We start from the raw sequence: 138,149 nt of genomic DNA, 5'->3' as shown, positions 1-138,149 counted from the left end.
TCGGGGCACCCGTTTGGGGGGGGGGGCACCTAAGAAATCCGGCGGTGGCCTACGTGGACTGAGGCTTAAAGGTCGTGGAAGTGCATGAAGGGAGGCCTGGTTTGGGGGTAGGGGTGTCTTGACTGGATCTAGAGGGACGTACTCCGCTGTGTCCAGAAACTGGTCTAGGGTGGTTGAATTTAGAGGACTGAGACTCTCTAATTAGAAGCGTAATTTGGGGTCCTTGAATCAGACGTGAGGGGGATGAAGTTGAGGGGGCACTCTCCAGATGAGGCACTGATTGTAAGGGACTTTTTCTTTTTGTGTGTCAGAGAAGGGGTTTTGCCGGACAGAGGTGCTATCTTAGGAGCTTGGTGATTTCCAGTAGTTGGTTGCTGGAGGCCTTTTGGGGGGATAATATGAATCTGGAGGGATTTGGGGGTATCTCAGATATGCTGCATGGGTCCAGCCTTGCAAGTGTGTTTGAGCAAAAGAAGCAATATTAATCAAGACTTGACAAGAATAATCTCTTCACCCATCCCTGTCCACCTAGCTGAATCTTATCAGGGATAGTGAAATAGTGAAAAAGTCCCCCTTGCACTCTCACCCCCACCTGACCGTTGGGATTTAAATGGGCGACTGCTAGGCAGAGGTGATGGAGTTGGTGCTTGTCTTAGCTCAGAGAAGGCCTCAGACTTTGGGGGGGAGGGAATCCCAGGGATGGTCTTCTTACTGTTGCCACCTGCCCTGACCTCTCAGCAAGCCAACACACACACACATTGTTTTCATTACGCCCTCCCAGTCTGTGTCTCAGACACTGGGGATAAACTTGAATCTGTCCCCAGATCTGGAATGAACACGAATTGCCCCATCCCTATCTGGGTGGGTCCTATCTGATCTCTTAATCCTCATTGCCATCAGTGGCCTTGGAAGCCCAGCCCCCTTTTCTTCTAAGTTCTGTGCAATGGATGTGTAAGCATGGGAAGGGGCTTTGCCTACTTTCTGCCTGGAATTGTGCTGAGCTCAGCGGATCCTTTGGCTTCCTCTTCCCAACTTCCTGGGTGGTTTTAGGGCCTCATCTGAGGATGAGGAAAGGAGGGAAGACAGATCCTCTGGGGAGGGGGAAAAAATCCTTGTCAAGTGTAGTCACAACCTCGGGATTCTAAATATTTAACTAAATTCAAGGATGCATATCCATCTGTGTGCATGTCAGTGTCCCCTGCACACTAGGGTCTTGCACCCAGCATCGAGGGCTAAGCAGGAGCCGTGTTGTATATAGATTCACCATCTTTTAATGCCTTTATAACAACCTAGATCATCACAGTAGTGGGAATAGTTGAAAGCGAGGGGTGTACATGGCTTCTTTTGTGTGTCAGTGGGTGTTGGTATTGGAGGCATTGGAAGCATGTGTGTTTTGATCTATCCAAAAAACCCAGGAGAGCTGTGGGCAGGCTCCTCTGGCCAAGAAAAGAAAGCTCGCATAAAGTGTGTCTTCCACCCAAATTCTTCCTCTTGTAAATCCAGATTGTTGGACTAAGGGGTATTTTTGATATTCCCATTTTGTAATTGTGTATGTGTTGGCATCCCATGAACTCTGACTGGGGTGGGGAAGCTCATTTGCAAAGTGGTAGATCCTTCCACAAAGTGAATCTTTGACCCTGGTTCTCTTTGTGATGCTTCAGTTTGTGCTACAATGGACTGCTATACCGAGGGGATGCCCCTACCGTGCTGCATGTGTGTGGACAAACGTGGGCTCACATTCAGCTGCCAGGAAAACAGTAGGGGGTGTGGGGGTGGGAGAACTCTAAATGCAAAGTCAGGAAGCTTGCAAAATGAATCTGTCATTCCTAAATTCTTCATTTCCATTTTCCTCACACCCAGGTTGTGGTTACACGTGAATGTTAGAGCAAGGTGTTGGGGTCCGGGCACTCTTATTATTTTGAATCTTAAAGGACTATGGGTAACATAGCAAAGGAGAATGGAGAGGGGAGGGGGGGAGGAGAGAAGACTTGGGAATTCATGGTGGTGGTAACCAGTGGAGTGACTGAATGTTAGAGATAATTGTTTCCTTCCTTTCTCTCCCTCTCTCTGTCTCTCTCTCTCTCCCCCCCTCTCTCTGTCTCTCTTTTTCTCTCTCTCTCCCCCCCCTTTCTCTCTCGGAGGGGCAGAGGTCTTCCTACAATAACAACCACCCCTACCTCACCCTCAGCCTGAACTCTTTGCTTCCGGAATCCGGGATTGTTGCTGACATCGAATTAGAAAACGTCCTTGATCCTGACAGTTTTTACGAACTCAAAAGCCAGCCCTTACCAGTACGCTCGAGGTATGCCTCCTCTGACCCCCTCTAACTCCCTTCCCTATTCCTCAGGCCCCTCCATTCCCTCTTGGTGGGCAGAGGCCCTCAGTGCCAGCCCACTCCATTCTCTCCACAAGCTTTTATTTTCCAGATAGTAAAATGAGGGGCCAGAAAAAGCATGCACATGAAAGCGGGTGGCCAAGCTAGGATTATAGTATCTCCGTCTAGACCTCAGCTGCCTCCCCCAACCCCACCTGCACACCCATTCATTCACAAATACGGCCTACAGCATCCCTGGAGTGCCCAAAGGCAGAGCATGGCCTGCTGTAGTTCTTTGCCCAGGTAGGCGGAGCCATACCCACAACCCCTGCTCACCCCTCCCCCATTCAACAGACTCACCCACCCCAGGCCCTTGAGGAACCCCTGCGAGTCCTTTCTTTCCCCAGGCTGGGGAAGTCTAAATGTGCTGAGTCATGGGCCTCAGCTCTAAGAGAGGGGAGGGGACCTGGAAGAGGGGCAGGAAGAGAGGATTGTGAAATTTCTGAGATTTTCAAGACTGACTAGTCCTGGGACTAGAGGCCCAGGAAGGGGAGGAAGAAGGGCCTGCGATTACGCTGTAGCCTGATGCCAACCCCCCAGGAGCTGAGGGAGCATCGCCAGCCCCAAATTGAGTATAACAGCCCTCTATATCCACATCTACTGCCACAGCCTCAATTCTGCTTCCTTCCATTCTCCTTTAAGTAGGATAAAGGCCCTCTGCCAGAGCCAAGCTCAATAGATCCAAATCCAGGCTTCACCATAAGGACTGAAGGCTAAAATTCCCCCGTCAGACTGACCTCTGAGGGCTACTACCAGGCCCGGTTCCTGTGATGACTCCATCACACTATGACTCCTTAGGTTTGGGACTAGATTTTTAGCTTACCTGTGGCCCCATATTTCTCATTCCACAGCCTCCCAATATCACTGCAGGCCACACCAGCCACCCCAGCTACACTGTCTACATCATCTTCTGCAGTGGGTTCCCGGACCCCTGCCATGTCATCTTCATCTTCATCGCGGGTCTTGCTGCGGCAGCAGCTAATGCGGGCCCAGGCCCAGGAGCAGGAGAGGCGTGAGCGTCGGGAACAGGCTGCAGCCTCTCCCTTCCCCAGCCCTGCACCTGCCTCTCCTGCCATCTCTGTGGTTGGTGTTTCTGCTGGGGGCCACACATTGGGCCGTCCTCCCCCTGCTCAGGTGCCCAGGGAGGTGCTCAAGGTAAGGTCCAGAGGCCCTGGGAGGGGCTCCTGATGACTGGGAAGTGGTCCTGGTGGCTTTTAAGTGACGTCCTGGGGCTCTAAGGAAAGTCTTTAGGTACTGTTAAAAGTAGGTTGTGCTAGTGTCCCATTGGGTTTAGGGTTGCTGAGAAGTTCTTGTGGAATTGTGAGGGGCTCTTGGGGGCTGTAGGGTATCTTGGATTATGAAGGGTCATAAGTGCCCCAAGAAGGTCTTGTGCAGTGACTTTGTAGGAAAAGCTTCATGTGTCTGTGATGCATTAGGAGTTCTTTGGCCATTGGGATGTCTTGGAGAGCAATATGTAGTTCCTGGGTGTGTTAGGTTGGTGACAGAGACGGGGGTGGAGTCTTGGGGACTGTGACAGGGGGAACTCCAGAAACTGAGGAATTCTACCATCCGTAGGTAGATCCTAGGGGCTGTGAGGGATTTCCAAGAGAGGGAGTTTGGGTCCTGGGAGAGACCGGTATTTCGGGGTTTTCAGATTCTGGGCCCAGTATGCCCAGAGTCACCCTTCTGAGTCCTGTTCTACCTTGTCCCCTCCTGTCCCTCCTTCCCCTTGTTCCACAGGTGCAGACTCATCTGGAGAACCCAACACGCTACCACCTGCAGCAGGCGCGCAGGCAGCAGGTGAAACAGTACCTGTCCACCACACTTGGGCCCAAGCTGGCTTCCCAGGCCCTCACCCCACCACCGGGGGCTGCTAGTGCCCAGCCGCTCCCTGCCCCCGAGGCCACCCATGCTACTGGCCCCACAGGCAGCGCCCCCAACAGCCCTATGGCACTGCTCACCATCGGGTCCAGCTCAGAGAAGGAGGTATGTGGCTGCAGGCAACCTTTCTATGCTCCACCCTCCAACTTTTTTTTTTAAGATTTTATTTATTTTTAGAGAGGAAGAGAAACATCAGTGTGTGATTGCTTCTCATGCACCCCCCACTGGGGACGTGGCCCACAACCCAAGCATGTGCCCTGACTGGGAATCGAACCATCCACCCTTCGGTTCGCAGGCTGGCACTCAATCCATGGAGCCACACCAGCCAGGGCCATCCTCCAGCTTCTTTTAACCCTCTTTCGTATTTACTTTTTTCCCCAGATTGATGATGTCATTGATGAGATCATCAGCCTGGAGTCCAGTTACAATGATGAGATGCTCAGCTATCTACCTGGAGGCACTGCAGGGCTACAGCTCCCCAGCACAGTAAGGTCCCAAGATGGCAAAGTTATTCTGGCAATTAGTACATCCCTGTGTCACTGAGACTGCACTGGGACTGGCTGTGTGTATAACAGACTGTCACCTTGGGTTGTATTAAGGTAGAGAGGGAGACTGTGTGATGAGAACAGGGAGTAGCAGTGTCCTGGGGCCTTGTGTTGGGTTGCATGGAAAGGTAGACCTTGTAGGTTTTGGTATGTACAGGATGGGGACTTCACGGAGGTACTAGGGTCTGGCAAGGTGCTCGAGCCTCACTGTGGAAGAGACCAGGAGATGGGACTCTAAGCATTTTGAATGTACCAAGAGATTGGAACACACTAGAAGTCTCAAAACATGGTGTGGTTGGACCTTGAAGTGATTTCATGTACCATACCTCTTGCAGTGAACTGTGCCAAGAGGCTGAGGCCCCTGTAGAGAACGAATAAAACTTTCTAGAATAAGGGATGTACCGATAAATAATAACAATCGGATAACATCCCAAGAGTGCCATAATTTGCTTCGGGGTATACCAAATGGCTATAGTTTGGTTTCTTTCCAACTTATCAAGAGGATAGAAGCATATATTAAAATGGCACCAGTTTATCAGAACTTTTTATTGATTTGGACATGGCTAGAGATTGGGGCCTCATATTAGATGGATCCAGCAGATTGGGGGGGTTCAAGAGATGAAATCTCATCAAGAGATGGAACTAATGACTTCCAGAGTAATATGTTGTCCTAGAGTATCGTCAGGAGAGTGAAAATGGGAGAGAGCAACACAGAGAGACATAAAAGCAGTGCTAGTTGTGTAATTAGACAAGAAATCCTGGGAGATCAGAAAATGCAAGAACATACTAGAGTTAGGACCTTGGTGCATGGCAGCTGGAGACCATGTATGTAAGGTGGTGCGGCGCAGTCACAGCCAAAGACTGGACATTGGGCTGGAGCTCTCCATAAAGCCAGATTTGGGATGGAACACTGCCATGACCATTTCCCAAGGTCTGAGAAGATTGGGTTGGAGTGTTCCAATGCTGAATGCTGAATTGGAATGTTGTGCTGGGATGGGGGACAGGGGGGTTGCTAATGGACTGAAATGTTCCATGAGAGCCCACAAAGAATTTATAAGGGTGCTTTTGTGGCATTTCTTCTCAGAGTTAGCCCCAGAATTTGGGAGAGGGGCCTCAGAGCTCACTGAGGGATTTAAGGGGCTGCAGGGGCATGATGAACAGGCTGGGTAGACTCCGTCCCCAGTAAAGCAGGGTAGATCCACTTGACCCTGTCCTCCCTTATTCAGTCGCTATGTGAATTTCCCTTAGAGGGGAGGAGGAAGGGTTCCTGTACGGGTCAGCCTCTCCTTGCATTGGAGGGCCTGTCTTTGGGGATGTGTGGAGGATAGGGAGCCTGGTTCTGAGATGAGGCCGAGCCTGTGGTCTGTTGCCAACCATCCTTTCTCTGCCGTGCCTGCCCCCAGCTGCCTGTGTCAGGGAATCTGCTTGATGTGTACAGTAGTCAGGGTGTGGCCACATCTACCATCACTGTCAGCAACTCCTGCCCAGCTGAGCTGCCCAACATCAAACGGGAGATCTCCGGTAAGGGCCAGGGTTAGCCCCGTGTCCACTGGGTCTCGGGGTGGGCCTGGTCTTGGGAACAGGGGTTTACACAGACAGAAATAGGGACTCTTTGCCTTCTTTGTCCACATGGCCCACGGTCCTGCTGTCACTCCACTACCTCTTGTCTTGGGTTTCACAAATGGTCTATCACCGTGGCATCTTGGAAAATAATAAAAAGTAGCATTTAAAAAACCATATTTACTTTTATTGTATTTTTTTCCATTTCCATGTATCCCTCTTATGCCCTCTTCCACCTCTACCCAACCCCTCCCCCACAAGAATGGCATTCTCTCAAAAGTCACTTCCTCTGCCTGTGCCCATCAAAGCCTACCTCAGCAGCACATGCTGCCCTCCAGCTTTTCCAGAAGGACCTGACTACTTCCACTCTCTTCCAGAAACAGAGGCCAAGGCCCTTTTGAAGGAGCGGCAGAAGAAGGACAATCACAACCTAAGTGAGTGAGATCACGTGCCCTTGCTGGCATGCTCTGCACCCCTTCCTCACTCTGCGCCCCCTCCTGCCTTGAGGGGCCTTTCCCTGCAACAGTTTCCTGATGTCCCAATTTCTCCTCTTCCCTCCTCAGCCTCTTGATGATTCTTTCCCACTCTTTTGTTTCCCCTTTCTCCACAGTTGAACGTCGCAGGCGATTCAACATCAACGACAGGATCAAGGAGCTGGGCACCCTCATCCCCAAGTCCAGTGATCCGTGAGTCTTGGCTGGCAGAAGGTGGGGCGGGGGCTGCAATCTCCTACAATCATTTCCAGGGGGGGCCTACCCTAGGCGGGAAGCACCCAGTGGTTCTGCTCCTCTGGCCCATTCCCACCTGGCTTTCCTCACACTGAGCCAGGGTTATTCTGCCTCACCATGTCCCCACCTAAAATTCTTAGGTTCATAACATTATGGTCCATGTGCCTCATCAGGTCACCGTGACATAGGTACTTCGTTTTCTGTTTATTTTGTGCTTCCTATATTTGTTCAGGAAACAATGAGCTTCTGCTTTGTGCCAGGTACTGTGCGAGGCCCTGAGGCAACCAGAGGGAATGAAACAAGACAAAAATCCCTGACCTCATGGAACTGATATTTTAGTGGGGGCGGACAGACAGCAAACAAGATAAATAAGTAAAATCCATGCAGTTATCATGGGAGGAAGAGCCCTGGCTGGTGTGGCTCAGTTGGTTGGGCATTGTCCCACAAACTGAAAGGTCGCTGGTTTGATTCTCGGTCAGGGCACATGCCTGGGCTGCAGGTTTGGTCCCTGGTGGGAGCATGTATGGAAGGCAACTGGTCAACATTTCTCTCTCACATCAATGTTTCTCCCCCTCTCTTTCTCCCTCCCTTCTTCTTTCTCTAAAATTTAAAAGAAAGGAGGCCTGGCTGGTATGGCCCTGGGGATTGAGCACCAGCCTGCAAACCAGTAGGTTGCTAGTTCAATTCCCAATCAGGGCACATGCCTGGGTTGTGGGCCAGGTCCCCTGGTGGGGGCATGTGAGAGGCAACCGAGCAATGTTTCTCTCACACATTGATGTTTCTCTCCCTTTCTCCCTCTCTTTCTCTCTTTTAAAATGAGTAAAATCTTAAAAAAAAAGGACTAGGAGGAAGATGAGGGAACATTGGATTGGAGAGGGTTACAATTTGGGATGAGGAGAGACTGGGGAATAGAACAGGCCTAAGCAGACAAAGCAGCATTGGAATAACCAGCCTAAGGAGAGGGAGGCAGGAGCTATGTGTTCCGGGAGAAGAGTGTTCAAGGCGGAGGGCATAGCTGGGCTAATAGCCCCAAAGTGGGAATGGCTTTCCGTGTCCTGGGAGCGTTGAGAAGTCAGTGTTGCCATAGTGAGATGAATCAGAGGTGAGAGGAATAAGTAGTAGTAGAGTCAGGTCAGAAAGGGCTTCCTGGTTTGGAAGTTTCCAGCCCGGAGGTGAGCAGTCCATACCCTCGATGTAACCCTACCTCAAGGTCTGAGCATGGGGTGGGATACTCCATCTACCTGGCACAACATCCCCAGATCCTGAGAGACTCCAAATGTAGCACTCCATTTTTTCCTCCTCCTTGACCCCATAGAGAGATGCGCTGGAACAAAGGCACCATCCTCAAAGCCTCTGTGGATTATATCCGCAAGTTGCAGAAAGAGCAGCAGCGCTCCAAAGACCTGGAGAGCCGGCAGCGATCTCTGGAGCAAGCCAACCGCAGCCTGCAGCTCCGAATTCAGGTCTGGAAGGAGGAGGTGGTGGCAGGGGTGAGGGGGGCTTCCTGAAGGCAGAGGCAGAGGAAGAACAGACCAGAATTTCCCCTTCTGACATAAATGGGGGATTCCGGGGCTTCCCAACTCCCATCATCATGATAATGGTGATAAGTAGTAATCATAACATTATTAAAAAGAATAATAACGAATATTGGCTAGTGTGCATTGCGTTTATCTTGTGCCATGCACTGTGACAAGTCCTTATCTCCACTTACTAAGTTAATCGTCACAGTATCCCTATGAGACAGGGACCAATGTTATATCCATTTTACAGACTGGGCCTCTGAAGCTCAGAAACTTTAAGCATCTTGCCTAAAGTTATGCAACTAGTGAGTGGTAGAGGCTGAATGTGAACCCAGAAAACCTGTCCTTCTAACTGTTACATTCCTCTGCCTCTGAGGGGCTCTGAACTCCATCTTATCCCACACCTACCCCGTACTTTTTGCAGGAGCTCGAACTGCAGGCCCAGATCCATGGTCTGCCGGTCCCTCCCACCCCAGGGCTGGTCTCCCTGGCCACAACTTCAGCCTCTGACAACCTCAAGCCAGAGCAGCTGGACGTTGAGGAGGAGGGCAGGCCAGGCGTAGCAACGTTTCATGCAGGGGGGGGCCCTGCCCAGGGTGCTCCCCATCAGCAGCCCCCAGTGCCACCTTCAGATGCCCTTCTGGACCTGCACTTTCCCAGCGACCATCTGGGGGATCTAGGGGACCCCTTCCATCTGGGGCTGACGGACATTCTGATGGAGGAGGAGGAGGGGGTGTTGGGGGGACTGCCAGGGGACGCCCTGTCCCCACTGCGGGCTGCCTCTGACCCCCTGCTCTCTTCCGTGTCTCCCGCTGTCTCTAAGGCCAGCAGCCGCCGCAGCAGCTTCAGCATGGAGGACGAGTCCTGATCAGGCCTCATCCCTCCCCTGGGATTTCCCCACCCAGGAAAGGAGGATAAGTCAAGATGAGGTTTTACCTTTCCCTTGCCCTCCTATGAGACTGCCCTGCCCAGTGTTCTGGAGGAAGAGATGAGGCCCACCCCTATAACAGGCAAGGAGGAGGAGTCAGGTGATGACTTGTCCCTTCCCCACAGGTCCAGCTAGCACCTTGTGAGCAGAACCTGTTTGCTGGAGATCCTAGCCTTGCCCCTGCCCCATGGGACCCACCCTTGCCCAGGTGAAGGAAGGAGACAGGATGAGGTCTGTCCCTGTCCTCTGGGAACTACCCTAGCCAGGTCTGGGATCAGGATGTATCAGAATGCTGTATCATCCACCCTCATAATGGCCACTCTTGCTTGTAAAGAAGAGGAGTCAAAATGATGGAACTCCCACCCTGGAGTTTACCAACCCCGTCCCTTTACTATGGTCTCTGCCCTGCCCAGGTCAGAAACAGAAGTGAGGATGAGAGCCAGACCCTTTATTTGGGAAATTGGGCCATGCACCTTCCCTAAAGGAAGAGCCCAGCCACCAGTATTTCAGGTATGGAAGAGTGTATAAGATCAGGCCACCATGTGGAGATCACAGTCCTTATTCCTTAGCAACATCCCATCCAAGCATTCCACTCCAGGGAGGAGGAGTACTTAGGATCCTTTCCTCCTGAGAGAGAACCTGGTGATTTAACCTAGGAAGTTACTGAGCTAACCTTGCCTTTGGGGAAGGGGGGCAGATCTTGAAATCTTGTGGGTTAACATTCCAGACCTAGATCATGAGTGAGTTAGGCCCCCTACCCTTGGGCAGAGATGCCTCTTTCCTTGAAGGATTGTTTGAGGAGGTGATGGGTATTAGGGGATATTGAGTCCACGTTCCCAGAACCAGCACCTGTTACTTTATTTCAATATGTAGAGGAACACAATGAAGGAAGGGACACTTCTGGGGATTTCCCCAGCCTGGGAAAAAAAAACAGAAGCCTGTCCCACCAAGGCAGAGGCTTGGAGGAAGGATTGTAAAATCATGTATTCCTCTTTCGTTTATCTGATCTTTTACTGACCCCCACTACTCAGAAGTTGGTAATCCCCAACCTCTGGCCTTCACCCAGCTCTCCATTTGAAGGAATCATTCCCGTTTCAGAGTTATCAACAGACACTCCTTACCCCTCCTACCACATATACACAAGGTTGTCACCTTTGGATTGTTAGGGCTAGGCCCCAAGAAGGGTGTACTGAGGGGTCTGTAGGTTTGTGATTAAATAAATGCTAGGCGTGTTTCATGCGCTTTTATCTTTGGCAAAGAGTCTCCTGTCCTTGCTTTGACTGTGCAGTGAGCAGGGCTCATGCAGGCCAGGAGGAAGGAAGGTTCTCAGAAGAAATAGATTTAAGTGGAATGGACGAAGTGGAATTTGACTAGGAATCAGGGCTGGAGGAGAACAACCTGCACACAGAAGCAGTCAGTCTATAACTGCCTGTCAGGCACCTTCCTGTTAGGTGCTTCACCTAATTTATTCTAAGGAATATTCTAAAAGTGCTGATAGTTATCTCCATTCATGTTTAAAGAAACTGAAGAATAGCATTTAAGTATCTGAAGATACACTGCTGGTACATGGAAGAAGAGCTAAACGGTAAAGTTAGGTGAGCGAGGGCTCAGGTTTGAGGAATGTCACTGAGGGCAGAGGGGACAAAGATTTTTCTTGCAAGTTCACTTTTGAAACTGCTGAGGAAGTGTGACGATATCTACTAGCTGGCAGTGGAGGCATTCCAGGTTGGATAAGAGGCAAAGACAAACCATAAAGGTCAGGAACAGGCAAGCAGTCCCATTTTGGAGCAGATGTTGACATTTGGGGGGAATTTTAGAGATGAAGAGACAAAAGTATCTTGAAGACTGGGAATAAATATTCCTGGAATTTCTCAACCAGACTGACTGACTCCCAGGACAGGCGTCAGGCTTAGTCTGGTGTCTCCCCCAGCAGACCACCCCCGAGCACTGGAATCCAGTCTGGTCCTTTGTCTTTCCCAGAAGACTGAGCAGACTACTTTCTAGCTTATCATCACACTGTGACTCCTAAAGCCTGGTTAATCTTAACCACCAGACTGGTGATTCTGTAATACCTTCATTTTTTTCTCTTCAAATTTGCTATATATTCTCTTTACTTTATAAAAACGTGAAATACCCAGAAGTGTTACTGAAGTTTCTATTCTGAAATAATTTTAGGTTTACAGAAGAGTTTTAAGGACATTAGAGGAAGTTTCCGTACCCTCTCACCCAGCTACCCCTAATGTTAACATCTTACATAATCATGTCGCATTATCTATGCAAAGGGATTAACATTGCCACAGTAAGTCAAATTTAAGACTTTGGATTTCACTGGTTTTTCCACGAATATATTTTTTCTGTTCTAGGATTTGAGTAAGGATACTCTGTTTGTCATCTATCTCTGTGTAATAAATTACCACAATCTTAGTGGCTTAAAAAAAATGCGTTCATTATCTCCCAGTTTTCATGGGTCAGGAATCAAGGTTGGCTGATAAGGATCCTTTACTCCAGAGGCTCTGACCAGAGTGTAATCAAGGAAGATGGGCAGGATTAGGGACTCATCTCAAGTGGAACTGGGGAAGGATCTGCTCTCAGCTCCGTGGGTTTTTTGGCAATTCGGTTAATCTGCAGCCCGTTGAATTGTGGGGCCTCAGTTCCTTTCTGGCTGTCAGCCTGAGATTCCTCAGTCCTTGCCACTTGTACCTTTCCTTCCATGAGGCAGTTTACAGTGGGGTTAACTTCATCAAAGCCAGCAAGAGAGCTGGTAAAATAGAAGCTACAATCTCTTGTAATCCAATCACGGAAGTGACTTACCCTGAATGTCCAAACATTCTGTTGGTTAGAATCAAGTAACTGAAGAGAAGGGGAACTACAAAAGACTCTGAATATTAGGGAACATCTTGGAAGCACCCTACCACAGATTCCACATTGCATTTAGCTGTTGTATCTTCTTGGTCTGACAGTTTCTCAGGCTGTCCACTGAGGAGACCTAAACATTGTGATTCCAGAAGCAATGAATACACCTAGTACCCATATCTTGGTTTCTAAATGCTGTTCTCTAATAAAAGGAATGAGGGCTACTCGGGGAAGGCCGATTTTAAGGCCAGGGTAAGGAAATTCAAGATGAGCCTGGAGCATTGTTTAGTGTCAGAAAGTAAGGGGAAAAAAAAGATGGGAGCATGTCATAAGGATACAGGAGCCAACCTGAAAGAGCTCCCAGTGGTCAAAGCTGAAACGATTTGAGCAACCAAAAAAATGATAGTGTTGCATTATAGCCCAAACAATAAATACCCATGATTCCATGATATGTAAGTAAGTGATATTATTGAATAAATAACTGCTAGAGTTGGGGCAACTCTCTTCTGTAAGAATATCAATAAATATAGGAGGAATGAGAACAGAAAATTACCATTAGAATACGACTAATAATTTCTGCAGATCTGATCCAATAAATACTAAAATTAGTGGGCAGTACTTTAAGGCAAACACAACAGTGGTACACCCTGAAAGTAGCACTTCCAAAATATTGATTAAATATAGGCATAACTTAGAGGTATTACAGAGTTGGTTCCAGACCACTGCAATAAAGTGGATCTTAATCTTTGTTCTTAATCTTTGTTGGTGGAGGGTCTTGCCTTCAATTTGTAAACAACAACAAAAATACACTATTTGATTCTCTTCCCCCTAAGAGTTGGGCTTACTGATAATCCCCCTTCTCTTGAATATAAACTGGATTCAGTGACTTGCTTCTAATGACAAGAGTATGAAAAGTACAGGAATTTGCAGTGTAGAAATCTGGAAGACAACCTTAACCAAGAGATGAATGTTAACGTCACCAGTAATAAGGCATGGCTGTGGTGTCCCCTAGGGTGTGATGCAATGAGGACATTTCACTTTCACAGTATTCTTCCTCCAAACCCCATAACCCCAGTGCAATCATGATAAAATACCAGAGCAGCCCAAATTGCAGGACATTCTACAAAATAACCAATATTCTTCAGAAGTGTCAAACTCACAAAAGGCAAGGAAAAACAGGTTGTGTATTTAAGTAAAGTTGTTTTTGTCTCCATCTGTCAATTCCAGCTTTTTAGGGGGGCGGCCATGAGACCAAAACTAGTATCATTCTACAGATGTGTTTATCAAGGCTCTCAGACCTCCTATGCTCCCCTGGGTGGTGTGTTGGTTAGAGAAAGGAAGGGTGCAGTAAATTTTTTCTGCCTGTGTCAGTTTCAGGACCCCCCAGTAGGAAAGTGGAGCCTAGGCAGACATTAGGATATAGCTGAGCTGGGGGTAGGGTTGTTGATCAGATTTAAGGGTTGAGTGCAGCTAAAAAAGAAACTTTGTACAGTGGGGGGAGGTAGAAATCACCACAGGTGTTTTAGGTCTTGAGCTAAATACTAGCCTGTGCAGGCTTAGGGGGAGACACTGTGAGGCCAAGCAGAGATCAGTTCTGGGTTTCCATCAGCTGAAGGGCTTCTTGCACAGTTCTGACATTGGTGTTTTGACTAGCTTGAGTGAAGGGCCCTCACTCAGTACTCCAGTGAGAAATAGACACGCCAGAAAGGCCCCACCTAAAGAGTACAGCCACCTCAGGCCTAAAGTGGCTAGAGATTCTCTCTAAAATATCCTAAAAACATGTCTCAAAAAGATTAAGGGGAATTGTGGGATTTAGAATGTATGTAACAACAACACAAAGGACAGGATTTGGGAAATGAAACTACTGCAAATGTTTTCTATCCCATATGAAATGGTACAGTATTAACTTTAATTTGTGATAAATTAAACATGAATTTTGTAATCACCAGGGCAACCTGTAAGGAAAATAATTAAAATAGGTACAGTTGAAAAACCAGTAGAAGAATAACAATTGAATATTAAAATGTATTTGGTTAATTCAAAAGAAGGTGAGAAAGGAAGAATAGAAGGTTGAAAATCCAAAGAAACAAATAGAAAACATAACAATGTGGTAGAGCTTAATCTGCCATATCAATAATTCCATGAAATATAAAGGGGCTAAGAGCTCCCATTAAAGGCAAGGATTTTGAGACCAGAAAAAAAAAGGACCTAACCAGACCTGGAATTAGGATAAGGCAAGTGGGGCACTTTCCTTGGGTGCAAGATTTAAAGGTATGCCAAAAAACTCAGTAATCGGGTTTAATAGTATTTTAATCAGTGTTGGAAAAAAACGCAAAGCAATCCATGATGCCCAAAATATCCAAATTTTACATCACAACAGCATTTTGCCCTGCACTTTGACTATTCCTCCCAAGGATCATGTAAGTTGTGCGGGGTGGAGGGAAGCAGGCCAGCTCAATGACATAAAAATCTCTCACTTGCAATTTCTTTTGAAGGTCATTGTTCCATCCTGAGGGAAGTCGACAGGTTTTTTCCATTGTTTATAGCTACAATCTACAGTATTGCAAGGTAAAAGGGAAAATTTTGTTTTTGTCACAGTACATGTTTGTGTGGATTTTTAAATATTAAGAGCACTTAAGTAATACAAATTTAATTTATTAATATATTTGACTTTTAAAAAATGAAACCTTATCAAATATCAGACGTATTCAGAACTATTTTTTCACCAGGAAAAAATCGACCAGGACATATTTATACTTTATTCAATTAAACCACTGAACCACTGATAAATAGTTCATCATTATTAAATTCTTTTATTAAAAAATTATCTGCACTACTTGTTTCTCACCAGGTTTGTCTGGGAATCTGGTGCATAGTTTTCTGCTGTTATGATTGATTTTTGCATTTTTGATACATATTGTTATGCACACCTATTTATTAATATTATAATTTATACAAATAATATAAACCAAGTGCATAGTATGCATATTTACTCTAACTAAATATTGAATTCATGAAAATAAATATATTTTAAATTTATACTAAAAATTTCCTATACAACTATGGCATCTAAAAAGCCAAGTGGTGCAAAATTCAGGAAAAAAGAAAAATATGCTTAGAAGTGAATCATAATTATAAGAAGGACTATAGTTTTGCCATAAACCTCAGTATTCTGACTACTGAAAATGATCCTTTTTTAATTTTAATTTTTGGAGCCTTATTGACACATAATTGACATACAACCCTGTGTAAGTTTAAAGTGTACAGTGTAACTATTTTATATACATATATTGTGAAATTCTGGGATAGACTAGCAGATGGGATATTCTTTTATTTTCTTGATTAAATTTTTTTTCCTCACCTGAGGACATTTTTTTTCATTGCCTTTAGACAGAGAGGAAGGGAGAGAAAGAAAGAAAGAAAGAAAGAAAGAGGGAGAAACATCAATGTGAGAGAGAAGCACCGATTGGTTGCCTTCTTGTATGCACCCTGGCTGGGAATTGAAACCACAACCTGGGTATGTGCCCTGATTGGGAATCAAACCTGCCACCATTTTGGTTTATGGGACAACGCTCCAAACCAACTGAGCCACACAGACCAGAGTGAAATGGGATATTCTTACATCTACTCTAAAACTGCATTAAAGAGACTTCTGGTTAAGATGGCAACGTAGGTACTTACCTCCTCTCACAACTACATCAAAATTACAGCTAAACTACAGGAAAAATCATTCAGAACTGCCTGAAATCTGGCTAAATGGAAGTCCTAAAACTAGGTAATGAAAGATGCAGCAACACCAAGACTGGTAGGAGGGCCAGAGACATGAAATGAGCTGGTCCCACACTCACGTTGGCAGATGAAAATTGGGAGGGATGTCTCAGCTACCTCTCACCAGCTGTCCCAGCCCAGGGTTCCAGTGCCAGAAATAGAATTCCCCATAACTTCTGGCTGTAAAAACCAGTGGGGATTGAGGCTGAGGAATACAGAGGGCTGCCTGAGGGCCCGCACATGGACTTACGCAGACAGACTGATTGCCTCTGAGCTCCAGCACTAGGGCAAGCCACTTAAAAAGCACTAGAGAAATAAAGGGAGAAAATGAATTCCCCAAAATCAAGACAAGAGTAGGGGGGCAGCTTTCTCCCAGGCAGAAGTGCTAGCAGAGACCATTGTTCCTTTGGTGAGCCCTACACCCGCAGAGCTGGCAGGCAGACAGGCACTGTATCTGAGATTCCATCTGAGACTGACCTGCCCTGGTCATTCCCTGAGCCTACCCTCGCTGCTTCCAGTGGCTTTTGTATAATATAGTGGCCTGTCTGGGTTTCATGCTTCAAATTTTCCAAAAATCTCTCAAGCAGCATCTGGCTTCAGTGTGCTCCATACCTCTCACTAAGTGGCCCCAGGCCCAGCACTAGCAGCAGCCAGCTTTGGTTCACAGCTTGGCCTCACCTGGGCACCTCCAAGCCCAGCAAAAGTAGCAGCCATTTGCAGATCACTTTGTAGTTCATGCTGGTGGATCCAGGCAGAATACAGGCTGTGGCTGACCTTGGCCTCTGCTGCCCAAGAGGCCCCAGAGCCAGCATACCCAGTGGACAGCTTCAGACCACATCGATGTACCACCACTCAGCCACTTCCACAAGCGACACTCAAGGGGTGGACTCAGTAGGTGCAAGAACCCCCCTGAAGTAAGCCCCTGCATAGGGGTGGTCAGAGTTCAGTGGTCAGTGGTCACAGCCAATCATCATGGGGGTAAATCCCTCCCATTGACATGCCAACAGCAGGCAAGGCTCCACTGCAAAAGGAGGCTGTATGCCCCTCATATAGGGGGGTGCACTTTGAGAGCCCAGCTTGGGTAATCAAGGACGCTGTCTCACTGGACCCCACAGAACACCTACTATATTAGGCCATTCTACCAAGCCTGGGACACGTAGCAGCTCTTCCTAATACATAGAAACAAACATAGGAAGGTTGCCAAGATGAGGAGACAAAGAAACGGCCCAAATGAAAGAATAGAACAAAACTCCAGAAAAAGAACTAAACGGAATGAAGACAAGCAATCTACTACATGCAGAGTTCAAAACACTGGTTATAAGGATGCTCAGTGATCTCAGTGAGAACTTCAACAGCATGAAAAAGGACCAGTCAGAAGTGAAAGGTACACTAACTGAAATGAAGAATACTTTTTAAAAATTAATATTTTACTGATTATGTTATTAAGTTGTCCCAATTTTTACACTTTGCAGACCCTCCGCCCAGCCAACCCCAACTCCTTCAGGTAATCCCCACACCATTGTCCATGGGCCATGTGTACAAGTTTCTTGGCTACTCTATTTCCTATACTGTACTGTACATGTCATGGCTATTCTGTAACTACCAATATGTACTTCTTAGTCCCTTCATCTTTTCACGCATCTGCCCAACCCCCCTCCCATCTAGCAACCATCAAAACATTCTCTGTGTCTATGATTCTGTTTTGTTTCTGCTTGTTGGTTTATTGTTTTTTTAGATTCAGTTTTTCATAGATACATATTTATTGCTATTTTATTGTTCATATGTTTGATCTTCTTAAAGAGACCCTGTAACATTTTGTATAATACTAGTGTGTGGTGATGAAATCCTTTAGCTTTTTCTTGTCTGGGAAGCTCTTTATCTGTCCTTTGATTCTAAATGATAGCTTGCTGGTTAGAGTAATCTTGGTTGTAGGTCCTTGCTTTTCATACCTTTGAATGTGTCCTGCCAGTCCCTTCTATCCTGGAAAGTTTCTTTTGAGAAATCAGCTGACAGTCTTATGGAGGCTCCCTTGTAGGTAACTAACTTCTTTTCTCTTGCTGCTCTTAAGATTCTATCATTGTCTTTAACCTTTGGCATTTTAAATATGATGTGTCTTGGAGTGGGCCTCTTTAGATAACTCTTATTTGGGACTTTGTGGGCAAATCACTGCCAAATCTGTATTATACAAAATAATACAGTAGATGGTCTTTTTTAAGAAGAAAAAATATTACAACAAAATGACAGTAAATTCATATCTATCAACAATTGAATCTGAAAAAAACAAAATAAACAAGCAGAACAAAAACAGATTCATAGATACAGAGAACATTTTGATGGTTGCCAGATGTGAGGGGGTGGGCGAAAATAGTGAAGGGATTGAGAAGTACAAATTGCTTGTTACAGAATAGTAATGGGATTGTAAAGTACAGCTTAAGGAATACAGTCAAAATATTCTAAAAACTATTATGTCAGGTGATCACTTAGTAAGTTACATAATGTCTAATCATTGGGTGTAACACCTAAAACTAATATAATAATGTATGTCAATTTTAATTGAAAAATTAAAAAATGGCCCTGGCTGGTGTGGCTCAGTGGATTGAGTGCCGGCCCGAGAACCAAAGCGTTGCTGGTTTGATTCCCAGTCAGGGCACATCCTGGGATGTGGGCCAGGTCCCCAGTAGGGAGCTTATGAGAGGCTACTACATATTGATGTTTCTCTCCCTCTCTTTGTCCCACCCTTCCCTTCTGTCTAAAAATAAATTTAAAAGTCTTTTAAAAAATTAAAATAAAACTTAAATGATTTTAGCATATAATTAAGCTGATAAAGAATTAAAAATAAATCTACCTAAAAATGGAAGAAGCAAAATGAGAAAAGCTGAAGGAATTCATCACTAGCAGACATGTAGTATAAGAAATATTAAAGGCAGTCCTTCAGACAGAAGGCAAATGATAACAGGTGGAAACCTAGATCAACACAAAACAATGGTGAGTACCAGAATCGGTAACTATTGCATTGGCCAAAAAGTTCATTTAGTTTTTTTTTTTTCATAAAATAGCTTAGTTTTCTTAAACTTAATTCTAAACAATTTTGTTAGATTGTATTGTGAAAGCTCTCATATCAGCGTACATTTTTTAAAACATCAAAGTTGGTGGATTTTTGTGTAACCATTTCAATATTGAAGATGGAAGAAAATACACACTTTCAGCATATTAAGCTTTATTATTTCAAGAAAGGTAAAAGCACAACTGAAATGCAAAATAAAATTAGTGCAGCCCTGGCTGGTGTGGTTCAGTGGATTGAGCACCGGCCTGCAAACCAAAGGGTCGCTGGTTTGATTCCCAATCAGTGCACATGCCTGGTTTGCGGGCATGTCCCTAGTTGGGGGCATGTGAGAGGCAACCACACATTGATGTTTCTCTTCTCTTTCTCCCTCCCTTATCCTTTTCTCTAAAAATAAATAAATAAAATCTTAAAAAAATAAATGTTAAAATAGTATTTGTGCATTGTATGGAGAGGTGCTATGGCTGATTGAATGTATGATAAGTGATTTGTGAGGTTTCTTGGTACTATTGACATTTTGGCCAAATAATTCTTTGCTGTGGGGTTGTCTTGTGCATTGGAAGATGTTTAGCAGCACTTCTGACTTCTATCCACTGGAACCCAATAGTGGGAGATAGCTGACATACTCAAAATATCCAAATCAATAAAGTTATTGGTGAAAATGAAAAATGTGCTTTTTATTCTATGGGAAAAACTAAGCAGACTTTGGGCCAACTCAATATGTAGATAGATATAAAGATATTTTTCTTATTACTTAAATATCTTTAAAGGGCAACACATTGTTAAGAGAGAGAGGAGAAAAAACCATATGATGAGGACTATGAGACATGTAGAAATAAAATATATGAACAACAATAGCACAAATAATGGGAAGGGATAAATGGAAATATACTGTTCTAAGTTTTTTATTTAATTAATTTATTTTAGAAATAAGGAAAGAAAGGGAGAAAGGGAGAAACAGTTGCCTCTCACATGCCCCCATCTGGGGACCTGACCCGCAGCCCAGACATATGGCCTGACTGGGAATTAAACCCATGACCTCTTGGTTCACAGGCCAGCACTCAATAGAATCTACTGAGCCAAACCAGCCAGGGCTATTATAAGTTTTTTGTTTGTTTGTTTGTTTGTCTGTTTGTTTTCATATTGAACATTTTTTCATTTTAATTGTTGTTCAAGTACAGTTTTCTGCCTTTTACTTCCATCCCAACCCACCTATTATAAGTTTTTTGTACTATACATTAAATATTACACTGTAATAAATTGAATGGTAGACTATAGTAAGTTAAAGATTAATAATAAGTTGAAAATAAGTTAAATCCTAAAGTAACTACTAAGTATTGTATATTAAAGAAAAGAGGTCTAAAATTTATTACCCCAGCTTCCACCTTAAGGAACTAGAAAAATAAGAAAAAAATCAGCAGAAGAAATAAAATAACAAAATCAGACTAAAATTAATAAGACAGAAGACAGAAAAATCAATGAAACTAATATTACTGAGAAGATCAATAAAATTGGTAAACATCTAGTCAGACTAAGCAGGATAAAAAGAGAGTAAGCAGAAAATGACTTGTATCAGGAATGGGAGCAATGACATCACCACAGGTTCTACAGATGTTAGAAGGATAATAAGGGATACATGCACACCAATGTTCGTAACAGCATTACTCATAATAGCTAAAAGGTGGAAACAACCCAGTGTCCATCAACAGATTAATGTACAAACAAAATGTGGCATACAAGGGGAAACTCCCCAAAAACCTGGAATTATCATCTAGAGAGAGGGCCCCTTGTAGTATAGGCTTTCCTCGCTGGGTGCATGTTCTGGGAACCCATCTGTATCAGTGTACCGACTGGTGTTGTGAGAGGCTGTGTTCAGCTTCAGTGAATTTTTTTTGAAGACTCTGTCAACACATTTGCCCCTTTCATGATGGATGATTAATGGGCACACCTGCCCACACCGTGCTGAGCCTTCAGCAGTTTTTGACCAAAAACATCATGATGCCTGTGCCCCACCCTCCATATTCACCCAATCTCACCCCAAGCGACATTTTTCTATTGTTTCTTCAGATGAAAAAAATTCCTCAAAGTGAAAAGTTCTGACGTGGAAGAAGCAAAACAAAAAAATGACAGAAGCAGTAAGAAGCATCAAAATTGATGAGTCCAAAACTCTTTGAGCAGTGAAAAAATCTCTCCATAGGTGTATTGCATCAAATGGAGAATACTTTGGTGACTGGAAGTTTATACATGTAAGAATAAATGCACAATTTTTAATAAATAAGCTCCATTTTGGGGGGCCCCCTCTTGTATACATATAATGGAATACTATTCAGCTGTAAAAAGGAATAAAATTATGACACATGCTACAACATAAATAAAACTTGAGGACTTTATACAAAGTAAAAATGCCAGACACAAAAGGACAAATATTGTGTGATTCCACTTTTATGAGGTATCTATCTATAAAGGCAAATTTCCAGAGACAGAAAGCACAATAGAAGTTACCAGGGGTTGGAGGCCAGGGAGAATGGGGAGGAAAGGGGTTTCTGTTTGTGTTGATGAAGAAGTTCTGGAAATACACAGTACCGATGGTTACACAACATTGTGAATGTGTTTAGTGCTACTGAATTGTACACTTAAAAATGGTTAGAGTTTATTTTGTGTATATTTTGCTACGATTTAGGAAAAGAATAATAGGGGAATATTATGAATTTTTTATGACAATAATTCTGGCAACAATATCCTTGAAAGACAAAAAATACCAATCAATACCCATTTAGAAAGAAATAGATAACTTCAATAATCTTGTATCTATTAAAGAAATTGAGTTTGTAATAAAACATCTTCCCACAAAGGAAATTCCAGACTCAGATGGCTTCCTTGGGGAATTCAATTAAATATTTAAGGAAAAATTACTAACAGTTCTATACAAAACCTTTCAAAAAATTCAAAAGGAGTGATATGTCTCGACTTATTCTATGAGATCAACATTACTCTGATACTAAACTAGAGAATGTCATTATAAGAAAACTAAACACAACTATCCTTCATGAACAAAGATGAAAAAGTTCTTAATATTTTATTAAATCAAATCTGATTATATATACAAAAGACAATACATTAAGATATAGTTTACTCCAGGGATGCAAGAAAAACCATACGATCATCTCCACAGATGCAGGAAAAAACGTTTGACAAAATCCACCATCTAATCCTGATTTTTTTAAAACCCACAAAAAACTAGAAATAAAAGGTAAAATCTCTTCAACATGATAAAGAGCATTTACCAAAAAAACCTATAGAAACATCTTAATGTTGAAAGACTTGAATGCCTTTACCCCTAAGATCAAGAAAGCAAGGATGTCCACTCTTACCACTTCAGTTTGATATCGTGCAGGAAGTTACAGCCAGTGCAAAAAAGCAAGAAAGAAATAAAAGACCTACAGATTGGGAAGGAAGAAAATAAGTTGTCTTTTTAAGGAAATGTTTTTATTGATGTTCAATTATACTTGTCCCCATTTCCCCCCATTCTCCTCTGCCCTACCCACCCCCCCAAAATTTGTCTTTATTGGGAAATGACATGATCACCTATGTATAAAACATATAAAATCTACGAAAAAGCTACTAGAACTAATGAGTGATGTTAGCAATATTGCAGGATATTAATATCAAAATACTACACTTAGTTGCATTTTTATATACTAGTAATAACCCATAGAAAATTGAAATTTTAGTTTGCAAGCCAGAGCTCAATCCACTGAGCTACACCAGAAAATTGAAATTTTAAAATACCATTCATAATTACATAAAAATATGAAAATGCATGTCCAAGACCTGTACAGTGAGTACAAAACTTGGCTGAGAAAAAATTAAAGATCTAAACAAATGTAGAAGTACACCATGTTCATGCATCAGAAGACTCAATATTAAGATGTCAATTCTTCCAAGATTATTCAACAATCCCAGCAGGTTTGTGTGTTTTGTTTGTTTGTTTGTTTGTTTTAAGATTTTATGTATTTTATTTTTAGAGGGGGAAGGGAGGTAGAAAGAGGAGAGGAACTTCAGTGTGTGGTTGCCTCTCTCGCGCCCCCTGCTGGGGACCTGGCCTGCAACCCAGGCATATGTCCCCACTGGGAAAGTTTGTTTTCTTTTCGTTTTTGTAGAATTCACAAGCAGATTCTAAAATTCATATTGAAATGCAAAGGATCGAAACAACTTTGAAAAGCAAGAACAAATTTGGAGGATTTGCACTTTCTGACTTTAAGACTTACTATAAAGCTGTAATAATAAGACATTGTGATATTGATGTCAAGACAGCCAAATAATGGGGTGGAAGAATTGGATGAAGGTGGCCAAAAGGTACAAACTCTCACTTTAAGTAAGTTTTAGTGATTTAATGTATGGCATGATGACTTTAGTTAACACTGCTGTATGGTATATTTGCAAGTTGTTCAAGAGAGTAGATCCTAAGTTCTCATCATAAGGAAAAAGAAAACCTCTCTCTCTCTCCTGTGTCTCTCTCTCTCTCGTATCTATATGAGATGATGGATCTTAACTTTGTGTGGTAATCATTTCACAATATATGTAAGTCAAGTCATTATACGTACACCTTATACAGTGGTGTGTGTCAATCATATATATAAATAAACTGGGACTTCCGCCAAGATGGAGGCATAGGTGGATGTGCCATGCCTTCTCACACAACCAAGATTAAAGAAAACTAAATATTAGCAACAGAAAACACAGCCAGAACACGGAAAATTGAACTTTTCGGAAGTCCATTAACAACAAATTCTTCAGCCTGACCGGTAAGGGGCAAAACCAGCGGCTGGCGGAGCAGGGTTGCACAGGAGGACTCGGCCAGACACACTCAGGCCGGTGGAATCCAGGCGCAGGGTCAGACCTAGTGAGCAACCCAGTGAGCAACCAGGCGAGCGACCGCGGGGGAGACAGCCGGGCCCGGGGCTGCGTGTTGACTGAGATCTCGCATTTGTGCGAGGGTGGACAGGCGAGGGAGTGGGCGGTTGGACCAGGCCAGCAGGTCCCCACGGCAAGCGCAAGTGGAGGGCGCCGCCATTTCCTGCTCTGACCACACCTCCACATACAGCGTCATAACCCAGCGACTCTGAGTGGCCCGGCCCAGGTGAACCACCTAAGGCACTGCTCCTCCGCACCCAGCTGTGAGAAGCTGCAGAGGGGGTCGCCATTTCCCCGCTCTGGCCACGCCCCCACATACAGTGTCACAACCCAGCGACCTGGTAGTCCAAGGCGCCGCTTCTCACACTTAAAGGGCCCGAACAGACCAAGAATGGCGCAGGAGGATCTCAGAGCCCCAGAGCCAATAAATCTAAGCGATGAAGAAATAGCAAAACTCACAGACGCACAGTTTAAAACATTGGTGATCAGGATCCTCACAGAACTGGTTGATTATACTGACAAATTAGACAAATATATGAAGGCGAAACTAATTGAAATGAATGGAATTGCACAGGACACCAATAGCAATGAAAAGGAAACTGGGACTCAAATCAATGGAGTGGACCAGAAGAAAGCAAATAATGGCCAAACAGAAAAGACTCAAGAAGCAAGAATTCAAAGAAATGAGGAGAGTCTTAGGAACCTCCAGGACATCTTTAAACGCTCCAACATCCGAATTATAGGGGTACCAGAAGGGGGGAAAGGCACAGCCACAAGTGGAAAACTTATTTGAACAAATAATAAAGGAGAATTTCCCCAATCTGGCAAAGGAAATAGACTTCCAGGAAATCCAGGAAGCTCAGAGAGTACCAAAGAAGTTGGACCCAAGAAGGAACACACCAAGGCACATCGTAATTACATTAGCCAAGATTAAAATGAAGGAGAGAATCCTAGAAGCAGCAAGAGCTAAGGGGACAGTCACCTACAAAGGAGTTCCCATCAGACTGTCAGCGGATTTCTCAAAAGAGACCTTACAGGCAAGAAGGGGCTGGAAAGAGGTACTCCAAGTCATGAAATCTAAAGACCTACAACCAAGATTGCTCTATCCAGCAAAACTTTCATTTAAAATGGAAGGACAGATAAGGTGCTTCTCAGATAAGATCAAATTCAAGGAGTTCATCATCACCAAGCCCTTATTATATGAAATGTTAAAGGGACATATCTAAGAAAAAGAAGTTAAAGAAACATGAACAGTGAAAGGACAACAAACTCACAGTTATTAACAACCACACCTAAAACGAAAGCAAACTAAAAGGACAGCTAGATCAGGAGTGGAAACATAGAAATGAAGATCTCAAGGAGGGTTAGCAACAGGGGAGTGGGAGGAGGGAGAAGGGGGGAGAAGGTACAGAAAATAAGTAGCATAGACAGTAGATAGAAAATAGATGGGGGGCAAGAATAGTATGGGAAATATAGAACCTAAAGGACTTGAGACACATGGTCATAAACTAAAGGGGGGGTGATGGTGGGGATGGGGGGGTAGGGTGGAGGGGAATGAAAGGGGGAATAGAACAACTGTAACAGCATAATCAATAAAAAAAATTAAATAAATAAATAAATAAATAAATAATAAAAAAAGAAAAACAACAACAACAAAAATAAACTGAAAAATAGGACAGACAAATACATCAATGAAAGAAAATAGAAACTCCAGAACTGGACCCACACATATAAGGTCAATTGATTTTTTTAAATATTTTATTTTTTTGCCCTGGCTGGTGTGGCTCAATGGATTGAGCAGCCCACCTGCAAACCAAAGGGTCATGGGTTCAATTCCCAGTCAAGGCACATGCTTGGGTTGCAGGCCAGGTCAGGTGCCCATTCCGGGGGGGGGGCACCAGAGGCAACCACACATTGATGTTTCTTTCCCTCTCTCCATCCCTTCTCCTCTCTCCCTCCCTTCCCCTCTGTCTAAAACAAACAAATAAGTTTTTTATTTTTTTTTGGAGGGTAAGGGAGGGAGCAAGAGAGGGAGAAACAATGATGAGCTGCCTCTCAAATGCCCCTAACTGGGGACCTTATCCGCAACCCAAGCAGGTGCCCGGATTGGAAATCAACCTGGAACCTTTTGGTTTGCGGCAGCAGTCCCAACCTTTTTGGCACCACAGACGGTATTCAGGGAAGATGCGGGTGAGGGGGTGGACAAGAGGCAGAGCTCAGGCGAGGTTTGCTTGCAGTCCAGTTCGTAAGAGGCCACAGACCTATACTGATTGGGGACCCCTGGTTTGCAAGACCACTCCAAACCCACTGAACAATGCCAGTCAGGATGGTCAGTTGATATGTTGACAAAGGTGCAGATGCGGTGCAGAATGGATAATATTTTCATCAAAGAATATTGAAACAGATATCCACATGCCTTAAAAGATCAGAACAGTGATTACCCATGGCGGAGGGGATTGACTGGGAATAAGTAAGAGAGACCCTTCTTGGGATTGATGTAAATTCTCTACTTCTTGATAGGGGAATGGGCTGCTTGAGTATATTCATCATTTTTTTTGGAATGCTATGAATTTTGTGAGTTTTATTCTGTGTAAATTTTGCCTTTAAAATGCCTGTAAACAAATATTGAACTCTGGTAAATAGATTTGCTTTTGCAGAGGCATAGGTTAACAATTCTGAAATTTCCTAACCTAGGCTTGAGGAAACAAGTAAATGTATTAGGAATTACTGAAGCCATTTACTTACTAAAGGGGTTATAAATACAAGAAGGAAGTTACAAATGTGAGCGGAGGAACACAAGAATGTACACCTGCAATGTTGAATCAAAATTGGAGGTATCAAGATGATCTCATGATTTTACATAAGATATAGAAAGAGAACATGGCCCTGGCTGGTGTGACTCAGTGGATTGAGTACTGGCCTGTGAACTGAAAGGTCGCTGGTTTGATTCCTGGTCAGTGCACATGCCTGGGTTGTGGACCAGGTCCCCAGTTGGGGGCATGTGAAAGGCAACAGATCTATGCATTTCTTGCACAGATGTTTCTCTCACTCTCTTCCTTCCTTCCTTCCTTCCTTCCCCTCTCTCTAAAATAAGTAAATCAGATCTTTTTTTTAAGAATAGAGAGAACCCTGTGTGTGAATGTGTGCATGTATTTCCCATGTCTGTTCATCGACAAGGTCTAGAGGCAGATAGACCTCTAGTGATGATCAATGAGCCCACACAGGGTACAGATTTGGTTTTATTTCCCATTTTGAAATTTTTATTTTGAAATAATTTCAGACACAGAAAAGTTGCACAATAACAATTCTTACATACCCTTCATTCAGATGCTCCTTATGTTAACATTTTGCCACATTTCCATTATCATTCTGTCTCTGTCTCTGTCTCTCTCTCCCTCTCCAAAACCATGCCTGGGTTTGGTGATTCAGTAGTAGGACTCACAGGATTCAGCATATAGTTGTATTCAGTGAAAATTTCTCAGTGAAAGGATATGTACATGATGGCATCAACAGGGGGAAAAAGGACACAGGTAGAATCTGGAGAAATCCATGCACATACTCCTTATTCTGTCCATCTCCCTTGAGCAAAGGAAACGGGCACAAGGGACAAAATCTGGAGGAAAGCAGGCACAAGCTTGCAAGAGTCTTCTCCCAGTGGAGTCACACAAGATGCATTTAATTCCTCCAGCAAAGAGTTGTGACAACACATGTGATGTGCTGTCGGTCAGGGAAGCTCATCAGAGACTCAGTGCCCGATGTTTTCACTGGGACCTGGTCATGAGTCACCTATCTAGCATGTACCAAAATTCCAGCCTCTCTGCAGGAATGCAGGTGCTCAGTATAAATTACATTGTTTATACAAACAGGTTAGGCCCAGTGAACCATTCTTATAATTTAGAAAAGGTTTTATTTATATCAATGTAGTGAATTGTTTACCAGCCAAACTTCCAAATGCTAGTCAAGGGCCAACCTTGCAATCAAGCCTCTATAAGGCTAGGCAATCTCAGGCTTACTATGTTAACTCCTTTCTGTACCAAAACCTGCAAGAGAAAGACATTCTCTTATGTAATGACAGTATCATTATCAAAATCAGGAAATTAATACTAATACAATACTGTTATCTCTTTTACACACGTTCAAAGTCTAATTGTCATACCAACATCCTTTATAATAAAATAAAATAACTTTTTCTCTGGCACAGGATTAAATCCAGGATCACATGTGACATTTATTTTCATTTATTTATTTATTTATCTATTTATCTGAAAGATTTTATTTATTTAATTTTAGAGAGGGGAGGGCAGAGAGAAAGAGAGGGATAGAGACATCAATGTGTGGTTGCCTCTCACATGCCCCCTTACTGGGGACCTGGCCTGCAACCCAAACATGTGCCCTAGACTGGGAATCGAACCAACAGCATTTTGGTTCACAGCCCACGCTCAATCCACTGAGCTATGCCAGCCAGAGCACGTGTTGCATTTAGCTGTCATGTTTCTTCAATCTTTTTGAAACTGGATCAGTTCCACACTTTTTCCTTTGTTGTTGTTGACCTTGAAGTTTCCGAAGAGCACAAACCTTTTTATTTTGTAAACTGTCCCTCACCTTGGTTTGTCTGATATTTTCTGATAATTAGATTCCGGTTATGAATTTTTGGCAGAAACACCACAGAAGTGATGTGTCTTTGACAGTATATTACATCAAGAAGCTGGAAATATCAGTTTGTTCCCATATTGTTGATGATAATGCTGTCCACTTGGTTAAGGTAGTGTCCACTGGGCTTTTGTTGGGGACCACTTTGTATGGTATCGGAGGCTGTAGCCCCACCCAAGCAAGGCCTTGAAAGAGGCCTCTGAGTCTTGACTGGAACACAGGGAATTCAGGAGGTAGGCATGACCCAATACTAGCACCGAGGGTTCCTGTGGGAAATCAGGCCTAGGAAATGCATTCTTTTTGCAGCTTGCTTTGCTTTGTATAGTCCTGTTGATATAAACCAGATGTTTAAGTTCAAAGCATAAGGAATGAACTCCTTATCTCATGAAACTTGACCATCTGCCATCAGAATGTCTAACAGACCCTGACCTGAGGTAGATCTTTGTGTTTCTTCAATGGTTATCTACAGATAATACCTGTTTTTGTATGACTGTAGCCTTTTGACATTGGTTGATAAGCTATGCATGCATGCTATATACCCCTATACATACTGATCCCAATAACAGCCATTTTGGAGAAGGGCTTGGGGCATTTTCCTCTAGAGGGAATCACCACCCTCTTCCTTCCAGATGGATTGTGTTTGGGCCAACTCATTTCATCTGTGACCGGGAGAACTCTGAGGGACGGGGTTCCCCTCAGGTTTTTCCAGCATAGTCACACTTGTCCCATTATAACTAAGAGGTGATTTTCCAGGAGACCCTTTGATACTATGTAAATATAGTGTTGTTCATCACACTTTTACCCATTAGTGTTAGCACCCATTGATGATTCTTCCTTGAAATAATTATTATAGCGTGGTTGCTAAACAGTGATTTTCTAATTCCATTGTTCCTTCTATAGTTATTAGTTGGTGTTCTTCTGTAAGAAATCCTTCTTCCTTCCTCCTTTCATCCTCCATTTATTTATTTAGATCAGTTTGGACCTCTAGATTTTTTAAATTTCAAATTCACTCAATGCATGGTAAAACAAGATGCCTCAAGCTCTCATCTTGTACTTTCCCTACCCCAGCCCTGGAATCAGATTTCAACAAGAAGCCCTAGTTTCTGTTAGTGAAAAGTGGTAATTAAACAGGAGAAATCAGTTAGAGGCACATGAATTAGAAAAGAATAAAGATATTTATTTTCAGGTGATATGATTTTGTACCTGGCAAACCCTAGAGAATCAATGATAAAACCAACTCTAATAAGGAAAGTATTCAGAAAAGTGGAAATGTATAAAATTAACATAGAGAAATCAACAGCCTTCCTATATACAAGTAAAAACCAGTTACAGAATATAATAGAGAAATCCCCATTTACAATAGCAACAAAGGAAAGAGTATACTTTGAGAAGAAACCTAACAGAAAATGTGAAAAAAATCTATGTGAGGAAAAAAATTTTAAAGATTTTACTTATTTATTTTTAGAAAGAGGGGAAGGGAGGGAGAAAGAGAGGGAGGGAAATATCAATGTGTGGTTGCCTCTCACACAGCCCCCAGCTGGGCACCTGGCCCACAACCCAGGCTCGTGCCCTGACTCAGAATTGAACTGGTGACCCTTTGGTTTGCAGGCTGGCACTCCATCCACTGAGCCATACCAGCCAGGGCTATGTGAGGAAAATTTTTAAAAAGATCTCATTTATCTATCCTTAGAGAGAAGGAAGGCAGAGAGAAAGAAAGAGACAGAAAACCGATGTGCATGAGAAACATAGATATGCTGCCTTCCACACCCACCTAACTGGGACTGGCCCCGCAATCCAGGCAACCACCCCTCTGTTTATGGGACAACCCTAGCCCACTGAATGAATCACACAAGCCAGGGCTGGAGCATTTTGTAGTGACAGAGAAAAAATTATAGGAACATGTCAAAGGGACACAAAACTCAGCTTCAAAGAGCTCCCACTGGCCAAATCTGGGACAATTTGAGCATCAAAGGAGATTATATTGATTGATTATAATTTGCTGAATAAAATAAGAATATGAGTGTACAGATATAAATACATAAGTGATGGAGAAGAGAAAACTTCCTTACAGTAGAATAGCAGCTAATAAAGATCAAAGGAATATTGGTGTTAGGAAATAATTAACAGATGCTGAAGTCAGTGTTTCAAAATTTTTATGTGTATGGAGAGAATGGTACAGCAAAGTTGGCAAAATGTAAACAATGGGCGAATCTGGGTAAAGGGTACATAGAATTTCCTTGTATCGTTCTTGCTTTTCTGTACGTTGAAAATTATATCAAAATTAAGTCTCCCCCACAAAAAAAGAAAATAAGAAGTGTTCTAGTACTGATATGTTGTCACTAACCATGCTAATTAAAATTTCTTTTTTTTTAAGAGAGGGGAAAGGAGGGAGAGAAACATCAATGTATGGTTGCCTCTCATGCGCCCCCTACTGGGGACCTGGCCCTGCAACCCAGGCATGTGCCCCGACTAGAAATCAAACCCGCGACCCTTTGGTTCGCAGGCGGGCACTCAATCCAATGAGCCACACCCGCCATGGCTAATTGTTTTATTTCCCAAATGAAAACTACTGTTTGGTTAGCAGGGGTTTGCAGAGAGAGGCCAAAAAGTACAAGAGGCTAACGATGCACTTTAAAACTTAAATTGTAATGTTCCTGGTGTTTTGCCACCCTGGTTTTGTTTTGTAGTCCATGAAATATCTATTTTATAATAGTTTTATATAGCACAAATTGAGATGTTTGTAAAAGATTTTATTTATTTATTTTTAGAGAGGGGAAGGGAGGGAGAAACATCAGTGTGTGGTTGCCTCTAGCGCGCCCCCTACTGGGAAACTGGTCTGCAACTCAGGCCTGTGCCCCGACTAGAAATCAAACAAGCAACCCTTTGATTCCCAGGCAGGTGCTCAATCCACTAAGGCACACCAGCCAGGGCGAAATGCTTTTTTTTCCCCCTAAGATTTTTCACTTGATTTACTGTCACTATTTTTCTCAGGTATTTTATTTTAAGTACTCACCCAATATTTTTATTGATTTTTGAGAGGGAGGGAGGGAGAGAGAAACTTCAATCCCTTGCCTTCCGAATGTGCCCCGATCAGGGATGGACCCCTCAACCTGTTGATGTATAGGACCACGCTCCAACCAAATGAGCCACCCGGCCAGGGCTCCTCGCAGGTATTTAAATTTATTGGGGGCGAGGTCCTTTACCTAACATGATGTACGTCACCATATTAGGAAAATCAACATCAAATCTTAAAAAAGGAGAGAAAGAAGGAGAAGGGAAAAGAAAAAAGAGAAGAGAAGAGAAGAGAAGAGAAGAGAAGAGAAGAGAAGAGAAGAGAAGAGAAGAGAAGAGAAGGCCAAAGGCTTCAAAGGAGGCGGGATTCCCATTTGGAATTACACAGGGGAGGCAAGAACAAGACCTACGCAGAACTTCCGCTTTCATTTCTATGGTTATTAAGTCAACCATTCTCTTTAAAGGAGAACGGTGGAAGGATGATTTTCTGTCGGCAAACACTTCCTTCCCGATGAGTCCACCTCCGATACAGGGATGCTATCGTGTCATATCACAGTGGATATTCTATGAGAGCTCAAGTGTCAGACCAAATGACCTATATTCTGGTAAAATATTAAATTTAAATTCATCTGACTTGTCAATTTCATTATTTTCTCTCTGTCTCCGAAACGTTGAACTTCCGGAATAGATTCCTCCCCCTGTACTCCTGGCCAGTGGTTTGGTCCGACCCTCACAATGACAGCAGAACCCGCTGCGTCTGCGCAGAAAACTGTCGGGGGGTGGGGGGGAGGAACATGGCGCAAGCTCTGTCTCAGGAGGAGTTTCAGCGGATGCAGGTGCAGCTCCTCGGGGAAAAGACCACCGGGATGGACTATTAGGGGCGGGATAGAGAGATCATGCCACCGGCACTGAGACGGGGTTGGTTGGAATGGACCTTGAGTCTAAGGGGTTGATCCGGAGAAGGGAAACTGAGGTTCTGAGTGGTGAGACTATTGAATTGCGAGATACTATTGAGCTCTAAGGGGCTGAGTTTTATGAGTCTTGTGGACAGAAGAGAGACTCCTAGAGTGAGGGATAACTTATTCAGACCTGAAGGGTATGAGACTTGGGCTTGTGCCGGCGACACCATAGGTGGATGATGATAACATTAGACTTTGAGGGAAGGAGATCCAGAGAGGGAGAAACCATTTTGTTTGCAGAGGAAGGAAGTGGGCGTTGCGTCATTTACGTCATGGGGGGGGGCTTGAGAGGGCAATACCATAACCTGGTGGGAGGTGGAAATTTTTGTGGGAGATACCATTGCGCCAGGGAATGGGGCAAGTCCCCACACGTTGTCATTGTTCCTGGGAGTGGGAGATCCTGTGGGAGTGGTGGCAGTGAATCCCAAGAGGGGACAGTACCATTGGATGGTTAGGGGTGATTAAGCCTGGGGAAAGGAGTCCCTGAATAAGAGAGGACCAGAGGAATGATACCTTGGACCTCCTGGAGTGGAAACCACTGGGCTTTGGGGGAGTACCCTAACTGGGTGCTCCGACCATTTGATTTTCTTTTTGAGGGGGCACTCTGAGGTGGGATGAAAGGCCAGAAGTGGGCCTTTGTTGGGAGAATTCCTTACTGGGAAAGACCATTGGATTTTGTGTATGGGGAGACTCTGAATAGGGGAAAACCCTGAGTAGGGCCCTGTTGGAAGAGAGAAGAAACTCTGAATGAGGACAGGTAATGCACTGGTCTTTGAATGAGGGAAACCAGTTGTCTGTGTGTGAGGGACCCTGAGGGTGGAAGGTTGAGATCATTGTATCATGAAAGGGGAAGACTCCTGTAACTTGTGCAGGGGGTTCTGAGTGAGTAAGTAATCTAACTGGCCCACCCAAAGCCTTATGGAAGAAAGACTGTTACACAAGGAAGAAAGACAAGGAAGAAGGATGTAGGGTCATCCCATTGGATCATGACTGGGGAGATCTTGAGGGGGGTGGAGACCTCTGAGTGAGGAAGATTGATTTCATTGGGCCATGAGTGGGGGAAAACATTAGACTTTGATGGATAGGAACTCTAGGTGGGTGCCAGGGGTGTACAGTTGAATTAGGACTGTGGGAGACAGACCAATGGGTCCAGGAGAGGAAAGAATCTGTAGAGACCAAGCCCTCCGACCTTTAGCACAGCACCAGTGGGATGGTGGCTGGTGCCATGGGAGGCAAAGGTCCTGGTGGTGTAAGGGACAGTGGTTCTGGGAAGAACTGGCATCAGTGCTCTACAGGGCTGGTAGGTAGGTGTATGCTGTTTGACAAGGTCCATACTTCACCTTCCCTCAATTAGTGAAAAGGAACTGGACATATTTTGAAGCCTTGGGGGTGGGGACCCTAGGCAGCCCCCTATTACTCAGTGAAATCAGTCAGGAGACTACCAGGCCCTCTTCCACTGAGAAAGAAGAATGAAGGCAAGCTGCTACACCCTTCTCTGGCCAAGAGGATAGATAACACTCACCCCTGACAAAAAGATAGAATAGTGTTTAATGTGTGACAAGGTCAGCCAGGATGAGGAGGAGTAACCTTTTTTTAGAGAGAAAGAAAGGGAGGGAGAAAGGGAGAGAAACATCAATGTGATAAAGAAACATTGATCCGTTACCTCTCATACATACCCTCACTGGGAACCAAACCCACAACTTAGGCATATGCCCTAACCAGGAATCGAACCAGTGACCTTTCACTTTGCTGGACAGTGGCCAACCAACTGAGCCACTCCAGTCAGAGAAGGAGGAGGAACTTTATACTGTGGGCATGGAGAGCCATAGAACACATAAAGTAAGAGCCCGACTAGGTCAGTGCATTGTGGATTAGAAGAGGAGCAATGGGGGCAGTAAGGAGATGGAGAGGTTTGGCTGGCTGTGATTATAAGTAGCACTGCAGAAGGTGGGGTTGGGACTGAGAGTCTGGAAGCTCATTCAGGATGCACTATGTACAGATCTTAAGGAGTGACTAAAGAGGCACATGGGAGGCAGCAAGGTCTGTGGGGCTCAGGGGATTGGTAACTTCATGGTAAGGATAAGGGCACATTCCTAACCACATTGTTTTCTTTCCCTGTTTCCCCCAAAGGCTCAGCTTCTGGAACTACGGACAAACAACTACCAGCTTTCAGATGAATTACGAAAGAATGGTGTTGGTGAGCCAAGGGGTCTCATTAGATGGAGGTGGCTTTAGGGGGCAGGGGCCTGGTGGGAACACCATTCACCTCCTAAGCCACCCACTGAGGCTGAGACTATATGCTTTCCCCACACCAGAACTCACCAGTCTTCGACAGAAGGTCGCTTACCTGGATAAAGAGTTCAACAAAGCTCAGAAGGTAGTTCCCTCCACTACTCACTCGCCCATGCTTCCCTGTAGTCATTTGAGTCGTTCATTGGTCCAGTGAGTACCTACTGTGAACCAGACCTAATGTTACATTCTGTCATTCAAGAAATTCTCATGGAAGTCTCTTTAGTTTCCTAATTTTATCTAATTCTGCTTAATTTATCAATTAATTTTAATTTACTCAATTCATTTTTAGTTTCAATAACTTATTCTTGTTCATTAACATCTAACTAAAGAATCAGATCTACTGGTAAATTTGCCTTGAATCTGTCTCCTCTTCACTCACTCTCCTGCCTTGTGTTCCTATTTCTTATCCCTGTTCTGGTCCTGTTGGTAAAGTGAGACTGAACCTACCTCTCCAGTCCTCTGAAGATGAGATAGAAGCTATTGTGGCCCCTCAAGACATTCAAGGCCTTCCTTTGTCTCTTTTTTTACTCCTCTGTCCCCATGCATAGCACAATTTTATATATAATGTATGCTCCGTAAATATTTGTTAGATGAAGGAATACAGAATGCAGAAAGTCTGGCAGTCGGGAAACTGGACTTCTCTTTGGTAAGGTGATGATTTTCCCACCTGACAGTGCCCTCAGCTGCTCAGCAGAGGAACAGTAGTTTCCCTGATGTATGGCAGAGAGCCACATAGATGTGTTTGGACAGATATAGCAATACAACCAAGTGCCTGAGCCTGGGTTAAATACTAAGACCCATGAATAGCCTCAAGAGCTTACAGGAAAGGATGTAAGCAAGATGCCACTCACTCATTACACCATTACTGTAGGCTACAAATTGTCATGCAAGTTTTGTGGTTAAAGATGCTCCCATCCCCCATCCCCTGTTATCATTCTCCCCTCTTGACACTTGTTCCTCTCTGTTCACCTTCTCTCTCTCTCTCCCCCCTCACATTTAGGCACTGAGCAAGAGCAAGAAAGCTCAGGTAAGGGGACCCGTGGTGGGTAAATGTGTCTGGGAGATTGTCTTAGTGGGGATATTTCTGTACTCTGGGATCTCCTAGTACTGGCTTTTCCCTGTGTGTGCACTTGCAACTGTGACTCTCTACTCACTGCCATGTTTCTGTGTCTGTCTGTGTTTTACTGTGTTCATTTATCTCTCACTCTGTGCCTCTGTGTCTTTCCTTCTCCCTTTCTCTTTATCCTTCTAACTCCCTGTCTCTGTCTTCCTGTGCTCTCTGACTCTTGTTTCTCTCCCCAACCTTCTCTTTGTCTCTCCCCAACCTGTATTTATCTCTGCTATCATTTCATTTTTTTATCTCCTTCTGACTCCACGTTTCTCTCTCCCTTTTTCCTCTGTCTCTTCCTCACTCATTTCTTTCCCTGACCTCCTCTCTCCTGTCTCTGTTCTTTCTCCATGTGTTGGTCTCTCTGATCCAATCTCTCTGTCTTCCTACGTTTCCTTTTTTCCTCTCTTTCTCTTCATCCTTTTCTTCTTCCCTATCTATCCCTTTCCCCCATTTCTCTCTGCCTCCCATCTTCTCTATTTTTATCTACCCCTCTCTTTCCTCGCACTCTTTCCCCCTCATGTCCCTCACTCCCTCCACATCTTACCTTCTCTGTACCCCCTCATGTCTGTCTCTCTCCCTCCCTGTCATCTCTTATCCCTCCTGGCATCTCTCTCCTTGTATCTCCTGATTTTACTTGTCTCATTCTCTCTACTCTGTTTTTTCCCCACCCATGTAATTTTCTCCCTCTCTCTGTTCCTTTGCCCTATCTCACATCCTTTCTGCCCCTGTTGGAGACCTGGCCCATGTCTTCCACTGCAGGAAGTCGAGGGGCTGCTGAGTGAAAATGAGATGCTGCAGGCAAAGCTGCACAGCCAGGAGGAGGACTTCCGATTGCAGAACAGCACTCTTATGGCTGAGTTCAGCAAGGTGCTGGTGCCTGGGATAGCCAAGGGGCATTTTAGGGGTAGAGGGTCACCAGGGCTGAAGCTGGAGGGCAGCTGAGGGTGGTTGAACAGAGGCTGGCCCTGGATCACTGTCCATGGTGCTGAAAAGGGTCCTGGATGTCTGCTGGGGGGCAGTGGTTTGATAGATGGGGCTACCCTACTGTGCTGGGATTAGAAGGCTCCAAACCCTGAGGTCCTCTGGTTCCTGACCAAGTCATTCATTTTCTCTGAGCTTTAATTTCCTTGTGTATATTCCGGGGCTAATGTTATGGAACCCCAGGATATCGGTGGGTTTTAGGTAAAGTTCTTATGTTTAACATGGGATGGACAAATGCTCAAGCTGCTTCCCTTTTCTCTTTCTTCCTGACATGATCTTGGGGTTCTAGTTCTACATAATTTATCCTGGGTTGGATAATTCTCTCTCCTCACTGCTTTTGGTATCCTGGCTATATCTGAATCTACTGGGCAGTTGAAGACATTGTCTTTTGTTCCCGGCCTCTATTCTGTATTCATGCTCAATGATTTCCTAAGTTTTTAATATGTCTTAAGAAAGAAAGTCTCGTGACAATAAAATGGCGTTTCCAAGTCTCCACATGGAAATGTAGCGCTTAAGACCTTAAAAAACAAAACAAGCCCTGGCTGGTGTAGCTCAGTGGATTGAGTGTGAGCTTTGAACTGGAGGGTCACAGTTCGATTCCCGGTCAGGGCACATGCCTGGGTTGCAGGCCTGGTCCCCAGTGGGGGCCATGTGGGAGGCAGCCATGCATTGATGTTCCTCTCCCTCTCTTTCTTCTTCCTTTCCCCTCTGTCTAAAAAAAATTAAAAAACAAAAAACGCAACAACCTTTAAGCAGGTACAATACCAGGAGAGGTTATTTAGCAAGTAGTAGTTAAGAGCCAGGAGGACTAGATTAAACTCTTGGCTCTTTTACTAAGTACAACCTTGAGCATGTCACTTGACCTGCCTGTTTCTTGGTTCCCAAGATGTTTAAAATGGAAATGATGATAATGACAATACCTACCTTGCGGGGCTTTTGTGAAGATTGAATGGGTAAATGTCTGTGAGCTACTAAGAACACAGTCTTGCACATAGTATCACCTATGTAGATGTTAGCTTCTACTAGTATCCTTTTATTATTTTCCCTTGAAAGTATTTATTGACTTTGTGTAAAGCTTTAAAAGTTTTGTATCCTGTGACCCTGTCCTGCCTCAGCCCTTTCCACCTCTCACCTGCTCTATTCCTACAGCTACCTCACTGGTCTCCTCATTTTAGCTGCTTCTACTAGACCAAGCCCTAAAGGGTGTCCTGACCAGCAGCTCTTACCACATCACTCCTTTAAACCTCCTTTAAACAATACCTCCTAGTGGGTCCTTGCCCTCTATAGTTCAGAGTCCCTGATGCCCACATGCAGCCGACATTATCACCTCACTTCTCACTGCTTCCTGTCTTTAGCCTCAGTGGTATCATGGTTCTTACAGGGTGAGGCAGGGGCAGGTGTTCTCCCATAAATCTAGTTCATGTTCCCCAGCACCTTCCCTGGGCTAGGCCCTGGTCCAAGTACAGAACCTCCTTTACACTTTCCTCCTCTTCCCTCTGGGAACTGGAAGTACTCACAGAGAGACCTAAGTTCAAGGCTTGCCTCCCTTCACCACTTATTTGCTGAGATATTTCAGCTCACTTTTTCCTTCAACAAGTAGTTATTGAGCACCTGCTTTGTGCTCTGTGTTACAGAAATAATTGGGAGAGGTACAAAATAGTCCCCACTGTTGGAGAGCTTACATTCCGGGGATAGGATGGCCAGAAAGATGGTAACGTAGTAAACAAATAATAGTAGTACTGATAGGTGAACGTTTATATAGTGTTAACTGTGTGCCAGGTCCTGTTTGATGCACTTTACATTATACAGTTATTTAATTCTTACAGCAAGCTGATGAAATATTACTAGTATTCCTGTTTAACAGATAAGGAAAACTGAACCCCTGAGAGATAAAGTAGTCTGTCCCAAGGTCACACAGCTAATAAATGGCAAAGTAGAAATTCACATCCAGGCAGTCTGATTTCAGATTCTGTGCTTAAGACCCCTATGTTACAAAGTAAAACGTAATTGGCCATCAGAACTTACAATCCAGAATTTCTTAGAGCTTTAAGAAGTCAAAATACATATTAATTAAATTTAATTGCGATTAGTGCTGGGTAAGAAATAAATGAACGGGGGTGGGCTGGGATGGGAGTAAAAGACAGAAAACTCTACTTGAACAATAATTAAATTTTTAAAAAGAACTGAAAAAAAAGAAATAAATGAACAGAGTACTGTGCTAGAGAGTATTGGAATTTCTGTGTTGGGGAATACTACTTGAAAGGTGACATTTGAGCAGAGTGCTGAAGGATACAGCCAGTCATGTGAAGAACTGAATTAAAGCAGTGATGTTCTGGGTAGAACATATCCCAGGCAATAAAATAAAAATTCTCTGTGAGTCTTAGTAATCTCATCTGAAAATGGAACACAGGATCTTGTCAGGTCTGCCGTGAGAACTGTATTTTAGTCAGGAGTTGATAACGGGGTGAGCTTAGTTTTACTTGCATTGTACACCTCTCCACAGCCAAGGGCTGATGATATGGGCCTGTGGGCAGTACTGGCCCTGGAAATGCCCTAAAAGCTGTCTGTGGTGCCTAGGCTCCCAGACACAAAGCCCTCCACAGAAGAGGGATGGAGGTGGGGCTCTCCGTGATGCTGACATCTTGGACCAGCAACTTCCAGTGGAGCCTGAGGTCTTGGATTGCAACTGTGAGGTTGGAGTGGGCAAGCAGAAAATTGTTCTCAGTATGCTCAAACTTCTGTGATTGCCACTTAACAGATGTGTGAATTTGAAGTCATTTAACATCTGTGCCTCATCGTTCTTATCTGCGAAGTGGGGATACAATGAGGATGAGGGCATCTACGCATTACAGGAGTGTTACGGGAATTAAATGAATTGTAAAGTGCATGGGCCAAGTGCTTTATACATTTCAGCAAGTACTGCTGTGATTCTCTGCCATTCTGCTACCTTGCTCTTCCCCTGCTCAGCTCTGCAGCCAGATGGAACAGCTGGAACTGGAGAACCAGCAACTGAAGGATGGGGCTTCCAGAGCAGGGGCTGCCCAAGCCGGGAGTGTTGTGGATGGAGAGCTGCTGAGACTACAGGCGGAAAACACAGCCTTGCAGAAGAATGTGGCAGGTATGTGGAGGCCCTCCTGGGAATGTGTGGGGCCTTGGGGCTTGAGCAGGGTGTTTTCCTTCTGGGGAAAGGTTGGAAAGGCTCCAGAATCTACCTTGGTCCTGCCATGAACCCTAGTGTATGACTTTGGACAAGCCATTTCTCCTCTCTGGGACTAAGCTTCCTCAGTTACAAAGTGCATATAGTGATGCCCACCACCTGGAAGACTAGTAGAGCTAAGAGGTGGTATCTTTGTGAGTTTAGTTCATTCCTTGGTACCTAGCAGATTTTACAGATTAGATTGAACATCAGAAAGATGTTTCCTAAGTGGAGAAGGGGAATGAAGGAGTGTTGGAAAGATTCTGAGCCTAGATTGTCAGTGGGGTCTGAAATGAAAGCTGAGGGGAAACTTGATAGAACGTGGGAAGATCCTGATGTGTGGACTCTGGAGAACAGCTGGAGCTTGTGAGGTAGTGGGTAGTAGTTCGGTGATAAGGAGGGAGACCATAGAATGTGGCTGGGGAATAGGAGGTTATAGGAAGAATTCAACTGTAAGTGGGCAGTGGGGAATGATGGGCATGAACTTGGAGGGCTGGGCTGTTGGCAGAGCTTGGGAAACCAGTTTGGTCTAATTTGATGGTAGATAGGATTTCAGTGGTTGGTGGAGCTCGAAAGATTTGTGATTTGTGTGGATGGGGCTAAACCTTTGCTTTGTAGGCCTGTGGTCATTTGTGGCGGGGTCTCTGCTGAGGAGTTGAAGATCAATTCTCTATTTTACACATAGCAAGGGTCTTCAGAGATCACCTTATCCATCACGTATCTCTGTTCTACCCGCTAGCACTGCAGGAACGCTATGAAAAAGAAGCCAGGAAGTCTCCAACTGCCAGTGAAGGCCATGGGGACCACCTGGAGGAGGGCCAAGCCCTCACTACCTTATCCCCCATGCCATTGGCAGAGGTGGAGCTGAAGTGGGAAATGGAGAAGGAGGAAAAGAAATTGCTCTGGGAGCAACTACAAGGCTTGGAGGTGAATCTGGGTTTCTTGAAGCTGGGGTGCTAGGTAGCAGGCAGATGCCCTACCTCTGCCTTTGATCCCATGGAGATGTTTGTGACGTCACCATCTTGTGGGCTGGTAGATTAGGGAAGCAGGAGACAGAAGGCACAGGCCTTACCTCTCTCCTTGCTCATAATTACCCCCTCCCTTTTCCTTCCCTGCAGAGCTTGAAGCAAGCTGAAACATCCAGGCTACAGGAAGAACTTGCTAAGGTGGGACTGCCAAGCTTTTACTGGCCTTTGCCTTACCATCTGCTATACCTACCCTCGAAAGGCCAGAGCTGGCCGAGCGCCCTCTCATAGCTTCAGTTTTGTCATCTGTGAAATGGAGAGACTGACACTTGTGTGTCAGAGTTGCTTTCCTTTTTTAAAAAAATTGTTTTAATTTATCGATTTTAGAAAGAGGAGGGGAGACAGAGAGGGAGGCATTGATTTGTTCCAATTAACTATGCATTCATTGGTTGATTCTTGTGTGTGTCGTGATTGGGAATCAAATGTGCAACTTTGGTGTATGGCGAAGATACTCTAACCTACTGAGCTACCCTGTCAGGGCTCAGAGTTGCTTTCATTATGGAATCGACTAATGCGGTTTCACTATGTCTTGTACCTGGTAGGCCCCATGCCTTTCTTCTTTGTCCTCCAAGCTCTACTTGTTATTCATTCATCTATCCATCCATCCAAGAATTTATAGACTGAAGGCTCATATCTTAGGAACTGGAACCCAGTGTTGTGGATGGCAGTTGTCATCCTGCTTTCCAGGCCTCCCAGCCTTGCCATTCTATTATGTAGCCATTGGTTGATATGTTGGGGACATAAGTGCTGGGCTTTGGAGTCTGAGGGAGCTGGGTGGAGATCATATTGTTGCTGCTGATCAGCTGGGCAGCCAAAGACCCTTTTGAAACTCAGTTTCCTCATTTGTAACACCAGTAATACTTCTCAGGACTATTTTGAGGATTCCACAAAATCACATAAGTAAATTCAGTTTTCATAAAAGACTTAGTAAGAGTGTCTATAAATATTAAGTTTATTTTTGTGTTTATTAATATTATGATCATTTATCATTTGTTTGTACCCCCCAGCTCTCTGAGAAACTGAAAAAGAAACAAGAAAGGTAAATTTCTTTTTTCCAGAAGTGGAGGAAGGGATCTGGTGGGACTAGGGAGAGGATTTACTTATGGAATGGACTCATTTGTGTCTGTCTTTCTATGGGCAGTTTTTGCCGTCTGCAGACAGAAAAGGAGACACTATTCAATGACAGCCGGTAACTACCAGGGTTGGGAGTATTGGTGGACTCCAGTGACAGTGCCCAACAGAATTAACTGAAAGCCTCAGGAGCAGAGCTGGGAGATTAGGCCTTACACCATGGTCAATGTGCCCCCGCTGCCCCACATCACCCTTAGGAACAAGATTGAGGAGTTACAACAGCGGAAGGAAGCTGATCTCAAAGCTCAGTTGGCTAGAACTCAGAAGCTGCAGCAGGAACTCGAGGCTGCCAATCAGGTGAGAGGCTGAATTCTGAGATCTTGGGATAGGGACCAGGGCTGGGAGTCCAAATCACTCTGAGGAGTATGGAGACCAGTCTTAGATTTTTTTGTGTTGGAAACACAGTGACTGGATGGGTCTTAGGGCTCCAAAGAGCTAGGAAAATGGGAACTGGGGAGCCCCAAAAGCCCTTGGAGTTGGGCTAGGAATCTACATGAATCAGAGATCCCAAGGGACTGAGGACTTGGGGGCTGCATGCCACAAGTTTGGGTGAATCTGCAGCTCTGGGGGATTATAGGCAGGAGTCTGGAAAAATCTGTGAGGACTAGAAGCTGAGACCAGGAATGGGAGTGAGTCTAAAATTCCCTGGAGGTTGGGTGACTTTTGAAAAATTTTATTTATTTTTTAGAGAGAGGGGAAGGGAGGGAGAAAGAAAGGGAGAGAAACATCAGTGTGCAAGAGGAACATTGATCGGTTGCCTCTCGAATGCCTCCAACCAGGGTGCTCAACCCACTGAGCCACACCAGCCAGGGTGGCTGGGTGACATTGAGACGTATGGGGCCTGGGTAGATGCAAGACTTCCACGGATGAGACAGTTGGGCCTGGAGCCTGAGTGCACTTGAGACCCTCAGGGTATTGGTCTGAGTTACCTAGGAAGCTGGATCACATGTGATGGGTGGTTCACATGTCATGAGACCCCTGGGGCCTATGAATACAAAACTGGTGAGTGCAGGATGTCCAGAGATTGGAGCAAAAGTCTAATTGGGTCTGAGACTCCTGAGGGTTGGGGATTGGGTGAGTTTAGAGCCTCCAGGCTTCCCCCTAAAGTAGGTGAGTAGTCTGAAGTCCTGTGGATTGTGGAATATGGTGGCTTGCAGGTCTAAGGATCCTAGGAGCTACAGAAAGAAGTTTGGGTAAAGCTGGATCTTCATTTAGCCAGGTCTGAAGATCTCCAGAGACTGGGGACAGGAATGGAAGATGGTGGAGGGGTTGTTAATCTTGAGACCTCATCTTAAGCTGGAAATTAGGAGACTATGAGTTAGAGACCTCTAGAGTCTGGGCTATGAGTTTGGATGGGTCTGAGACTCTTGGCAGCTAGGAATATGGGGGGCTGAGTTTGTGTGAAACCCCTTGAGGTTGGGGTCTGGAGTCTGGGTGAAGCTGGAGTCCCTGGGAACTAACTGTGCCTGAGAACCTAGGGCTTCTAAACTGGAATCTGGGTGAACGTGAGGTCTAGAGGCTCAGTGAACGCGAGGTCTACTGTGGGTGGGGGCTAAGTGAGTCTGAAATCACCAGGAACATGGTGTTTTCTGAGATTCTTGGGACTGGGATATAGGGGTGCTTGAGGCCCCTGGGGGTATGACTAGAGTCTGGGTAAACCCAAGATCTCTGCTGGCTGGGTATCTCAAGACCCCCAAGTGCTAGGCACATGCTGTCAGGTAGTTAAAGATGGAGTCTGTATAGTTCTGTGTACCCTAGGGGAAGCTGAGATCTCAAATAACTTCCCCTGACCTGGTCCCCACAGAGCTTGGCAGAAATGAGAGATCAGCGGCAGGGGGAGCGCCTGGAACATGCAGCAGCTCTGCGAGCCCTCCAAGATCAGGTACGTCATACTGGTGGGCTCGGGAATATGGGCGTCGAGGGTGGGGGCAGTTCCAGTGGGTATCGAACAGGCAGGCCAGGCCCCAGGGGTCCTGCTTTCCCTTGTTGTGGTGTCTGTGTATGAGCGTGTGTCCTCTCTTGGCTGTCCCCGTCCTGGACCCACTCTCACCTATTGTGGGGGTGGAGCCAGGTGTCCATCCAGAGTGCGGATGCTCAGGAACAAGTAGAAGGACTTTTGGCTGAGAACAATGCCTTGAGGACTAGCCTGGCTGCCCTGGAGCAGGTACAGGACACTTTGGGAGCCCTCTGTTATCCTTCCCCAGTTCCCCCTTCTCCCTCTGCTTCTGATCCATATTGAGGCAGTGTATTCCTGACCTCATGCTGTTCTCCCACCCCTGTTTCTGTTTTATTCTCAGCTGCTTTCTATTGGCTTCCATTCTGCTTCTCTTATGTCCCTACTTCTCTTGCATTCATCCCTGCTTCTCCTATAAAGTGCAAGAAGTAGACTAGTCTTAAGTGTACACTCAGTGAAGCATGTTTGTCTATCTTATCTGTTTGTCTGTCTGTCTGTCTGTCTCTCTCTCCGTGTAGCCACCACCCAGCTCAAGACAGAGCATTTTTTGCACCCCAGAGGTCCCTTCTACCCCTTCTTAATTTATACTTCCCCCAAAATAACCACCCCTCTGACCTCTAGCAACATAAATTAGTTTTATTTGTCCTTTACCTTCATGCAAATGGAATCTGGCTTCCTTTTTGTGTCTGGCTTCCTTCCTATAGCACTATCTATATCTATGATGTTAATTTATATGTAGCACTGGTTTGTTCTTTTATCTCTGTGTAGTACCCCTTAGGTGAATATACCACACTTATCCATTCCCTTGTTGATCTTTCTCTCAGTGTTCTTCTCTTTGAAATTCTTCCTCTCTCTTCCTGGCTCTCTCTCTCTTTCTACCTGTCTCCCTGGAACTGGGAGGCTCACACCTTGTGACTGGCCCCCAGCGGCCTCTTTCACTCCACTACTTTCTCTAGATCCAAACAGCCAAGACCCAAGAGCTAAATATGCTCCGGGAACAGACTGCTGAGCTGACAGCTGAGTTGCAGCAGCGGCAGACTGAGTATGAAGACCTCATGGGACAGAAAGATGACCTCAACTCCCAGCTTCAGGTGACACTTATGGTTGTGACCTGTCTTCTAGTTCCTAGTGCTGGCGCAGTGGAGTTTGTGATGAGGTGCAGTGGGAACACTGTGCAGTCAGGAAGACCTGGTGTCCAGTGTAGCTCCCTAATGTATTAGCTATGTGTGTGTCCTAGATCAAGTTCTTTCATTTCTAAGACTAAGAATCTTCAATTAGATAGGAGAGCCATTCTGAGTCCATAATAGACAGTAGAATACTAATAGTAGTTTCTACTGAATAAAAGCTTAGTTCTCTCTCATGTAAGAGTGGAGCTAGGTTGCCCAGGTATGGGATGCTGGTTTCTGATCCATCGACAGAGACCCAGGTTCTTTCTACATTGCTGTTCTGTCACCTTTGACATAAGACTATCTTGGCATCCAAGATGCTTGCTCAAGCTCCCCTACCATCATGTTTTTATTTCATCTGAAAGGAAGGAGAAAAGGCCCAGCATGCCCTTTTCCTTTACAGTGTACACAATACTCACCACTTTTAATTCCATGGATACACTTAACTGTGAGGGAGGCAGGGAACCATCAGCTGGACCGCTGTGTGCCTAACCACGAAGTCTATTGCTAGAGAATGAAGGGAGAATGGATACTGAAGAGCAGCTAGCAGTCTCTGCCATGGTTCTCATGTCGAAATGGAGAGGACAGTACCCACTTTATGGGGTTTAGGGAGGTGGTCTACCAGAAGTGTCATGGGTGACCAGCATCTCTTGGGTGCTCTTTTTCAAACTCACCTCCTTTGTCCCCGCATTAGGAGTCATTACGAGCCAATAGTCGGCTGCTGGAACAACTTCAAGAAATCGGGCAGGAGAAGGAACAACTGACCCAGGAACTACAGGAGGCTCGGAAGGTGGGCAGCTCTGGGAAGGTTGCAAGGCCTGGTTCACACAAATAGGGCAGGTCATGTGGCCCAACCCACAGGAAAGGGAAAGGACACAAAGTGACCAGTTCCATGAGGATGGGTGACTGACAATCAGTTCTGTGGGGATAGAGATAAGGTGGAATTTGGCTCATTCCTCGGACCTGGGGAGAGGGTTGTAGGCCTTCTTTGGCGTTCAGGGAGAACTTTGACAGACATCCTCCTGCTCCACCTTCCTGGCCCCCAGAGTGCTGAGAAGAGGAAGGCCATGCTGGATGAGCTGGCAATGGAGACGTTGCAGGAGAAGTCCCAGCACAAGGAGGAGCTGGGAGCTATCCGGCTTCGGCATGAAAAGGAGGTGCTGGGGGTGCGTGCCCGCTATGAGCGGGAACTCCGTGAGCTGCATGAAGACAAGAAGCGACAGGAGGAGGAGCTCCGTGCCCAGATCCGTGAGGAGAAGGTGGGTGGGTAGATCATGATGCACTTCGACCTCTAAAACAGGAGCACAGCACTGCTAATGGGCTAGGGCATGGCGTGGGTGAGGTGCCTCCTCCACCTGTCTGGCCCATGACAGTCTGTCCTCTTCCAGGCTCGAACGCGGGAACTGGAGAATCTCCAGCACACAGTGGAAGAACTTCAAGCTCAGGTACACTCTATGGATGGAGCCAAGGGCTGGTTTGAACGGCGCTTGAAGGAGGCTGAGGTGAGTTGGTGCCTGGTGAGTCTCAGAGGCTGATGGGAGGGGGGCACGCCAAACCAAGAAACAAGGAGTTGGTTAGGCCCTCGAACTTTCTGAGATCCCTTGGACTTAGGTATCCCCACAGCCTCCCTGGCTAAATAGCAGCCCTTTGGAGGGGACTAGGGGATGGCCATCAGTAAGGCAGAGCATCAAATCTGAAAATTTGAAAAGCCACCTCTTCTTTCTGAAATTATACTTCTGTCAGGAAATGATTGTAATATCCTAATGTTGTTTGAACAAAAACTTTTATTGCTACTTTCTGGAAAACTCCAGATAATCCAGTATGTGGGAGGTAGTGTCACAGACCCCTGAGGAACATAGATGCTGGATCCAACCACGTTCCCGGGTTTGAGTCCCGGCTGGGCCACTTTCTAGCTGTGTGACCTTAGCCAAGTTTCCTGACCTCTGTGCAACCTGTTTCATCATTGGTAAAAAAGGAATAACAATAATACCTATTGTCTAGGTATCGTGGAGGGGTATATAAAATGAGTTAATATATGTAAAAGCCTTACAACACTTCTCACCTGCTGTAAATGCTGTATTATGTTTTATTAAATAACATGTAAATGCAAATGTTAGTCTTGGATGTGACAACGCAGCCCCAGATGTGACACTTTTGTGTACTGCTGAAAGGCATGCGATGTTCCCTGCAGGAGTGTCTTTTCTGCACACCTGGGGACCCCGTGCTGCAGTCGCTCACACATCTCACTGGGCGTGATGTCCTCTGGGGGGCTGTGGTGAGACCTGGGACTTGTCTTGTAGGAATCTTTGCAGCAACAGCAGCAGGAACAAGAGGAAGCCCTGAAGCAGTGTCGGGAGCAGCACACTAATGAACTGAAGGTGCCTATTGCATGGTGTCATTCATCTCCGGGGAGGGAGAGGCTCTGGTAGAAGGACTGTTTCTGGAGTTGAGGCCTGAGCTGCCTTCTGCTTTGCAGAGCAAGGAGGAGGAGCTACAGTGTGTTTTGGATCAGCTCCAGCAGGCCCGGGAGGAGCGTGACTGCCACCTGAAGGCCATCAGCAGCCTGAAGCAGGTTACTGCTTGCCTCATGGTCCTCAAACACACCCCAGGCCTCGGCTTGCAGTAATAATGGGGCAGAGAGGGAGCCATTCTAGCACCCGCCAGCCATGCTTTCTCTATCACACAGGAAGTGAAGGACACAGTGGATGGGCAGCGCATCCTGGAGAAAAAAGGCAGTGCCGCGGTACGAGGGGGAAGTGGTGTCCCCGCACAGCCCTGTCCTGCCCTGTGTTCCCCAACCTGTGGCTCCACTGGGCCTCAGCCCCTCCCTTTCCCTCTGTGCCCCCAAAGCTCAAGGATCTCAAGCGGCAGCTGCACCTTGAGAGGAAACGGGCGGATAAGCTGCAGGAGCGGCTGCAGGACATCCTAACCAACAGCAAGAGCCGCTCCGGTGAGGGACCCAGACCTCAAGGGAGGCTGAGACCCAGGGAGGCAGGGCTTGGGCCTGAAGGCCGGAGCTGCTTCCTCTGCCTCATTCTACCAGCTCTCCTGTGTCTTCTGTCCCTCTTGAACTTGATCTGCCTTTTCCCTTTTCTCTGCATCTGTCTCTTTCCTCTGTTTGTATCTTTCTCTGCATTATCTCTATGGTCTCTCTTTCCTTTTTGCTGTGTCTCTTCTGTTTCTGTCTCCCTCTCTGCCTGCTCATATCATCTCTCTGTATCTGCCTTTCCCTCCCTGCTTTTTTCCCTAGTTCTCTCCTTTTCTCCTCCCACCTTTCTTTTTCTTTTCTCTCTCCCTTTATCTTTCTCTATCTGTCTCCTGTCTTTTTCTGTGTCTGCCTCTGTCCGTTACCCCGTAACCACCATGTGCACACTCCTGCACCTCGCCCAGTGTCTGTAAATGTCTTCTATCCATTCTCTCATCTATGAATATGGACTGAGTCCCCATGCTCCAGGGTCCCTGATGGGAAAGCCTCCATGTCTTGGTCTCAGTCCAAGATGAGCTAGGGAGACTGGCTTACAATCGGGCAGCAACACTGTGGTATGATCATTATGCAGCTAAAGTCCATCTTATTTCTGCCACTTATGCCAGGCAATGCAACAACAACGAAAGTTGGGTGCTGCGGACTTTTTTTTTTCCAAGAAAGAAATAGCCTATCGATATGTTTAAATAAATAAAGATGATGCAGTAATGACTCTGGTGCATCTCCCATATCACAGGCTCAGAGAAAACTTGTTCCCTGTCTCTCTGCAGCTCATCTGCTCTTGCAGGAGATCCTGAGGATATGGCATCAGCCCCCCAGTCCTGATACCCCAAAGCAGCTTCAGGAGCAGAGGCCTAAGCACAGTGGCCACGTTTTAAGCAACGTGGCAAAAACGAATGTATCTCACTAAATCAATGTCTCTGAGGCACTTTATATCTGAAGTAACCCATATTTATAAAAGAAGAGTTTGATTTCTCTTTCGTTACAGATTCATGTATGAATCAACAAACATATTCAAAATTGTATGCTATACATTGTTAGATGAAATCAGATTTAGGTGCCTGACTACAAGACTTAGTGCAATCTTTTCCTCTGTCTCTGCTCTGACTTGTGTCCTTATCCAGGGTCTCTTCCTCTCTCATCTTTCCCAGCTTGCTGTCTCTCTGCAATTTTATCTCTGCATGCGGGTGTTCTCCTGTGCCCTCTCCAGCTGTTTGTGCCCTGATGAGTGTCTGTGTGCCACTTTTCATGTCCATGTGTGTCCACTTCATGAAATTGCCCCCATTTCTTCACCTTTGCTTCTCTTCTGATGTGTGTGGGTTTGCCTAGAGAGACAGCTCCCTTTTCTGATGCAGCCTCTCCCTATCCTCCTGTGTGCCCAAGTGTCTTTTTGCCTCTTTCCATCTCTGTCTAATCTATTTCTGCCTCTTCCTGCCAGTTACTCCCCTCGGACCCTGGGGAACTGGAGCTCAGGTTTCTCTTCCCTCTCTGCCCAGGCCTTGAGGAGCTGGTTCTCTCAGAGATGAACTCACCAAGCCGGACCCAGACTGGGGACAGCAGTAGCGTCTCTTCCTTCAGCTATCGGGAAATCTTGCGGGAGAAGGAGACCTCAAGCATTCCAGCCAGGGTAAGAGGCAAGGAAGAGCCAACAGCTCCAGTCTCTCCTACCCAAATTCTGGGGCCCTCATTTTTCCTTCTGGACCCAGCACACGCATTTTCTTGTCAACGTTGCCCCAAGCTCACCAGCTTAGTTTCAGATCGCCAAATAGGGGATGGACAAATTATTCCCTCTAACCCTCTTTTTCATCATCTGTGGGTTAATTCTGCCTTTCCTGGTGCCATAAAGTAAGTAGTTTTAGGAGGTGCATCATCGCTATGGGAAGTCCTTTTTTCCAACTCATGATTATCACTTGCTATTGTTGTCTAACATACCAACTTCCTTGCCAGCTACTTTTGCTCGGATTTTTTTTTTTATTCCATGTGTGTGCATCATAGAAACAATTTTAAAACACAATTTTAAAAAAATCCAAAGCATTCGCATTTTCACCTGGAGATTACCACTATATATCCTTAGTTCTTGCCCTTCCAGGCCTGTTTCTCTTTTTGTAATCCTAAATGAGCTCATAAGTAACCTGTTTTTGTTCGGCTGATCGCTACCCTCTCATTTTGTTAATTTTCATCTCATCTAATACTCTGACCTTAATCAGATCTCTCCAGTTGGCTCCAAAATGTCATTTGTTGCTGGTTTTCTGTGAGTCAGCATTCAGTTTAAGAGCACATGTTGAATCTGGTTGCTTTAGGTCCCTTAAGTCTCTTGAATCTAGTATGGTAGCTTTTTTTTTTTTTTTTTTTTTTTTCACAACACCAACCTGTAGAAGAGACCAGCCCAGTTGACCTGCAAAAAGTATTCCGCCTTTTGAATTTTTCTGCTGGCTTTCTCGTGGTATCATTTAGCTGGTTCCTCTCTCCTCCATTTTTCCTGTCACCTGGAATTTAGGTCACAGGTGCTATGGGTTCTCCATTCTCTCCATAAGGCTATGATGTGGTCGTTCCTGTCTCTCCTTTAGGCAAAGGGGGATCAAGCCTGAGGGTGCCAAGACTTGACTACAGCCCTAGGTGCAGAGCCCACCCTCCGCCCAACACCCCGAAAGAGAAATTCAATCTCTTTCTTAACCCCGATTGTGTCTGGGGCTGAGGCACTGAGTTAGGGGGCTTCTCCCCTCCTCTTCCCTGCAGTCCTTGTCTAGCAGCCCTCAAGCACAGCCCCCAAGGCCAGCAGAGCTGTCAGATGAAGAAGTGGCTGAGCTCTTTCAGCGCCTGGCAGAGACGCAGCAGGAGAAATGGATGCTGGAGGAGAAGGTGCTGTCTGCCTGCTTGTCCCTACATGGCCAGGAGGCCAAGGAGGGGTGGTTGATGTCTGGCTGGCCCCTCCTCGTGTAGATGTATGCAGTCAAAGGGTCTGAGGTAGGCTGGGCCACCCCACAGGTGAAGCACCTGGAAGTGAGCAGCGCCTCCATGGCAGAGGATCTCTGCCGGAAGAGTGCCATCATTGAGACCTACGTCATGGACAGCCGGATCGGTCAGTGGCCCGTCCCCAGCCCTCACCAATCATCCAACCTTGCCCCTGCTCCCTCCTTCCCCACTGTCCAATGCCAGGGCTTTTCTCCTCTTCTCTTGGAACTCAGCAAAGCTACTGACAAGACCACAGCTGATGGAAGGGATACCAGGGCAGCCTGTACTTGTGTCTTTCTGTTCTCTCTTATCTTGGCTCTTCCCTCTTCTCTGGGTCTCTGTCATCTTTCCACTCTGCTTTCTCTAGTGTGTCTCTCTGCCTTCTTTCTCCTTTCTTCTCTCTTTGTCACTTCCTCGTCTTTCTCCCCCTTATCTCTTCTCCTTGTCTCTTTTTTGTGCCCCATTTCCCCTTCATGTTGTCACAGTGTTCCTGTCTATATTGTTCCATCTCAACACATTTTCTTAACATTTTTTTCAGAAATTTTCTTTCTCTGTGTGTGAATACCTTTGGGGCCTTATCTTTTCCTCACTTTTCTCCCTCCTCTCTCCTCTTCCTCTCCTCTCTCCTCTTTCTCCCCCCCATCTTTATTTCTTTTGCCCCATTGTTTCAAACCTTCTCTCCCTTTTCCCCCCTATGAATCAGAATAATACCAACCGACATGCGCTGAGACCTGACTGTGCTCTGTTCTTCACATGCAGTCATATACATTTTTCCAGCTCCATGAGTTAGTTATCCCCATTTTTCAGGGCAGCACAGCTACCAAGTGACAACCAGGATTCACATGGCTAAGCCTCTGCCCCTTACATGAAATGGCCTGTCCCCCACTTTTCTCCTCCACTCTCCGTTTCCTTTTTTTCTGCTCTGTCTCTGGCTATTTCTCCACTGGTTCTGCTGAGTGGGTAGCTCTCAGCCTGGGCCCTTGCAGATGTGTCCGTGGCAGCAGGCCACACAGACCGCAGTGGGCTGGGCAGTGTCCTGAGAGACCTAGTGAAGCCAGGAGATGAGAACCTTCGGGAGATGAACAAGAAGCTACAAAACATGCTGGAGGAGCAGCTCACCAAGAATATGCATCTACATAAGGCGAGTAGCCTACCACTGTGCCCATCTGTCCATGCAGCCACCCGACTCCCCGGTCGCCATACAGGCCCTCGGTCATCTGCCAGTCTCCCCCATCTACCCACCCCATTCACCAACCATTCCTTCATCTTCATCTTCCCATCCTCCAGTCAAGTTGCTATGGTTAGTTTGGTTCACTTTTCCCTCTGTCCTTGCATCCATCCACTCGTCCGTTCATATACGCAGTCACCCAACTCTTCCATTGACCTACCGTACTATTTGTCCATATGCCCCTTACTCATTCAATCATCTGCCCCATGTCTTTCCACCCATTTCCTGACCTACTGCCCTCTTTCTTAACACCTATTCATCAATCATACTCCTTGCCCTAGCTTTTACCCACCCACCCAGCAACCTGCCTGCCTACCCGGTGCCCTTCCTTTGTCCTCTGAACAGTTCATTTGTCCACCTGTTTGCCTACCTTGGATCCCCCATGTGTCTACCCACATGTCCACTTGTCCATCCTGGCACTCAAATATTTCCCCCATTTCTGAAGGATTTAGAATGAATGCAGACCGGGCATCCGCTTCAGAGGAGCAAACTCACTATTTACTAAAAAGAAGGTGGCCAGGGTGGTAGGGGGTCATATCCTCCAGTGCACCGTGCATAGTAGGCAATCCACTCCCATATCCATATCCCTATCTCCAGAGGCTCCCATACCCTCATACATACACCTTTCCTGAGCCCAGCTCACTGCTAGGGCCTTTGTGAACTTCTCCAAACACCTTCCTGTCCCAGGCTAGACTTGGGTATTGATTAATAAAGTAAGAAGGACACCCCAGGCTTGGTGAGGGAGCTTCCCCTGCTACCTTCTCTGGCCCCTGATGGTTTATTTGTTTCTTAGGACATGGAAGTTCTGTCCCAGGAAATTGTGCGGCTCAGCAAGGAGTGTGTCGGGTCCTCTGACCCAGATCCACAACCAGGAGAAGCCAGCTAAAGACCTGCAGGCTGCCCCCACTTCCTCCTCAACCCACCCCTACAACACCATTCCCTTGGGCTAAAGTGGGGAAATGGGGGCCAGCACCAAAATCAAATAAGTTAGGAGACTGGACATTAAAGGGGTTGGAAGCCTGATGGCTGGTTGTTAGTGACCCTATCTTAGGGCAGTGGTCCCTGGGGAGTGAGGACCCCGAGGGGAAGGGCAGGGATTTCTGGTCCTCCTTGGCCCTGATTCCCAGGGGCAGTTGCCTTCATCTCTGCATGAGCTCTCCTTCCCAGAGACCAACTCTTTTTTATTTTATTTTATTTTTAATTTATGTCTGGAAGCCTGGCTACTCTGCATTTGGGGTCGGGGATATTGGGTGGGGTGCAGTCCGTGTTCAGCATTCTAGCAATGTGTGTGTGTGTAAAGGCTGTGCAGCCAAAATATCATCTGGCCAGGTGGGCCCACCCACTGACTGTCTGCCCTCATTCTTTCCAGCCAGTAGGGATGTACTGTACTGGTCACACCACTGGAATGGGAAGGGAGATCTCTGGCCTCAGCTTTACTCTCCTTCACCCAGCCTCAGCCAGACTGTCTTCAGTGGCTGTTGACTAGCCCCTCAAACTAAGTGGAGCAGAAATATCTGCAGATATATGTGTGGGTAGATGTGTATGGGGTGTGGGTATGGTTGAGTGGGCAGGTGGAAGGATGGGTAAGTGGATGGACTAACGGATAAATAAATAGAAGGTTGCATGGATAATGGATAGATTAGGAAATAAATGGACAGATGGATGAATAGGCAATGGGATGAATAAATGGATAGATGGATTGGTAGGTGGATAGGTAGAGAGGATTGACAGGTGCGAATACAAGTGGACAGATGGATGGCTAGGGGAATGTGAATGGATGAGCGGGCAGATGGATGAGCTAATGAATGAGAAGAAAAGGAGAATAAATGATGGGCAAGAGCTATGGGTGAGTGGACAGAGGGAGTTACATATGAATAGGCTGGTGAGTAGTTTGGTAGATGGGGTAAATATACAAATGGATGAGCGCGCGGGTGGGTGAAGGGATGGAGAAATGGACAAATCAGAAGTGTGATGAGTTTGCAAATGGAGGGTTACATGGAGATGAATTGAAAGGCTATAATTGGCCCTGCATTACTGCTCTCCGGCGCCACAGAGCTTTAATTACTAAAAACGAGTCCTCTGCACCATGCCCTGTGCATCCCCTTTCACATCACTCCATGTAATGCTCCCAGTGACACCATCAGGTTGGGGTAACTCTCCATCTGACAAATGAGGAAACAATGCAAGTCACTTGCTCAAGGACACAGCAAGTCAGCAAAGCTGGGGTTCGAACCCATCCACGCCAGAGGCACTTGGTACCTAGTGCTCTTGCCACAGGAGCACAGCTCTCTAGGGGAGGACATGATGTGAGGCTCCAGGATGTGAACAGATGAAGGAGACTACCCCTCAGAGTGGGGCCTGCTGGGAAAGAACCTGGTATGGGAGTAGGATCTCACTTGTCCCCAGCTGCACTCACCCCCCATTTCACATTTGAAAACAGGATGACCACACTTCAGTCCCAGCAGTCTTGGTTAGAGCTGGGCTTTAATCGGTGTCCCCCAGCAGCTTTGGGGGCCTGGCCATCTATAGAAATGCTCTCCACCAGTACCCCTTCATCCATCCCTTCTCCAGCCTTGGGGGGGGGGCAGGGAGGGGACACAGCGCTGCATCATTCCCTGTGGCACTCTGCTCTAGGGCCATTAAATAGACGCCTCCCCATCGATTGCATCTGCTAAGTGCTGCTGATTCAGACGGTGGGGGTGGGGGACCCAAGGGGCAGGGGGGTAGGAGCTGGGCAGGAAGAGGGGTGAGTCCAGGAAGGAGGTGGGAAGAACTGGCAAAGCTCCCCACCACCCCCATTTTCCAGATGACGCGACTGAGGCCCAACCAGCTTTGTAGGAGGCGGAGTCTCCCCAGGGTCCCTCTCAGGCAGTCCTAGGGGAAGGGGCTCTGGGAGCCAAGAGGCCCCTCCCTGCCTCTCCATCTTCCGGCAAAGCTCAGAGGGGCGGGGAGAGAGCCAGAGGAGGAGGAGAGATTGGGCAGCTCTGCAGAGGGGGGCAGGAGCTCCGGTGTTTGGTACCCCCAGCCCCTCCGCTGTTGCCGCTGCTGCAGTGGGGACACAGGTGAGGTTGGCCTTGTGGGGAGTGGGAGGGGGCCACGAACAGCGTTGTCCTTGCCCTTCCCTGGTCCATTCCCCACGCCCTTGCCTATCCTGGGACAGTACCCCGGGATCCTGGACCTTGTCCTTCCAAAACCTCCATTCAGGGACTCAGCCCCCTCCCCTGTCTGTGCTGCCTTCACTCCCAGGCCTGGCTGTGGCTGCTTCTCTTCTTCCTCCAACTGCTGCTGCTGCTGCTGCCCAGCGAACACCATCAGCCCCTCGGGGTGTGGTTTCCCAGACCAGCCCCCTGGAGTGGGATGCAGTCTTATCTCGGCCTCCCTCCTCAGCCTCCTGCAAGGCCCAGCGGCCCCGCTTCCTGGAGACACACCCAACTCCCTCTCAGCATCCCACTCCGATCTCTGACTCATTTTGGGGAGCACCCCCTCTTCCTCTTAGTCCTTTTCGATCCTCTGGGTGCTCTGGGTCTGTGTCTAACTTCCTTCAAATTGAGCTCCAGTCCCACAGGATTCCCCAAGCCCCTTTTCTGTCCCTGGAACTCTTATGAGGATAGACCAGGCTTTCTCAAACCCCTAGGTACCCCTCTCCTCCTGACACTTCTTAGCCTCTGAAAAAAATAACCTAGCCCCTTATCTGTCCTATCCAATACCCCACTCCTTTCTCCAGACCCACTAGCGACCCCGCCTCTCCTTCATTCCTCAGAACTACTTTAAAATGTAGACACCCACCAGGCTATTCTTGGCAGCTCTAGACACTCCCAAGACATCTCTCAGCCTCTTTACAACCTCTTGGCTCTGTGGGCATTTGTTAGATGCATCAACCCTTTTCCTAGGTCCAGGAAGGGACTCCAACCTCCTTATCTTTTCCCAGAGGTCTTCAGTGTGGACCACCTTCCTCACCTTTCTCATCCCCCCCCAAAACCCCTGTACAGACACTTTCAGCCTCTATAAATACCTCTACCCTTCTGGTCCCATTTCTACCCTTCTGGATGCCCCAATCCTCTCTCCAACTTTGCTAAGTAGTTCTAGTCCCTTCTTCCTTTCCCCAGAACTCCTGAGAATGTGGACAGCTCCCTAGTGTTTCTTGTCCCCACTAGATACCCACACACATCTGTCAGGCACATGTGGATCCATATCAGTTTCTCTAAATGCTCCCTCAGATCCTCTGTCCCCTCTAGACACCCCTTCTCTGCTCCTTTCCATGTCCCCCACCCCCTTCTCAGTCCCTGAAGACATCCCCCAGGTTCCTCCCAGACGCTCTAAATGCCCCCCAAGCTCCTGCCCCTGTCTCTAGTTCCTCCTTCAGGTTCCTCTTGGCATCTCTAGACATCCCCAGTTTCCTTGTGTGAGTGCCCCACGTCCCCTCCAAGCCCCCAGCATCCTGGAGACAGCCACATTCTCCTAAAGGCCACCACCCCAAGTCTCAGAGGGCCTGGGGTGAGCGGCAGGATGGCAGCAGGTGTGGCCACGTGGCTGCCTTTTGCGCGGGCTGCCGCAGTGGGCTGGCTGCCTCTGGCCCAGCAGCCGCTGCCCCCAGCACCAGGGGTGAAAGCATCTCGAGGAGATGAAGTTCTGGTGGTGAACGTGAGTGGAAGGCGCTTCGAGACCTGGAAGAACACACTGGACCGCTACCCAGACACCCTGCTGGGCAGTTCAGAGAAGGAATTCTTCTACAATGCTGATTCGGGCGAGTACTTCTTCGATCGCGACCCGGACATGTTCCGACACGTGCTGAACTTCTACCGCACTGGCCGTCTGCACTGCCCGCGGCAGGAGTGCATCCAGGCCTTCGATGACGAACTAGCCTTTTATGGCCTGGTACCTGAGCTTGTTGGCGACTGCTGCCTGGAAGAGTACCGGGACCGCAAGAAGGAGAATGCAGAGCGCCTGGCGGAGGATGAGGAAGCCGAGCAGGCCGCGGACGGGCCAGCATTGCGGGCCGGCAGCTCCCTTCGCCAGAGGCTTTGGCGGGCCTTCGAGAACCCACATACGAGCACTGCAGCCCTCGTCTTCTACTACGTGACCGGCTTTTTCATCGCTGTGTCAGTCATCGCCAACGTGGTCGAGACCATCCCGTGTCGCAGCCCCGCGCGTCGGCCTTCGAGGGAACAGCCCTGTGGGGAACGCTTCCCGGTGGCCTTTTTTTGCATGGACACGGCCTGTGTGCTCATATTCACGGGTGAATATCTCCTGCGGCTTTTTGCTGCCCCCAGCCGCTGCCGCTTCCTGCGGAGTGTAATGAGCCTCATCGATGTGGTGGCCATCCTGCCATACTACATCGGGCTCTTTGTGCCCAAGAACGAGGATGTCTCTGGCGCATTTGTCACCCTTCGTGTGTTCCGGGTGTTCCGCATCTTCAAGTTCTCCCGGCACTCGCAGGGCTTGCGAATTCTGGGCTACACACTCAAGAGCTGTGCCTCTGAGCTGGGCTTTCTCCTCTTTTCCCTTACCATGGCCATCATCATCTTTGCCACTGTCATGTTTTATGCTGAGAAGGGCACAAACAAGACCAACTTTACTAGCATCCCTGCGGCCTTCTGGTATACCATTGTCACCATGACCACACTTGGGTGAGTGCAGACCCTGTGTTAGGAACTGCCCTACCAGGCAATTACACTCACCGTTTTTGTAAAAGAAGGTTAGGTAAATGATCTCTCTCTATTTCAGCTTCCATTTTCTCATCTGTAAAAACTGAAGAACTTGGGTTAGTCTTCAAATTCCATCCACCTCTGACAATGCCTTGATTTTCCACATCAAGAGACTTGGGTTCAAGCATTGTCTTAGCTGTACTCTTCCTGTTGGTCTTGTGTTCTCTGGGCCTGTTTTCTCCTCTGTAAAATGAGGACTGGTGATCCCTTTTTAGGAGCTTCAGTGACAGTTCTGACAGTTGTGAAAGTTCTCTGGAAATGTCTCATGCAAGATAAATAGGTATTGCTTTTCTATCACCCCCTTTTCTATCTTGAGCACCCACAGCTCTCACCCACTAGAATCATCTGGTCTGTGGGGCACTACCTCTGTGGCTCCCCAGAGCAAGATAGTTTCGGCATGATTTTTTTGATTGCTAGTCCTGGAGATGAAATGGTTGGGATAAAAACATCAAATGGAACCACCAAACTCATGTTGCTCTTAAAGACACTATCTAGGGCAGAGACTGTGAGCCTTTTCTAATTTCCATCACTGAGATGAGGTATACAGTTGCTGCTCAGTATCTGTTGAGTGGATGAATTGGGCTTACTCGGATCCCTTAATAGAGGTACAGAAACATTAATTTGAGGTTTCTAAGGAGTAGAAATTAATTCTGGTTGGAAGTTCAGGATTAAATTGACAAATGAACACTGAGCCTTGAGAATGGATTGGAATGGGATCACTTGATGCCTTTTACCTATTCAGTCTTCACAATAACCTTTGGAGGCTGGGCAGCTGCTTGTGTCTTCTAGTTGAGAACACAGTCTGAAATGACACATTACAGAGCCAGAAATGGCCAAGTTGAAGAAACTTTTAAATAAGTCTAAAAAAAATAAAAACATGAACAAAATAAATATGGAAGAGCCATGGGGCTGAGTGGGCACAGTTTGAATGAAGGCCTAGAGGTGTAAGGCGGCAGAGGCTGCACTTTTGTGGAGGGGATCTGATTAGTCCTGCAGTTAGTATAAAAGTATACTGTGTGATCTCGAGCAAGTCAGTTATGGAACCTCCCTGACTTTAGTTTTTACCCCCTCTGTGAAACAAGGTGGCAAGATTGGCTCTGCTCCATCTCCGTGGGGGGAGGGGTGGTATGGAGAAAGGGAGGGGGCAATTTTAAGGCTCCCCCTTATTTTTTCATATGAGGACAGTTTCAAGGTTTCCTCTGGGGGAACAGGAAGGGGTCCTACCTAGAGAAGGTAAAACATGCAAACAAAACTAACGGAGCACTGCTGCCAGGACTCAGAGCCCCTCAGCTGGTTTGCGGTGGTGGAACTCACTCCTCAGAGGGCTATGTTCACTGCCTGTGATTTCTTCCTTCTCCCCTATGCTAGGTATTAATAGATTTTCAGCTGGGTCAGAGGCCCAGTGCACAGCTTGGATGGGGACAGCAGATAGTAGGGGCTGAGGGCCCATTTCTCATTTGACCCCCACTGGTGGTCCAAAAGGTCATCCCTCACATTTTGTAGAGCGAGAAACAGGCTCAGAGAATTCAAGTGCCTGGCCATGGTCTTGGAGTGAGTTGGGTTGGATGGGATGAAGTGGGGGACTGAGGAGTGGGTAGACACTTTTCTTGACCTTGGCTCACCTCCTCTGGCCCCAGATATGGAGACATGGTGCCCAGCACCATTGCTGGCAAGATTTTTGGATCCATCTGCTCACTCAGTGGTGTCTTGGTCATTGCCCTGCCTGTGCCAGTCATTGTTTCCAACTTCAGCCGCATCTACCATCAGAACCAGCGTGCTGACAAGCGCCGAGCACAGCAGGTAGCTGTGCCTTCCATCTGAGTATCTCCTATTCCCCCTGACCCCAAGCCAGTCAGTCACTTGTTGTGTTTACCCACCTGACTCCTTCTCTCCTCTCTGTAGAAGGTGCGTTCAGCAAGGATCCGGTTGGCAAAGAGTGGTACCACCAACGCCTTCCTGCAGTACAAGCAGAACGGGGGCCTTGAGGTGGGTAGGTCCCAGACTGAGGTTGGGTGTGAGCGGTGATGGGAGGAGGAAGGTGCTGACCTCATTTCTCTGCTCCATCCCCTCCAGGACAGTGGCAGTGGGGAAGAACAGGCAGTGTGTGTCAGGAACCGTTCTGCTTTTGAACAACAACATCACCACTTGCTGCACTGTCTAGAGAAGACAACGGTGAGGCCTAAAGAGAAGTGGCATAGCAGAATGAAGGGGATCTCTCTGCCACCAAGCCAGCTCTCCCCCTGGGATTGGAGGCTCACTAGTAATTATAGAAACCATGCAGGGATTACTGGAAGAGGCCTAATAGAGCTGAGCCTTGAAGGATGGACAAGGAAAGGGAAAAGAGAGTGACTTGCAGAAAGGAAGGCCGAAGCAAAGGCCTGGCAGTGGGGACAACCCTATGGTGACTTGTGACCGTGCCTCCCTTCTCCCCACAGTGCCATGAGTTCACAGACGAGTTAACCTTCAATGAAGCCCTGGGTGCTGTCTCACTGGGTGGCCGCACCAGCCGCAGCACCTCTGTGTCCTCCCAGCCTGTAGGTCCTGGAAGCCTGCTATCCTCTTGCTGCCCCCGCAGGGCCAAGCGCCGTGCCATTCGCCTTGCCAACTCCACTGCCTCGGTAAGCCGTGGCAGCATGCAGGAGTTGGACACTCTGGCAGGGCTGCGGAGGAGTCCTGCCTCTCAGAGGTAAGTAACCCCTACCAGTTGGCCACACCTGAAGAAGCTCAGAGCTTGGACCAGAGGGTCTGAGATTTCATGACCCCAGGCCTAGCAAGTCAAGCTCAAACCTAAACTCCTCCATGCTGGAATCTTGGGCTTATCTTGTCTGGAACTTTTTGTTCTTTCAACAACCATTTATTGAGCACCTACAATATGCTAGGCACAGTTTTAGCTACTTTGGAGTTCACTTTAGGAGTTTAGGAGTTTACTTTAGGCAGTGAATAGAACAGGCAGAAATCCCTAACCTTCTGGAATTTATAAGCTAGTGGCATATGATTTGTTTGTTAATAAACAAACAAACACACAGATGATGTAAGTGCCAAGGAGAAAAATAAATGAGGGATGGGGATAGAGAGTGTAGAATAGGGTGTGATGTAGTTTTAACTATGTGGTCAGGGAAGATTTTGCTAAGGTGACATCTGAGCCAAGACCTGCAAGGTGTGAGGGAGTGAGCCATGTAGGTATCTAAAGGAAGAGATTTCCAGGCAGAGTAAACAGCCTTTTCAAAGAACCTGAGGCAGAGATGGGTCTATGCATCTCTAACAAGAGACACTGCCAGGAACTACAGTGAGTAGAGTGGTGTAAGTGAGGAGGAGAGTGGCAGGAGGTAAAATCAAAAAAGGAGCAAGGACCAGATTATGTAGCTCCTACTGTAGACTGCTACAAGAACTTAGGGATTGTAAGAAGCAATCATAACAGGTAATTCTTGTGTGTGTGCGTGCATGAGTGCTCATTATGTTTCAGGTACTGTTCTGAGCACTTTGTATCATTTATTATCTCATTTAATCTCCACATGAGAAATACAGCAGGTCCTTCAACAACATCATTTTGTTCAATGTTGTTTTAGGTTTTTGTTTTTGTCCTTTTAAACTAAAGTTTACATTCAATATTATTTTGTAGTAGTTTCAGGTGTACAGCATAGTGGTTAGACAATCATATACTTTACAAAGTGTTGCCCTGATATTTCCAGTACATGCCTGTCACCACACATAGTTATTACAATGTTATTGAGTATATTTCCTGTGGTGTACTTTACATCCCCATGACTGTTGCGTAACTACCAATCTGTACTTCTCAATCCCTTTACCTCTTTACCCAGAGTCCTTCCCCTCTGGTAACCAACAGTCTGGTCTCTGTATCTATGAGTCTGTTTCTGTCTTGTCTGTTCATTTACATTGTTCTTTAGATTCCACATATAAGTGAAAGTCATATGGTATTTGTTTTTCTCTGACTGATTTATTTCACTTAGCATAACACCCTCTAGGTCCATCTATGCTGTCACAAATGGTAAGAATTTTTTTTTACAGCTGAGTAATATTCCCAATGTCATTTTGTTATAACATTGATGAGGTACATAGGAACTTAACCCTTGTTTTTATCAATTAGCCTGTGGTAAAATTTGTTTTGTTGTACATCATTTCACTTAAAGTCACAGAACCTATTGACAATGTTAAGTGAGGACTTAATTGGTTGTTACGCCCATGCTTCCGATGAAAGAAAAGAGAGGTTTTGAGTGGTAAAAGTGGGATCAGGATTCAAACCCAGGGCTGCCTGACTAGAGCCCTCGCTCTGTACCACCATAATTGGGGGTACAGGGGAACCATTTACCACAGTGTCAGGGATCCAGTAGCTGTTCAAGAAATGTCATGATTGCTGTGGCCAGTATTAAGATGACTTTTTAAGACTCTTCCATCTTCCCACCCTTATCCACAGCCGCTCAAGCCTCAATGCCAAGCCCCATGACAGCCTTGACCTGAACTGCGACAGCCGGGACTTCGTGGCTGCCATCATCAGTATCCCTACCCCTCCTGCCAACACCCCAGATGAGAGCCAGCCTTCTTCTCCTGGTGGCGGTGGTGGTGGCGGGGCCAGCAGCAACCTTAGGAACTCCAGCCTGGGTACCCCTTGCTTCCTCCCTGAGACTGTCAGCATCTCTTCCTTGTGAGGGGTGGGCCTGCCCATCCAGAGGGCCCACTTGATTTCTGGGGACTCCTTTCCAAAGCCATATTTGGGGAGACAAACAGGGCAGGCTTGGGGGACCCTTCTTCCCGCAACTGAGAACTATGCAATGGAGTTTCATGGAATGGCCCACTTTGTGGGGATGTAGTCAGGGAATGGGACACTCCCCACACCCATTTTCCTGGTGGGAGCTGAATCGTTGGGCTTCCTCAGGCCCTGGCCTCTTCGCCGCAGCACACTGGGACCAGACTCTCTCCCTGAGTTGGCCTCCTGCATGCTCCTCCCCTTGGGCCCTCAGGCTCCCGGGCTCCCACCTGACCTCTGAGCTCTGGCCTGAGAAGAAGAGGTGAGATTTCCTTTTCTCTCTATCCGGACTGTGGAGGTTTGGGGGTTCAGGGATGAGAACCATCACCTCTGCTCTGGCCCCTCAGAGAGATCCCCACCCTTCACTGGGCCCAATAACACCTAAATTCCAAGCTTGGAATGCTACCACAGGCTTCAAGGGCTGTGGCCTCAGCAGTGACCTTCCACCCCCAGGCTGTGGCTCAAAAGTGAAGCTGCCTCTCCCAACACACACACAGATAGCACAAACATTACCCCTCTTCCCTAGCTGCTGGGAATGGGTCCTTGCAACCCCACCCTCTGCTGGGCCCCCAGCAAACTCTAGCAATAGCAGCTGCTGCCATGACATTATGCAAAGCCTCTGCCCAGTTTGCTGCAGCATTTACATCTGCCCTAATCACAGGGGCCACCTCTAATACTCCTCCTCTTTCCTCTGGTTTGTTTCCTTCCTGGGTTGGGCTGGAGTCTGGACTGGCTGAGATAAGCACCTGGCAACCAGCAAGGGCTGGGCTGGGTTTGGAGATCAGGAGCTGATTCTGTGTTCTTGGGCAGGAGTCCAGAAGCCTCAGGGGCTGAGGCTTGGGTTGTTATTGAACTCTGGGAGTTGTAGGAGGCAGGGAGAATTTCTTTATCTTCTCCTCCCCCACAACATCTTTTCACATATTCCTCTCTCTTCTTCTTGGGTCACCTTCTGGAACTCTGTTTTTGCACTCAGGCTGATATCTGGCATCATCTCAGGTTCCCTGTCCCCAGCACTGTCCCTGTGGAACTGGTGGCTGACAAAGATGTGGTTTCCATCAGTCAATAAAACCTGAGAGGAGAGATGAGGATGATCACCTCCTGGCTCCGTGGATTTGGGGGCTGGGTTGGGCTGGGGAGTTGAAAGAAGTACTCTGATTTCCATTCCTGTCAACTAGTAGAAGAGCTGGTGTGGGTAAAGGTATGGGAGGTAAATGGTTGGTGACATGTTCTGGAACATGTGGATCTAGGAGAAATTTAAAAAAGGGGGTGGTTGAAGAGTTCACTCTCCAGCCAGTGTGAACACAGCAGGCTAGGAGGTCTTGAGACATGCCCCCCTTGGACATCACCTGCTCCAGCTCCCCAACTCACATATGGGAAAACTGAGACCCAGAGCAGCACATGCTTGGTTAGGGGGAGACTTAAACCCAGGTTTCCTGACAGCAAATGGCTCTCAACTGAACCCTGATGAAAAACATCTTCCAATGTGGCAAAACCACTTTCCTTGTGGATGTTCCCTACATTTTCTCTTCTGGTCTCCTAGGCAGTGTGTGACTAAGCTCTGTGGAGCACTGAAATGACAGACCTTGGATTCTTGTCAACTCGGACTCTAATCCTGGAGGGAGAGAATTACTTACCTTCTCTTGCCCCAGGCTGCTAATCTGTGAAACAGAGACAATTGCTCTTTAAAAAATTTTTTTAATTAATTTATCCTTAGAAGGGAAGGGAAAGAGAGAGGGAGAGAAATATGGATGTTTCATTGCCTCTCATGTGTCCCCTGCTGGGAACTGGCCTGCAACCCAGGCATGTGCCCTGACTGGGAATCAAACCACGATCTTTTGGTCCGCAGGCCCACACTCAGTCCACTGAGTTATACCAGCCAGGGCTGACAACTGTTCTTTTATTCACCAAATATTTATTAACTGAATATCATGTGCTAGCCCTGGGGATACAGAGATGAGCAAAGTAGACATCATCTCTGTTCTACAGAGGTCAGCATGGAAGACAACTAAGCAGTTACAATATAGTGCAGGAGAACTAAAATCAATAGATTACAGAAGAATATAGATGACAGGAGAAACTAACCTGACTGACACACAAAGAATGAAATGTAGTTAGCCAAGCAAGAGACAAAAGGGTAAGAATGTTTCAGGTAGAGGGAACAGCATGTGCAAAGTCCTGGAGGTTAGAGATGTACCCTGGGGTCTTTGGGAAACTGAAATTTAGTTGAGTAGAGTTGGGAAGGAGGATGTGAGAATACAGCGAAGGAGAGGATATAGCAATAAGCCAGATCACAAAAGGCCTTTGAAGCTAGGATACAGATTTTGGACTTCATCTTAAAGATAATGGGGACCTCTAAAGGCTTATTAAACAGGAAAGTCATCATGAGGTTTGTGTTTCAGAATGATCATTCTGGTTGTGGGTAGTGAATTCTAGAGAAAACAGTACTGGAGGAAGAGCAGTGAGGAGGCTTTTGCAGTAGTCTAACTGGTAGGTGATGGTGGCTTGGACCAAGTAGTGGCAGTAAGAGTTTGGAGAGACAAAAGATTTGAGAGGTAGAATTGTCAGGGCTTGGGATTGATGGGCATCTGGGAACTGAGGAAGAGGCAAGGCTGACTCCTAGGTTTCTGGTTTGGGCAAAGGCTGGGGGCTGCCATCTACTGAGAAAGAGAACATCAAAGCTGTTAGCACACAGTGCCAGGCACATAGTAAGTACTTGGTGATGATTAGCTACAATTATTATCATAAGATCAGTTTTACATTTGTGGTGCTGGACAAATATCCAGTAGAGAGTAGGATATATAGGTCAAGTGAGATGGTCATGAGAAGATTCAATGTGATAACGTGCACAGGCATTGGGCACAGTGCCCTGAACACAATAGGCCCAGTAAACATGAGTCCTCTCATTAAGTTTCATCAACAAAAAACACAATAGTATATTTATTACTAACACCCTTCAGAGTAGACTTCAATTAAGGTTGCCATCTGAAGGCAGGTTAGGTGGCACTCAGAAGAGCTTTTTTTGATGATCTCTCTTTCAGTCAACCTGTTGTGTGGCTTGGTTCCTAAGACATAGGGAGCGAGCCCTTACCTCCTATAACAGGTTCTTGGTTCATGAACTCATAGGAACCCTCTAACTACTACTTGAGGTAGTCTAGGCAGGCATTATCATTCCCGTTTCATACACGGGTAACCCCAAATTTTAGACACAATGATTTGCTCAAAGCCTGGGATCCTCCCGGTTCACTGTCATGCCTACTAATTTATTGAGCACTTACTGTGTGCCAGAAACACTACCAGACCCTTTACAAGCATGAATCTCTGATCCTTAAATTGGAATTATCATTGCACTGTTACAAATAAGTAAAAATGGAAGATGGGGTGGATGTTAAATGGCTTGCCAGAGATCACTCAGACGGGAGGAGCAGAACTAGAATTAGCTTGTAACTATCCAGCCGCTCAGTAGCAGAGAGTTTTACCAACCCCATTGTGAGACACTGGCTGGTGACAGAGATGAATACATAAAATTTTGTTTGATCCAGGTAAACTCAGTTTCACACACACAAAAAAGGCAGCTGTGTCACGCCTGCGCACCAGCCACAGGGGCGGGGAGGTCAACGCAGGGGCGGGGAGGTCAACACAGGGGCGAAAGTGTGGTGGTGCCAAAGAGGGCGTGTCTACTTCCCAAACACCCAGTTCCTTTTGGTGTATGCCTGTCACAAGGTTGGCCCGTCTGACGCAAATGACTGCATCTCTTAGCCAATCACCGCAGCACTCAGCCTGTTGTCAGAGTGAAGCGGCGCCCGCCTCTCCATTGGTGCGGATTTGCAGGTGGGTGGAACCGGAAGTGACGCTTCAGGGGATTGCTCCGCTCAGGGAGTGTTGATATTTTCCTGTCAGTCTGACGGAGAGCGGTCAAGTTGGAAGCCTGGAAGGGAGGTGCTTTTAAACCTGTCGTGTGCGGGACAGGCTGGGCTGTCCTGTCGCAGTACCTCTGCCTGAGAGTAAAAGCCTCGTCGAAAGAAGAGCAGGACGTCGCGGACGAGAAAAAAGGCCAGGAACCGGGGTGCCAACTTTGACATCTGAGACGGAGATTCACAGGAGGCCGATTGCTCGCCTCCGATTGGCCATTGGTCGTCAGCGAGGACCCACGCAGTAGCTTCAATTGGTTGGTGCCCGCAATTGTTGTGGCAGTGGTGAAGATTTTGCCCACGTACTTCCGAGCAAGAGGCGGGGGTTGTGCTCTGGCGCGCGTGCGCGGCGACTGGGGGGCCCCACCCGGTAGTTCAAGAACTTGCCAGGGGGCGGGGCGAAGAGGTGCTTGTTTTGGTTCTGTTTCCTTTGACACGGAAGGCCGGAACGAGCGTGACAGTCAGCTTGCCGAACTCGGAGAGTAGGCGAAGACACTCGCCGCACTGCCTGCATCTTGGATTTCACATCCGGGTTCTTCTGTCGCGTGACCCGCGTGCCGCCTACGGTTCTCCAGCCGGTGCCTCAATCTCTTTATCCGGATCCATTCGATTCCCATCGTGCTTCGCGCACCGCATTATTCCCTCATCCGGGTTCTCTCCCAGCGTGCCGTGCGCCGGGTTTGCTGGGGGCTACTGTGGTGTCCCGCCATGACTATTCTCCCCAAAAAGAAGCCGCCGCCTCCCGACGCCGACCCCGCCAACGAGCCGCCGCCGCCCGGGCAACTGCCCCCGGCGCCGCGCCGCGGCGGGGGTGTGGGCGTGGGCGGCGGCGGCACGGGTGTAGGCAGCGGCGACCGTGAGTCGGGCGTTGTGGGGGCCCGTCAGCGGGCCTCACCGCCACCTCAGGGCCCGCTGCCCGGGCCACCGGGTGCACTTCACCGCTGGGCGCTGGCTGTGCAACCTGGCGCAGTGCCGGGCCCTCGGCCTCAGCAGGGCTCTCCACCTCCTTGTGGGGGCCCAGGCGGTCCTGGCAGCGGCCCGGGGGACGCGCTGGGCGCATCTGCAGCAGGTGTGGGCGCGGCGGGAGTGGTGGTGGGCGTGGGCGGCACGGTGGGCGTTGGCAGCTGCTGCTCCGGGCCTGGCCACAGCAAGCGGCGGCGTCAAGCCCCGGGGGTTGGGTCAGTTGGAGGGGGCAGTCCGGAACGAGAGGAGGTCGGCGCTGGTTACAACAGTGAGGATGAGTATGAAGCGGCTGCAGCACGCATTGAGGCCATGGACCCTGCCACTGTTGAGCAGGTATGGGCTTGGGATGACAGGTGAGTGGGGATGGTGGATGGGATCCCCAAATTAGTTAGAGACCCAAGGGACTTAAAACGTCTTCTCGGAGCCTCATACTTTTTCCTCTGGTGGTAAGGGAGTAAGACACCTTCTTTCCCTTCCCTTTTTACCAAAAAGACTTAAGGTTAGAAGCCCCAGATAAAACGGAGGACTTAAAAGATGGTGTCTTTTCTGTGGCGTCTTCTGTGCCCGGGGGCCAATAGGTGGGAACACCCTCAGGGACATGGGCAGGTTGGAATGTGTCCTGAGGGGAGTCTCATGACTCTCCAACAGACTTTGATCTGTGTTCAGTGGCTTGAGATTTTTTCCCTCTGAGATGAGAATCTTGAGAATTCTCCTCCAGGGGACACAAGTAAGGTAGAAACCTCAGAGATGTTCGAGTGTCCTCAGGATTCTTATACCCTTTCAGGGGTCTGAGACACTATATAAGGTATATAGTGTCTCTCCTTCCTTCTCAGGGGGACACAGGACAGGACCCTCAACAATGGGGTCTGATATTTCCTCAGGGGTCCTAAGCCTGCCTTCAAGGGCTTATACATCCCCTATACACACATATACATCCCCTTTAGAGAGAGGGATCTTCTGAGCTTTCCTTCAGGGATATGGCTTCTCTTGGGGAGGTAAGATACTTTCCCCTTGGGGACAAGAACCAAAACCAATACCCAGAGACCAGAAACTATACTGGGGTACATGAGATTCATTCTCTAAGTAACAAGGGTCTATGCTTTCTCTCACACTACCTTGGGGACAAGAGTCTGAATCTCTCTCCAGGAGCTTAAGCTTCTTTTAAGTGATAGATCTTTGGCTCCTCTTCCCCACCCTCATAAGGCCTTGAGCCTTTCTTCAAGAAAATGAGACTCACAGTTTTGGATACTGGAGCCTAACCCCACTGACCTTTTAGACAGTGGGCCTGAATCCTCTTTAGGAAATTGATATCCTCCCACAAAGGTCCTAGGCAAGGTAAAGTATTTAGGGGACCTCTCTCCTCAGGGCCTTTTGTCAAAGTGGTTCTCCTTAGGGGTGTAAGGCCTAAGACTCCCCCTCCACACACACACACACACACACACACATATGCACACATGTGCATACACACAGATATGACCTCCTTCTACCCGATTATGAAGGACAGAAACACGTCTTAGGAGTATCATAACACTCTTTCCCTCTATAACAGGGTTCTAAGCATCTCCCACAAGTGCCTGAGATCTAGGCAGCATGGAGTCCCAGGGATGGAGTCTGAGGCCTCCTTGTAGATCTAAGCCTGCCTTCAATGGGCCAAGACCCACTGTACCAAGGACACTTGAGCTTTCCCTCAAGGACAAGAGGCCCTTATGTACTCCATTGACTTCTGTGTCTCTATAGATGAGGTCTGAGCCTCCCCCTCAAGGAATTTAAGGGAACCCTCAGAAATAGGACCCCTCACCACCAGAATTGATTCCTGAGACCCTTCCCTTAGGGGCATGGATACAGAGTTCCTGGGGAATAGGGTCCTGAGTATTCCCTCCCCACAAAGAGTTTGAACTTGCTCTCATGTGCATGAGACACTTCCCCCACCTTAGGACCCAAGTATATACTTGGGTATATGTCCAAGTCATGGAGGCCTTTTAGGGGCCTAAGGTTTCTTGCCTTGGGGATTTGAGCCTAAGACCACCCTCCACTGGTGAACTAAGTCCTGAGAACTGCTCTCTCTCCTTGGGGACATAGGTAAAGTGGAATGCTTGGAATCTTCCCAGGGGCCTAAGCTTTCCCCCAGGAACAAAATATCCTTTACCTCAGGGAGGGGCGTGAGCCTGGGAGGGGTATGAAACACCACCCAGCCAGGCAATCCTTTATCACCAGGGAGAAGGACTTGAGGTACTGCCCCTGACCAGTGTGGATAAAGGCTTCCCCCATTAGACAGAAGGACCCTGCTGCCCTTCACAGTCATGAGAAACCCTTACCCTCGGGCCAGAAAGGTTCTTTTGCTTTCTGTGAGAAGTTTGTCAGTTACTGGAGACATGGGGACTCAGGCCTCCTCTGAAGAACTAGGAGATACCCTGAGACTCACCCTGACCCAGCTCTGCTTACTTCTCATTTCCAGGATCAGGGAAATATTCTGAGCTTCCTGAATTGCTTTTAACACGCTTTTTTCTTCCCAGAGACAGGAAGTGGGTTTGGGACATTCCCACTCCAGGGAAATTCTCCACCCATATCACTGTCCCCCTTGGCTCAAATAAGTTTTTCTGTACTTCACAGGGGCCTGGGCCTTGTCTTGAGCCTCCCTCCTTGTTGCCTTTCCACCCATTACTACTCCAGGCAGGATAAAACATCTGGACCCACAGAGTCAGGACCAAGAGTTGTTTCTTCTCTCCCTGGTTGGGGTAAAGTCTGCCTTTCCTCCTTCACAGAGCTACATCCCTGGTCCCAGGGACAGAGAGGAAGAAAGTCATGTGCTGCCATGGTGACTAGAATGATACCTTATACCCCCTTTGCATTTCCTAGGTTGGGAGTTCCTCCCTTATACTTGTCCCCATGAGAACATGGAAGTAAAGCTCTGTGGTTGCGTGATATCTTCCCTTCTTAACTACAGAGGAGAGGCTTCCTCTCCTCCCACTTCTTGGGACAACAGGAGGAAGATGCTGCTTTCTATCTTACCTGGTCCAACTTGGGAACTTTTGGGGATGAAAAAAAGAGATTCTTTCTGCTGCCCCAATCTTGGTCCTGAACTGTCACCAGGACATTTGTACCCTGGAGGCCAATTAGATCCCTTGGGAAAGAGGGGAGTTGTTGAGAGGGAGCCCACATGGTGAATCCAGTCCTCCTAATTGTTCAGATTTCCTGTTTGTCCTGATATTGTGATAATACCTCGACTACAGTTAGGAACCCTTTTGGAAGCTTATAGTCAGAGGTTTCCTTTCCCAGGCATGGCTGCCTTACCGAGAGTCTGCTGTATGAAAAGAATAGCTTGAAAACACCCTCAGCTTGAGGACCCTGTAGAACATTTTGAGGACAGGGCATGCTTGCTGAGGTGGTAGGAGAAGCTGGATCTGGCATTATAGTCAGCGTGCCTGGTTTCCCACTCAGGCTTCGCTGGGGCTTTGCTGGATGAACCAGAATAGTTCTGCCTCTTCTCTGGGTCTGTTTTCTCATTGATTAGGTAAGGTGGGGTGTCATTTAGCTTTGGGATTTTCGAGAACCCTAAGCTAAAGCCCTCTGGACCTGGAGGTGACAGAATGGTGGGTGTCTTGAGAAAGAAGTGGATTTCTTCCCCTCGTTTCCCTGCTCCTGTTTTCTCCCACCCATCCGTGGTTGGCAGAACAAGCAGCTTGTTTGGTCTGAGGTTCAGGGTTAGTGGACTGTGATTTTTTTTTTTTTGGCTTCCTGTGCTGTGATGAATAAGCTGAGGGGTTGCCTGTCAGGGAGCCTGTTGAATGGTGTGGAGGTAAGGTCATGTGTGGAAAGAGTTTGGGCTTTGGAACTGGGTGGGCCTTAGTTCAAACCCCAGGGTCTCTAACAAAGACCTTCCATTTGGCTTCTAGGAACCTGCCAATTCCTCTAAAGGGAAGGCAGAATGGTATGGCATGAAGTGGTCCCTTCCTGAGTGGTCTGGGTTTGAGTCCTGTATCTTTGATCAGTTCCCTTTTCTGGGTCTCAGTTTCTCCATCCATAATGGGTAATGGTGAGAAGGGAGATTGGACTCAGTGTTCTGAAGCTAGTTGTAACCTCTTCTTTATCCCTGTTCTCCACTCCCCCAACCCATCACTGGGCCCCCTTGACTTTTGGGGGTATGCTTCAAAGTTTCAAGCAATGTTCCACTTCCTTCTCCCTGGCCAGTGCTTTAGGTTCTTTGGTGGTGGTGGTTTTTAAATTGGTACAGCTATATTGAGACATAATTCACACACCATGCAGTTCACCAACTTAAAGTATAAGATTTAGTGGCTTTTTGTATACTCACAGAATTGTGCATTCATCACCATGATCATTCAAGTTTAGAACAGTATCATCATCCCTGAGTTCCTTCATCCACTTCCAGCCCCTGACAACTGCTAATATACTTTGTCTTGGTTGATTTTTCTCTTCTGGATAGTTGATAGAAATGAGAATCATACAATTTGCAGTACTTTGTGACTTGCTTCTTTCAGCATAATGTTTTCAAGGCTTATCCATGTTGTAGCATGAATCAGTACTTCATTTCTTTTTGTTGCATAATAGAATCTTTGTTTTTTTAATTCTGCCCCCTAGTGGTTTGGCACTAGATTTTAGAGCCTTGCTCTTTTCTCATCCCTCTACCCTGGAGAGCTTGTGTTAGTCCTTAGAGAGGAGTGCATCGGTCTGTGTTTCTCATTGGATAGGTTGCCTATATTTTATGCAGGGAGCTGAGCCATACACTGGTTCCTGGGTGTTTTGGGGAAGAGAGGGGTGGTCTTGGCACCAGGCTTGCTGAGACAGAGCTGTGAAGTCAAGAATACTAAATACCTCTGCCATGGGCTCTGGGAAGACATTTGTTTATGAGTTGCCATTGCTGCTACCATCTTCTCCAGCTTCTTCCCCCTTCAGTGGCAGCTCATTTCTTGATGGGTAGGGTCAGTAGCTTCCCAGGCTGTGATGGAGTATAAACCTCTGCTGCCTTAATTCTAATCCTCTCCCAGGGCAGGTGGAGTGATGCTGGAGAGATGAATCCTGTGGAGTGATAGCCATATGACATACGATAGCCATATGGGAGCCTCACAGCTCACACCAGGAATGCTACCAGTGGGTTGTATAATTTTTCAGTGGCTGTTGTGACAAATTATCGCAAACTAGGTGGTTAAAAACAATAGGCATATCTTCTCTCACAGTTCTGGGGGCCAGCAGTCCAAAATCCAGGTGTTGGCAGGACTACATGCCTTCCAGAGGCCCAAGAGGAGAACCCAGTCCTCTTCCAGCTTCTGGGGGCTGCCAACATTCCTTGGTTTGTGCGTCCATCACTCCAACCTCCATTTGTCTTCACATCTTCTCTGTATATGTGTGGTTTCCTCTTCTGTCTGTATCAGATCTACTGTTCTAAGGCCACTTGTGATTGCATTTAGGTCCCATCCAGATACTCTGAGATAATCTCTGTATCTCAACATCCTACATCCTTAACTTAATCACACCTGCAAAGACCCCTTTTCCTTACAAAGTAACATTTACAGGTACCAGGGATAAGGGCCTGGTATGTTTGGGTGGTCATTATTCAGCCTACTCTACAGTGGTATTCTTTTTTTTTAAAGATTATATTTATCTTTACAGGGGAAGGGAAGGAGAGAAGGAGAGAAATATAAATGTATGCTTGCCTCTCGTGGGTCCCCTGCTGGGAACTGGCCTGCAGCCCAGGCATGTGCCCTGACTGGGAATCGAACCACGGTTGTTTGGTTCACAGGCCTGTGCTCAATCCACTGAGCTACACCAGTCAGGGCTACAGTGGTATTCTTGTTTCCTTTCCAGGGAGGGAGCTCATTAAGCGCTCTCATACTGGGCAGAGTCATGTAATATTTGAGTCTGCCCATTATCCCTGTTACTGGGAGGCTTGTTACAACATTTCACAGATTGGCAAACTATGGCTCACAGTATGTCATCACATGGTTGATAATTGGAGCTGGGTTGGAATCTAAGTCAGTTGGGTCCCATAGTGTGTTTCAGTATTTCTTAGGCTTTTGGACCAGTAGGTTTCAGGGTCTTGCACCTGGGATCCCCTGGTGTCAGAGAGCTTTGTCCAGCCCCTTTGTGGAGGCTCAGAGATGTGGTTGGACATGCCCACAGGGTCAGTAGTGGGCTTGCAAGATTGAGGGTCTGTACTTGACTTCCTCAGGCCCCAGAGCATTAATGTAGTTTAAACTTCTATATGGCTGGGCCAATCCCCACCCATCACTCCCACCAACCTGTGCTTCCTGGACCATTTTCCTAAAGAACGTCAAAGTTGTCACCTTTCCTGGAGGCTCCTGTCCAGCTGAGGGAAGGAAGAGAGTGTGTTAGGAGCTCCTGGGACTGTATAAACTTTCTGGAACCCAGGACCAGGATCTCCCTGTTCTCTCTCCCTACAGGAAGAGAGAAAGGGTTTCAGCCAGAGCCTGGGATCTTAAGCCTTCTGGTGCCAAAGTCAGTGGGTGGGTAGTGGCCTGGCCTCCAGATCCAGGCCCACATGCCACTCTGGCTGCCCCAGGAGTAAAGCCCTGCTTGTGCAAAGCCCTGCTCAGGCAGTCTTCATTTTTAGGGCTAATCTAGGCTTTCCCCAGGATGGCCTACCAAGTGTGTCTCCATGCTGTGGCTCATGAGGCCTCCCCTGTTGCCTCTATACTACATCTTGCTGATGCCCAGACTCCAGGTTTTTTGCCTTTGTGAAATAAGGATAATGCTTCCCGCCATCCAAACTGTGATAAGGACAATTATGAGGTCACCTTTTGCACCTGGCACCTGGCATGGGGCAGGCATTTGGCTAGTATAATTTCATCTTTCTTCCTGGTCCTGCCCCACTTACCTTCATAGTCCTACCCAGGACTTTAGTTAGCTCTGCTGAACTCATTGCTGGCCTCTGGTGTCCCTGGTACTACATGGCAGAAGTGATTTCTTATCCAGTTTTCAAGTTTTTCTGGAGGTCTTGCTGTTTTAATCCTTTGCTCAGGTAGTGCCTGCTCTCAGGTGCCAGCCTTAATGACTGGCTAGGTCCCTTCTGTATTTCCTAGCACTCCTGTGTTCATCTCTTTCACAGCCCTGTTCACTCTTGTTTGTGGTCATTGCCTCTTTCCCCGCCCCTTGAACAGTTGGTGAGTTTATGGAGGGCAGAGGGCAAGCCTGATTCATTTCTCTGGCCTCATTGCCAGCCCAAGGTCTGGCTTAGTAGCTGCCTGCTAACCCTTTGTTGGATAAATAAGTAGGAGCCCCTCTCATCCCCTTTGATCTTCTTTCCCTCTAACACTTGAGGGCAGGAGGTTGTTGTGTGCCCTTATTTTTTTTTTAACTTTTCTGTCTGCTCTAAGGCTGTAGTCGTAGTTGCAGCTTTTCTGCTAGAGACCCTTGGCTAGGGCAGGAGCTGCAGTGCTGAGAGAGCAGATCCTGTGGGGCAGGGATTGGATTTGGGGGAACTGGCTGGAGTCTAGTCGATAGCCTCTGAGGCAGGAGGGACATTTGGACTGCTGGAATGTTGTACACAAGCAAGAGTCTGTGTTGTCCATGGAAGCCCATTAAGGGCTTCCCAGTGCCTTTGTCATCTTTAGAACGCCAGCCAGTCATACCTTCCCATACCTTCCCAGGGTTGGGCCTTAATGGTGGGGCTGCTGGGTATTCCTTGGTCACCCCTTCTTCATCCCCTCCTTTCCAGCCACTCACTTAGGACCTCTGAGGGCCTCTCACTTGTACATTATCTCTGTCTCTGCTGGTCTCACCCCTTCCTTTCCATGATTGGTAACCACCACTTAACCAGTGTTTAGTACATTATTTACAAAGCCTTTTCTGGTCCTGAAGCTCCTCTGATCCTCCCCCCCCCCCAATTTTTTTATAACTTTATTTTATTTAGATTTTATTTATTTATCTTTAGAGGGGAAGGGAAGGAGAGAGGGAGAGAAATATCAATGTATGGTTGCTTCTTGTGCGTCCCCTGCTGGGAACTGGCCTGCAACCCAGGCATGTGCCCTGACTGGAATCGAACTGCGATCCTTTGGTTCGCAGGCCCATGCTCAATTCACTGAGCTACACCAGCTAGGGCTCCTCTGATCCTCTTGATAGCTCTTTCAGGTATATCACATGTCCCCCATTTGATAGGAAACTAAGGCTTGAATAGCTCAGGAGCTTACCCGAAATCATGCAGTGAGTGAGTGAGTGAGTGAGTGAGTGAGTGACAGAGTGACAAAAGTTGGGGTTGGAGCCCAGAGCTTTGGTCTCCAAACTTTGTGCTTCCTACTTTACCAGTAATTTCTCTCACCTGAGCTGGGGGGAAATGGCCTACAGAGAGGTGATCCCCTGCGGTTGGCAGTTGTCTGGATCCTATAAATCCCTAGGCAGTGTGATGTCCCCAAGGAGCAGGCTTGGGATTTTTGGTTCCTAGCCTTGATACTTGTTCAGGCTGGCTTCTTCTGATGACCAGCAGAGGGCATAAGAGGCCTGGGAAAGGTCTACTGCTTTTGGTTTGTTTGGTTTTTGAAATGGAAAATATGTTTTAAGTGACACGTAGACATTAAATTTTTTAATAGACTATATTTTAGAGCAATTTTAGGTTCAGAGCAGAAGGTATAGGGAATTCCCATTATACTACCTATCTTCACACATACATAGACTTTCCCATTATCAACATCTCCTACCAAAGTGATACATTATTATAATTAATGAACCTACATTGACACATCACAATCACCCAAAGTCCATAGTTTACAATGGGATTCACTCTTTTTTAATTTTGTCATTTCTTTTTTAAGTATCAAATCTTTATTATATTTTTCCATTACCATTTACTCCCTTAATACCTCCATTGCCCCCCAACAATCACCACACTGTTGTCCACGTCCATGAGTCCTTTTTCCCTTTTGCTCAATCCCTCCACCCCCCCAACTAGCTGTCATCTGTTCTCCATCTGAGTCTGTCTCTGTTTTGCTTGTTTGTTTTTTTTGTTGTTGTTGTTAAGATTCCACATACAAGTGAGATCATATGGTATTTGTCTTTCTCTGACTGGCTTATTTCACTTAGCATAATGTTCTCCGGGGTCATCCATACTGTCGCAAAGGGTAAAACTTCCTTCTTTTTTTATGGCCAAGTAGAATTCCATTGTGTAAATGGCCCATAGTTGTTTTATTGGGATTCACTCTTGGTGTACATTCTAGGGGTTGTGGACAAATGTAAGATGACATGTATCTACCATTACAGTATCATATATAGTACTTTCACTGCCCTAAAAATCCTCTTTACTCTCTCTTATCATCTCTGCAATATTTTGAAAAACACGTTTGAAAATACACGTTTGTACAAGTTCACTTAATCCAAACCTTTGGGGCCAGATGTGCTTTGGAATTTAGAAAATTTCCAGAATTTAGAAAAGTCATCTGGTATATATACTGCCTACCTGTAACACCTCCAGGGGGCACTGTGGCAGCACCTCATAATCAAACACCCAAATGTTTCTTAATGGAAATGTTTAAATATTCACCTCCAGGTGGGATAAATAGGTTCTTATCAGCCCAGGTCACACAGTGATGCCAAATGAGTTATATAAAGACTTGGTTTTCAAAGCTTTTTGAGTTTCGGAATTTTGGGCAAGGGATTGTATACCTCTTATAAAGAAGGAGGTGAGGTGCCCTGACTGGTGTAGCTCAATGGATTGAGCGCGGGCCTGTGAAGCAAAGGGTCACCGGTTCGATTCCCAGTCAGGACACATGCCTGGGTTGCAGGCCAGGTCCCCAGTGGGGGACACATGAGAGGCAACCACACATTCATGTTTCTCTCCCTCTCTTTCTCCTTCCTGACCCCTCTCTCTAAAAATAAATGAATATATTTTTTTTAAAAAGGAGGTGAGGTAATATCACCTGCAATCACCTGTATCCAACACTTAGGGATAATATTTTGTTACATAGCCTTCCTAAGTTTGTGTGCATATGTGTTTGTACATATATGCATGTATGTGTATGTGTGTTTGTATAAAACGTTCTCAATCACAAGTAAAATAATAGTTTGCATACATTTTATCTTATACAAGATGTTGGAATTCCCTAGCTATATGTGGGGCTCAAGATTTTACCAATAGCCCTGGCTGGGTGTCTCAGTTGGCTAGAGTGGCATCCCATTACACCAAAAGTGTGGGTTCTGTCCTGGTCAGGGCACATACAAGAAGCAGCCAATGAACCCTGGCTGGTGTAGCTCAGTGGATTGAGTGCAGGCCTGCAAACCAAAGGATCGTGGTTCGATCCCTGGTCAGGGCACACGCCTGGGTTGCAGGCCAGTTCCCAGCAGGGGGTGCACAAGAAGCAACCATACATTGATATTTCTCTCCCTCTCTCCTTCCTTTCCCCTCTAAAGATAAATAAAATCTTAAAAAGAAAAAGAAGCAACCAATGAATGTATAAATAAGTGGAACAACAAATCTTTCTCCTTCCCTTCCTCTCTCTAGAATCAATTAATTTAAAAAATTTATAAAAAGATTTTACCAATAGCTCCCTTCTCAACATCTCTCCTGCCCTAAGTGGCTAGAGGTTTCCCAGGTGAAATGCCTTGAAGTAGAGCCAGGTCACCCCCCCCATACTTGCCGGCCCTGGGCCTCTGGCTACCTAGGGAAGGTCCTGCATTGGATTCCCCGCATGGTCAGCAGGAGGCAGAATGCAGCTGGGGCCCCTCTGGGAGCAAGTCTTCTCACACAGTGAGTGCTTCTTTAAAAGAAAGGGTCTCCTGCTCCACATGCATGGAATGGTCAAACAGGGCTGAGAACTTCACCTTGCCCAGTGTCCTCTCAGCCAATCAGCTGGGCCTCTCAGGAGCTCAAGGGCAGAGCTCTGGGGAGGGGGTACAGGCCTTTCCTGTTGCTGACCCCCTACCTCTTCCCTGCAGCAGGAGCACTGGTTTGAAAAGGCCCTGCGAGACAAGAAGGGCTTCATCATCAAGCAAATGAAGGAGGACGGCGCCTGTCTCTTCCGGGCTGTAGGTGAGTCTCTGCCTCAGCCTTCAATTGCCTAGGGCTGCCCCTGAGTGTCCCAGTTGTCAGGAGTAACCCCTGAAGCAGATTTGAGGACAGTGTTAACTAAACTAGTCTTTTAGGGACTCCAGGCCCCAGCCTCAAGTTGGTATCTGGCCTCTAGCCCTTGGTCAGGAGGCAGTGTGGTGATGTGAGAGTAATAACAGCACAATAGTGATAAGGAAAATAACATTACTTAGGGACAGATTGCCCTGTCAGCCACCACAGGAAACGCTTTTAATTCTTTCCCAAACGCTGGGTAAGTGTCAGGACTGTTGCTTCCATCTGTCAGATGAGAAAAACAGCTCAGAAATGGGCAAGGATTGCCCCAGGTCAGATAATACATGGTAGAGCTAGGAGTTGGAGTCTGGGTTAGGTTAGTCTGAGGGCTCTTAACCATAGTACACTACTTTCTCCTTGGGATCGTAGATAGACCTTTTGTTTAAAAAAAAAAAACCTTAAAAGTAGAGACAGTAGTGAACCTTCAAGTACTCATCATTCATCTTCCAAATAGTCATCAACACGTGGCCAGCCCTGTTTCATCACTGCCCTGCTTGCTCTTTCTCATGCTTCTGAAATGAGTATTTTTAAAGCAAAACCCAACATTGGGTCATTTCATTTTTAAATATTTCTATTATCTTTCTCTGACAAATAGGGTCCTAGGGTCGGTCAGTCTGTTTGTGTGTGTGTGTATGTGTCTGTCTCTCTTTCAACATGACCAAAATGCCATTATTGTACCTAACAAAATGAATAATTCCTCAACACCATTTACTTTCCAATCTAAACCCAACAAGCAGTCATGAGGTCCTATGCTAGAGTCCAGGGGAAGCTGGAAGTGTGATCTGATTCTTTTGGGGCAGTGATATCTTCCATAGAATGTGTCCTCTGATAGGACCTCTGAGCTGGGAGTCAGAAGCCCTTTTTTTGTTCTGGCCCTCACTCATAATTTTTATTGTTCCACCTGTGAAGTGGTATTGATTTTGAATGGCTCCTTAAATCCCTTCTGGGTCCGTTGTTCTCAATCTGTGGGTATTCCCCTCTACCCCTTGTGCCTGCTGATGGGCTGTACTGACCCAGGCTCCACTCCAGGCTGTGCTGGTGATTCTCCATGTGACCTTGAGCAAGCAGCTTTTTTTTTATCCTGAGGCTGTTTTTTGTCTATAACATGAGGCTAGAAGACCCAGTGTTGTAACAGTTAAGTGTGATGACTTAAGTAAATTCCTTTAGTACCTGGCAGCATAGTAGCCCCTCATAGAAGAGTAGCATTGGTAAAAGCTTGAATGCTATTCTCAGTGGTGCCTCAGAGTCAAATGTTTGTTGAACGGGTAAAAGAAAGGTGGGGTGAGTGGTTGTCTTCTTCTTTTCTACTAAACAGGAGGTTTGTGCAGTGGTCTCTGCTGGGCTAGGAAATTCCCAATCCTCCTACTCTTGTGGTTCAAATCTGTGTTCTCCTTGAGATGTTTCCTAGAGAAAGAGGTTGGGAGGCATCCTGGACCAAAGGAAAGTGAAGAAAGAGTAGGTGCGAGCCTTTTCAGTGCTAGGTCCTGTTCTGAGATCTCAGGCTGGTTGTAGGGTAAGCAGGGCTGCTGGTGGAATGAGGTTTGGAGAATGCAGTTGGGCATCTGGGTCTTGAGCAGTCTTTGGGGCAGACCTTGGGGCTAGTGAAGACCTGCCTTGTGAAGTAACCCACATGTAGAACAATATTTGCTCATGTGTTCATTTAGCTATTTTCCACAAACATCCTCTGGCCCTTCCCCCCCATTGGGCCTTCCGGGAAGAGGCCTGAGCTTTCAGAAAGAGCTGACCATGGCAGGTTGAAGGCCTTTCCTTATCAGCACAATGGCTATACATTTCCCTTGACTGAGCTGCCCTTGGCTTTTCTCCATAAAACCTCAGAAGCCCCATGGTTTCTCCCCAGAAGTACATGGCCCCTGAGTCTGTAGGCCTCTTCTGGAATTTTCCCTGGGGCAGAATGCATACAACATGTGCTTGTAAAGGGGACTCCATCCTCAGACTTTCTACTCCTTCTCTGCTTCCAGCCTAGCTTCCACAGGAACAAGTGGTACTTGCCCTAGGCTCTGGTGAGAAGGCTACATGTTCTAATTTCCTGCCACGCATTGAATAGTGCAAGGAGCACGTAATTGGGGGTAAGAGTTGGAGGGGGGATTGTAGACATAGGGAACACTCTGTTATTCCTTAATCTTGACTCTTTGCCTTCAGTATTATGCATTCAGCTGGATACTTCAGGTTCACCTGCAAAATTGGGATCATTATCCCATGAAATGGGTAAGAATAATGAGGCTCAAGAAAGGGAAATGACACGCTCAGGTCATTAGTGTCAGAGCTGGCGTGGGAACCCAGAGGTGCCAAAGGACACATTCTTCCTATTGCTCTAGGAAATGCCGTAGCTTCTTAATTTAGCTCTCAATGGGCTGGGTGATGTGAGCTGTATTCCTTGACCTCTCTGGGCCTTACTTCATCCAACTAGGAGCCCATGGCCCTCTCCTGTTGTGAGTCCTGAGGCAGGCGGCTTTCTACCTTCTGTTTTGGCTCTGGGGTCTGGGTGTCCCTAGTGTGAACCACTATCCATTGCTTGTGCCCAGTTCTTTCCCACCACCCTGAGGGACTCAGCATCAGCAAAGGCTTGGGTGGAATGGAAGTGGAAGCCTGAATCCCAGAGGTATCCTGTGGTCCACTCTTTCTCTGCTGTGCTCAGATAACCTCCTGGAAACGTGAGTCTGTATCTCGTCTTTCCTTCTCCCCATATGGTTTGACTCAGCAAAATCTTCTGGCCCTGGTTTCTGTGGGTAAAGTAGAGGCCACATGTGCATGGAGAAGCAGCTGGGGATGTGCATGTTATAGCATCAAGGCCCAGAAACATTAGCTAGGCCCATTCCTCTGGGCCCTTTGGTCTTAGAACATGGACCATCAGCATTAAAGGGATGAATCTTAGACCAGTTTTGACTGTTTTATAAGTGGGGAAACTGGAAACTCAAGAGAAAGCGAGGACCCTGTTATCTAGGTCACTCAGGCTGGTGTCAGAACATTGGTGTTCGAGGTTGAACCAGGCCAGGAAAAGATCCCCATGGGCCACCATGTATGTCAGCTTCCATTGGCTTTTGCCCTGATGCCATCAGTCTTCCCATCTTTGCCATGGGAGTCTGAGTAGAGTAGCAGGCATCACAGAGACCAGGCTATTGAGAGGACTGAGTTCTGCTGTCTCCTCACTGAGTCTGTGACATTTGGAGTAGTTGGGGCCACTGTCCAAGTATGCACCACAGCTACTTGACAGGCAGGTGAGGCTTTTTCCCTGGCTCATTTCTGTGGGGCCAGGAGGCAAGTGAGAACAAACTAGGTCCCTGTCTCCCCCTGCTGCTGTGTGTATATACTTGTGTGGTTTGTTTTAGATTTCCTGCAGACACCAAGCTTCCTTTTCTGTCCTCAGCGGAACTTGCTGTGGCTCTTTTAGCAGGCAGGCAGGCAGGCAGGCAGGCAGGCAAGAACCTGGCAGGGGGTCAGTTCTCAGGTGCTTCTAAAACAAATGGTAGGGCCCTGTATTAAACTTCTTTAGATAGTTCAGGATTTCTTGTCTTGCTTCTCCACATAACCCGTGGGCAAATAGTGACATTTCAGAGAACCTAAGGAGGTTTAGAGACCTTCCTCCAGGCAGCAGTGGAGGGAGATTGAGGCAAGTCTGTTAGGGCTATTGGCTCTTCCCCCCTCCCACCAATCCCTGGCAAAGGTTAGGAAGGAGGGGGTAGGGTCCTCAGTTTTTAAAGCTTCATATCTTGTGTAGCCTTCAGTCTTTCCTGGTTGGTGGCAAGGCACCTACTTGTTGAATGTGATAGTCGTCTTTAGTTGTGAGAGTTGTCCAATGGGACTTTGGCCTCGTGGAACATCTTCGGCAGGGTCTATTGGCTGTGTGTATGTGTGCATTTCTATGCTAGCGTCTCTATGCTCAGAGAAAGAACAGAAGTGGGATCTGGGGAGGTAAGATTCATGCTGACTTCTGTGGCCCTAGTAAGGAGGTGTATCGCCTGATGTCTATAATCTCTGCACACTGTCCGACTTTTCCAGCTGATTCCTGCTTGTGCTTTTAGGGAAACTGAGATAGACAAGATCAGGCCTGGCCCCAGGGCATCAGGTGGTTACTGTAATAGCTCAATTGGAGTGGTGGCAATGTCGTCTTGGGCATCATTGCTTAAAGTCAGTCCTTGAGAGCCTGGCTTCCCCTTCACCCTCCCAAGTGTGTGACCTTGGGCCAGCTATGCCACATTTCTATACCTCAGTATCCCTCCTATGTGAAGTTGAGTTTGAGGAGGGTAAAGATAGAATGAGTTGAAATGTAAAAAGGCCTTGGGGGAACCAATTGTAGTATTGTACCAAGGATTACTGAGCCCTTTTTGGTCTGGGACAGAGGTGAGGTAGTGGGGGACCCTCTTCCAGCTGGACGCTGGAAGGGGAGAGCAGGTGCAGATTGCCCACAGATGCAGCGTCAGCAAGAGGACAAGTTTCAGTTTCTATCAAAACAAGTTCTCTGAATTCCCCTACCTCTGCAAGTCCATTGGGCCCTTTCCCCTACCATAGCCCCCACAGGGAAATCCAGTCTGGCCCTTACCCCCTGTGCCAGCCTTCTAGGAGGAGGAACGCTTTCAAGAGGACAGAGGTGGGACTAGCAAAGTCAGGCAAGAGCTTCCTCAATGAGGACTTCCTGTGTAATTAGCCCATACCGGATATTTATTTTTCTTTCCACCTTTGTATCATTGAAAAGATCCTTCTACTCTCCCTCTCTGGGGAGGAGCTATTGCTCTGTGTTCTTGGTTCTGAGGAACATGTTTTCCACATTAATGATTCCTAAACTAGGATGTGTCTTACCAGTGAGGTTGGCCATCTCCCCACCAGCATGATTAAATACATGTATCCTACCACCTGTCTGCATCTTAGAATTGAGGAGAGGTTATATTTTTCATTTTATTGATAAGTAGAGAAGGTCATACCTCTCCCACAGTTAAGGACCCTCTTATGCGAAACCTGTATTATTAATTTGACATTAATTTGGTTGCTAAAGACTTGCACTACAATTACAGAAGGTGGGGTCTGTGGCCCTTTGGCATCAGTAAAGGTGAAACTGGAAAAAAGACACTGGCATTCGGGGTGGGCTGCCTGTCACGTACCAAACCCAATAAGCAGAGACAGGGATTTAAATCTTTTGGGGCTCTTTATTCAGATGGCCGGTAATCTGAGAAGATGGCGGGGCGGGTTCACACCCTGACAAACCGTTTTACATTTTCTTTCCAAGCTAGCTGTTTTTTGTAACAGGGAATAAACAAGGTGCGGTGAGAGCTTTTGAAATTCAGTGAAAATTAGGTAAAAGAAAACTGCAGCATTCTCGCCCTGGGCAGTTAGCTGTTCCCAGGGGCGGGTGGTCGTCTGTCTCTTCCTGGAATACAATGGCCCGGATGCCTCTACTTGTTCCCCGGGCGGTAATCTTTAGCTGTGCCCCAGGAGGTCGGCTGTCTCTCCCTGCAGTCAGGATGGGCCTTATCTGTAGTTCCTGAAACAATAGCTTTAACATATGCATTACTTACTAAGCTTATAACTATTTACCTTAAACTAAAAATTTCTAACTCTTGAGTCCCCTGTCAAAGGTAGAGAGCCGGTTCTGTGTACACAAGGGACAGCCTAGACTCCAGGTTTGGGGCTTGCTTCTGGCTGAGGAAGTACAACAGAAATGAGGAAGGGTTTAATAAGTGGTTCCGGTGACATTTTGGCTGATTTGTGGGTGTCTAGCTACCTGAAGGAGTCATCGTCTTCCTCATGACAAATGGAGCCCTGTTTCTTGAGCATCTGGTATGCCTCAGATGTTTGGCGAACTGTCCTCTGTTGTCTTCACAGTGTCCTCCTGTGAGAGGAAGAGGAGTTACTCTCTTTGCTTTATGGATAAAGACATTGAAGCTCAGAATTTTAAGGGCCTTGTTCAGTGCCCCACAGCTAGGAAGCAGCAGAGCCTTTCTGCCCGGCAAAGGGGGGTCAGACAGGGAAATGTGGGGACTCTCATGGTGTTCTTCCCTGATTCCCTTCCCTGCCCCAGTCTCCCTCTTTCTCTGTTTCCTTGCATCTAGCATCTAGTTCAGGTGGATCTATCTGCTAGCAACATCTAGCCACCTCTAGGAGCCTGGCAAGCCAGTCGCTATTTAACCCCTTTGCTCCCATTTCAGTTCCTGTTTACTGCAGCTGCCCACAACACTGCCTCCTCAGCGCCCAAGCCCATTCTACAGAAATAGCTTGTCAAGCAGCTCTGGCAGGCAGGCAGCCACAGTGGGCTTTGTGGTACTGGCTTCTAAGAAAGGCAACAGCAGGGGGCCCCCAGCCTATGCACAGGGCATGTGACTTTCTGGAAGTGCCGCTGGGGGGCGGGGGAGAATGTAGCCACAGAACCCACATCCTTGTTTACATCAGTGATGGGGCTACCCCTTCCCGCCTTCACAACCCTCGCGCTCAGGTCCTTGCACACCTCCAAGAGGACTTGAGAGCAAGCAAAGCAACCTTTCTCTCCTTATTTCACAGAACCCTCCGCGGAGGGAAGGGAATTGCATTTTCTGGCAATTCTTCACAGAGGTAGACTGACCGTCATGGAAGAATTTTGCAGTGTTCCCTGCAGAACCTGCCCCTGCCCCAGTGCAGGAGATCCCATCAGAGCAGTGGTCTTCTATGGAGACAAAGGGAAGTTCCCTCTTCGTCTTAGCCAGTGGACATCAGGCATGCCTCATCTTTTTGCCCACCTTAATTTCCCAGGGAGAAGAGTTCCTGACTCCCCCAGCTTGTCCATCCATTTAGCAAACTCTTCCCAATTTCCTGCACTGTATTGGACCCTGACCTGGGGGTGGACTTGGATGTGAACTGCCCTGTGCCCCCAGTGGGAGCCTACTGTGATCAGGCAAATGGAAAGTCTGTACACACCTTTGATAAATCTGATGATAGAGGTGCCTGGGAGAGTGGGGGAACTATGAAAGAACACATTGGTGTTTGACAAGTAGGCAATCAAGCAGGATAGAAAGAACATCCTGAAATGAGAGAAGGCATGTTGAAGATCTTCAAGCAAGGCAGAGGGGGCCTGGTTCTTACTTTGACCCAAACCCCATGATGCCTGAACCATTTGGTCCACAGGCTGCCCTTCCTGAATTAAGCTTATTTCAGTGCATGTGTATCTTATCTCTCTTACTAGACTGTCTGCTTCTTGCAGACAGGGGCAGGACTTTACTCAGCTCTGTCACCTTCACAGTACTCCATATTTAGGCCCCACTACAGGGAAGGGGACTCTGATTTACTGAGTGACTGCTCTGTCTGAAGCCCTGTGCTGGTCACAGCACACTCATCATCTCATTAAATCTCACAAGAAGGCCTACCAGGGAGTCATCCATCTTGTTCCCATTTAGCTCACTAGTACCTGGCAGAACTGGGCTTAGAGTCCAACTGTTTCCTTTTTCTTTTTCCAGTATACAAAGGCCATGCTGACTCTGGAAAGTCAGGCAAACTGAATTCTAGAGTTGAATAAGTCACAGACCGACTTTCTGTGTGAACTTGGTCAAGCCACAAACTCTTTGAGCCTCACTTTCCTCATGTGAAGAATGAAGGTGGGGATATGGAATCAGTAGTGCTTGAGGCCACTTATGGGACTTAAAATGTTTGTTGACTTGTCTAAGTGGCCAGGTAAGACTTAGACAAAGTCGTCTGCACAAGAGGCCTATGGTTGTATCTCTCTTACTTGTACTTCTGTTATTAAAGACTGCCCCTGGCTGCCTCTTTTTCCATGACCCCATTCTAGCCCACAAGGCCAAGAACTCTCCAGGCCTTGGGGTAAGAAAGGGAGTTTCCCTCGCACCTAGTTGTTCACCCCAAGGATATTCTGTGACTTGGAACTCTTCTCAGGTGGCATCTCTGACCCCAGCCTCTCCTTTCCTTCTGCCTCCACAGCTGACCAGGTGTATGGAGACCAGGACATGCATGAGGTTGTACGAAAGCACTGCATGGATTATCTGGTAGGACCTTGCAGAGACTGTGGGGCAGGGGCAGTATGGGAGGATCTCCTATTCACACAAGCTTTAACCTTCTCTAATCTCTTCTGCAGATGAAGAATGCCGACTACTTCTCCAACTATGTCACAGAGGACTTCACCACCTACATCAACCGGAAACGGAAAAACAACTGCCACGGCAACCACATTGAGATGCAGGCCATGGCAGAGATGTACAACCGGCCTGTGGAGGTGTACCAGTATAGTACAGGTACTTCTGTGGTGGGTAGGTGAGCAACTGATCATACCTGGTCTGAGCCTACCCTACCTGACCCACTGTGAATGCTACTTCCTTCTCTTTTCTGCAGAACCCATCAACACATTCCATGGGATCCATCAAAATGAGGATGAACCCATCCGTGTCAGCTACCATCGTAATATCCACTACAATTCAGTGGTGAATCCTAACAAGGCCACCATTGGTGTGGGGCTGGGCCTGCCATCATTCAAACCAGGGGTAAGCATGTTACCATTTACCATACCCAAGATGGCTATTGGGTTTAGAGGCCAGAAACCTCTGGTTGAGTCTCAATTCTACCCCTAGCCCACAAAAATGTGGTACACCCTCTCTGAGTTGCCTCTGAGGCCTCACCTCTATGAAATCAGGGAGTTACCTAAAGTGATCTCTCAGGGTTCATTCTGTGGTCTGAGTTTGTCTGCCTGAGTTGGCTCACCCATTTTTTGTGCCTATAGAGGGTTGGCATTTTGGGATCTGGAGTCATATTTGGGAAACTAGATCCAGGGCTCAGTCTGGGTGTCTTGGCACCTACAAGGATCCTCCTTTGAAACTCAGCATTTACAGACATTTGTGGTCACAGAGACTTGGAGATCAGTCCTGGCTCAACACTTAGTGGCTGTGGGACCAAGGAAGTATTCACAAGTCATCTGGGCAGGTAGCTCAGCTGATACAGATAGCGCCTGGCACTGGGCCTGGTGCCTGATAGGTGCTCAGAAGGTGGCAGTACATTTTCCCAGCACACATCGACAGATTCTCATTCTTCCTCATAATATTCATCTGCTGGGAGTTTTGATATCTTCTATTCAGGTTTCACTTCCTACAAACAGAAAGTGCTTCTGCCTCATTTTAGGAAACACACACCCTAACACCAACACACCCTCCAACATTAGGGGGTTTTTGTTTTGTTTTTTAATTTTTTAAAGATCTTATTTATTTATTTTAAGAGATAGGGGAAAGGAAGGAGAAAGAGAGGGAGAGAACATTGAGAGAGATGTTGGTTGCTTCTCATACTCCCCCCAGCTGGGGACCTGGCCCACAAAACCCAGGCATGTACTCTGACCGGGAATCAAACTAGTGACCCTTTGGTTTGCAGGCCAATGCTCAGTCTACTGAGCCACACCAGCCACAGACTGTGGCTGTTTTCTTTTAAATAAACTTTTAATTTTAGAGCAGTTTGAGATTTTACAGAATTATTGTGCTTAGAGAATTCCCATATACCCCACAATGATTAACACCTTATAGCATAGAACATGTGTCACAATGAATGAGCCAATATTGACGTATTAACTAAAGACCATACTTTATTCATATTATCTAAATTTTCTTTAATGATCTGACCTATTCCAGGATCCCATTCAGAACCAAATTACATTTTCAGCTGTTGTCTCCTTTGGCTCATCTTGGCTGTGACAGTTTTCTTTGCATTGTTTTCATTTTTAATCTGTTTACAGATTCTGTATTTGCATTTTCTGGAATGTCATATGGTTGGAATCATACAGTGTGTAGTTTTTTCAGAGTGTCTTCTTTCACCTAACACTGTACATTTAAGACTTTTTTGTGGTTTGATCACTCATTTCTTTTTCCTTCTTAAAAAAAATGTGAATGCCTTGCCCTGGCTGGTGTAGCTCAGTGGATTGAGTGCGGGCTGGGAACCAAAGGATCACCAGTTCGATTCCAAGTCAGGGCACATGCCTGGGTTGCAGGCCAGATCCCCAGTGGGGGGCACGTGAGAGACAACCACACATTGATGTTTCTCTCCCTCTCTTTCTCCTTCCCTTCCCTTCTCTCTAAAAATAAATAAATCTTTTTTTTTAATGTGAATGCCTTGAGTTTACAGAAAAACTAAGAAGATAGTACAGAGTTCCCATGTATTCTTCCTCCCTCCTGCACATAGTTTCATTATTAACATGTCAGATGACTGTTATTCATTTGTTACAGTATATGAACCAATGTTGATACATTAAAGGCATCATGTCTCTTCAGGCTTCTTTGTCTATGATGGTGTCCCACACTTTCATGTTTTTGATGACCTTGACAGTTTTGAGGAGTACTGGTTAGGTATCCTTAAGGTTGTTTCTCTTTTGGAATTTGATGTTTTTCTCATGCTTACACTGGGGCTATGGGCTGTAGGGAGGAAGACCACAATGGTAAAATGCCATTCTCATCCCATCATATCAACAGTACCTCACTGTGAAAATGATTTATGACTGTCGTTGTTAACCTTGATCACCAGGCAGAAGCAGTGTTTGTTTTCTCCATTGTAAAACCATTGTTTTCCCCCACCCTCTTTTCCACACTGTATTGTTTGGAAAGAGGTCATTGTATTCAGTTCATACTTAAGTAGTTGGTGTTAAGCCCCATCTCCTTGAGAGCAGAATAGCTACATGCATTTTTTGGAATTCTTCCTGCAAGGGAAATTGGTCTCTCATTCCCCATTTATTCAGTCATTTGTTTATTGAGTATGGACTCACAGATATTTATTTCATACTTTGGGTTATAATCCAATGCTATTTTTATTTGGATGCTCAAATTGTTTCATTTTGGGCTATTGGAAGCTGTCTTAGTTGGTTCCTGCATCTCTTTGACATACCCCCACCATTGTGGTCTAGTGTGTTTTTTAAAAATTTTTGTCTTTGTTTTTTGATGATGTTCTTTTTGTTTTTGAGCACTTTCTTTCTTTCGAGCACTATAGATCCTCCAGGCTCAGCTTATATATTTCCTTCCTTGGTCTTAGAACCAGACATTTTTTCCAGGGGCCCTGGTTCCATTTATTGGGATGCTATTAAAAACCACAATCTGGGTGCTGACTGTGCTCCTTTTTAAAAATGTTTTTATTTTAGAGAGAAGGGAAGGGAAGGAAAAAGAGAGGGAGAGGGAGAAAAACAGTGATGCAAGAGACAAACATCGATTGGTTGCCTCTTGAGTGCCCCCCAACCTGGGACCTTGCCTGAAACTCAGGCATGTGCCATGACCTGGAATCAAACCCGTGACCTTTCAGTTTGTTGGATGATGCCCAACCCACTGAACCACAACCACTCAGGGCTGATTGTGCTTCTTGATACTGGAGTATCCTTCTTCCTAGGCCCTTTCAGCTGATGGAGTAAGGAGATAAATATGTGTATACTAACCTGTGTGTATACACATATCCAGAAATATTTCTATATATAACTGTCCATAACTGTATGAACCTGCCAGCTAATAGGTACTGCTTTGTTTTAATTTTTAGTTTTTTAATGAAAAACGGTGTTGAGCATCTTTGCATGTGCATATTTGCCATCTGTATAACTTCTTTGATGAAATTGTGTTTATTTATTTTGCCCATTTTTAAATTGTCTTCTTCTAACACAGAGTTTTACATACCTTTTGGACTGTTATCCATAGGTAAAAAATCTACATTTTATATCATTACTTCGTGTATACACATCAGTGTGCAGTGTGTATATGTGCATTAAAATGTTAGGATTTTATTGAACAGTACTTACATGTACTCTCTGGAGTATGCTCTGATATTTGTTATTATTTGTTTTTTAAAATGCAATCATATCTCACAATCTAACAAAGAGCACTCTCATACATTCTGATACTACTACCCCCTCGTCCCCATAAATACCTGACTGCTCCCTCCACCGCATGCGCAAACAGCTAATTTCTTAGGCAGTCTTTTCTCCTTGGCCCATCTGAGCATAGATGAGGAAGGCCTCAGCATTATGAAACTTAAGTCATCACTGGGTAAGGCTTCTTTAAATTCTGGCCTACTCTGGCTGGTGTAGCTCAGTGGATTGAGCACGAACTGCTAACCCAAAGGTTCCCAGTTCAATTCTCAGTCAGGGCACATGCTGGGTTGTGGGCCAAGTCCCCAGTGGGGGCCATGTGAGAGGCAACCACACACTGATATTTTTCTCCCTCTCTTTCTCCCTCCCTTTCCCTCTCTCTAAAAATAAATGAATTTAAAAATAAATAAATTCCAGCCTAGGCTAGAGGGCACCTGGCTGCCCCAGACATAGTACTTTAGTTTTCTTGGGTTTGGGAGCAGGGCATCTGGGTGTAGGAGTTTGGAACTACTAGTTCTACTACCCACGCCTGCTTTTCCCCAGTCCTTGATGAACAGTCAGCCTGCCCAGGGGAGTGCTTAATAAGAGGACCCGCCTTCCTATCTCTACTCTTCGGGCCTGTGGGCCCACCTCCCTGAGCCAGGTCTGGCTCTTGGCCAGAGTTCAGAGTGTCTCCCCATATCTCTGTTCCTCCCACTTTCGCAGTTTGCAGAGCAGTCCCTGATGAAGAGTGCCATAAAAACATCAGAGGAATCATGGATCGAACAGCAGATGCTGGAAGACAAAAAGCGGGCCACAGACTGGGAGGCCACCAATGAGGCTATTGAAGAGCAGGTGGCTCGAGAATCCTATCTGCAATGGCTTCGGGATCAGGAAAAACAGGCCCGCCAGGTTCGCGGTCCCAGCCAGGTAGGTCCTAGGCTCTGTCATTGGCCTGGCTAAGAACCCATTATTTCCCATGCTCTGCCCCAAACAGGCAGAAAAAAATTAAACAGTTTTGACATCTGGGAGACAAGGAAACTCCCAAATCTGTCTGTACCTTATCTTGGCTTCAGTCTTGGCATTGTGCCTTAGAACTCTCAACACCTATGCAGAACAAGCACTTAAAGAGTGAGGGAGGGGGAGAGAAGTCACTAGTGGTGACATGCAGGATTGATGGGTGGATAGTTTCAGAGGGACAAGCTTTTGTTGAATGTCCTTGTGTGTCCGACTCTGTGCTGATAATGTAAAATCAAGTCTAGCCTGCTCCACCTTCAGTGGTCCCCTGTCTATTGAGGGAGACAGATGCCTCAGTGGGCCCATTGACCCTGGCTGGGAGACCAGTGGAGATGGGGGAGCTCTAGTTATTCTTCATACAGGAAAGCTGAAAATTTTAGGGCAAGGAGGGGGCAAAACATACCAACATTTGAGAAATCACAATGAGTTTAGAGTGATTGTAGATATTGGCAAAAGCTGAGTAAATTGTTCAACAAATACTTATTGTAGGTTTGTGCTCCATACTGTTCTAGATGTATAGAGGTACGTTGGTGAGTCAGGCAGGCCCAGATCTGTGTCCATTCTTCTTACATTTTTTGCAGAATGGAACAAAATAAACTATAAAAATAATGAATAAATTAGTTGAGTTGTGGTGGTATGAATGGGAAAAAAAAACATACAGAGGACTTCCAGCCAAGATGGAGGCGTAGGTGGAAATGCTGTACCTCCTCGCACAACCAAGTTTATGAACAACAAATATTTAAAAACCAGAATGCAACCAAAACAGAGAGAAAAGTAAACTGTACTGAAGTGCGACGACAACAAACCATTCATCCAGACTGGTAAGAGGGGCGGAGTTAGCAGCTGGTGGAGAGGGGTCCCGCAGGAAAATGTGGCGGGACAGACCCAGTGAGGGCACAAGGCAGCTGGCTGACCTCGGTCACACATTTGCGCGTAGATAAACCAGGAAAAGGAGCAAGCAGTGAGATAGACTGCACAACCCAGGGCCCCAGCGTGGGAAAATAAAACCCAAAAGCACCAATTGGAAAAACTTTGGGGGGCAAGGTGCCGGGAGAGGCTCTCAGGCTCATAGGAGAGTTCGCTGGAGAGACCCACAGGGTTCTGGAGGGTGCACAAGCCCACACATCTGGGAACTACCACCAGAAGGGCCCAATTTGCTTGTGGGAAGCAGCAGAGGGGACCGAAATCCTAGAGAGAGCAGGAAAAAACGCCATTGCCCCTCTCTGACCCCGCCCTTACATACAACATCACAATCCAGCGACCTGGGTTGCCCTGCCTTGGTGAACACCTAAGGCTCCGCACCTCATACGTAACAAGCGCAAACAGACCAAAACATTGATCAAGAAGAAGAACAGCTCAAAGCCCCAGGGCGATTACTTCTAAGTGACCAAGAGATAGCCAACCTATTAGATGCACAGTTCAAAACACTGGTGATCAGGATGCTCACAGAACTGGTTGATTTTAGTCACAAATTAGATGAAAAAATGAAGGCTTCACTAAGTGAAATGAAGCAAAATGCACAGGGAACCAATAGTGATGAGAAGGAAACTGGGACTCAAATCAATGGAGTGGACCAGAAGGAAGGAAAAAAATGACCAAACAAAAGAATGAAGAAACATGAATTCAAAAAAATGAGGAGAGGCTTAGGAACCTCCAGGACATCTTTAAACGTTCCAACATCCAAATTATAGGGGTACTAGAAGGGGAAGAGGAAGAGCAACAAGTGGAAAACTAATTTGAACAAATAATAAAGGAGAACTTCCCCAGTCTGGCAAAGGAAATAGACTTCCAGGAAATCCAGGAAGCTCAGAGTCCCAAAGAAGTTGGACCCAAGGAAGAACACACCAAGGCACATCGTAATTACATCAGCCAAGATTAAAATGAAGGAGAGAATCCTAGAAGCAGCAAGAGATAAATAGACAGTAACCTACAACGGAGTTCCCATCAGACTGTTAGCGGATTTCTCAAAAGCGACCTTATAGGCAAGAAGGGGCTGGAAAGAAGTATTCCAAGTCATGAAATCCAAAGACCTACATCCAGATTGCTCTATCCAGCAAAGCTTTCATTTAGAATGGAAGGACAGATAAAGTGCTTCTCAGATAAGGTCAAGTTCAAGGAGTTCATCATCACCAAGCCCTTATTATATGAGATGTTAAAGGGACTTACCTAAGAAAAAGAAGATTAAAAATATGAACAGTGAAAGGACAGCAAACTCACAGTTATCAACAACCACAGCTAAAACAAAAGCAAATTAAGAGGACATCTAGATCAGGAGCAGAACCATAGAAATGAAGATCACATGGAGGATTGGCAACAGGGGAGTGGGAGAAGGAAAAGGGGGGAGAAGGTACAGAAAATAGGTAGCATAGACAGTAGATAGAAACTAGATAGGGGGGAGGGTAAGAATAGTATGGGAAATACAGAATCTAAAGAAACTTGAGACACGTGTTCATGAGCTAAGGGGGGAATGGTGGGGGAGGGGTGTGTAGGGTGCAAGGGAACAGAGGGGGGAATAGAACAATTGTAATGGCATAATCAATTAAAAAAAGAAAAGATAAAAAAGATGAACAGTGAAAGGACAGCAAACTCACAGTTATCAACAACCACACCTAAAACAAAAGCAAACTAAGAGGACAGCTAGATCAGGAGCAGAACCATAGAGGTGGAGATCACATGGAGGGTTAGCAACAGGGGAGTGGGAGAAGGGGAAGGGGGGAGGAGGTACAGAAAATAAGTAGCATAGATGGTAGGTAGAAAATAGACAGGGGAGGACAAAAATAGTATGGGAAATATAGAATCTAAAGAACTTGTGACACATGGACATGAACTAAAGGGGGGAGTGGGGGAGGGGTGTGCAGGGTGGAGGGGGGAATGGGACAACTAATGGCATAATCAATAAAACATATTTAAAAAAAACAGCAGGGTAAAGGGAATAAGTAGGGCTAAGTGGGGCTGGGAGTTCACAGTATTAAATAGTGTGGAGCAAATAGGCCTCAGAACAGGTAAATGTGAGCAAAAGCTTGCCAAAGGTAAGGGAGTTAGCTATATGCATGTGCTGGGGCAGGCAGAGAAGCAGCTACAGCAAACACCTTAAGGTGGCACACACCTGGTGGGATTCAGGAGCAGCCAGAGGCCAATGTTGTTGGACAGAAGTCAGACGGGGGGCCAGATTGGGAAGGGACCTGTGGGCCTTGGTGAGGATTTTGGCTCTTATTCTGAGTGAAACAAACCGTGGAGAGTTGTGAACAGGAGGGATGGGATCTGACTTGGGATTTAATAGGATCTCCCTGACTACTCAGTACAGAGCAGAGTCTGGACAGCAAGGGTAGAACAGGGGACCTTGAGGAGGAGGCTGCTACAGTAGTTCAGGTCACTGCTGATGACACAGGCAAAGGAGTGGGGCAGCTCTGGATCTATTTTGAATGTGGAGGTAACAGGTTCCTGTCAGATTGGCTGTGAGAGTGTGAGGAAGGTTAAGGAGCTTACCTTCATTCTGTGGTCCATTGTGTGACTGGAAGTGATGGTGGCCTGTGATAAGTTGTGTCACAACCAGGATTCTGGAAAGGAGTGAGCCCTTGGGGATGGGGCAGTGGAGGATAGAGAGTTTCGTAGGGTCTTACCTCCTCTTTCCTTACCACAGCCCCGGAAAGCCAGCGCCACCTGCACTTCTGCCACAGCTGCTGCCTCCAGTGGCCTGGAGGAGTGGACTAGCCGGTCCCCACGGCAGCGGTCACCGGAGCACCCTGAGCTGCATGCCGAGCTGGGCATCAAGCCCCCTTCCCCAGGCACTGTCTTAGCTCTTGCCAAACCTCCTTCACCCTGCGCACCAGGTCAGTGACTTGCTGACAGGGAGCATGCATGGCTTAGGAGGTGCTGCCTAGGTCCTGGGCCCTGCCTCTTACTGTCCATCTGCCCCAGGTACAAGCAGCCAGTTCTCACCAGGGGCCGACCCAGCAACTTCCCCCCTCGTGTCCCTCTACCCTGCTCTGGAGTGCCGGGCCCTCATTCAGCAGATGTCCCCCTCCGCCTTTGGTAAGCTTCCTCTGTCCAGGGCCAGGGGCTAGCCAGGAGGTTGGGAGAGGTGGAAGAAGCAGTTAAGTCCTGAGAAGGGGTCTCTGGAGTCTCTGGCCATCTCCCTAAGAAAAAGGAATCTTTTAGGCCCAAGGGATCTGCCCCAGGGGGTTCTGAGTGGGGTTTCAGAGGCTCAGAGGAGTCTTCTTAGAGGTAGGAGTGAGAGGGGCCTGGATGGGATCTTTCCAGAATCAGGAATCTGCAAAGGGTAAAGGAAAGGCAGGCTGAAGGTGCTGCTTTCTTTTTCCCTTCTTGCCTAGCAGGTCTGAACGACTGGGATGATGATGAGATCCTAGCTTCGGTGCTGGCAGTGTCCCAACAAGAATACCTAGACAGTATGAAGAAAAACAAAGTGCACAGAGATCCACCCCCAGACAAGAGTTGATGGGGACCCAGAGACTGGAGACCATCTCCCAACTCCCACCACTCCTGCCCTCCGGTGCCACCCCATCTTCTTTGGCTTTCTCCCTCTTGCCTTCTTCCTCCTTCCCTTTCTCCCTTCCTTTTCCTCCTCCCCACTCCCCTCTTGCTGACCCACTCCTGTGCCCCCTCTCATCGCTGCTGCCACCACCATCATCACGTGTCTCTTTGCCAGCTGACGTGCCCTGTTGCCCCCTGCACAGCACCATCCCTGCATTCCACAGGGGACTCGGGCAAGGGTGTCAAAGGTAGGCAAGAGGCACACAGAGACAAACCAACTGGCAGCCAGGCAGTCCCCGAGGAGAGACATTTAGGCAGAGGGAAGCCTTCCTGACCCCCATTCCTCCCAAGTTCCGAAGACCTTGTCAACCCACCTCCACAACTATGCCAGGGAAGTGGGAGGAAGAAGTGGGGAATTCCCCTTTCCAGTACCCTAAGAATGTCTGAGCCTTCCATGTTGAATTTTTTCTTTATTAAAATGTACTTTTATCTTATAAAATTAACCAGTCAAAAACGACATAGACAACAGCATTGACTCTACGAAGGTGGCATCTCTGGTTTGGGGGTAGACAGGTTGTGGCACACAGAGAGGGCACACAGATGTTGCTTTCTCTGGCCTCCAGCTCTGGAGGTGGGCAGGGTCTAGAGTACGAGCCAGGGCAGAGTAGGGGGGGCACAGGTGGTTGGTGTCACGTGGGCTTTGGACAATGAGACTGACCTCACTGCATTCCTGTTGCTTCCACCATCACCACTACCAATCTCTTTGGAATCTTGGAGTAGGGGCACCTTTGAGGATTATGGCCGCCATCCAGGATTTGAGTGTGGGGAGTGGGAGCAGCCTTGGCAATTGGGACACCTGTGCCCTGCAGGTGTTGACAAGATCCACCATCTGTAATGTCCTTGGCACAATAAAACCAAATGTCAGTTTCCCTGAGCGCCTCTGTTCTGTGTGGGGCAGAATGCGGGGGGGGGGGGGGTTCTGGGCAGAGGTGGAGAGGGTATAGACTTTTGCTTGACCTATGAGGACTGTGTGCTTTCCAGTAGGTTCTCTCTGGGGCCCAGAATTTGTGCATATTTGATTCACTGCTTTCTAACCACCTTCTGGACCTGTTACCAAGAAAGCTCCATCTTTGCCTGCTTGCTCCTACCTCAGTACTGGCACAGGATGTAGGCTGCCCACCTTATTTCCCAAGTGTGAGGGGAACAGAGGACTTATCCAACTTCTCTGCCTGCCTCTTTTGCCATAAATGTTTGTTTTTTTCCTTGTGATGATTTGATAAAGAGATACTTTGGAAAGGTACAACGGATTCTTCATAACAATATGAGTTCAGTGGAAGTGACCAGATAGGCCTCCCTGATTGGATTTTAGAAGCCAAGGAATGGCTAAACCCTGTTTTGTTTATCATGTCCCCCTGTTCTCTGACACGTATATGCCCTGACCTAGGGGCAAAGCCAAAGCAGAGGATGGCTGGCCCCCAGGTTTTGTCAAGTGTCTTTTTTGCTGTTCTTCAATAATGGGGCCCCTGAGGAAAGGTACCTGTCCAGCTCTATAGGTGAGGACATGGCTGGCTGCTGAAAGGCTGTCCGAGGGATGTCTAGAATTTATTGGTCAGGCACGTGTATGCCAGAGAGTTGGTTTGAAACCTTCCTCGGCTTTTTCTTGCTGTGTGGCTTTGGTCAAATCATAGGTTCTCTGAGCTTCAAGTGGCTCGTGCATGCAGTGGGGGTGATAAATACCTACTACTTCAAACTCCCATCTGATTGTGAGCAGTGAGAGAGAATGAATATGGTCAACATAATGAAAGACAGCACAGGGCCTGGTGCATTCTAAGAGCTCAAATGTTAGTAGATACTATTCTACCGTTGAAATTTATTATGCACCGTTTGCCCCTGCCTACCTGTTGCCTTCAGTTACCTTGGCCTCTGCCTAGAATTTGCCCTTCCTCTGTCCCAAGTCCCTAACCATGTCTTTCAAGATACGTAGAGGGTTTCTTTCTGAAAAGCCCCTTGTGACTCCATCCACATTCTCCCATCTACCTACAAATGCCTTTACCCCTTCTCCAATAACTGTACTATCAAATTCCTGGGCAAGAGCTATGATGCCTAACTTATCTGTGTATTTCTTTTTTTTTTTAAAGATTTTATTTATTTATCTTTGAGAGAGGAAGGGAAGGAGAGGAGGAGAGAAACATCAGTGTGTGGTTGCCTTTCATGCATCCTCTGCTGGAAACTGACCTGCAGGGAGCTGGCCTGCAACCCAGGCATGTGCCCTGACTGGGAATCGAACCGTGATCTATCTGTGTATTTCTAATATCTGCAATCCCACCAGGACCTGGTAGGCTTACAGGAGACTCCTAATAAATGTACGAGTAAGGGAGAGTACATGTGTGTATTTGCTCTTTGGGTGTTTCCTATGTATGTGTGACTGTGGTGAGTCCAAGTGTTTGTGCATCTCACACAGTGTTTCTAGTTTGTGTGATGAGGGCTTGTTTCCAGGTGTGTCAGATGGTGGGACTCTTATCTCTGACAGTTTGTGTCTTGTTTCTGGGACGAGTGTGTGTTTGTGTAGGTCTGTGATAGTGCATCTGTGATTTCTTCCTGACGGGGTGAATGTCCATCTGTGTTCCTGTGATGGATTCTGAATAGCTGTTTCTGAACAGTGTCAGTGACAGTGCTGCATGCCTGCTGGTGTGTGTGTGTCTGACTGGGTCTGTCTGTGCCTGCTTTTGTAATACTGCCTATCTATATGGCTCTATCACATACATGTGTCTGCCTTTGCAGCAGTGCATGTGTCTCTCTCGAGCATCTATCTAGGTAGCTTCCTGTGACAGACTCTGGGACTCACATTTCTGGGACAGTACAAGTCTTTCTGTGATAGTGCACATTTGATGGTACCAGTATCTTTGTGACAAGTTCTGGCAGTGTGTCCGACAGGGACATTTGTGTGTCATTGTCACATGGTAATATAGGTCTATGCAAATCTCTCTGGAGTGCCTTTCTGTAACAGTGTGTGTCATTCTGGGACATGACTCTGGCAGCATGCCTGCCTGACAGTGGATGTCACTCTTCATGACAGTGTGTGACTGCATGTATGTCTAGGACAAGTTTACACCATATGATGGTATGTTTGTATATCTCACATGGTACTTCAGTGTGTGTCTCTTCTGAGTGCATGTCTGTCTTTCTGTGGCATGAGGCCTATTTTTCCCAAATGTGTGACTAAGGGTATTTCACCACCTCTTCCAGCTCTCAGCCTCTGTCTCTCATCTGGAGCCACCACCACTCTGGCTTACTCTCACTCCTCAAGAGCTCCCCTGCCCCTCTTCCAGATTCTAGACCTGCTGACTGAGCTCACAGTTAGGTCTAGCTAGGTCTATCTAGTTTAAGGGCTACAAAAAACACCCCACAGGCCTCCATCTCTGGGATGCTGCCTTTGACCAGCGTGTACCCCCTGCGGTGGTGATCAGGGGATTACCATCCCTGGCAACTGAACAGGATCTTCCAGAATCCCTGACTTCAGATTCAGAGCGGAAGCCATCGGTCCCCTGTAGGGCCTTTGTCCTCGTTGAGGAGCACCCTACAGAGACAGGGGTCCTGCCTGCATAGCCAGCCATAGGCCCAGATTCTTAGAAGCCAAGCCTGGCGTTATCTCCTTGCTAATTTCGAAACAACAGCAAACCAACTTGCTAGGAAAGGAGGGGGTGCAGTTATTTTTTATAAATTTATATCTATATATACACGTACACACACATATATAAAAACAATCCCGCGCAACAACCAAAACAAATGCAGTTGCGCCAAAGGGATTCCCAGAACCGGTTTCCTCTTCGCGCGCGCCCCCTCATTTACATACAGGCCCCGCCCCCACGGAAGAGCCTGGCGCGTATTTGCATGAGGGGGTACTTGAGACGTTGAGGGTGGTATGCAAATAAGGACTGGTTCCGATTGGCTGGGATACAGCAGGTGCCGCGTCCGGATTGATCAAAGCCAAGTGGGCGGGGCTGTCGCTCGGGGTGACTCTCTCGGGAGGCGCGTGCCCCGGCTCAGTAGCGTTGGGGCTGGAGCGCGCGGAGAATCTTAGCATTGCGCCGTTTGTGGGCGCTTCTGGGCCACCAGTTACCCTACCTTCCACCCTGGCGCCCCCAAGTCCTGGCTCCCCAGCCCCGCTGCCCCGGGCGTCTACACCTTGCGGGCTCAGTGGGCTTAATCTCCGCACCTCCTCCTCCATGTTGAGCAAGCCTCTTCAGGGGCTCGCGGTGGCCCCCGTGACCCCCACGCAGCCGCCAGGTGAGGGAGGCTTCCCTACCGCTAATAGGCCGGGCGGGCTAGAACGGTGGAGGGCGGCGCGGGGGGGAGGGGGAGGGGTCGCGGCGGGGCTCAGCACGCGGCTATCCTGACTTCGTCGCCTCTGCCTGCGTAGGAGGCAAGGATCGGGAAGCGTTCGAGGCCGAGTACCGACTTGGCCCCCTGCTGGGTAAGGGGGGCTTTGGCACTGTCTTCGCAGGACATCGCATCACGGACCGACTCCAGGTATACGCCAGGAGGGTCTGGGGAGGGTCAGGTGTGTGTGTGGCAGGGGCAGGAGGCCCGGGGCTGGGCTGCTGACTGACTGGGAATGAACCCACAGTGTGTGTGTGGTTAAGGTCCTAAGAACCAGGACCCGGCTTGCTGAGCGCGTTCGTCTGCGCGCGCCCCCCCCCACCGTGTGTGTGTGCGCGTGTGTGTGTGTGCGTGTGTGTGTGTGTGTCGGCTCAGGTGGGCGTGTGGGGGAGGGGCAGGGATTCGGAAAGGCCAGGGAGTGAGACCGGCGAGTGAGGGTGGGGGATCTTGATGATTCTAGACCCTGAGATTCAGGGGACGTGTAAGTGTGAAGGTGGGGACCCAGAGCTGAGATTTAGGGGATTTTGGAGACAAGGTGTCCAGTATGGACTCCTGAGGAACAAGACCCTGGGACAGAGTCGGGGCGTCATGAGGCTGGATGGGAAGATGGAATACTGGTTGGGATGTGAAGCAATTTGGAACTCAGAACCTGGATTGCAGTCCTAAGCCTGAGAAGGGAGAGCCCAGGGCTGAGGGCGATGGGAGAGGTGAAGTCGGTCCTGGGGACTTGCGGGCTGGGAGAAGCCCCAGCTCGTTTGGAGGTCGTGGTGTGGTGTGATGGTGGTTGGGGCCACAAAGAAAGACTAAGGTGAGGCCCAGGACTGGGAGGACTCTGGGGGGGTCATCTGCCAGCCCCCTCACTCAGCCTGCTTCTCCAGGTGGCCATCAAAGTGATCCCACGGAATCGCGTGTTGGGCTGGTCCACACTGGTGAGTATGTTCTTCGGCGCCCTTTCTGACCTGGTGGCGCCATGGCTGACGATGGGCTCACTCGCCCCCCGGCCTTTCTATGGATCGTGTGCCTCCCTGGGCCCTGTAACTGGTGAGGAGATCACTCCTCCCAGCCCGTGTTTACTCCCCTGCAGTGACATCCACACCTCCACACAGTTCTGACTCACCCTAGTTTCCCTAGAGCCCTTAGAAGCTCCCCTCCAACCCCTCTTTCTCGTCCTCCCTGCTTCAGGGGCTGCCCGCAGGGCATGCTGGTGGGGAGGGGGGCAGAGGTCACTGGTTGCCATGGTGATGGTGGCTGCTTCTCTGCCGTTAGCGCGCTAACGGACGGCAGGGCGGGTCTGGGCCAGTTGTAAAGAGGGTAGCGCCCCCTGGTGGGAGCTGGGAAGACTGCGCTTGCGCAGTTGCGGAATTTTCATCGCCGTGAGAAAACCTGTTTGCAGCTGTGCAAGTCAGTAGAGTGGCCAGGAGAGGGCCCCACCTCGGGCAGTAATGCTGCTTCTGCAAGTCCCTGTGCGCACGTGGGGCTTCTAGAGTGGGACAGCTTTTGTGGCCAGTAACATTTATACTCTTTATTGAATAGCAACAGGTGTGCCTCTGGCTTTACTTCATAAAATGCTTATTCCAAGTTCCACGAATGACTTTTATTCAACTTGGTTCTAGATGCTTGGTGAGAGTAAAGAACGTGATAACACTGAGTTCTGACTTTGTGCCTGTTCTTTTCTAATTAACTCACTTTCAACCGTTTAACAATTATTGAGCACCTACTGTGTGCCAGGCACAGTTCTAGGCACTTAGGAAAATATATTGAGAGTTTGGTTTGTAGTAGGTTCTTTTCTACTAATTGCTTTCACCTATTTAACACATATGTATTGAGCCTTACCCTGTTAAGAGGCACTGGTCTGAGTTCTTTTATCTATTTAACATTTACTGAGCGTCTACTGTGTATAAGGTGCTGTTCTAAACTCTTGGGAGATGTCAGTGAACAAAACATAAAATATTCCATAATAGCCTTTTATTAAGAACTGCTTTTATGCCCTAGCTGGTGTGGCTCAGTGGGTTGAGTGGCGGCCTGCAAACCATAGGGTCCCTGGTTTGATTCCCAATCCAGGGCACATGCCTGGGTTGCAGCCCAGGTCCCAGTAGGGGGTACACCAGAGGCAACCACATATTGATGTTTCCCTCCCTCCCTAACCCTCTAAAAAGAAAAAAAACTTAAGAAAGAACCTCTTTTGTTCTTCAGATATTTACTGAGCTTCTATTATGTGCTAGATATGCATGGGCTTTTGACTTGAATCACCTTCACAATGGCTGTGTGAGTTTGAGGCATTTATGGTGAGGAAACTGAGGCCCAGGGAAGGAAGTGGTTTGCCCAAGGCCACATAGGATGCCAAGGGGCTATGGTTTAAGTTAGGTTAGAAGTCGGCCTCAGACCTACTACCCTAATGTCTGTTCCCTTCCCTCTCCGTTTCCCCCACAGTCGGACTCCGTCACATGCCCACTGGAAGTAGCATTGCTGTGGAAGGTGGGTGCAAGCGGTGGGCACCCTGGTGTGATCCGCTTGCTTGACTGGTTTGAGACACCCGAGGGCTTCATGCTGGTCCTTGAGCGTCCTTTGCCTGCCCAGGATCTCTTTGACTACATCACAGAACAGGGCCCGCTAGGTGAAGCCCGAAGCCGCTGTCTCTTTGCCCAGGTAGTGGCAGCTGTTCGGCACTGCCACGCCCGTGGAGTTGTCCACCGTGACATCAAAGATGAGAATATCCTGATAGACCTTCGCCGAGTCTGTGTCAAACTCATTGATTTTGGTTCCGGCGCCCTGCTTCATGATGAACCCTACACCGACTTTGATGGTAAGACTTCCTTCACTCTCAGTGAAGAGATTTTTTTTTTTTACCTTTTATCTTTATGGGCTCTTGACCTTTGCGGGGGAAGGGGTATCCTGTAATCCTTGATCTACATTGTACCTTATAAGGTTCTTGATTTTGAATATTGATGGTTTTCATGCCTTGCCCTCTGTTAAGTCCATCTTCTCACAGTGCCTTGACCTTGTTCCAGGTTCTTATCTGGTGAGGGGATTCTATTATCCTAACTGCTCTTATTGTGATGAGACCCTGCTGTTACACTTAAAGAATGCAATTGTGGTGACAGGAGCATATACTTGCTGGGGAGGGTGGGGTGGTAGAAGGGTATTATCAGAAAGTGGTCTAACCTCTGGCTTGTGTGCAGGAACAAGAGTGTACAGCCCCCCGGAGTGGATCTCTCGTAACCAGTACCATGCACTCCCGGCCACTGTCTGGTCACTGGGTATCCTTCTTTATGACATGGTGTGCGGGGACATTCCCTTTGAGAGGGACCAGGAGATTTTGGAGGCTGAGCTCCACTTCCCTGCCCACGTATCCCCAGGTGAGGCTCTCCCTGGCCCTAGTGCAGTGGACTCCATACCTCCCTGGGCCTGGTGCTCCTAACTAACTTACAACTTCCTGTGTGTTTCTGACCTGCAGATTGTTGTGCCCTAATCCGCCGGTGCCTGGCCCCCAAACCTTCTGCCCGACCTTCACTGGAGGAGATCCTGCTGGATCCCTGGATGCAGACACCAGCCGAGGATGCACCCCCCAATACCCCTAAAGGGGGTCCTACCCCTTTGGCCTGGTCCTTGCTGCCCTAGTTGGGAAAAGCTGTCCATGGCCATGCCACAAAGATAGAAGGACATCTGTTGACCTGGTTTTACAGGTTATTAAAAATCCAGTGTTACTAGGGTCAGAGATTGGGGATCTGGAATCAGAAAACATAAGCCAAGTTTGCCCAGTCCCCATCCCAATCCTGATAAGGAGCCTTCCTCCCAGAATTTATGGTTTTTATTCTGGAGGGAGGACTTCCTTGCTTCTTGTTTTGCTAAGGATGTTTATTTGGTTGAAGTTAATTCCATTTTGAGCCCCAGGACTCTTATTCTGATGTGTTAAACCCTTACACTGGCACCTCCTGCCTGCTACCACCACACAAACTTAGTTCAAATGCTCTAACTTGGGCAAGGGTGCTTTCCTTTTAAAACCCCAGTAGTTGTTATTTTAGTAAAGGGACTCTTTAGTCTAGGGTTCCATGTTAAGTCACACTGCTTGCCTACCTCAGCCCAGGGTTGCTTATTCTGGGGGAGGTAAAGCCCTATTGTTATCCCAGGGCTTTTTTTTTTTTACTTTTTGTTTGTTTTTGGTGAAGGGACCCTAATCTGTTATTCCAAGTGCTCTTATTCTGGTGAGGAGAAACCCTACTTCCAAGATTTGGGAAGGCACGGGAGATGGACACCACCAGAGTCCACTAGGATGGGGTGGATGGGTTTTGTGGGGGGTGGGGGAAATAAGTCTTGTTGTTTGTTATCCTGGGGCCTCCCCCTCCACCTTTTTTGGATTCTTGCTGCCTCCTTCTGAGCCAGGATTGTCCAGTTGCTGAAATGTAAATACTTGTGTATTGGGAGGAAAGGAGCTCCAACTGTGTCATCCTCTCCCTTTTCCACCTGCCTGGATTATTTAAAAAGCCATGTGTGGGAACTCACTATTTAATAAACATAATAGAATCACAAATGACTGACCAGTTGTCACAATGAAGCATCTGTGGAGCGTCTACTGCATGCTGAACCAAAAGGGAGATGGGGTAGGTAGGTTTCACCTCTAGAGGTCTCAGTCTTGTGGTGCTGTTTTGAAGATCTTTTATGTATTCATTTAAGCAGGACCACAAAGAAAAACTGTTGACAACATCCACTTCCTAGCTCTTGCTATGTGCAGGTCTCCACTGGACAGACATTGAAGATATTTGGCAGTCCTGGCTGGTGTAGCTCAGTGGATTGAGCAGGGGCCTGCGAACCGAAGGATTGTGATTAGATTCCCAGTCAGGGCACATGCCTGGGTTGCAGGCCAGTTCCCAGCAGGGGATGCACGAGAGGCAACCATACATTGATCTTTCTCTCCCTAACCTTTCCTCTCTAAAGATAAAACCTCAAAGGAAAAAGCTATTTGGGACACATCTCCAATTAAATATGGTTAGCTTGGGCAGAAAAATGCTTTTCCCCACGGAACCCTAGGGAGGAAGTTTCTTCACCGTGGACGAAGAGCCCTTTCAGGCTGTACTGGTGAGGGTGGGGCTAGGTTTGAGTGCACATGGGAATCTTCCCAGCCCTTGATGTGTAATAACTGGGGCGTAAGTTACTTGTTTTGCCTTTACCTTTTTGTTTCCATAGTCTCCTTAACTGCTTATCCCTCTCATCCTTTCTTAATTCTTGAGTTAACTGCTCTATCTGGTTTCACCTGTTCCCACCTTAGCTGTACCCTCTCTTACCCTGCTTTCAAAAACTAATCTGTAAGCCTCTCAGCCCACTGTCTTACAGTTCACTTCCCAATTCATTTCCATCTCGCTATTGGCTTATTTGTCCTCCCTTCTGTTTCAGTTAAACTTTTGTGACTTTTCATGTGTCTTTTCATTTTATCTGGTAGTTTACCTGCATGACCCTCACCTGTGCCGCCGCCTCGGGCGTTCTCTCCCAAAAGCCTACAAGCTCTCCAGGGGGTGGGGCCTCGACCGGAGAGGGCAAAGGAACTTTTGCCCAACCCGGAGACACCTAATTCTGATGCGGCAAGTGGGGGGTGCCATCAGAAGACCGTCCCAATAAGCAGTCGAGCTAGAAGCAGGGCAACTGAACCAATGAGACGAAAAGACGAGATGTGCGGGTGAAAGAGAAAGCGAGATCAATAGAGGGGGTGGGTCTAGTACCGGGGATAGGCCGAAGAGGCCATGCACTGATGGCGAGAGGCTCAGCCGGTTTCCCTAACCCGATGGAATCTGGAAACCGCGGGGCCGCTCATAATTTCGCATTGGGGAGCGGACAAGCAAAGCCTCTGCTCTGCTCTGGTCAGTCCATCCCACCTCACCCGGGCGGCAGGAAAACGGAAGTGACGGACACGGAAGTGGCCTGCTGTTGCAAGAGGGACGGGCCAGGCAGATGCCAACATGGCAGCGGTTGGATCTGGCGGTTCCACCGCGGCTACCGGGCCAGGGGCGGTCTCCACGGGGGCGTTGGAACCTGGGACCGTGAGTGCGGGTGAGACAGGCTGTAGACATGCTATCGCCGGCAGTGCAGGGTCAGGATCACTGGGGCCCATTAGGAAGGTTCCTCATTGAAGCGAGAGGCTGCATCCCATATGGACCGACCTATGTGTGTGTGGCAGGGGTGAGGGTGGGTGGGGGAGGAAAGACGGAACAGAATATTGTGAATGTGTGGGACAGGGTAGAGGCCAATTTTGAGGATGATGGGGATTCCCTTCCGCACACGGAAAGTAGACACGATTTTTATTCTAGAGGGATGTTTCCTCCTGGGGAGGCTAAGACCACTAAGACCATTCTGAGGGTGTGTGGGGTCCGACCTTATGGAAGTGAGAGACCATTCGCAGGGTGGGAGAGTTTCTCCTTATTGAAGGGAAAGGCTATTCCTGAGAGTGGTGGTGGTTTCTTCCTTATAAAGAGACAGGGACTATTATAAGTAGGGTGGGGTGGGTCCTTCCTTATGTGACTTAGAGCCCATTTTGAGGATAGGGTTGTCCTTCATTATACATGGGTAGATCATGCTGGGGGCGTCCCTTCCTAATGGGGATAAAGTTTATTATATGTTGGAGTCAGGGGGTCCTTCCTTATATGGCAGACAAAGAATGTTCTGAGGGTGCTGGGCTCTTCTTATAGTCAGAATTGTTCATTGTGTGAATAAAACAAGGAATAATCCTTGGTTGGAGGTAGAGGGATACTGCAGTTGGAGGACTGGACCATGTGGAGTATAGGGAAATATTTCCTTACATCTTGGAAGGAACCAGACCATTCTTGGGGTTCAGTCCTTGGGACAGCATGAGAATCATTTATTTGTTAGATCATTTTGGGTCAGAAGGAATCAATCCTCATATGAGGGGGGGATTGGAGAGATCATTCTGAGTGTAAGGGAATGAAATGTAAGGGAAACTTTCTTAGATGGGAGAAGCCTGTTTCTTAGGGGGTGGGCATGCTTTATACAGTGGTCTCTTTCCCTGTATTGGGGTATCATTCTTTACATGGAACACCCCCTCTTTCAATAGAAGCAACATTTCATATAAATCTTCAATTTGCTCATCCATAAAATGGGAATCCATATAGTTCTTTGGAGATCAGAGTGATATAGTGGTCCATTGAGGTAATTCATATAAATCCTTTAACCCAGTGATAGGCACACAGCAAGCACTCAATAAATGTTCAGAATGTAGTTGCTATTTTCTGGGGGAGAGTGGCTTCTCACTCAGGGAAGGTGGGTGTTCAGGGTTGGCCCCAGCCATTTCCTGACACTTAAGAAAGGATTCCAGCTATGGGCCCTGCCCACTTGTACCTTTCTGGCTCTTCTTCCTGTGACTGAAGCAGTGAAAGCAGGAGGAGTCAGATCATTATTGGGTCCAAGATGGGCAGGCAGAGGGAGGAGGAAGAAATGCTGGCTAAGAGGATCCTGGTTCATAAAGGAAAGGGGAGAGGAGTGGTTTGGCTATGCCCCAAGCAACTTCTTCCCCCTTCTTCCCCCTTCTTCCCCCTTGCTCCTTCCATTCCCCACAGCTCACCGGCGCCTCAAATATATATCCCTGGCCGTGCTGGTGGTCCAGAATGCCTCCCTCATCCTCAGCATCCGCTACACCCGCACACTACCTGGGGACCGTTTCTTTGCCACTACTGCTGTGGTCATGGCCGAGGTGCTCAAAGGTCTCACCTGCCTGCTGCTGCTCTTCGCACAGAAGAGGGGTATGAGCCAGGGAGGGGGGCTGGAGATGGTGGGTAGGATTCTGTGTGTGTGTATGTGTGTGTGTGTTGTACACCTGAACTCACATGGAGGGTTTGCTGGAGTAGTATTTTTGTGTCTGTGAAACTGCCTGGGAAATGTTTAAGTGCAGGTAAGCTGCCTTGTTCCTCCAGTGATGAGTAGCTGCATCCACACTTTTATACCCCAAACTCCCAGGGAGCTGGCCTGAGGAGACTTTACAAGTGAGAGAGTCTGTGCCCATAAGTAGCAGGTGCCCCTTACATGATGATTTATTTCTCTTTAACTTTTTATTGTGGAGAATTTCAAACCCTGAATCGGAGACAATGATAAAATAGTAAAATCTCCATGTACCCGTAACCCAGATTCAACAGTTGTCAACTCATGGCCACTCTGCCATTAAACAGCACCAGTGCTTATCCACTCACTGCCAATCTATATGTCTGCCTAGTTACCACCACCCCCCACTTTATTATATTGAAGTACAGTAAGTTCTCACTGTCAGTGGCTCAAAAACTTGAAATGAAACAATGTATAATGAAACCATTTTACTGTAGGTGACTTGATACAAATGAGTTAAGTTCCTAAGTATCTCATCAACAGTTATTACATAGTGACAATGAACAAAATAATGTTATTTGGGGAACTGCCCTATGTTCCACATGAAGTATTTTGAAGTAAATCCTCCTTATTTTGAATATATATTTAAAAGTTACTAAAATAATCGAATATCTAGTCAATGCCCAAATATTCTAGTGATTTTTCAAGTGTTGTAAATGTTTTTAAAATTTTGTTTGAATCAGCCCTGGCTGGTGTGGCTCAGTGAATTGAGCACTGGCTTGCAAACCGAAGGGTCACTGGTTCAGTTCCCTGCCAGGGCACATGCCTGGGTTGCAGGCCAGGTCCCCTGTTGGGAGCATGAGAGAGGAAACCAACTGATGTTCCTCTCACAGATTTCCCTCTCTTCCTCTCTCTAAAATTAAATTAAGAAATAAAATATTTTGAAAAAAAATTAAAAATAAAAAAATTTTGTTTGAATCAAGTTTTTTATTGAATTTCTTGGGGTCACATTGGTTCATAAAATTATATAGGTTTCAGGGGTACAATTCTCTATTACATCATCTGTATATTATATTGCGTGTTTACCACCCCAAATTAAGACTCTTACCATCACCATTTATCCCCCTCTTTCCCCTCTACTAACTCCCCCACCCCCTTTGCCTCTGCTTACCACATGGTTGTCTCTCTAGGAGGGTTTGTTTGTTTAATTTTTGCCTAACCATTTCACCTTTTTCACCCAGCCGCCTTGCCTCTTCCCCTCTGACAGCTGTCAGTCCGTTCTTTGTATCAGTGAGTGTTAGGATCAAATTTATGTCAAGATCGGTGTTTCGTAATTGGTTGATATCTTCTGGGTTTGTTAACCTCTGGGTTTGCCTCGTTTTTTTTCTTTCCCTGTAGTTAATTTGTTGAAGAAAATCAGGTCATTTGTCTTATAGACTTTGGGTAACCTGGATTTTGCTGACTGCCTCCCTATGGTGTCATTTAACATGTTCTTCTGTCCTCTGTATTTCTCATAGCTGCGTTCATCTACTGATTTAAATGCCTCCCTGAAGGCCGCCTTTAAAATGTTACCCATTCTTTTCTCTCTAAAGGCCTTGCATGTGGCTCTGCCCTCAGCACTTACATTGAACGAGACATTCTTACCCAATCATTAGCTCCAGGGCCCTGTGAGGCAGCAGTTGAGGAACCTACCCGCTCTGTTCTTGATTGACTCTGAGAGACTTCCTAGTGAACACTGCACGGCAGGCCCTGCTTTGGCTGTGGAGGTGGACGTGTTAGCAATGCAGACATGCATCTTGCCCTCGTAGGGCTGATAAGTTTAGATGGGGAGATACTTAGCTGCAGACTTAATCACAGGCTTTCAGTGCTTATCCGCAGCCCCCCTCCACACACACACACACACACCATTTTTCTATTTCTTTGTTTGATAGTAAAACTTGGCCTAACCTGATGTGGGGCTATTTATATATGTGTTTTTTTATCTTTCTCATTTTGTGGGAATATCAATGTACTTGATTATGGTGTGTAGCCCATATATGTGGGGCGTTATGTGTAATATACACATTTCATACAACATAACATGGTGTATATATACCACGTTACCTTCCTAACACCTGGAAAATTTTGAACACCCAAACCCCTGGGCCTAAGAAATTTGGGTAAGGGGTTAGATATTGATAATTACTCCTGTGATTAATGCCATGAAAATCAAGGACAGGGTTCGTAACTGAGTATCAACAGTTCCTGTGATACACTTGTGCAGTAATTGGGTTTTCCCCGAGAAGCGACACTGAACTGCAAAAAAAAAAAAAAAAGTAGGCTTCGCAAAGGCCTTATAGGAAAGTATTTTCATTTATTGATTGGAGCAAGTCCCAACTACTCTTCCTGCTTAACCCTGCAGAGGTCACAGTCAAAAAAAATTACAGTGTAGGTCATGTGTATGCAAGAGATACCTTCATTACTATTATGTGCTAAAATGTGGGGGGGGATTAAACACTGCAAATTAGCATTTATTATATTTATATAACAAAATACATGATTTTTGTTTTCAGTTACAATCTAAAAATTATTAAAGAAACATCAAAGAATAAATTTTTCTTCTTAAATAATTGAAACATGCATATTGCTATAAAATACAACCAAAATGTCTTTTAAGATTAATCAGAATATTCAATAATTGGCTTTGCAAAATGTTCGTAACAGTCATTGCAAACAATATTGCTATACTGAAGGCATAAAAGCTTTTTGCAGCACTTGCGACAATATTTCAATAAGCAGCTTGTTTGGGAAGGCATAGAACCTGGTATGTGTTATAACCAAACTGACGAGTTGAACATTATGGCTTATACTTATTAGTCACATACAAATGCGCAGCTAGTCGTGAGCTTGAATCTATGCACCCAATGTATGTAACAGCATTTAAGAGTTTGTATATCTCAGGATATACAAACTGAGATATATCAGCTGAGACCTCCACAGGATTAGTAGTCAAGCCTGTATATTTCCAAGTGGCAGGGGCAACTCTTTGGTGTGTGTAGGACTGACAGATTCAGCCAAGTGCGAGGTGGCCCTTGGCGCACCTCGGAGGTCGATAAGGAGCTAGGTTAAGTCTACAAGTAGGATCTGAAACTTCCCCTGTTGGGTATATGGCCTTCTCCCTACACTCTTTGGGCTTCTGCTTCACAAGAGTCTGTCTAGTTAATACTAATCGTGCAAATGTGTATTGAGTGCTTGCCCCGAATGGGGCTCTATGCCAGTCGGCTGTAAGATGAGTGAGATGTGATCTGTGACCCTCAGACACAGCAAGTCCAGTGTTAATGGACCTCTGTGTTTATTAGGCTGAGTATCCCAAAAGCCTGCTGCCTACTGGAGGTGTGCTTATACTGTAGGGAGACGGAGAGTGCAGACTTCATCCCAGCCCTCAGGAAGTCTGAGTGTGGTGGGAGACACAGGTCCAGGCCCAGACCCAGCCCTCAGAGGATCCCTATCTTTGGTAGTCAGTGCTAAAAAGGGCTCTCCTCCACCCACCAAAGGTAACGTGAAGCACCTGGTCCTTTTCCTCCACGAGGCTGTCCTGGTGCAATATGTGGACACATTCAAGCTTGCAGTGCCCTCTCTCATCTACACCTTGCAGAATAACCTCCAGTATGTTGCCATCTCCAACCTGCCAGCTGCCACTTTCCAGGTGAGCCCCAAGCCCAGCATGGCCCCGGAGGAACTGGCTGGGGTGGGAGGTGGGGCTGCCGAGAGCAGGAGCTTTATCACTTTTGGAATATCCTTGCAACTTCCCCGACCTCTGTTTCCTCATCTGTGAGAAATGGGAATGGAAATGGGAATAACTATTCACTGGGATGCTGAGATGATTAAAAGATACGACAGCCGGGAAGAGCCCTTGGTTGGCAAGAGATGAGCTTTGGGCTATTTGCAGGCAGCCTCGTGAGTTGGTTCAAGCCTGAATCCTGGGGCCAGGCTATCCGGGTTCCAATCCCAGCTCTGCTATTTTCCAGCTGTGTGATGTATGATATTGGGCAAGTCACTTAACCTCCCTGTTTACTTAGTTTTCTCAGCTTCAAATTAGGCATTAAAGTAGTGCACACTTCACCCATGAGGATTAAACAAGAACTCACATGATGTGCTTAGACCCACACCCAGCACATCGTTTGCTGACATTGTGTGGCTGACTCATTTGTGTTAACAGGTATCGATCAAGAGCTCCCTCATCATGATGTTTATCATTCATTCATTCCCTAGTGTGTGAGGCGTTTGCCATATGCCAGCTGTATTTACAGCAGACGATGTCAGGGCTCAGACATGGCAGGTGCCTTCTCCCTCATCACACAGCCAGGAAATGGGGTTGGGATGTAGGCCTGAGTGTGGCCCAGGATTTCCTTGTACAGTCAGCCTCCCGTGTGCCATCCGGGAGATCCCTCAGAGCTATTTAGCTCCTTCTCAGTCAATGGTCAGTGGCTAGAGATTTTTGTTTTTGTCATCTACCCTACCCTGTCCCCCCATCGTGCCTGAGGGCCCGTAGTGGGTGGGTGCCGTGCCCCATGTGCACACGTTGGGCAGCAGCCGCAGCCCTCAGCACCTTCCATATCCACTTGCAGGTGACATACCAGCTGAAGATCTTGACCACGGCCCTGTTCTCCGTGCTCATGCTGAACCGCAGCCTTTCCCGGCTACAGTGGGTCTCCCTGCTGCTCCTCTTCACGGGTGTCGCCCTTGTCCAGGCACAGCAAGCCAGTGGTGGGGACCCACGGCTGCTCAATCAGAACCCTGGGGTTGGCCTAGCAGCTGTCGTGGCCTCCTGTCTCTCCTCGGGCTTCGCAGGTGTCTACTTTGAGAAGATCCTCAAAGGCAGCTCAGGCTCCGTGTGGCTGCGCAACCTGCAACTGGGCCTCTTCGGCACAACGCTGGGCCTGGTGGGGCTCTGGTGGGCCGAGGGCACTGCAGTGGCCCACCGTGGCTTCTTTTTTGGGTACACGCCTGCTGTCTGGGGCGTGGTGCTCAACCAGGCCTTTGGCGGGCTACTGGTGGCTGTCGTTGTCAAATACGCTGACAACATCCTTAAGGGCTTTGCCACCTCCCTGTCCATCGTGCTGTCCACTGTTGCCTCCATCCGCCTCTTTGGCTTCCACGTGGACCCACTGTTCGCCCTTGGCGCTGGGCTGGTCATTGGCGCCGTCTACCTCTACAGCCTTCCCCGAGGTGCAGCCAAAGCCATAGCTTCCACTTCCACCTCTGCCTCCGGGCCCTGCACTCACCAGCAGCCTCCTGGGCAGCCACCACCACCGCAGCTACCTTCCCACCGAGGAGACCTCAGCACGGAGCCCTTTCTGCCAAAGTCAGTGCTGGTGAAGTGAGGGCTGGCAGCAGCTCGGGGAGACAGGGAGGGGGACTGGGTGGAGGGTGTTGGGCATCTCGCAGGACCCATCTGCCACTGGGGCCTGGCTCCTCTGGGGTTGGAAATCTTTTTCTCCCAGGTCATTGAGACAAACACAGGGGCGTGGGGCTGGGCAGGCATTACACGAAACCTTCCTTGTCCACTGACCGCCCCCACCTCCCCTGGAGGGACTTTTAGAGCCACCTCCTCTGCCTCAGGCTAACCACCTTGAGGACCAGGTTGGGGTATCATCATTTAAGGCCTTTTGTCTGTCCTGCCCCCTTCCTCCCCCCTCAGCCGGAGGGGTCCTGTCTCATGCCTGAGAGAGTCCCTCCCGGCAATCCCGCCACCTTTGTCAGGACAACATGGACAAAAACCCTACAGCTCTTTCATGACTGATGCCTAACCTGTGGGGTTCCGTTTCCCACAGCTCTAGGCCCCTCCCTCACTACCGCACTGGATCATGTTAGCAGCTGTCTGTCTATGGCCTTCAGGCAGCTTCCCTGACACAGAGACCCCTGAACACGGGCCTGTCGTGAGCACCCAGGGAGAGAAAGAGGCAAGAGCTGAGATTTTTGCTGGTTCAAAATCAAGGGACTATTTGGTTTTTAGTGATTTGGGGAATTGTGTAATCAGGTCATTGATGATCCAGGGTGTGGGGGCAAAGCAGGGAGGGAGGGCCTTAAAGTAGCTGAATCTCACTGAATCGAAGACACTGTCTGTCAGTTGCCAGATGCAGGGTTATTTTCTGAGACATCCTGAGAGAAAAAAATAAAGCTGCCAACCACTCTTGCTACCCCACTGGCTGAATGAGGCACCCTTACTTCCTTACTCCATGGGGGGGGGTGCCTTAATGTTGCTGAAATATGGAACCTGCCGTATGCACTCCTCAAAGCTTATTAACTAACCCCTTAACTGTCTCCTGGGGAGGGGGGTGTACGCGTGCATGGGAGATGCCTGGGCTGTCTTTGCTATGTGTAAATAGGGTCATTGGATCTTTATTTTTGATTAACTTGTTGCAGTTTTTTTCTGTTTGTTTTCTAAGGAACTGTAATGAACAAATGTCAGGATACCTAATGCCAAATAAAGATATTGTATTTATTTAGTCCATGTGTAGCTTTCTGACCCAGGGGACCTGCTCTCTACACATGGGCTCTCTTACTAACCCTAGGATTACCAGCCTCGCTACTGATGCCCTCTGCCCTCGCTTGCTCAGGATGAATGCCTGCCAGCCCACCCCAGCTTTGTGTGTTTTTCTTTCCTCCCCATGTCCACCACAGGTTGCTCACCAAGGTGAAGGGTTCGTAGCCGCTGGGATTGAAGACGCTGGCCTGGCCTCATTCTCCCTTCTTGCCCTGGCCCAGCCGGGACCAAGCTCTGATCAGTATTATGGGTGGGGGGAGGCAGACACTGATGCCCCGTACCTACCCCACCCCACCCCCCCACAGGGCTGACATGAGTAAACTCTCTGCTAAGGAGGCCCAGATAGGACTCACCTCAGCCTTCCAGCCTGCTGCTCTCATGTCCCTATAGTTTTTAGATGAGGTTTTGCAAATAAAACTGTTTTGCATCTTGCCTCCTTGGGTTGGAAAGCCTCAAAAATACAAAGGAAGAAAGCACTCTGGCCTGGTGGGAATGACCCACTGAAAAGATTTTATTGAAGACCCACTAGGGTTCAGTCCTGCTGCTTGGTTCGAGAGGCCTCGGCGTTGGCGCGTAGCACGGCCCCTGGGGATGGATAAGGGCGCTGCTGGAAGAGGGGCCCAGCGGCTGTCGTGTCTGCACCGGTCTTCGCCTCGTTCCGCTTGGGGAGTCCTGTTGACCATGTGCCCCTGGGGATGACAGAGGGTCAGGGGGTGGGATGTGGCAGCCCCCCTCACAAACACACAGACAAATAACTAATGAGTCAGTGAAGGAGATAGTGAGGCAGAAAGGAATGGTCAGTGCAGGAAGTCCAGGAAAGAGAAGGGCTCATGGGGGCGTGTCACTTACCGGGGTGCATCTGAGTACGAGCTGGGGTCCATAGGGTCTAATTCTTCATCCTTCCGGCTTGCAACTGTAGAAGGAGGTGGCAGAGCAAGGTGTACAACGGAGGCACACGAAGCTCCTGATCACTGAGCTTCCCCCGTCAGAAGAAATGGAGCCCATAGGTGCCATGGCTGCACCACCTTCTCCCAGGCCCCAGATTCAGACAATTGCACGAAGGGAAGTGAGGCCTTCTATACACTGTTCCCCCCAGTGCCTTGCTGCCTTACCCCAGTCGTGGCCCTGCTCAGCTTACCCTTCTTGCTCTTGGGGTAGGGAGCTAGCTCCTCCCGGCGATGGTGGCGCCGTTCTTTGCTCTCTTCTCTCTCCACCTTGTCATATCCACGGTCCCGGTCCCGATCCCTGTCCCGTTCTCTCTCTCTGTCCACCTTCTCATAACCACGCTCTCGGTCTCTATCTGACTTCTCGTGGCTCCGGTCTGACTTCTCATGGCTCCGGTCTGACTTCTCGTGACTCCGGTCCGATTTCTCGTGGCTCCGGTCCAACTTCTCCTCAGCATCTGGCCACATGAAACCTCTGAAGTGACCTTCTTCCTCCTACCTCAGGACCCAGTAGCCTTCACCTCTGACAGCCTCTCTTGCCTGGGGCTGGATCTGCCTGTCTCACCTGCCCCTCCTGGACCCACTATCATTTACAGAGCTCTTTCTAAGAACTGCAAGAAGCACTTGTGGCACCCTTGGACCTGCCTTACTCACCTGCATTACTGCTCCTGGGCTTCTTGACAGATTTGGTAATGATGGAGTTGGAGTCATGTGGGGAGAGCCAGGACACGAGGTCTGTTTCCACATTCCAGTAGTAAGGGAGCCCGCTACAAGGCAGGAGAGGGAGAGAAGCAGTATCGGCATAGATGTCCTCTCCTTGTAGCCTCAACTGCTCCCCAATCTCTGCCTATACCTACCCATATCAGGACCCCCCCCAAGGAGGACCCCATATTCCTTCCCTTGTGTCCCCCATTTCCCCAAGGCCAGGGACAGCACAGGAAGGGTAAAGTCGGAAGTCAGCTTCCCCCGGCCCCCAACCCCATGGTCCCCAGGCTTACCAGGAAGGGTCAAACACCTTGTACCAGCTTGGTGGCAGGCCCTCCAACCGGGTGGCCTCATAGTCCACGGGATCATCATCGTAGTCCTCAGCAATAATCTCTTCCTCTGGCTCTGCCGGGACAGGCAGAGGAGAGAAGTAAGGATAGGGGACGCTCATCCTACACTTTGGGAACGGAGAGATGCTCACGTTCACATGGACACACGAGTGTGCCAGGTCTCACCAGCTATGGCACATAATGGTCACATTCCAAGTCCTAGCATCTAAGGTAGTGAACTTACAAAAACATGTACCTAAATCCATCCTGTTCTGGGTTCAGTGAAGATACACTATTACCCAAGCCTATCTGGTTTCTGGTTTAGATAGACATTTATCCACATTCCCGAAGTTCCTGAATTTAGGGAGTAGGTAACAGCACACTACAAAAATCTATTTGGCTAAAATGAGTTTAAACAGAAAGCGGTCTGTCTGAAAATATCCAAACCTATTCAGCTCCCAAGCTTGGCAACGGGGGGTTTCTGACTCCTGTATTTTGTGTAGCAAGAATCTGGATAGCGAGGGATTTATCCAAACACTGCTCTGAATCCATTCAGTTCCGGAAGCCTGATGCATACAGCTGTCAGTTGATATCGATATAATAAAAAGGCGTATATTGTCAGCTCAGCACCAGGCCCTCAGTAGGCCTGTCGTGGATTTTAGCTGTGGATATAACTAACCATGAAATGTGTATGTCAGCAACAGCACAATGCCTTTCACATCTGTAGGCCCAAAAGAGATGTCAGCTATAATCATCACTACTGTTATTTAGATATATACCAGCAGAAAAAATATTATGTGCACAGGGCCTGGCACCTAAGAGGCTTAACATAAATATCAATAACCACAATCAGTATCAACCACATGAGGAATGCCTGGCACACATTAGGCCTGTAATAAATGTCACTTATTAATAAGATGGAAATAAGATGCATTTTCTAGTACTTGGCACACTGTAGCCCAAAACAGATGCCTTTTGACAATAAGGTGTAAATATTACCATCCAGCACAATGGGCCTAAATAATAGGTCCTGTCATTTTTTTTAAGATTTTATTTATTCATTTTTAGAGAAAGGGGAAGAGAAGGAGAGAAATATCAAGGTGTGGTTGTCTCTCATGCACCCCGTACTGGGGGACCTGGCCCACAACCCAGGCATGTACCCTGACTGGGAATCGAACTGGTGACCCTTTGGTTTGCAGCCCACACTCAATCCACTGAGCTACCAGCCAGGGCCTCGTTTTTTATATTGTCAACCATAATGTATATCCAGGTACTTTGTACTATGAAAATACATGTCAGCAACTGACATCGTGAACATCACCGGCACAGTGCCTGGCGCCACAATAGGTCTGAAAAATGTTACCTAACAGTATGAGAAAGAACACAGTATCAGCCCAGCCAGTGTGGCTCAGTTGATTGGACATCGTCCTTCAAACCAAGATTACCTGTTGGATTCCTGGTCAGGGCACATGCCTAGGTTGCAGGCTCTGTGCTCTGCTCCTGTCAGGGCACTTTCAGAAGGCAAAGGTAACCAATCAATGTTTCTCCCTCACATAGATGTTTTTCTTCCTCCCTTCCCCTTTCTCTAAAATAAAATACAAAATTAAAAAAAAAGTATCAGTATGAGCATCCTGCCACTGTCCTAGGCCCACAGAAGACTGCCACAGATGACAGCTATCCTCACTCTTACTCTGTAATCACTTCTATGAATGGATGGACTGAATCCCGCATACAGCAGGCCCAAATAGGTATCAGCTGTCAATATTAAGGATGAAATGTCAATCTCCCCTGGGGCCCCTCCCCCAACCTATGCTTGGCACCCAGTAGGAACGGGCGTCAGAAATCCATATGGTTAACCATGAAATGCTTGCCACTCCACTGCTTGCTGCACAGTAGGCCCACGCTCCCTATCAAGTGGCAGTATCAACAAAGTGCCAGTCAAGCCTGGCACGTGGTAGGCCCATCTGCTCTAGATCTCTTACCAGGCTCCAGGTGTTTGAGGATGCCTCTCTTGGCCAAGCGAGTCTGCAGCGCAACTGGCAGCGGCATAGCGAGTAGCACACAGACCTAGGGACGGATGGACAGACTGAAAACCAGCTCAGATGGAAATCTGACTTTGGATCCTGTAATCAAGCGCCCCCCTCCCCCGCCATGTGCTAATATGGACCCCCACGTCCCATACTTGCACCAGTAGCTGGGCTGAGGAAAGCTGCGCTAAAAGGTGGGGGAAAATAGGTGGCAACCAAAACTCTTACCAAACGTATGCAGGACAGGAGCTCCAGAACCCAGTTCCTCTCCAAGGCCTAGGCTCCACCCACCGCTGAAGGGTTCTAACTGGGCTCCCCCACGCCCTACAAATGGGCTCACCCAGCGTCCTCCAAAGACTGCCAGGTGGGAGCAACCAAAGGGCTACGATGGGGGTTCACAGTGTAGTACCTCCTCCAGTTTCAATAAATGCACTCCCCCCGCCGCAACATTACCAATATTCACGCGGGTAATAGAAGTTGTCAGACTGGTCGCCTCACTGTCGTCACCGCTAGAAACACCAGGACCACACGACAATTTCCCTCCACAGCACAGAAAGAATTCTCCGGACCCCAAGACTTGAAATAACTAACTGGGTGACGCTCAGGCTGCGAAAACAGAGGACATATCCAGGGTAGCCAATGAGAGTGTAGTGTAAGCCTGACGTAGGACGCAGCAACCTAATTGTGGCCGTGGGATAGGTGGGAGTTCGAAAGTCTCTGTGCGTGTACGGTGTGGGCGTGGCCCAGCCGGGGCTGAGGCCGACTCCGGGGCTTAGGCAGACGCCGGCGCCATGGAGGAGTACGCTCGGGAGCCCTGGTACGGCGATGGGCACAGGCCTCGGGACTGTCCCTGCGGCACCATGGCCAGCTGTGGGAGGCGGGCGGGAGAGGCAGTGGCTCCAAATCGCCATGGCCCCGACTCCAGAGACGCTTAGTTGTGTCTTTACGCTCTCCTCCACTTGTTCCCTCCCACTTGGGCTCCGTTAAGAGGGGCTACAACTGTGTGCCTGGCGAAGGTGCAGTGTAGGACGAACCATTCCACGTTTCCCCTGACTCATCTCCCAGCCCGTCTTTGTTAAAGAAAACGGACGCTGGTCGAATCCATTTTCGCCAAGGGGTGGCGCGGTGTTAAACGGAAATCCCCAGGGTTACCACGCTTGGTTTTTCCCTGGTTGCTCTAGTGAATGGGGGCGGGGCCTGGATGAGCCTATTGTGAGCAAGGAGGTGGTGCTGGGTCTTCCCCAAGGCCCGCTCTTGGTTTTTCCCAGTTATGCTAGGCGAAAAGAGAGGAAAGAGGGCGGGGCGCGGTTGGACGTGCTCAGTAGCGGAGAAGGGGGTGCGACTCTCCCTGCTTTAATAACAGTACCAGCCAGTTAACACTGTGTAGTGATTATCGGAAGGTGACAACTCTTTGTACATATCAGTTCATTTAATCTTTGATAGTAAAACGGTCGGCTGATTCCGTGTTTAGCTGCAAAGGGGAGGGGCAGAGGGCAAAGAGGAATATTTTTTCCTCTTCGCACTCTTACCTGCTTAAATGAAGGGGAAAATAATCGCCATCTGAAAGGCTACTTCCCATTCAGGTGACTTGGTTTCTCCCAATTGGAAAGTGGCCTTGTGGCGTGGAACGGGGGAGGGTTCGCATTAACTCCATCCTCCCCTTTACATTGCAGCCCATGGCGAATTGTGGATGATTGTGGTGGAGCCTTCACTATGGGTGTCATCGGTGGCGGAGTCTTCCAAGCCATCAAGGGCTTCCGCAATGCCCCTGTTGTGAGTCCTGGCCTTCCCTGGGTGTGGTGCTGGGGTCCTGTCCTGTCAGCACGGGATACTGCTCTGAAAACTGCTTGGAGCTGCCAGTTACATGCACTTAATCATTCTGGTGCCACCTTGTCTTCTATGTGCTAGGCGTGACACCAGGATATGGGGTTTTGGGGAACTGAAAACAGAGCCTCTGTACCTCACCCCAAACCCAACTGGAGCGCCTCTGTGGAAATGCTGCAGTGGAAACAGTCATCTCTGTCCGTGTAAAGACTTCCAAACTCGTAGAAAAATTTTATAAAAGTTCATTAGAGTTTATTTGAGCCAAATAGAGGACCTGCCTGGAAGCAATATCTCAACAAATTGAGAAAAATGCTTCCCAGAATGACAGTTTATAGTTTTATACATGTGGAATTAAGGAGTAAACATAAGGAAGATTATGTGAAGTGGGAGAAAGCAAAGCAGGGAAATCTCTCTGATTGGACTGCAGGACAGTTAAGATTATGTGCTCTCTTGAGAGTGATTACACTTCTGAAGGTTTCAAAGGTGTATTGACCTAGATGCACAAAAGCAATGAACAGGGCTTGCTTAAGGCAAAGATAACCTTTTACTAGGGAAGTTATGGGCCTGAGTAGTGACTACTTACCATGACGTCCAGTTAGGAATTTATGATCAGGTGTCACTCTGCGTGGTTACTTTCAGTGGAATTTCTTTTTTCTCAGGTAGAATTCTAAGAGCAGTTTTATAATCTCTTCTCTGGGTTTAATGGAGACTCACTTTACCCTTCTGTACTATCCTCTCAGGGCATGTGTCAGTCTTGAAAAGGCACAAGAAAGGGTGTCAGATTTTGTTACAGACCCCTTTTTCTGTCCAGATCACCAAATACCATATGTGTGTGCAGAGTCAGATTTTACCTATAGGCAGATTCGGGGTCAGAAACCTGTATAAAGGGGGAGCGACAAGAGTTTAACTGGCAGAAGGAAGACAGCCTTACAGTTAAGAAAATGTTTTTAATTTAACATCAATTCTGTCTCTTTCTCTGACACTACCCCCCCTCACTGGAGATCTCATCAAATGCCAAACTTTGAATATCATCCATTCACCAAGGGATCTGCAATTCCCTCAACTCCTATAACGCTCTTTCCTGGATCTTTACCCAAGTTTCTCCCTTTCATCCTCAAGGTCTCATTACATATGCCCCCTCCTTAAAGAGGTCTTTTCTTATCTCTCCACCACTATCGTATCTCTTTATTCTAGTTCCTCTGGGGTGCATATTGCTGTCCGAAGCTGTCTTGCTTAACTGTACCCTTCCTCTCTATGTCTCTGTCCCAATATACTGTGAGCTATGAGAGTGCAAGGGCCAGGTCTACCTCTCCCACTGCTCTATGCCTGCATACAGCATGGTGCCTGGCACACAGGTGCTCAGTAATCACTGAATGAATGGAAGGGCAGATAAATGGATAAGAATGTCTCAACCCAACTTTGAGAATACTTATGTTGGGGTGCTTCCAGGCCCCTTAATTCTTGGCTGCTTCTTCACAGCTTTACTCCTGAATACCCCTAACAGGATTCCCACCCACTTCCCCCTCTGAAGAGCTAAAAACCCTGACTGACCTCAGCCCTGCTCTGACTCTCCTACTCTTCACTTTCCCCAGGGAATTCGGCACCGATTGAGAGGTAGTGTCAACGCAGTGAGGATCCGAGCCCCTCAGATTGGAGGTGAGAGGCTTGGGGAGACATAGGAGATGTGATGGCAAAGTTGGCGGTGGTTGTTGCTTTGGGTCTAGTCTGCAAGTTGTAGGTCCACATTCGAGCCCCAACTCTGCATGGGACTTCCTGGGAGGGTTGACATTTCCCAACAAGTTAATATGGATGAGTTCTGGAATTTAATCCAGACCCTGGCTCTTCTCTGATGTGACCTTGGGACAGTGGCTTAACCTCTCCGAACTTCATCTGTAACATGGGGATGACAATAGCAGTAACCACCCCATTTTGCAATTTATGTAATTTACATAGTATTTACTAAGTGCCTGTTGCTCTACTGTGCACTTTAATGACATTAACTAATTTAAAATTTCAGAAGCCAAATAACCTGCAGTACCTAGATCAGGTCCCGGGACCCAGTAAGGCCCCAGTAAACATTTTAACTAGCATATTGTTAACTGGCTTTCCTAACCTTTTTCTTTCTCATTGAAACCAAGATCAGAATGCCAACTCTATGTGGTGGTTTATGAAGGCAAAAGGTACTCCGTTAAAAGCCAGTAGAGCCCTGACCGATATGATTCAGTTGGTTGGGGGTTGCCCCACAAAGTGAAGAGTGGCAGATTCGATTCCTGGTCAGGGCACATGCCTGAGTTGTGGGTTTGGTCCTGGACAGGGCGAGTATGAGAGGTAACTGATTGATGTTTCTCTCCTTCTCTTTCTCCTTCCCTTCCTCTCTTCCTAAAAATTTAAAATAAAATTACAACAAAGCCATATAGAAGGTAAATGTGCTTATAAACTCGAGCTGTGGATGCTTGGGATCCCCCGGGAACGCTAATGAGGCCTCTCTACCCCTGCAGGTAGTTTTGCAGTGTGGGGAGGCCTGTTCTCCACCATTGACTGTGGCCTGGTGCAGCTGCGGGGCAAGGAGGATCCCTGGAACTCCATCACCAGCGGAGCGCTGACCGGGGCTGTGCTGGCTGCTCGCAGTGAGTGCCCCCAGCCCTGGCCCCAACCCCTTCCACTCTGTTTTGCCAGCCCTCAGCTCTCTCTTCCTGCCTCCTTGCTCCTCCAGGTGGCCCACTAGCCATGATGGGCTCGGCAATGATGGGGGGCATCCTGTTGGCCCTCATCGAGGGCGTTGGTATCCTCCTCACTCGCTACACTGCCCAGCAGTTCCGCAATGGTGAGTATCTGGTAAAGTTGGTCAGGAAGAGGTGGGAAATGCCCTGCCTGGCCTCCTCTGCTCACCTTTGCTTGATTCTCCCCTCTCCAGCACCCCCGTTCCTGGAGGACCCCAGCCAGCTGCCCCCTAAGGAGGGTACCCCGGCCTCAGGCTATCCCGGCTATCAGCAGTACCACTGAGGAAGTGACCACCTGTCACCACCATCGTGGGAGCTCCTCCTCCGTTCCCCTCCCCGATGATCTACCTCGAAGGGAGGGCTGGCTCCCACTTGGCCCTGGGACCCTCCAGAGAGGGCCTCTACTCTCTTTGTTCCCTGTCCCAGGGTGGGCGTGGGGCACCCCAGCTACCCTGATGGATGGGTCCCCTTCCTTCAGGGCACCCCAGCCCCACACTCACATGTAACAAGCTCTCACCCAACCCCTTCCTGTGGCTCCCTGATGAGTATTTAAAGCTGGTTTTGAAATGCCTTTGTATGTACTCATTAAGCCACCGGTGGGATGTCCTCCTTGAGGTAAGAGGCAGGGCCCTCTTCGGCAATTCAGAAGCCCTAAGATTTGGAGTTACACAGAGTGGGCCTTAGTGAATATAGGGTGAATGACGAAGAGGGGAAATGAATCAAGATGTTAATAGATACATGAATAAGCATGTGTGGGGGCCAAGTGATGAATCATAAGTACATAGAGGAATAGGCTTGGGAGAAGTGAGGGAACACAAGGATTGCTGGGGTTGAGGGAGTGGTTTTGCACACGGCACCCCGAACCCTCCCTCCCAGGCCCCCATTGCCAAGGCTGGGAAATCTGAACCCGAAACGAACTCTGTGGTTCTAGATACCATTGGTGTGAAGATAACCCCCTCCACACGGCCTCAGCAAGGACCTGGGAAGAAGGAAAGGTCAGGGAGACCTGGCTTCCTCGAAGAAGGGCCCTGTGTTAGTCTCCTCTTCTGTGCCACAGAAACACTCTGCTCCGCCATACTCCATGTTGTCAGTGTTTTTTAGGGGGAACTACAAAATAACCAGAAACAAGTTTTCATTTTGGGCCCAGGGGGGCGGGTGGCAGGTAATGAGAAAATTTTTTCTGGATGGACTTGCCTCCAGATGCTGTCTCTTCTATGTAACCCCCCCCCACCATGGGTGAGGCAAGCATTGTCTCTGAGGTGCAAGTGCCCCAGTGCAAATAGCCTCATAGGAGACATAAAAGCTGTCCCTTTGTGCAGGCCATCACAAAGGGGTGGAAATGGCCTCATATGAAGTCGCTCCCTGGAGGTGCAAATATTAAGTCCCCAGGCCGCTTAAGGCTTCAGCAGGGAGCCAGTGGTTGGTTCTCAGCAGTGGCAGGACTGCAGTACTGTATGCTTGATTGACTCGATGCCAGGAAGAGCCCGTCATCCCAGTGAAGACTGGCTAGGGAGGGTAGGTGTGGGTAGTAGGCACTGTGCACACAGCTTTCTTGGCCTCAGCAGGGCCCCAGCCTCAAACTCATGGCTGGCTCTGCACACAGGTCTGTGAAGGACCGAGGTCCCAGTTAGACCCAGGGTGTCTTGGGCTGTGGCCCTTATATTTCTGGGCCACTTCCTTTGGTCCCTCCTCTTCTGTACATCTAGGCCCCGGCCTTCCTCAGCTCTAGCCACTTTCTCCAGACCACACCCTGATCCTTCCAAACACTGTTCCATTAGGTCTCAGACTTTCCATCCCAGGAGTCCTCAAGTCCCTCCCAAGCTGCTGTCATTCCAACAGACCCTTGTCTATTCCGGCTCCACTCCCTTCCTTTCGAGCTGGCCCCCCCTAAGCTTCCAGCAGACCCTACTCCTTCATAAACCAACCCAGGCTCCTCTGAGGCCTAGTCCCTACTTTATCTCTTTGGTGTGCTCCACATGGACTCCTCCCCCCACAGCCCCTTAGGGAGAGCCGGAGAGCTCTGTGCCTCTAGACCTCTGCAACTTCAGTCCCTGCTCTCTCCCCTCTGCCACCCCTTCAGGCAATCCCAAACCCTAGGTCCTCGGGCCACCACCTCCTAGCTGGTGCTGGGGTCCTCAGGCCCTGCCCTCCCCCCCCCGCCTGCCCCATGACCAAATGGTTGGCCCACTTCCCTTCCCAAAACGAGGGATGTGGGCTCAGACCCCTGGTGGTTTTCACGGGCAGGGACTTAAGATAATGGGAGAAGGCGGGAGTGAAGCAGAAACAGATGAAGAAAGAAAGAGGAACTGGAGAGACGCATAGGGTTATAGAGACATTAATGGAGATGCACGAAAACATGCGGGCAAAAACAAGGGATAAGTGAAAAGGGAGACGAGAAAGGGCAAAGTCTCTTACAGAGACTAAGAGAAATAGGAAGACAGTGTGGAGGTAAAAAATACAGGTATAGCCCTGGCTGGGTAGCTCGGTTAAGAGTGATCCTTGATATGCCAAGGTTGCAGGTTCCATCCCTGGTCAGGGCCATAGGAGAATCAACCAGAGAGTGCATCAGTAAGGGGAATGACACGTCAATGTGTCTCTCTTGCCACCTCCCCACCCCTCTTTCTAAAAATCAATCAATAAAAAGAAAGGTATGGCCAGTGGGAGGGACTCCGGAGTGAGATGGAGCAAACACAGGAGTGAAGGAGAGGTGGCATTGTAGAGTTGTGAGCTGGACTGGGGCTATCCTGCCAGAGACTTCCAGGCCAGGCCTCCTCAGACTATCTGCCCACTTAACCTCTGGCTGAAGGGCCTCAGAAAGGCAGAGAGATGCCAACCTGTATTCTTGCATCCTCTCTCTCTCTCTCATCCCTAATTTAATCCCATCTTCTTCTAATAAGGATTTCGGCTGCTCTCATCCAGGTTCTTCCTTCCCGTTTTCTCCCGACCTTATCCCTTTCTATCTTGATCTCAGTCTTTCCCCATTTTTTTCCTTTGATCTCCTTGGCTGGTGTCTGTCTTTCCCTGTGGTCTATGGGTTTGCCATAAACCTGTCCACATGGTTTGCAGAGGTGGACAGATTCAGGGGCGAACAGGGAGTCCGGCCGGAGCAGGAGGTGGGGAAATCCCCCTACCCCTTTCCTCAGGCAGAGGCCCTGCGAGGGTGGGAAGAGAGACTTGGAGAAATCAAAGACAAGCAGAGAGAGAGAGACAAAGATACCAAGAGAGCCCTGGCTGGTGTAGCTCAGTGGATTGAGCGCGGGCCTGGGAACCAAGCAACCACGGTTCGATTCCCAGTCAGGGCACATGCCTGGGTTGCAGGCCAGTTCTCTCCCTCTCTCCTTCCTTTCCCCTCTAAAGATAAATAAATAAAATCTTTTAAAAAAAAAAGATACCAAGAGAAGGGGAAATCAGAGTTTATGGCGACATCAAGGGAGAAACAAAGATACAGAGATAGGGATACAAACAAAAAAGAAAAAGAACAAACAAGTGAAAAGAGAATGGAAAAGAGGAGATAGATATTGAAGTTGGGAGACTCAGAGATAAAAACGGAAGGGCAGAGAGTGTCAGAACAAGAGTGTCAGAGAAGTGAAAGAGTTGAACAGAGAGAAGAAGAAAAGTAAGAGCGACGAGAGTGGGCACGCACACTTTACCCTGAGTGTTCTTAGGTCTGTTGTCTCAGTTGGAGAACGGGACCTGACTGAGCAGGACGGCTCTGATGTCCTCACCTCAACCACCTAGGTCATGGAGGTGAACAGGAAGGCCGCCTCCCCTGGGGATTTGTTGGGACTGGGAACCATCTCAAGAAGCCTATTTAGGGCCAACCTCTGGATCTGACCAGTGGGGGCTGTCTCAGGAATCTATAGCGTCATCAGACTGGCTACAGCCATGTGGAAGAGGAAGGGTGTGCAATGATCATTTCTTTCTTATTGAATTTTTGTTGAGATTTTATTTATTTATCTTTAGAGGGAAAGGGAAGGAGAGAGGGAGAGAAACATCAATGTATGGTTGCCTCTTATGCATCCCCTGCCGGGAACTGGCCCGCAACCAAGGAATGTGCCCTGACTGGAAATCGAACTGCGATCCTTTGGTTCGCAGGCCCGCGCTCAATCCACTGAGCTACACCAGCCAGGGCTCTTTCTTATTGAATTTATTGGGGTGACATTGGTTCATAAAATTATATTGGTTTCAGGAGTACAATTCTATAATACATCATCTGTATATTGTGGTGTGTGTTCACCACCCCAAGTGCAATGATCCCTTCTGAGGTGACAGACAAACCTTGCCCACACTTATGCCGCCTGAAAGTGACAAAGCTGGGCTCTGTATCCTTATTTATAGTGCTTAGAGTTTCAGAGATGTCATAATTCTTTTTTTTTTAAAGATTTTATTTATCTTTAGAGGGGAAGGGAAGGAGAGAGGGAGAGAAATATCAATGTATGGTTGCCTCTTATGCATCCCCTGCCGGGAACTGGCCCGCAACCAAGGAATGTGCCCTGACTGGAAATCAAACTGCGATCCTTTGGTTCGCAGGCCCGCGCTCAATCCACTGAGCTACACCAGCCAGGGCTGCAACATAGTTTCCAGGACGACACATTACCAGTCATGATTATGTGTGTCATTGGAAGGTTTTTGCAGGCCATAGCCACAATTTCTGAGCCCCCGTTAAAATAACAATTTCAAGGACAGATATTTTTTTAAAATTATTGTTGTTCAATTATAGTTGTCTGAATTTTACCCCCACCACTTCCCTCCACACCAGTCAAACCCCAGACTTACCTTAATGGAGATGAAATCAGCAACAGGCCTGGCATTCACACAGGGCTCTGTTTGTACAGAAACTCAAGACAAAGCTGCTCACCTGAAGACGTCACCAGAAGAGATGGTGTGAACTATATGATACAGAATGTAGCTCTTCCTCCGCAACACGCAGAGGAGGGCATTTCTTTTCCTCCTCGGATTCCTCTAGTTGTTTATGAAGACAGTTATAGGACTGAGCTCTGAAATTTTATTTAGTGAGTATTAGAAAGAGAAAACATTAGGTCTAGGGATCTAAATTTTTTATTGCAAAATATGAAGGATAGGGCCAAAGAGGATTAAAAAATTTTTTTTCAGTGAAATAATGAACATGTATTGTTTTTCTCCTACAAAAGAAAATCTTATTTCCTTTAGGATCTGCTCCACTGAACCCTATTTCCTTAATAACTTCAGTTCAGCCCTGGCTGGTGTGACTCAGTGGATTGAGTGCTGGCCTGTGAACTGAAAGGTCATCACTGGTTCCATTCCTGGTCAGGGCACATGCCTGGGTTGCAGGCCAGGCCCGCACCTGGAGGCATGTGAGAGGCAACCAAATGATGTTTCTTTCTCACATGTTTCTCTGCCTCTCTTTCTTCTGCCCCTAATAATAAATAAACCTTTAAAAAATAATTTCAGTTCAAACAGGCTTTCTGCATACCCCTCACATACCCCAGGCTGGAGTCTAACTTCTGGGGACTTAGAGAGGACAGGGGGAAAATGGGATGTCCTCGGAGGTCATTTCTTCACACAGGAATTTTCTGAGATGTGACAGGTCCTGTGTGGTTCTCACGTGTTGATCCATGCCCTACGTTCCCGTGTTATTGCTCAAACTGGCTACAGGGTGCCCCCAGGTCTAATTCTCTCTCTTGGTTAATTCTCCACCCCCTAGGGTAATGGGCAGTATTGCTCACTCACCCTAGTCATAATGTGAGCTTGATGGTTTTATGAGCCCTATATGCCTAGACCATCATACAAACTTGTCTACCCCAAAAGACATAATCAGCTTAAAAACACAAAGTTGATAAAGAATGAATAACCACAATATATAAAGAGCTCCTACAAAAAAATAATGCCCTGGCTGGTGTAGCTCAGTGGATTGAGCACGGGCCTGCAAACCAAAGGATCGCAGTTCGATTCTCAGTCAGGGCACATGCCTGGGTTGCGGGCCAGTCCCCAGCAGGGGATTCACGAGAGGCATCCATACATTGATGTTTCTCTCCTTCTCTCCTTCCCTTCCCCTCTAAAGATAAATAAAATCTTAAAAAAAAATAAGAAAAAGACAAGCAATAGAAAACCCAATAGAAAATCAAGCAAAGGATGAGGTAATTTTTTTTATAAAAGAGGAAACCCAAATAGCCAATTACATGAAAATATACTTATGTTAAGTCAGGGGGCTCTGTGTTAAGACAACAAAATACTATTGCATATCAATCAGATGGGCAAGAAATTTTAAATCTGATAACACGAAATGTTGCTAAGGAATTCTACAAACAAGGTGTCTCATTCACAGATTATGGAAGTGTAACGGGGACAGCAATCATTTTGGAAAACTGTCTGGCAGTATCTACTAGACCTGCATATATATACATCTATCACCCAGTGATGCCATCTCTAGGTATATACCTAACAGAAATGTGTACCGATATTAACCAAACACATGTACAAGAATGTTTACAGCAGCTTTATTCATAATAGCCCCAAGTAGGAAATTACCAAAATGCGTACTAACCAATGGATGAATAAATTGTGGTGTATTCACAACACTAAAGAGCAGTGTGTTGGAGACAAGTGTCTGTGGATATCTCGTGGTCCTGCGTGGTCTGGGCCTTCCGAGCAAAAGGACATGTTTCAAAAGCAGTTTTGAAAATTAGAGCTAGTGTATCTCTCTGGAGAGATTTCCAGACAATTTAGGATAATAAACCTAGAAATACCACTCCCACCCCCCAAACCAGGAGATTGTTTATATTCCAGAGTAACAAGTAATCTCCATTTATGGAGAGGAAGACAGCTTGACCCGTCAGCAGCTTCGTAAAAGCTCAGTCTCCTAATTTCAAGTTCCTCTCCTGTAGTTGCCTCCCACTGCATAGGCAGGAAACATCTGGCCTCATGCAAATTGGACCATGAAAAGCCAATTGCTCTGGCTGCTGCTTTTTGCTGTGAATAATAAATGACCTATTTTTATGAGACACAGGTCTTGTGTTTTGTGTGTGTATATGTGTAAAACTGCAGCAGGCTAACTTGTTAGCTTGCACATGGGGCAAAACTTCAGGTTCTAAGCATCAAAATGAACAGTTGTTCTGGCTGCTGTGTCTCAGTTGGTTGGGCATCGTCCCACAAACTGAAGGACCACAGGTTCTGTTCCCAGTCAGGGCACGTGCCTGGGTTGTGGGCCAGGTCCCCAGGTGGGCACGTGTGAGGAGCACCAGATTGATGTTCCTCTCCCTGTCTTTCTACTTCCCCCTCTCCTCTTCTTAAAAATAAATAAAATATTTTTTGAAACATAATTCTGTATGCGTAACATGGACAAATCTCCCAATGTGGAGCAAAAGAAGCTGCTAGACATAAAAGAACACATACCATATGATTGTCTTTATACAAAGTTTACAGATCAGGCTAAATTAAACCATGCAATTGTAAGTCAGGATCGTGGGTACCCTGTCGGGGACAGTGACTGGAAGTGGGCACAAGGGAGGCACATGAGGTGAGGTGCTGGTCACCTTGTTTCTTGATCTGGTTGCTGGTTACATGTGTATTCAGTTTGAGGAATTTTATAAGACTGTGCCCTTCTGTCGTGCACATTTCAGTGTGTATAACGTCTCGCTAAAGAGTTAAATATGTACTACAGCCAAGTGTATCAACAGGGACAATTCTCAAACCTACAACATCACCGGCGTTAAGACATTAAGACAGAAGAAAGACTGGCTGGTGTAGCTCAGTGGATTGAGCGCGGGCCTGCGAACCAGACAATCGCGGTTCGATTCCCAGTCAGGGCACATGCCAGGGTACATTGATGTTTCTCTCCCTCTCTCCTTCCCTTCCCCTCTAAAGATAAATAAATAAAATCTTTAAAAAAAAAAGACAGAAGAAAGAAAGTCGGACACTGTTGTATATAGTATGATACTTGTTTTCAACAAGTTTTTTAAAACATGCAAATATGCTGTTTATGGACCCCTAATTATATAATAGAAGAATAAAAACATGCAAGGGAATGATAGATAATCAATTCAAATGCAGTTACCTCAGAGAAAGGAGGGAGAGGTATAGAATTGGGTAGGGGAACCCATTGGGTAAATTTCAGCTGGAGCTGAAATACTTTGTTTCTTAAAGAAAAAGACTTGAGGCAAATTACAAAATATTGAACTCTGTTGGGAGAAAAGTTCCCAGATGTTCATTATATTACTGTCTCCCACAGATTATTGCGCATTTGGAATATTTCATAATTTAGAAGATTAAGAAGAATTCTGCTGGTGTTAAATTGATTTCATAGATTAATTTGGGGACACATTAATCCAATGTTGAGTCTTCATGTCCGGAACATTATATGTCCCCCATTTATTCAGGTCACTTTTTCTTTTCTGTAAAAATGTATAGAGCTTGTGGCCCTGGCTGGTATAGCTCAGTGGATTAAGCACAGGTCTGTGAACCAGAGAATCGCAGTTCAATTCCCAGTCAGGGCACATGCCTGGGTTGCAGGCTGGTTCCCTGCAGGCCAGTTCCCAGCAGGGGCTGCATGAAAGGCAACCATACATTGATGTTTCTCTCCTTCTCTCCTTCCCCTCTAAAGATAAATAAATAAAATCTTTAAAAAAATGTATAGAGCTTGTATTTTTTTGCCCAATGTATTGACAGGAAGTTGATGGATTTTATTAGCGTGATGAACAATATCCTTTTATTATGTTTTCTGATTTTGTGTCTAAAAGGAAAGGTATTTAATTTCTTTTTCAACCTTATTTCTGATCACCTTGCTCACTTGCTTCTCTTATTACTAGGTATAATAGTTTTTTCTTTTTAAAAAGATTTTATATAATAGTTTTTCAGATAATTTTCTAAGCGGATAATATCAATGGGCTTCAGTCAAAGGCCAACTGGTGAACAAGGTAGGGTTTATGAGCTCATAACAACAGGGGAGACAGCACATCGTGGAGAACTTCGGGGCATCTCAGTAAGAGGGGTTTCAGAAATGACATGATAGAGTGTGGGTTTGTGATAGATGATCTTAGGGAGGGTTAAAGAAGCAGGACTTTGCTCTGGATTTGGCTGCTGTCAGAAAGTAGGGTTAATTCTGCCCTGACTGATGTGGCTCAATTGACTGAATATCATTCAACAAAGCGAAAGCTTGCCAGTATGATTCCCGGTCAAGGCACATGCCTGGATTGTGGCCTGGTCCCTGCTTGGAGTGTGTGTGGGAGGCAGCCCGTCGATGTGTCTCTCACACATTGATGTTTCTCTCCCTCTCTTTCTCTCTCTCTCTTCCCCTCTGTCTAAAAATAAATGAATAAAATCTTTAAAAAAAAGAAAGTGCCCTGGCTGTTGTAGCTCAGTGGATTGAGCGCGGGCCTGTGAACCAGAGGATCGCGGCTCGATTCCCAGTCAGGGCACATGCCTGGGTTGCAGGCCAGTTCCCAGCAGGGGACACATGAGAGGCAACCACACATTGATATTTCTCTCCCTCTCTCCTTCCCTTCCCCTCAAAAGATACATAAATAAAATCTTTAAAAAATAAAATAAAAATAAAAAAAAGAAAGTAAGGATAATTCTATGATGGAGTATCTCAGTAATCCATGTCTGGAAGACAAAAAGAATGAAGCAGTAACTAGTAAGGAAACAGCAGTCACTCATATTAGACAGAGGGATGTTCAGTCATTTGTGTCTTGGACAATGTTCATGTTCTTGTCTGTGCCCAGGCTTAATTACAGAGTGGCTGTCTTTTTGTCTTAATTCATCATAGTCACAGAGTGAGCCTGTCTGCTGTTGATATTTTGTGGGCTTGTTCATGTTCAACAGAAGAATGCCGATGCCGAGCTATGAGTGCCAAGCCAGCCTCTCCTAACGCCAGGACCTAGGTGACAGCGTCAGTATGCCTTTTGTCCATTATTTTTAGAGAGGGGAAGGGAGGGAGAAAGAGAGGGAGGGACACATCAATGCACGGTTGCTTCTTGTGCGCCCCGCACTGGGGACCCGGCCTTCAACCCAAGCATGTGCCCTAGACTGGGAATTGAACCGGTGACCCCTTGATTCGCAGGCAGGCACTCAACCACTGAGCCACACCGGCCAGGGGCCCAAGTTAGTGTTGCGATCACCCTGCAGAGGCAGGGTGGATGCCCCCACACACCCAAAATTTACTTTGGATGTTAAGCCTTATGATGCCACACAGGCACCAAGAAGATATGAAAGGTTTATTATTCACATAATGAGACTCTCTGGAGACAGCAGAGAGGGGAGACTAGTTTGGAATTTCGTTGTAGTTAGTGGGTGGGGCCAGGGCAAGGGGTCCCACACACAGCTGGAGCTTTGGATGGTTTGAACTTCCTGCCAATGCCAAAGGAAGGAGAATCCAGCGTTTCTTTTTTTTAATATTTTCATTCTCACCCAAAGATATTTGTACTGATTTTTAGAGAGAGAGAAGGGGGGAGAGAGAGAGAGAGAGAGAGAGAGAGAGAGAGACATCAATCAGTTGCCTCTCACACATACCCAACCGGGGACCTGGCCTGAAACCCAGGAATGTGCCCTGACCAGGAATTGAATCAGTGACCTTTTGGTTTGTGGGACGATGCCCAACCCACTGAGCCACACCAGTCAGGGAAGAGGGGCATATTTCTTGAGTGAAGTTAAACAGTAGCAGCAAAATAAGTTGGAGTGTCTCTGAACAGAACAAACTTCCCTAATGTTAGCTCCCATTTCTGAAAGGCTAGGTCATGCTGATTCTGATTCTGTACTGATCTTAGCAAAAACAGTCTGTGAGGCCAATGGCCAATTTTTATAAGATCAGGGTTTGAGATTACTTTTTGAGGGAAATGTTAAGTACCAGAAGGGACCTATAGAAAGAAAGCTCCCTTCTGAGGTATTTAAAGGAACAGTTATAACCCTGACTGGGTGGCTCACTTGATTGGAGCATTGTCCCCATACACCCAAAGGTTGCAGACTTGATTCCCTGGTCAAGGCACATACCTAGGTTGCAGGTTCGATCCCTGGCTTGGAGTGCATGCAAGAGGCAGCCCGATCGATGTATGTCTCTCTGTCTCTTTCTCCCTTCCACTCTCTCTAAAATCAATGAACAAATCCTCGGCTGAGGATTTAAAAATAATAGTAAATAAAATAACAGCTATATTAATTTTTGTCAGTTTAAGGTAGTGTGTGTGTGAGTGTGTGTGTGTGCGCGTGTGTGTGAGACAGAGAGAGAGATTTAGTAATCAAATTCAGAGCATGTAGCCAGTCTGAGAAAACACACAGGAGAGTTTGTTTTTTTCTTAAGTGACAGAGGAGACCATAAGAGATCAAAGGTAACAGGGTGAGAATAAGGGAGATCATAGTGAGAAATACTTTATTTGGTTACCAGGTACAATAATAGTTAAAATTAATAGTATAATTAACAAAGAAAATAGTGCTGAAGAATCAGAAAAGTAATTGTTTTAAATTTATTTTTCAATTACAGTTAACTAATTTCAGGTGCACAACACAGTGATTGGACATTTATGTACCTTATAAAGGGACCACCCAGATAACTCCAGTTACATATCTGACAATATACACAGTTATTACAATACTACTGACTGTATCAGAAAATTAACCCTGTTTGGTGGTCTTGGGCAAAAGCTGTCCACCTTTGCAGTCATCAGCTTCTGGAGAATTCCTAACAATCCTCGGTTTGAAGCCTATTAGTAAGGTGTTTTCCATTGCTGCTCCAGGGTGGTTTTCCCTTTGATCGCGTGGGCAGGCTTTGTTTAGATGTATACATCAGACATGCAGACAACTGGAGGCGTCATCTGAGTCTCAAGAAGAATTAAATCACATTGTCCTCTAACAAGGTAGACTCTATGGTTCCAAGTGAAATTACCACTGTGAGGAGTCTGTTATTAACTCAGAAGTAACTAACTAGAGGCGGCCTCCAGAGGGATTAGGTCTGATTGCCATCAAGGCTAATGGCAACACTTTAGTCCTTGTAAATTTGAGAGATTATGGATGATAATGGCTATAGAATTTCTGATGTTTAAAACTATACAGAGTTTTTAGCTTTGACCAGGTGGTTCAGCTGGTTAGATCATTGCCCATCCACCAAAGTGGTGTGGGTTCGACCCCTGATCTGGGTGTACATGGGAAGAAGCAACCACTTGATGTTTTTCTCTCACATCAATGTTTCTCTCTCTTTCTCTCAAAACATCAATAAACATATTCTAATGGAGAAAAGAAGTAGCCAAGTAATAAATACATAAATACAGGCTGCAATAAATACAATAGAGGGAATGAATACGGTGTAATGTTAGAGAGTAATGTCTGCAGGCCTTGGCTACTATTTACATAAAACACTCAAGGGAGAAGCCGGTTCTGAATAAGGATCGCAAATAAGCATAGCATTGCAAATGCACTACAGAAGGAAGGATGCGTGTTGAATTTTCAACATCAATCTTTCATGGCTCTTAATTTTCCTCTTCTACCGTCTATCTCTTGGTCTTTCGGTATCCTCATATTTGAGATGCTTCTCTAAAATTATTTTCCAGGTTACTAATTCTGTCTTCTGTTGTGTCCATTCTATGTATTCAGTCCCGGGTCTATTGATTGCTCTTTTCATAACAGCCTCTTATGAGAGGAAATCAGGTGCGTTCAGGGTGATATGGCCATAGAAAGTAACAGCCTCTTTTTCAAAAGACTTTACTTATTAAAGTCTTTAGGTTCACAGTTTTAGGCAGTTTTAGGCAGTTTTAGGTTCACAGACAAGTTGAGAGAAATGAGAACATATATAACTGCACTTCACTTCCTTGAATATGCCATTTTGCTTCACCTTAGATCCTGTTCTTGCACGTTTCCCTCTGTCTGAGATGCTGTCCCCTTACATCCATGTTCCCCGGTAAGTCCTTCCCAGCCTTTAGTTCTCAGCACTGAAATCCGTTCTCAGAGGAAATTTTCCCAGATCCTGTTCACTAGGGGTGGTAGATCTTTCTTTCTTTCTTTCTTTCTTTCTTTCTTTCTTTCTTTCTTTCTTTCTTTCTTTCTTTCTTTCTTTCTTTCTTTCTTTCTTTCTTTCTTTCTTTCTTTCTTTCTTTCTTTCTTTCTTCCTTCCTTCCTTCCTTCCTTCCTTCCTTCCTTCTTTCTTCCTTTCTTTCTTTCTTTCTTTCTTTCTTTCTTTCTCTCTCTTTCTTTTCTCTTTTCTTTCTCCTTTTCTCTCCCCTCCTCTCCCCTCCCCTCCTTTCCTTTCCTTTCTTTTTCTAACTTTCTTCTTAGAGAGAAAGGACAAGAGGGAAAAAAGAGAGAAACATCAATGTGTGAGAGAAAGAAATGTCCATTGGCTGCCTCTTTACACCCCCCCCAACTGGGGACCTGACCCACAACCCAGGCACGTGCCCTGACTGGGAATTGAACCCGTGACCTTTTGGTTTGCAAGCCAGTGCTCGATCCTCTAAGCCACACCAGCCATGGCTGGACCTTCTTCTTCTTCTTTTTTTTTTAAGATTGTATTTATTTATTTTAGAGAGAGGGGAAGAGTGGGAGAAAGAAAGGGAGAGAAACATCAATGTGTGACAGAAACATCAATCATCTGCCTCTCATACTCACCCCAACCAGGGATTAGACCCACAACCTAGGCATGTGCCCTGACCTGGAATCAAACTGATGACCCTTCACTTTGTAGGACGACACCCAACCAAGCGAGCCACACCAGTCAGGGCTGGCTGGTAGATCTGTTTAACCACTGTGTACCTGAGAACTCGTAAGTTTTCTGTTTAAGGACTGCTAGATCACGGTCCAGAATAGCTGCTCAAGCCCAGAACTTCACCCACAGTACATGAGGCTTTTGCTCTATCTCCACATGCCCACCAATACTTGGTGTGATTCAATTATTGCCAATATGATGGGCATAAGGCACTATTTCACTGTTTTCATTGTTTTTCACCTTTCTAATCATGAGTAAAATTGAGCATGTCTTTGTATGTCTGATAACCTCATGGATTTCCTCTTGTGTGACCTGTCTGTTTCTATCCTTTGTCCAGTGGAGGGGAGGTCCTGTCTTTTTCTTGCTGACTTCCCAAAGTCCCCTTTATATTCTGGATCTTGCACCTCACTTCAGGCATGGCAAATATTTCCCAGTCGTCACCTCTGTTAACTTTGTGATGCAGTCTTTTTTTAAAATAGAAATTGTATGTTTTGATATGTACATTGTCATCAACATTCTCTCCTGTGGTCTGTGCTTTTGAAGTTTTATCCAAGAAGTCTTTCTGCATCCTTAGGTCACGTAGTATATTTTATTAACAGGTGACCTGTTAATTTACATGATTTCCTTTAACATTAAGGTCTTCAACCTGCCTGGAGTGGTGAAAGGTAGGGTTACAGCTTATTTTCTCCTTGTTTTGCTAACTCCATTTACCTTTCAGGCCTCATAACACAACCTAATA

At 47.1% G+C, this 138,149-nt stretch overlaps 8 protein-coding genes and 1 non-coding gene across 20 annotated transcripts in view; 7 read left to right on the top strand and 2 right to left on the bottom strand.

The window, feature by feature from the left end:
- The window catches only part of TFE3 (transcription factor binding to IGHM enhancer 3), an 11,248-nt gene extending 454 nt beyond the window's left edge, over positions 1-10,794 (top strand). The window contains exons 1-10 of one of the 4 annotated variants that reach the window (XM_037159434.2): positions 2,215-2,302; positions 2,427-2,617; positions 3,226-3,529; positions 4,115-4,360; positions 4,637-4,741; positions 6,204-6,321; positions 6,738-6,794; positions 6,971-7,046; positions 8,404-8,551; positions 9,033-10,794. In XM_037159434.2, the coding sequence (XP_037015329.1) occupies positions 2,454-2,617; positions 3,226-3,529; positions 4,115-4,360; positions 4,637-4,741; positions 6,204-6,321; positions 6,738-6,794; positions 6,971-7,046; positions 8,404-8,551; positions 9,033-9,476 (1,662 nt within the window). In that variant the 5' untranslated portion in view covers positions 2,215-2,302; positions 2,427-2,453 and the 3' untranslated portion in view covers positions 9,477-10,794. Of the gene's footprint in view, positions 1-2,188; positions 2,303-2,412; positions 2,618-3,225; positions 3,530-4,114; positions 4,361-4,636; positions 4,742-6,203; positions 6,322-6,737; positions 6,795-6,970; positions 7,047-8,403; positions 8,552-9,032 lie in introns of those variants that run through there. The other 3 variants (XM_037159443.2, XM_037159452.2, XM_037159424.2) reach the window with 3 other exon arrangements.
- Positions 10,795-32,562: 21,768 nt separating this feature from the next.
- On the top strand, positions 32,563-55,442 carry GRIPAP1 (GRIP1 associated protein 1). Its single transcript, XM_037159465.2, has 26 exons — positions 32,563-32,630; positions 34,884-34,950; positions 35,069-35,130; positions 36,046-36,072; positions 36,916-37,023; positions 40,105-40,255; positions 41,073-41,260; positions 41,452-41,499; positions 42,366-42,397; positions 42,500-42,547; positions 42,687-42,786; positions 44,294-44,371; positions 44,561-44,653; positions 45,400-45,534; positions 46,304-46,399; positions 46,656-46,868; positions 46,998-47,111; positions 47,910-47,987; positions 48,086-48,181; positions 48,296-48,352; positions 48,460-48,559; positions 50,089-50,219; positions 51,329-51,451; positions 51,578-51,671; positions 52,531-52,685; positions 53,566-55,442. The coding sequence occupies exons 1-26, from the start codon at positions 32,589-32,591 to the stop codon at positions 53,656-53,658; spliced, it is 2,529 nt and encodes an 842-aa protein (XP_037015360.1). The 5' UTR covers positions 32,563-32,588; the 3' UTR covers positions 53,659-55,442.
- Positions 55,443-55,506: 64 nt separating this feature from the next.
- KCND1 (potassium voltage-gated channel subfamily D member 1) lies at positions 55,507-64,312 on the top strand. Of its 2 annotated transcripts, XM_053670649.1 has the most exons (7): positions 55,507-55,834; positions 56,019-58,399; positions 60,115-60,277; positions 60,380-60,463; positions 60,551-60,649; positions 60,913-61,163; positions 62,910-64,312. In XM_053670649.1, exons 2-7 carry the CDS (start codon positions 57,279-57,281, stop codon positions 63,139-63,141), a joined length of 1,950 nt encoding a protein of 649 aa, XP_053526624.1. In that variant the 5' UTR covers positions 55,507-55,834; positions 56,019-57,278; the 3' UTR covers positions 63,142-64,312. The 2 variants fall into 2 exon arrangements, with proteins under 2 accessions (XP_053526624.1, XP_037015382.2); XM_037159487.2 differs by having other exon boundaries at positions 55,507-58,399.
- A 2,773-nt stretch (positions 64,313-67,085) lies between these two features.
- OTUD5 (OTU deubiquitinase 5) lies at positions 67,086-97,414 on the top strand. 4 transcript variants are annotated; one of them, XM_053670597.1, is made up of 10 exons: positions 67,086-68,443; positions 79,007-79,100; positions 85,698-85,889; positions 87,105-87,169; positions 87,259-87,415; positions 87,513-87,661; positions 91,699-91,902; positions 95,630-95,819; positions 95,908-96,021; positions 96,321-97,414. In XM_053670597.1, the coding sequence occupies exons 1-10, from the start codon at positions 67,856-67,858 to the stop codon at positions 96,443-96,445; spliced, it is 1,878 nt and encodes a 625-aa protein (XP_053526572.1). In that variant the 5' UTR covers positions 67,086-67,855; the 3' UTR covers positions 96,446-97,414. The 4 variants fall into 4 exon arrangements, with proteins under 4 accessions (XP_053526572.1, XP_053526573.1, XP_037015393.2 ...); XM_053670598.1 differs by having other exon boundaries at positions 67,087-68,443; positions 96,324-97,414; XM_037159498.2 differs by lacking the exon at positions 85,698-85,889 and having other exon boundaries at positions 67,088-68,443.
- Positions 97,415-100,516: 3,102 nt separating this feature from the next.
- Positions 100,517-105,369, top strand: PIM2 (Pim-2 proto-oncogene, serine/threonine kinase). The gene is made up of 6 exons (XM_037159564.2): positions 100,517-100,767; positions 100,901-101,010; positions 101,739-101,789; positions 103,291-103,663; positions 104,040-104,216; positions 104,315-105,369. The coding sequence occupies exons 1-6, from the start codon at positions 100,707-100,709 to the stop codon at positions 104,476-104,478; spliced, it is 936 nt and encodes a 311-aa protein (XP_037015459.1). The 5' UTR covers positions 100,517-100,706; the 3' UTR covers positions 104,479-105,369.
- Positions 105,370-106,756: 1,387 nt separating this feature from the next.
- On the top strand, positions 106,757-115,609 carry SLC35A2 (solute carrier family 35 member A2). 3 transcript variants are annotated; one of them, XM_037159521.2, is made up of 5 exons: positions 106,760-106,899; positions 108,420-108,602; positions 112,212-112,363; positions 113,286-114,022; positions 115,342-115,607. In XM_037159521.2, exons 1-5 carry the CDS (start codon positions 106,809-106,811, stop codon positions 115,367-115,369), a joined length of 1,191 nt encoding a protein of 396 aa, XP_037015416.1. In that variant the 5' UTR covers positions 106,760-106,808; the 3' UTR covers positions 115,370-115,607. The 3 variants fall into 3 exon arrangements, with proteins under 3 accessions (XP_037015425.1, XP_037015416.1, XP_037015424.1); XM_037159529.2 differs by having other exon boundaries at positions 106,809-106,899; positions 112,247-112,363; positions 115,342-115,609; XM_037159530.2 differs by lacking the exon at positions 115,342-115,607 and having other exon boundaries at positions 106,757-106,899; positions 113,876-115,167.
- A 72-nt stretch (positions 115,610-115,681) lies between these two features.
- Positions 115,682-119,815, bottom strand: PQBP1 (polyglutamine binding protein 1). 3 transcript variants are annotated; one of them, XM_037159539.2, is made up of 7 exons: positions 119,663-119,815; positions 119,165-119,249; positions 117,147-117,258; positions 116,803-116,915; positions 116,343-116,606; positions 116,054-116,117; positions 115,682-115,893 (listed from the first exon to the last, which is right to left on the bottom strand). In XM_037159539.2, exons 2-7 carry the CDS (start codon positions 119,229-119,231, stop codon positions 115,737-115,739), a joined length of 777 nt encoding a protein of 258 aa, XP_037015434.2. In that variant the 5' UTR covers positions 119,232-119,249; positions 119,663-119,815; the 3' UTR covers positions 115,682-115,736. The 3 variants fall into 3 exon arrangements, with proteins under 3 accessions (XP_037015434.2, XP_037015444.2, XP_037015448.1); XM_037159549.2 differs by lacking the exon at positions 119,663-119,815 and adding an exon at positions 119,438-119,535; XM_037159553.2 differs by lacking the exon at positions 116,343-116,606.
- Positions 119,816-119,919: 104 nt separating this feature from the next.
- On the top strand, positions 119,920-124,324 carry TIMM17B (translocase of inner mitochondrial membrane 17B). Its single transcript, XM_037159577.2, has 6 exons — positions 119,920-120,026; positions 120,883-120,982; positions 122,626-122,689; positions 123,532-123,660; positions 123,747-123,857; positions 123,948-124,324. Exons 1-6 carry the CDS (start codon positions 120,001-120,003, stop codon positions 124,034-124,036), a joined length of 519 nt encoding a protein of 172 aa, XP_037015472.1. The 5' UTR covers positions 119,920-120,000; the 3' UTR covers positions 124,037-124,324.
- LOC119060461 (small nucleolar RNA SNORA26) lies at positions 121,680-121,799 on the bottom strand. Its single transcript, XR_005084594.1, has one exon. It is a non-coding gene; the product is annotated as a small nucleolar RNA SNORA26 (small nucleolar RNA).
- Positions 124,325-138,149: the final 13,825 nt, after the last annotated feature.

This window comes from Artibeus jamaicensis, unplaced genomic scaffold (genome assembly GCF_021234435.1).
Source record: "Artibeus jamaicensis isolate MK-2021 breed Jamaican fruit bat unplaced genomic scaffold, CSHL_Jam_final contig_60, whole genome shotgun sequence".
Taxonomy (NCBI): Eukaryota; Metazoa; Chordata; class Mammalia; order Chiroptera; family Phyllostomidae; genus Artibeus; species Artibeus jamaicensis.
This window is presented reverse-complemented; position numbering and strand designations above follow the sequence as displayed.

Excerpts from the sequence above, each read along its gene's own strand:
- GRIPAP1 (XM_037159465.2), top strand. The coding sequence starts at position 32,589 with ATGGCGCAAGCTCTGTCTCAGGAGGAGTTTCAGCGGATGCAG. Across the intron at positions 44,654-45,399 it reads GCCTGGCTGCCCTGGAGCAG|ATCCAAACAGCCAAGACCCA; the intron begins GTACAGGACACT and ends TACTTTCTCTAG. Across the intron at positions 48,560-50,088 it reads CAACAGCAAGAGCCGCTCCG|GCCTTGAGGAGCTGGTTCTC; the intron begins GTGAGGGACCCA and ends CTCTCTGCCCAG.
- KCND1 (XM_053670649.1), top strand. The coding sequence starts at position 57,279 with ATGGCAGCAGGTGTGGCCACGTGGCTGCCTTTTGCGCGGGCTGCCGCA. Across the intron at positions 60,650-60,912 it reads ACTGTCTAGAGAAGACAACG|TGCCATGAGTTCACAGACGA; the intron begins GTGAGGCCTAAA and ends TTCTCCCCACAG. Across the intron at positions 61,164-62,909 it reads AGGAGTCCTGCCTCTCAGAG|CCGCTCAAGCCTCAATGCCA; the intron begins GTAAGTAACCCC and ends CCTTATCCACAG.
- OTUD5 (XM_053670597.1), top strand. The coding sequence starts at position 67,856 with ATGACTATTCTCCCCAAAAAGAAGCCGCCGCCTCCCGACGCCGACCCC. Across the intron at positions 95,820-95,907 it reads TCCTTCACCCTGCGCACCAG|GTACAAGCAGCCAGTTCTCA; the intron begins GTCAGTGACTTG and ends CATCTGCCCCAG. Across the intron at positions 96,022-96,320 it reads GATGTCCCCCTCCGCCTTTG|CAGGTCTGAACGACTGGGAT; the intron begins GTAAGCTTCCTC and ends CTTCTTGCCTAG.
- PIM2 (XM_037159564.2), top strand. The coding sequence starts at position 100,707 with ATGTTGAGCAAGCCTCTTCAGGGGCTCGCGGTGGCCCCCGTGACCCCC. Across the intron at positions 101,011-101,738 it reads GCATCACGGACCGACTCCAG|GTGGCCATCAAAGTGATCCC; the intron begins GTATACGCCAGG and ends CTGCTTCTCCAG. Across the intron at positions 104,217-104,314 it reads CCCTGCCCACGTATCCCCAG|ATTGTTGTGCCCTAATCCGC; the intron begins GTGAGGCTCTCC and ends TCTGACCTGCAG.
- SLC35A2 (XM_037159521.2), top strand. The coding sequence starts at position 106,809 with ATGGCAGCGGTTGGATCTGGCGGTTCCACCGCGGCTACCGGGCCAGGG. Across the intron at positions 106,900-108,419 it reads ACCTGGGACCGTGAGTGCGG|CTCACCGGCGCCTCAAATAT; the intron begins GTGAGACAGGCT and ends CATTCCCCACAG. Across the intron at positions 114,023-115,341 it reads ACGGAGCCCTTTCTGCCAAA|GTTGCTCACCAAGGTGAAGG; the intron begins GTCAGTGCTGGT and ends TGTCCACCACAG.
- PQBP1 (XM_037159539.2), bottom strand. The coding sequence starts at position 119,231 with ATGCCGCTGCCAGTTGCGCTGCAGACTCGCTTGGCCAAGAGAGGCATC. Across the intron at positions 116,607-116,802 it reads GCCCAGGAGCAGTAATGCAG|ATGCTGAGGAGAAGTTGGAC; the intron begins GTGAGTAAGGCA and ends TCATGTGGCCAG. Across the intron at positions 115,894-116,053 it reads TCGTACTCAGATGCACCCCG|GGGCACATGGTCAACAGGAC; the intron begins GTAAGTGACACG and ends TGTCATCCCCAG.
- TIMM17B (XM_037159577.2), top strand. The coding sequence starts at position 120,001 with ATGGAGGAGTACGCTCGGGAGCCCTG. Across the intron at positions 120,027-120,882 it reads GAGTACGCTCGGGAGCCCTG|CCCATGGCGAATTGTGGATG; the intron begins GTACGGCGATGG and ends TTTACATTGCAG. Across the intron at positions 123,858-123,947 it reads TGCCCAGCAGTTCCGCAATG|CACCCCCGTTCCTGGAGGAC; the intron begins GTGAGTATCTGG and ends TCCCCTCTCCAG.